The 116,472-nt window shown below is 38.4% G+C and overlaps 1 protein-coding gene and 1 long non-coding RNA gene across 8 annotated transcripts; both read right to left on the bottom strand.

Annotated features, from left to right (window-relative positions):
• Nucleotides 1–10,363: 10,363 nt before the first annotated feature.
• On the bottom strand, nt 10,364–19,846 carry LOC136009979 (uncharacterized). The gene is made up of 3 exons (XR_010610717.1): nt 18,951–19,846; nt 14,586–14,788; nt 10,364–10,588 (listed from the first exon to the last, which is right to left on the bottom strand). It is a non-coding gene; the product is annotated as an uncharacterized LOC136009979 (long non-coding RNA).
• A 563-nt stretch (nt 19,847–20,409) lies between these two features.
• Nucleotides 20,410–106,606, bottom strand: COBLL1 (cordon-bleu WH2 repeat protein like 1). Of its 7 annotated transcripts, none has more exons than XM_065670533.1 (13): nt 106,449–106,606; nt 57,885–58,064; nt 51,076–51,277; nt 49,916–50,144; nt 48,192–48,230; nt 47,221–47,315; nt 46,842–47,081; nt 38,573–38,717; nt 31,877–32,135; nt 29,255–29,340; nt 26,298–27,913; nt 25,602–25,784; nt 20,410–22,958 (listed from the first exon to the last, which is right to left on the bottom strand). In XM_065670533.1, exons 1-13 carry the CDS (start codon nt 106,589–106,591, stop codon nt 22,872–22,874), a joined length of 3,504 nt encoding a protein of 1,167 aa, XP_065526605.1. In that variant the 5' UTR covers nt 106,592–106,606; the 3' UTR covers nt 20,410–22,871. The 7 variants fall into 7 exon arrangements, with proteins under 7 accessions (XP_065526605.1, XP_065526607.1, XP_065526608.1 ...); XM_065670535.1 differs by lacking the exon at nt 106,449–106,606 and adding an exon at nt 106,000–106,424; XM_065670536.1 differs by lacking the exon at nt 106,449–106,606 and adding an exon at nt 106,000–106,424 and having other exon boundaries at nt 57,885–58,061.
• Between the last annotated feature and the right edge of the window lie 9,866 nt (nt 106,607–116,472).

The following is a 116,472-nucleotide window of genomic DNA, read 5'->3' as shown; positions in this document are numbered from 1 at the left end:
CCCTTATCGGCATTCTTGCCATTCAAAAATAAAACTACCCCCTCACTGCATGAAGAACAGTTTGATAGCACCGAACAGAGAGGGTAAAAGTGTGTAAATCAGCCAATTTGTTAGAAAGTCAAAGTCCAGCCTCTGGCAAAAACAGCTGAAGGTAGAAGCCTTCTGATTGTACTTGGACAACAGCTGCGAAGTCAGACTGGTGAAAATACGTGGGACGTGTGCTTTGATGTTTTCCTGAAGCCACCAAAGAAATAGTGACACACAAGCCAAAATTTCAAAAGAATATTTTTCTGATTCAGAAACAATACAGTTTTCATTTTGGCTGAGTCACGGATGATTTTGCAGGACACTTACTATCAATGAAATGAAAGATTCCTCTGAACAGCTCATTCTCTGTTACACTGGCAGCAGCAGTGCAAGCTCAAGTTGATTAACAATTCTTACATACAGAGACTGGCAAACATCTGGGATATTACATTGTCAGATGATTGACTGGATTTGCTCACTGTTTGTGAACAGCTATGTTTTTACGCAACTGCACAGATGAGACCACTATTTTTTGACCAATTGATTCACTGTCATAAATGTGGCATGTTAAACCTCACTGTCTTCAAAAGAATGGAAGGAAGGAGAGCTGGTCTGGGTGCTCCAGGTAGAAAACTGAGGTCAGGAAGAGATAAAAACCTTCAAGTGGCAATTGTATGCTGATATTAATCAGCAATATAAAAGTTCAGCCATGAAAAGAAAATGTGCTTTGACTTTTCACCCAGTCTGTCCAACTTGTTACATAGCTGCAACCTGACACACACGGTACTTTTTTCTGTCTCTGGCTTAGTCATTTAATTGTTCTAAAATGGCAGGCAAATAAAAAACACAATTAGAAAGCATATTAGCAAATAAATTAAATACTTGTATGTTTCAAAATAACTTTGCTAGGATTCTAATGAGTCATGACAGGAAAAATGCCACTTGTAAGAAAGATCAATAAGAAATGTAATACTATTATAATTTCACTCGAATGTAGTAATTTAAGAAACAGATTGTCTTTAAAACACTTTTTTCTTATCATCATCTGTCCTGATGGTTGTTGCTTTCAGCACTTTCTGTGGGAATAGCATTGTATGAGAAAAATAGTCATTGGGAAACTGAGGCAGGGAAAGACCTATACCGGCTGTTCCAGTGTAGCGTTGGAAACGTTGCATAGATGAGAATGCAAAGCTAAAGTTTCTCCTGACTTAACTGTCTCTCTTTGCAAACAACTGCAAGGATAAAGAAAATGCCGGAGCTTGGCTAAAGATACCTGAGAGAGCTTGACCTAGACTCAATTCAGGTGTAACCCTTTTTAACTCTTCCTTTGAACAAGTACAAACCCTATAATCTCTGGACGATTAATAGTGTTGATACTAAAAGGCTAGCAGCTTTCTTCTAAGCCCTGACACCACAGTATTTGTTGAGCTGTGTCATTTGGCTTCACTTTTGTCTTAAGTACATCTAAGCTGCCTAGTCTGGTTTTTGATACTTGCTATGCTTCTGCAGCATGATGTTCCTTGTTCTAAGGCTTAACGTTTCCCTTGCTATGCTTCTACAGCATGATGTTCCTTGTTCTAAGGCTTAACGTTTCCCTGAAACTGATTTTCTGAGCATTCTTCAGTCGTTGACTGAGTAGTTTTGTTTTCTATTTAATAATGTTTGTTAGCCCTAATCATGTCCAGGTGTTTATCAGGTAAAATTAAAAATATATATTGTGGAAAACCCCAATGGATTCAAGGTATTCAGTATGCACCCCACTTCCAGGAAATCAAGCTCTCCAGGTCTCAAAAGCCTGTGCGCTATTTAGAACTGTGGCACTTGATTAATGTGGCAAAATTATGCTTTTAATTAGAGTAAACTTTCACAGTTATTACTGACAAAATGAAGGTTTAAAAAATTCAAACTCTCTGTGATTATCTATGAAAACTGTAGGGGGGTCGTTTGGTTTTTTTTGGTTTTTTTTTTTTTATTTCACCCTTCCACACATCTCCCCTTGCTTTCATCAAGATGTCTTCAGTATGGTTTTATATATATAATGGCTGCATAAAAAGCTTCACTGTAATTGCTCAATGATGGTTTCACTAAGAGAACTAACATCATACCTTTACACCATCTTCTGTCACAGCTGCAGTAGCCATGAAAAGTTGTCTCTACTGAAGTACTAGACTGAAGCTACAGAAGTAGCTATTTTTTCCCATGCAAGGCTATAACTAAGCCAAAGTCTTGTCTCCCAATACATTCTCTATCAGCAGCCCAAAATAAATTGCATCAAATGTAATGATAAAAAGAATAATCTTAAGGGAAAATAATAAACCCCCAAACTCATTTGTCCAGTAAAAAGACATGCCCAAGACATAAGCCTGAATTTATAATTCATGTCTTATTTATTATCTGAATGTACATAGAACATGTTGAACAGATATATATGGTCCTGTTACAATGAACTGTGCATCCTTGCTCCTTCTTGAGCATTTCAAATGCTCATTTTTAACTTCAAAACCTGACCCATCTCTTGGACAGTACCTCATGGGGGGGAAGGCAAATTTCTCTAATAAACATAAGTAGAGGCATCACTAGCTAGCTTCCTTGCAATAGTGCGTAACTCTTTGAAAATTACCTATGGTTGAATGTTTTGTGAGAATTCTTGCCTATTTTTATAGCTCACAGTTTAAATTACTGTTAAAATGTGTATCTTTTGTTGCAGATAAGAAAAGGTTCCAAAGGATTAAATCAGTAACACCAGTCTCAGTCATTTCCAGAATTTGCTTTTCAGCCTCATCTGAAACTCCCTCTGTGTGCACTTACCCAAACCACAGCACAGTAATACTCTGGTGTATCCCCCAACTTAATTTTCCTTTTATGCACTTAGTCTCAAGAAGCGTATTTGCACTGTTTTCTCCTGTTGTTTGGTTTGGGCTTGGGAATTTTTACCTGACAAAAAGCATGAAAACTTTAGCATACTTTGGTAAGAAAATTGACTAGAGGGATGGATTTTATTGCTAGCTTTGACAAAAGTGTTTGCTATTTCAATAGCAAGTTCTGCGATTCCCTGTGTCAGCTTTGTCCTCTGCCCAGAATATCTCCCTGCTGGAATTTTGCCTTGAACTGTAACACAAGAACAGAAATTCTGTGCAGGGTTTTAGAATAAGAATGATACCTTAAAATCAATCAAATCAAATCAAGAGCTTAAGATTTCTGAAAGGTCACTGTAGCTAAAACCAAATAATTAGGTTCAGCATAGGGTTGACTGAATGGCATGAAGGGCTTGTGAGATGCAGGTCAGACAATGTGACATGCTGGCTTCTGCTCCCTTGCACTAAGGCTGCATGAAATCAGTCATTCAGCAGCATCTGTAATAAACTGTGCATCAGGTGATGCGATCTGCACTGGCCAACCTTGAACTTCTATAAGGCACAAAGCTCCTTCCTAGAGAGAACTGTAATAGTCCAGGGTGAATACTACATATGTATGGATTGCAGTGGCTAGTCTTCATCTAATGGGTCTAAATCTACTGGACTAGATGTAATCTGCCTTGTAGATACGGATGAATGAACTGCATAATATACAGCTGCAGTTATTTATGGAAATGAATTGACAGGTCTCAGGGAACTGATTTAGCAGTGCCAAACATTTATAATGATCATATTGTAATGGAAGAAACATTTTCCTTTTAATACATTTCTCTGTTCTTATTAATCCCTTGTAAATATTTGTGATAATTAATGTTTTATTAGTTCCTCTGAAGTAACTACTGTGAAGAGTGGCCAACTTGAAACATCCCAGAAGTGATAAAATATTTAGGTAAATTAAACAGGTGGTGTTTCACAACAGCAGAGTACTGCTGATACTTTTTGCAGCACTTTTTCTGGAGCTCCACCTTACACAAAGAACATAATTTCTGACCTTATACACCTTCAGAATACAGCACACAAACACGTAGTTATTAGGGAGGGAAGGGTGCAGGTGATTATGCTATCTGGTACTCCTTGTGTTTATCCAGCATGTAAAAGTTCAGTTTCCGTAATGTGAGTTGCTGGGAAATCAGAAGAGCCTTTAACACTAGTCATTTTGTACAGTGGGAAACAAAATACAAGCATAAAAACAAAACAAAACTCAACAAGAAATGTAGAGCTAAAATGACTTCTCACAAACAGCCACATCACTCACAAGTCTCAGCCATTTCTGAGCTGTTGCAAAAGATAGTAATACCAGACAAAGGACAGTAAGAGTCTCCAGATATATGCAAAGAGGAAGGGAGATATAGTTATTTTGGGCAAAAAGAAACAGCATACCTGGTCAGAATCAAGACAGGCAGCATTCCATTTTTCTTATCAGAGTACAAAGCTGATACATGAAATTTGAAGATGAAATGAATCCTGTATTTTGAAAAATTTAGATTTATTTTATTTGAAGAGATTTATTTGCCTAAATGTGGGCATCTAATACTACTTTGGACACCTATTCTACTATGACCTAAGAAGGCATGGGTTTCCTGTTCATTCTGTGTCACACAGGACAGCCCAGTGTGGATGTTTCAGATATTCTTGAACATAGCACCAGAAGAATAGCACCAGACACTTGTATTCAGGTGCCTGAATTTCATTCATATTGTCTCTTTTCTGCTGCTGCAATGTAAAGTTCACAATCAATTATCCATGACTTTAGGAAACAAAATGAAAAGTCTAGTAACTTCAGACATACTGCATTGTGAAATTGGGTTTTGGAAGCTTTCATCTAAGGAGGTTTTTCTCTAATTCTGAGAAAAATAAGAAATTTAAAATTCAATTGTATGCATATCTGCATACATGTGATGGGAGGAGGAGCTTTCCCAAAATCACTAGAATGACATAGCCCTGATTGAGCAAACAGTTTCCAGATCAACCTACCTGTGTATGTACAATTTAGAATGCCTTGAAAATGGGCTTTGAAATGGAAAGCTCTGCTGAACCTTAGTGATGGAGTCATTACATTCCCCACAAATGACAGAAACTGAAACAAACAAGTGCTTATCTGGACAGCTGGAATTCCTAAAGTAGTGCCATTGTATGATTACCTACCTGCCACCATCGAAATACATCACCTGTTAGGACATTTAGTATTCTTTGGAATGATTTCATCCCACAGGCTTTACACAAAGAAGGGGCATTTGCCCTGTCTCTAGAGTTTTTCTAAGAAATGTATACTCAGGGAATGAGATATTTGATAAACCTTTGAAAAGTCAATGTACCGTTCATATTTTAAAAGCATTGTGCTGACTACTTGGAAGTTATTATATTAAAAGGTTATTAATGCAAATGTCTGTACTATCTAACAATGACAATCTCAGTACTTATTATGAACCTAATTATCACAACGTCAGTGCACTTAACATTTTAATGTATTTATTCCCTTCATATGCATGAGTAAATGTTTGCATCTTTATGTGCCTGAATTTGTTTAAAAATTAACCCTATGTGAGTAATCAGAGTACCTGACTTTAGACACTATACCAAGTTAGGTTGGCCATTTAACATATAGGCATAGAGGTCTGCTGAAAACACATAGGGGAGTTTAGTGCTGACAACCATTCCAGAATAACATTTTTTTTCCTCTGACTAAATGGGAAACCTAGGGAGAACTGTCTTCTGAATTAAGCATCTCAACTGTTGAAAATTAGGCAATGCAATTAATTTGCTAAGTGATTTTCTCAAGATCTAATGAAATATGTGGCTGAGTAAGGAATGCAAACTTTGAGTCCAAAATTAGTACTCAATCAGGCCATCCTGCATTGTAACTATAATGAAGGGGTTTTGTTTCTAAAAATAAAAAAGGTAAAATGCGTTAATGCTTCAATACTCCTGACAATAAGTCAACTTTAAATGTGGTCCAAAAGATTTTCCTTTGAGCTGCAGAAAAAAAATGTACCTTTTCCTCTGGTTTCACATTTACTGGAGCTGTGCTCTGGAGTTGTTTAGTAGCTACTTTACTAAATTTTAAAAGGATTTTTTTTTTTTTTTCTGATAGTCCTAATTTTAGCACGACAAATAGAACAATTTCATAACACGGAACGTAAGCAACCTCCTAGTTCACTTTTGTGTATTTATGCAGGAACCATTACACAATATGTTAATAATAACATACAAGATAATTCCAGACAACTGTGTTACACCTAGTGGCCCTGTAAATTCTTCTTAAAAGTCAAAAAGTCTTACAACATTCCCTTGGGGTGGGAGGGGAAATGAGAAAAATGCTGGCTACTGAGCAAGTTCGTAAATAATTTACACCAGACTTCAAAGACATTTAACATCTGATGTATCTGAAGCATTTGGGAAGCAGGAGTACAAACTGAGATCACATCTAAAATCAGGAAAATTGTTACAGCCACTCAACCCTTTTAAATTCAACCTTTCATGTTCTCTGTCAGTTCCATAAATTTAGCTCAATTCACTGTACTTGCCTACAAATTCAAATATGAGAAAACAATACAGTTTTTACATTTTTGGGGCTTATTTTATGAAACAACAGCAATGTACTTTTCAGATTTCTAACCCACTTGCACTTTCATCCTATCACCCAAGAACTTCCAGACTAGTACGTGCCCCTTTCTTAACATCTAAGATTTTATAAAACCGCATTAGTCACAAAAGTTGGTATTCTTTCTAATGACTGGACTTCTGTGCTACTGAATCACTCAAGGTGACATACCCATTTCACAGAAGGAATAAGCATACTGTCACATTTCCGTCAAGTTAGCCACAGCACAAGATAAAGAATTTGTATCAGCTTTATGTTTCTGTGTTGACTTAATGCAGGCCATGGGAGGACAGACAATATCTGATCTGGCAAAAAGCCTACTGGTAAAAATTCAACCCATTGAAAACCTTAACAAATTTAATTAACAAATTGAGTTTTAGGATTCTTCTTCCTGTGGCAACACCTCAAGGCCTCAAGCCCATTTTCGTATGTTGTCAAGACACAGCCTCAGAGCCAATACCAAGCCTCTGACCAAGAAATCATATTAAAGCCAGAATGTATGGTAGAAGGTGATATTTCCAGCTTCCTAACTGATAAATTGTACTTCATGCAAGTGTTAGATGCTGCCTTAACTAAATTCCAATTTACATTCTGCCAGTCTGCATGGTTTTAGTTGGAGAAGTTACTTTGCACTGTAGCTAGAGGTAGCCTGTTGAATATACATTCAATCCAAATGTAACTGCAGTTCAGCAGTGGGTGAAAAGTGTTAATTGTTGCATGGGCTAGGTTTTGCTTCATTGCTGCTTGGATCTAGGTAAAAGTGGATGTACAGTTTTAACAATGTTTTGAGTTTCCAAGGGGAGTAAACAGACACCATCTAAATATGAGGCTTCCAAACATTCTACTTTCAAAGCAGCTTTAAAAGAAAGGTGTATTCCAATCTCTTTTATTAGCATAGTCCCTTCAGAATATTTCTCCTTTTGTTTATTAGAAGGGAAAATCTACCATTAAGTGATTTGTTAAGATGTTAAAACCCCATTACATTTTCTACAGTTTGGCTGATTCTCAAGCAAGAACGTAGGCTTCTATTGTAACATATTGGGAGCTTTTAGAACCAAAGCAATTCATAATAAATTTATTCAAACTGACACATTTCTAGTTACAATGTCTTCATTATTTCTTCAGAGTTATGAAACATGAATTGTATCACTGTAACCACAACACTAGTCAAGCAAATCTAATTTGTCATGACGTCTGTTTGTACAGTCATCATGTAGCTAAAGGCATACATTCGATTATTTTCTTGTACTGTTTCTTATATTGGTGCTATTCCAAAGGCTATAGTACTATTATAAGCTCATTACATCTAATTTTAAGAAATATTCTTACATGGCAAGCTCTAAAAATATATAGCTACATAACAATTTAGAAATAATTACATCACCAAAATCTATTAGGCATACATTGAACAGAAGTGGAGTTCAGATTCTTTTTTTATATATTTCAAACGCTTTCAGTTTAAGCAGTACATGCATTTAATCATCATAGCCAGCAAGCTAGTCAATATTTTATTCAATTCACATTAAAGCTGAGTTAACACAGCATAGACTTCCTGAATCATGAAAACAGAATCATTAAAATGATCAACATAAACCAAAAAAGGACTTTTTAAAGCAAAATGAAAAGGTTCTCCATAAGAATCTTTCCTCTCTTACTCTCTTATAGTTGTTTATTAAATTCTTCTAATAAGAATGGAGTTATAATTAAAACAAAAAAAAAAAAGCTGATAGCCTCTTTTACAGCTTCTTAGGATAGAAAGGTTTTTTCTGTCTCACTTTGCTGTCAGAAATGAAAGCCTGAGCTGCAATTATTAAAGGTCTGAATTTGCATTTTTCAGCAATGAGAGCAGCTATTGTTATGATCATTATCCTTATAAAGTTCTTTGTCTATAGGTCTTCTAACAAAGTTGTTGGTCAGCTGTTTGTTAGATGCCTTGCCAGTTATCAGATCATCTCATAGTAGATCAAAAAGAACATCAAATTAAAATGATAGCTTTGTATGCTCACAGATGGTAAATCCTCTATAAGCTAAAGTAACTGGATACAGTGCCTGGTGCTGAAAGCTAATGCAGGATATTTGCTGAAGTTAAAAATATATTGACAAATTTGTTTGTAAATAGCTGATAGGGTTTTGTCTCCAAACCCAGTTCTCTTCCCTGCCAGTTCTTTTTGAGACAGCTGGACTACACAGCCTCTCAGAAGTAAAACTTCCCCTAAGCCAAGACCTCTCAAGTTTACTGTATTTTGAGCAGCTATTTGCAGAGGAATATTAAAGTCAGAAAAGCTCTTGATAAGACCTTGCTGGCCCAAACTACCAGTGAGAAGGGCCAACTTGAGAGAATAGCACACAAGATCCCTTCTAGAGTAGCAGAAGAGGATATCCTCTCTGCCAAAAGTCAGACAAGTTTAGATGGCTCATCAGGTAACTGAGCTCATTGAGGAAAACAGCCAACCCCAGCCTTAATCCGTGAATGAATCTCTACAGACCTGCCTTAGAACATCTCCAAAAACAGCTGAAGCTGCCACCCACTGAAACAGTGTGTCAGGAGCTTATCTGCTAGAGGTACCTGACATGAAAAAAATAAAAACCAAGCAGAAATATAGTATTTCTAGGGTGGTTTGAAGTATGTGTATTTTATTTCCAGTTTTCCCTTGCAAAACGTATGTACTTGTATGATTTTTCACTGTGATCAGATATGTGCATATTTCTAGTCTTCCTGTGGAGCCAGTATGCAAAGATGGAGTCTAGCACAGCATCCTCTGATAAGTCTCTGTCCTGTTTCACTCCAAATTCTGTTGCTGCAGCAGTTAGGGCTACAGCTACAGACAGTAATCCTCCTTTTACAGAGCCTTTACCCCAGGGTCTATGCAACCAGCGGCCCCTGTTCAGTGCGTCACAAGGTAGAACAGGGGAGATGAAGTGAGATAGTGGGTCCTCGCACCTTTGTAATGCTTTGGAAGTAAGGTAATATTATGTTCCTTTGCACAGGCTGTTAGGCAATCAACACTATAGGAATAAAATGTTTGCTTCCTGGTCCTGCATGGGATGGGAGAACACTGGCATTTGGTGTAGGTCCCCTCACCACCTCTTTGGCTACCCCTGACAGACTGGTGGCATGGTCACTCCTCAAAAGCTCTTGGGCCACCTTGCTGAGCTATACGTGCACTGCAAGAGAAGGATGGATGTACTAGAAGGCCCTCACAAATACAGGAGAGGGAGGTTGACACCACAGTGAGGCGAGCATCATGAGAACTCTCCTGAGTCTGCTGCGTAGATGTGGACAGGGTACTGTGACCTGAAAAGGTCTTCTGAACTGCTTGGCAGCAGTCATGTAGAGCAGAGGAGTTATTGCCATTGTTTCCAGAGTTCAGAGAATGAATGCATTTCAGTGTCCGGCTGCTGTGTAACTAAAGTTAGCTGCACTGGGCTAAATGGGCTGGGATGAGTTGGAATGGGCTGGACAGGGCTAAACTGGGCTGGGCTGCGCTGGGCTGGGCTGAACTGGTCCAAACTGTGCTGTGCTGGGCTACATTGGTCTGAACTGAGCTAAACCGGACTTAGCTGGGCTAAACTTGGCTAAACAGTGCTGGGTTTCTCTGGGCTTAACTGGGGTTTCTTTTTCTTGCTTTCCAAGCAGATCATTGTTAAAATCAGATGTTTCTGAGTGATCATTCCAAAGGTGGGAATCCTGTTGGGCTGAATGGCTGGTTTGGCTCGGCGGGGGGGGGGGTGTGGGGTGTGTGTGTGTGTGGAATGGGATGGGATGGGGGAGGGGTGGTGTAGGCAGAAGGCTCCCAGATGTCAGAAGAATATTCTTTGAAACTCAGATTTGCCAGAACAGAATACTCTTATTCAGCAATTCCAAAATTAAAGAGCCCCCCATCATCCAAAGCCTGAATTCCATTAAATACAAAATCCTCTCCCAGCAATGCCGCTGCGATGGTTCTGGGACTTGCTATGAGAAGCGCCAGGCTCTGCTGGCTGCTGGTACACGGTAGCCAGGGCGTGAGCTCCTCTTGCCATTGGAGACTGCGACACTGGGCGGCTGCGGGGAACACGAGTGCCTCTGGCGGGAGGGATGGGGGGGGACACGGTCCCCGCTGCATCCCGGCCCGCCGCGACTCCCTGCCTCCTGCTGCCGGGCTGTCCCAGACCCCCTGGTGCCCCGGTTCCTCGGTTCTACCCCATGCCGGGCCGAGCCGGGCCGGGCCGGGCCGTGCCCGGCTGTGCCGTAAAACTTCTGTCCCTGCCCATGGCAGGGGTTGGAACTGGGTGATCTTAAGGTCCTTTTCAACACAAACCATTCTATGATTCTAAAGGAACAGAAATAATTTAATAGGTACTACAACTTCTTTTCACACTAAGATTTCATTTTTCAGGGAGTAGTAGTGAGAATATATCAAATTGTTGACCCTTTGCAAGCAGGCTTCAACATAAATTAATTGTTGTGTAAAAAAAAAATGAATTTAATGTTTACAGTGCAATTTGTCACTGAAATGGAGGCTCAATTAGAGTCTCAATGATTTACTAAAGACATTTTAAACATAATGTCCAAACAATGCTACATAAATTAAACATGATGTAATTGAGTGTAACACTAAGTGGCTCATCACTGTTGATTCATGTGGAAATCAAGGAAATTTTACTGATCATTATGCATTCATTCAGTATTAATGTAGATGCCATATGTGCTTTCATAGGGGTTCTACTGTTACTCAGCATTCATTAAGTTTTAATGTACCATTAAAAAGGCATCAAAAGACCCATCTAAAACTACTGCCACAAAGGTAGCTCATTTAAAGAGAGTTAAAGAAACATTTCACTTTAACATTGCAATACAAAATAAGTTGATAATGAATCAGCAGAAATAGTTCAGGAGAAAACACTGTGTTTGATTGCAAGCCAGACTAGAAATATTTGATTGCAAGCCAGACTAGAAATATTTGAACTAAAGGCAATACGTTCTCACTGTTCTAGATTTCTGGACAGCTACTTTTTTTGTAGACAGAACTGCTCATCGAACAAGTACATGGTCTCTATTCAACTGATGCTTTACAGTAGTGTTCAGCACAGTTATTGACTATAGTGCAAATATGACTTTAAAAAGGGGGAGAGGGAGTATGAATTATGGCCAGACTGCCTACTGCATTCAGTTTTGCGGGTGGGAATCAATGGGGGATCGGAAAACCACAGCAGTGTAGTAACTTGCCCACAGCTTCTCTTTTCCTGCTAGGTCTGGTGTACTAGTAAAATGTTTTTCCAGGGATGAACTCTATCATATCTTGAGTATTAAATTGCTGTAGCTCCTTCAACTCAGGGCATACTTTTATTTAGAGACGGGTATCAAGGCCCTAAGCACATCTTCCCTCCTCTTGTGGGTTTTGCTCCCTCAGGTCAAGGCCAGGCATTGCAGCTGGTGACCTTGGGAGGGGATGTTCAGACAGCTCAATGACACTGTAGACAGGGCTGTCCCCTTCCTGGGGAGCTGCTTTTGATTGGAGGCTCTAATGCTTTGTCCCTACTTGGGCTGCAGTTCCTGTTGAATCCGTGCTTGTGTCTGGCCATGGAAATGCTGGTCTGCACCTAGAGCCATAGACATTTCCTCCTCACTATGAACTTGTCTGGTAATCTGGAGTCATGGCTGAGCTTGGCAGCTGCCGCCAGGCTTGACCTGCTCCCTCATTCTGGGGTGGTGGGACAGGGTCCTCCTGAGCAGGGTTCCCTGTGTTACCATGCTGGGTTCTGACTTGCCATCTGTTTGGCTTAGCCAGGGTTTTTGTTGTTGTTGTTGTTGTTGTTAAGCTTCTTCATTCTCATCTCACTGTTGGAAATGTGTTATATTTATGCCTTCATAACTTCCTGGGAAAACTGCTAGTGGATGAATTAAGAGAGGTTAGATGACCTACTCTAGTCAAACATAGTGTGTTGGCAATGGATTTCAATTGAAAATCCTATCAGAAAAATGGATTGAAATTTCACATGTAAAGGTGGCACATTTTTGCTGCCAAAGGAATCTTATTATTTTAATTTGAAGCTAATGACTAACTATCACAGTAAACTGAGCAACCTCTGTATCATATCCTCAGGTTTTTAAACTCTGTTGTTCACTGGCCAGAGAACTGAAAAGATCATCTGTGAATCAGGTGATCACATCCGTAAATAAACAGGACTTAGCAAGCTTCTAGTCAGCTGGACATTTAGTACTTCAGAAGTACACACTTCTCTCAGACTCCTGATCTTGCACAAAAGATGGGTGCATCCTGCAGGTGACTCACTATGGCAAATAGCTGCAAAAGGAGACACATTTGAAGAATAAATGTGGCTAAGAGAAAAATCCTCTTCCTAAGATATTGAGAGAAGTAAGCCATGCTCAGACCTACATCTTTGTTTTGACAAACCTTGATGACATCTAACAGATAAAAACAGCAAAAGCATACAAGCCTCAAATGCCCATGGTACAACCCCTTATGTTATGTAAAGACATGAGTGGCATAGAGAGCATGAATGGGGATTGATGAGTTAATTCTTCCACCAAAAGAATTGAAGAGGATAAAATTAAGCTAGCAAGCAGAAGTTCACAACAAACAAAAAAAAAAAAAAGATGGCTCTTCAGACAGTGTGTCATTAAGGCAAGGAACTCCTTGTCACACAGTACTGTCTCACTGCTCAAAGTTTACAGGAGTTGAAAGAATGAGAAACCGAGTTCTTGAACAAGACTATTTAAGACTTAAATATATAGAAATCATCTTCACTTAGGCATTTTCAGAGCTAAAAACTGTTGAAGGTTGAGCATACCTAGGGGCTCTGTTACTTTGTGTGTCTTATAATCTCATGTTTTTCACTAGGCATGAATTTTTGATCATTGTCAAAAGCCAGGTAACAGGCTAAATGAACCTTCAGCTTGACCTAGTACAGCCATTCTTCTATTATGTTCTATTGCTGGAACAGACTAATGCTTGAAGATACAATGATTAATCACTTGCCTTGGTGTAACAACTGTTTTTGTGTTCAAACGTGGTTATGTCATCCTGATCAGTCTTCCATTTTTTACACTAAAGCAACCCCATTCCTTTAATCTTTCTTGACATGTTTTCTAAAGGTCTTATAACTCTTGTTTTATTCTCTTTTTCACCCAAATTGCCTTTCACCTTTAGATTATCAATCTAAAGAGTCAAAATTCAATCTAAAATATCTGCTGCTTTTAGCTGTGGGTTTGTGCCTTTGTTTTGCTTTTTCTTTTTGCTTTCTGAAACAAAACTGTTCCAGTTTGATGTCTGCTATGCTGTTTACTCCACTGATAATCAGGCAACTTACATTTCACATCACCACCAAATTATGTTTTTAAATTAATATAATAGTTGCACAAAAAGAGACTCACCTACTTTCTTTTCCTGACAACATGGTCTAGCAGACCCTTCCTACCTCTCTTTTCAGCCTTTTATCTTTAGTGGGCACCAAAGAATATGCCTTTTACATTTACTGAACTTCCAAGCATGCCCGATAGCCTAGAAGTAATTTTTTTTCTTCAAATCTTGAAAATTCTCAGTTTTAAAAAAAGTATTAATAGCAGAAACAGTTTCTCATGATCACTTCTGGTAGGACGCTCTTACACAGCTCACACTAGAGTTCTGTAGAGCTCTTTTACGCAGAGTTACCATACAAACAGCTACACAAACTGTAATGTTCTCTTCGCACCCCGTGGTCATCTTGGTGAAGGGAAACTTGGGTAAACAGTGTTCTCATCGCTCTGGAGGTTAAAACATGCCAGATCTAAGAGCTGCTTGACTGCCTGCCTGTTGGCTGTCTCCCAGCAGACCTTCTGACCATTCAAGAATTAACCCAAGCAGTATTGCAGCTTTTAGGAAGCGTTAGCAGTATACCAGACCTTGAAAGTGAGGAACTTAACTGCAGCTGCCTGCGTGCCCAGTCCTCTACAATTTAAAAAGGAAGTCTTCTGTAATCCACTTCTTCATCCTCTTTGTTTCATTTAGGTGCTGGAGTTTAGAATTCCAGCAGCTTGGCATACATACATAAGAACTTACTTGCTTGGTACATGCACTTTGTAGCTGCAGGTGTCCCCCAATATGATCTCCATTTGCGTGGCCAAATGCACTTCAGTCTGCAGAACACAAGTGCTTCATTAGCTTTTAGCATTTGACGAAATAGAATAGCATCTGTTGATGGGATCCACCTCGCTGGTCACCAAGGTGATCAATCGCAGCTCTCCATTCCTTCGTCCATCTCCCTGTTTAGTTTGAGTGGTTCATTTAGAAAACTGCAATCAGCTTAACTATTTTAAAGATAATTTGCACTGTCGTTTCGACAATTCAGAGCTATATAAAGCCTTAAGAAACTGTGAAATAAATTCACTTGTCCTTGCTTTACCACTTCAGAGTAAGTGTGACTGTAGCCATCATGTCTTAGTTCTCACCACAGATAGGGGAAGAAAAAAAGTAAAACCCCCAAACCAAAACAATCCCAAAACCAAAACCCAAGAGAGTAAACAAATGGGCAGACACATGCATGTAGGTAAATTATGAAGTTCTGTCCAACTATAGTTTATTATTATCTTTTTTTCAACTCTTTTTTTCAGCTAGAAATATATTAACCATTAGTAAGTACACTAGTGGTTAATGTACTCCAGCAGTAGTACACCAAGTACACTAGTACTCGCAGATAGCTACTGTTGGTCAGATTTATTCAACAGCTGTTGTAACTGCAGGTTCTGTGGACTCAATTCTCCCCCTTGCCCTGAGCTGATCACATGCTTCAATGGCTTTACTCCTCTGGATATTCACTATCACATAGGCAAGCCATTTGTTAACATTCTCATTCTTTTAAGTACTGTGTCACTTTTGAAGACTTCCCCATAGATACTGTATTTTAGTGTGGTGCTCCTGTGCCGGCTATGATGGTGTCAAATATTACAGGCTAAGCAAGGTCAGACCTGCTTCATACTGAGAAGAAAGACTTTAAACATGTGTCATTACCCTCTGTGTGGTACAGGAGAGGGTGCTGCATTATTTGTAGCCAGCATTTTGCTTTCTGACTTACTGTATTACAGATTGGTAAACAGTACTAGAAAACACTACTTCATTTAAATTTGCTTGTATATGAAAAACAGGACACAAAAGGAAGACTAAGAGCTCTATTCAGTCACTAGACATGACAAAGTCAGTTCTGTAGAGACAGCAACATATGTGCTCCAGCCATACTGTATTTTAAGTAACTACATTCTTTGTTCCCAACTTTGCTTTGACACTTGCAAAAGACTGTTCTACGACACTTTAATGCTGCAGTCTACATCTGACTGATCAGAGCAGAACAATTATTCACAGACTTCAGTTTCAGTATTTCAGATAATTTTAATCCTCATTTGAACACAACCTGTCAGCTGGTAGACTTCTTTAAAGTACTCACATAACCTGATGGTTTGTCTTTTTAGTTAAACCTCACTATTAATAATACATCACTATTTTCTAGTGTTTTACCCTCCCTGTTTCTATATCAGCTTACTTCAATATTAACAATTTTTTTCTGATGTGCATATTGAAGGAGTACTCTTTTTTCCTGTTATTGCCTGTAGGAATTCAGGTATCTGATTCCCACATGAAAATAAGGTTTGTGACCATGTAACCCTATTCAGGGTTAGATATACTACATAACCTTAAGCAGTAATCTCTGCATCAAGCCTGTAATCTGTGATCAAGTTAAATCTCAATCCACATTCAGAATGTAAATAATGACTAAACCTAAGTTTCTGTGAGAAGTTGCTTTAATGATTAATTAATTTCTTTTGTATTAGTAATGTTGACTTCCTTATACAAGTTACAGAGCAGCACTTATTCTCGCATTAGTGTCAGCAGCACATGATGTTCTCATTCATAAATTAGAGCAGGCTTGAATTTACATCTTGAAAATTACTGAAGACAGTTGTAAAGGAGACATGACTACTAAAACAGGAACAGCTTAATATTTCAAGAATCACTGACATGGAATAGGCATCCTCAGGTGCGGTTGTAGTCCATTTAATAAGGGAATGCCTATAATCAAATAACTGTATACCTTGACAGTATTTCATTAATACAGTGAATAGGTCCACCTATTTCTATATGGTTAAACTTCTGGGGATCCTTCACACTTAAAGATGTGCAACTGTTAAAAAACTTCAACATTTATTCAACATTTAAGTTCAATATGAAATTCGGATAAAAAAAAAAAAAAATCCAAGGTGAGACAAAACTATAAGAAGGTGATGCCCCATAGCTTTGACATTCTCTGAGCAACAGCAGAAGCAAAGCCCCCTATACTGAAAATTGCTCTGTTTTTAAAGTTTAACTTGAAACTTTGAAGACTGATGTAATATTTAATGAGCATTTCTTGGCACACTGCAAATTCTTCTCTTCACAATAAACTGAGATGTAGGAGACTTTTACAGATTTACAGTTCATATAACCTGATGCAACTAGATACCACAGCTGCATAAAAATACAGACAAATCATAAAATTAAATCTGAAAGTGTTTGATAGCTACATAAAGACTTCTGAATATTCCACAGGGTGATCAATCTCATATTTTTTGCTACAATACTTAATTCATACATGGCACATAGCTAGATATACTATGAAGAATCACGCCAATCAAATGAAACCAAAGATTAAGGATCTGAATCTCAGGTGTTTCAGTTTATTCTCTCCAATGGAAGGAGCAAAGGAATGGTCCATCAGCAAGTTGTGGTTTTTTCCTGTAGGAGTTCAACTACATGAATCATGAAGGTTCCCCTCCCTCATCCCAACCTCCCCCGCCTCTTGACACTCACTTTTTACTAAGAGTAGGGTTACTATTAATGCAAATAACAAAACAATGCTGCCTTACATTTCATACACATTCATCTATTTCAACAGTTTCTCTAAGGTGTATTCAAGTGACTAAGGAGGAACCTAAATTAACTTTTCACCCTATCCCTAAACTCCTTATTTTAAGCATCGTTTGGGAACACTCATGCACTGATGGAAACTAATACTTTCGAAATCACCAAGCAGATAATTTGTTGACACAGAAGACAGTAGTTCTTCACATGCAGCAGCTGATACCAACAAAACAGCTACTAAAAATACACTCACCATACAGTCACAAACTGGTAAATATCAGTGGCATTTGTGTATAATCACCTTGGCTGTAGTGTGTTATTGGTACAAGACTGTTCTCAAAGTTTAAGTTCACAGATGAGTTAGTGACTTACATCCAAATCCAACTCTCTTGGATTCTTTTTGTCCATGGAGTTGTAGCTATTTCTGCTGGAGATGATACAGCCCTTGTTATTTCCAGGCCCTATATATATATATATATATGCACAATCATTCTGAAATAACAATTACCAGTAGATGTAGTTGAAATTTCCTAGTAGTTTTAGTGTCCTTTTCAGATGCAGTTGTTTCTCCTTTCCCAATGCCAAAAGATTTTCTTTCACTACTATTTAGAAATGTGGAACAATACCTGTCCTGCACAGGATTGCATTTTCATCATTGTACTAATTACATGGATGGGGATCACAAGCTATGAGGCTTTCAAAGTTAAGCTTTTAATTTCTGGCTTGTATGCACATATTCCAAAATGGTACAACATCTTGTAGAACCCTGAAGCCAAAAGAGAAAACATAACATGAAAGGTCGGGGGAGAAGCAGCACTCCCAAGACACTAATGAAGAATACGAAATTCACTCAACATCTTCCATGGGCAGCAAGTGAAGTAAATTTCTCAACAATTTGCCTGTAGAAGATTACTCCTTTGTGCGTTAAACCAGGGAGGAGCAGAAGTATGCTTCCGTTGGTCCTCACATATGGTCATTCTCCACATCAAGAACTTCTTTTTCTATACCTCATTCCCTCTTCTTCCCCCTCCCTAGAATTTTATTCTCTTAAGTGTCTTGAACGATTTAGGAATAACTAAGTCCATTAACAGTTTTAGTGGTCTTTCCAGGGTGATGGAGGAAGTGGGGAAAGCAAGGGTTCACCTACTCTTTCACTTAAACAGTAGCTGCTGTACTGTTACGTGAATGTGAGGTTTGATACAACTAAAGGGAGAAAACTATGTGTCACTTCCAAATCTTCACCTTGAAGACATATAAACACTGAAAAGGTGTTAAGTGCTTGCGTTAACAAGCAGGAACTGTTGACAAAAAATAATGCAACTTTATGTACAATACACTGTGATAGATTCTTGACACACAGTTTCCGTGTTAGTTACCATGTCACATAGCTCTTACAAGAAGGTAAACCAAAATGAAGTCTTTTTAACAAATGTAGTTAACTGTTACTTGCAAATTTCATGTCATTTAACAAGGACACCTTCCCTCTCACAAAGCTACCGAATCGCAAATTTTAAAGGAAAAAAAATTCCAGCTTACCTGTGATTTTCAACTGGTTTGTATCAAATGATCCACAATAAAAGGCTGTGAAGCATTTCCATTGATATTGCTACAGCTTTGCTTTACCATCACAATAGACTTTGTAAGAAATCTGTCTATAACAAGTGATGTTACAGATTCAGCTATGCAGTCAGCAGTCAAGCACTAACAGAATGTCAGATTCAGAACCTCAGACCATTCACAGCACCCAGAAACAGTTGTCATGCCTGTGAAGACGGCAGCTCCAGTCCAAACACACTATTTTGACTTCAGCCTCACATTCTGCTAACATGGACATAGACAAATTAAAACACATTTTCCCTTCTGCAAAGAGCTCTGTTTGCTTTGCTACCAATTTAGTCATTTACGGTTACTCTTCAATCTAGTTATAGTTGTCCAATACCAGATAGAGGCACTCTGGCCAGGCATTCAAGGATGTACACCCTACTGCTCAACAGCATATTTGCTTTGTTTCTAGTTAACAGAATTTTTTCAACCTTCTAAGCAACTGTGGTTTAAAATAGGATTCTAAGCAACTCCAACTGAAAATGTTTGCTTTGGCTGGTAACAGACGCCTGCACAATCTTAAAATTAAAAGCATTAGCTGCTCTCATGTTACATTCTGATCCTTAGTACGTGTGACCTTGTGTCTCTTGGTCCACATCTATTCATTTTCATGTGTTCCTTAATGATGTTCATGTTGTATGTTACAATATGCTACAATCACAAGTAGCTGGGAAAAAAAATAGGGCAGTGATTACTAAACATATGTCCCAAAAATGGAGACATCCAGTGGCTTAACATCTTTCAGCTGCAAGTATAAGAGCTCCTGCCTTGGCCTTAAAACTTCTAGTCACAAGAATATTTCCAAATATTACAGGGTGATGCTCTCCCAGCAAAACTGCTCCTTTCTCCATGTACATCTGTAGTTTTGATTTTATTCTCCTGGGTAGAATAAATAAAAATCGTAACTAACAAGATCATTTTTACTCTTTTTTACTAGCCCTCCTTTACTTATAAAGTCCTGGAATCTGAACTAGATCACGATTCCACTGTGCTACATGGATTTCTAACGTTTCTTCAAAGAACTCGTGACAGTTAAATCATAGCACACTTTTATTTGGGTCTGATGTTTTGTCTGCACAATTACACTGACATTTCATTTGCTGCAATATCCTGATTTCCTAAACATTATGGCTGCCATTCAAAAGCAGCAAGGGGATTGTAAGTGCTGTGGCATAACTAGTTGTGTTCTGTTGGAAGGCATCCATGATACAGGTTGCCTAAATTATAAGTATTCTCATGCCCCTAAAAGAGTCTGTTTTCTCTGCATGTACATCTACAACAAAAAAAGTACTGCTAGCTTAGGTTTTCAGTTGCTAAAAACACTTACTTCTTACTCAAGCAGAAGTGTTTTCTTGTTTGAACAACAAATAAACATGTCAAGTTCATCAACAAGTTTTTCTGGTAGAATTTAATAAAAGAGTATAAGAAAAAATTAGTCTCTAGATATACAATAGCAAGATTTAAAAATGTCTTACAATATACGTTTGAAGAAGAGGGAAAGTTTTGCTAAACAATATTGCCAGCTAGTAACAGTAAATCTCGTTGAAGAGTTTCACAGTACTATGGTGTGTGTAGACATTTCAGTTAATTATCAAGCAAGTTCAGTTACACAGACAAGAAACCCTAGAATTCAAGCAAGGTATTTTAGTTTTAATCGCTGTTACATAAGTCTATATTTGCCTTCAGGAATTCACATAAAAGGGCAATGTACTTTTAACATATGGGACTAAGGAACACACAGTATTACAGTTTCGTAGTCAAACCCGAAGAAAACAACAATGAAGGATGAGTATTTGAACTTTCTCCCAAGCCAGAATAACTGGACTTTACCAATTTGGTTGAAATAGTGAAATGCTATATAGACTTTTATTACCACAGATGGAGATTATGTTAGTTTTATGAAATAACTTTAGTCGCCTTGGCAGGCAATACCAAGGTTTGAGAAAAAACATGTAACCCCTTCCCACCCAAAGTACAAACAAGGAGATTCCTTTCACAGTGCAACCTCTTCATGGCAGTTACAAATCATCATGTTGTACAGGAATGCTTGAAACACAGGCTTCAAATATCACAATGAACCCAGACGCTAGAATCCAGCGAGTTACAATTTTCAAGTCTGTCACTCAAGACACAGTGAACTCTAGAATGTAAACCCCAGTTAGGAACTAGAAAAAACCCTACCTCTTCTATGTCACCATTTTCAAGTGAAAGATGAAACATCCGTTTGCAATCAAGACCCTGAAACAGACCTTTGGAACTACCATGTGGGTCCCGCCGCCCTTGGAATTAGCCCTTGATCAGAGGCAAGAACAAGGAGGAGAAAGAAGTGATAATAATATATACTGTCAAGGGACTAAAATATTGGAGAGAAAACAGGAGAGAGAACATCAGTGAACAAAAGTTCATCAGTTCTCTTTGTGAATTTTTATTTACTAAAACGTTCCTTGAAGGGTTTCAGCATTAAATTAACACTGTTATTTGTAATCAGTATCAGAAAAGTAATGAGACCTCTTAGAGATTATTGCACAAAAAACCTGGCAGCAAACCATTAATAACCCTTTGAAATGCACATATAGATCAGTTTCTGAAACTGAGTTACAGAATGTCTTTAAAGTACAAAATAAATATATTGTTAAAGAATAGAAACTAAATACAATTACTTTTATTTAAATCAAGTCCAGCAGAAAATATTTCAATATGGCAAATACCCCAGCACTTGCTGCATGCATCCATAATCTAGCCATTTCATCATGAGTGTGATCATATTTTCATCCCCTCCCCAAAATGTATAACCTTGACAAGTAATGCAAAATAGATAAAATATACCATGAAGCCTTTTCTTTTAATGTATATTCCCATTTTGGTATTTAATGCTTAATCTATAAATAGATGCTCTCAGACACAAGAATGCTTTGTAAATGTGTTATTGTGCTGTTTTAAGATTAAAATATTTTACATTAATAAGTCCAAAGCAGTTCATACTTTAGTCATACTTCCAGCAAAAAAAAAAAAATTCTTCTATTTTATTAAGTATCAAAACTGGAATTTGCATTTTATCAGTGACTATATGCTGATGACTACTTCAATACAGATCTAGTTCATAGTAAGTATTGCTTATTTGAGTACTAGGTAAATACTATATACAGGTACTCAAAGAGTAGATGAGAAACATCATGTAGTGCTATTGTTAAGAAAAGTTCTTAAGTAGTACAAAAATGTCCAATAATTTATATCCTGATTTTTATTTTTTTTTGTGCTACCAGGAAAAAATTAAAGGAGATTAAACCCCCCCCCCCAAAACAACAGACTACTTATACCAACTACTCTCAGCTGAAGAAACAAACCCATCTCCTCTTTAAACAGAAAAAGTATTGCATATATTTAAGATTTTCTACTAATTGCAAATTTAATTTAACAAAGTAATATAGAGGCAGCATGTGGTAGATTTAAATTCATACAATCTGTTAAAGTAATACACAATTGAAAATTAATGATCTAAAATCCTTAGGATCCTTTAAATCTGTAATTTCAGCATAGTGCTACATATTGTTTGTCTTAAAGGCTAAAATTAGGAATTTTTGATTCTCATGTTAACATAAGCAAAGCTCATCTGCACCTTCTCTTAAATGTTTTTAGCAGCATAGTCAGCTTTATAAAGAGAAAAAGGCAAAATATTACCATAATTTACATATTCTAATAATCTTTCCAAGGCATTAAAGAACCCAGTTTGAAATTTCTATTACAATTGACAAAAATATATTAATATATACTTGCATTTACACTTTCAAAATTTTGTAGTTAATATTAAGTTGGCCTATGAAGCAATAGTAAAGTGCAAAATATTTGGTATAGTATCTAGTGATTAACTTTCGCTTCTGTGGAATACAAATGAGTAAGCCTGGCTCTTCCATTGACAGATATGGTGTTTGATGGAGGACCAACCTGGAGGCAGGGGGGAAAAAAAGAGGGGGGAAAAAAGTAAATAAATATTAACCTAACTTTTCAGGTTCTTCTCTCTGTTGTATTTTACACAGTATTACTTCAAGGAAACAAACACTGTTACTTCAGTTAGCATTTTTCTCATTGCAATGAAAGACCTTTTATAGGATTTCTGAACAAAGCACATATGCTATTGAAGTAGAAATAAATTACTTAAAACGTATTTTATCCTCTCTAAAAAAATCTGTGTAAAGCTATTAAAAATACACATTTTTCTAGTCCTTCTCCAGACCTGATTGCAAAGAAATGTTTGAAAAAACATCACTAAACACTTTTATTAAATATTCAATAGAATGCGACACTTACAACTAACACTCCTTTATACCATGGTAATGTTTCTTTTATCAGGATCTCATGGTTTAAGGAACAAACTATACAGATTTGAGAATACATAGCAAAGATCTGATTTTTAGGGGAGCTGCATAAATCAGCAACTCCAACTGGAGCTACTGTGAGCTGTGAGTACTCCACAGCCATAGGAACCACATACCGCAGCAGACACATTACTAAATACAATGAGAACACTCTGAAGAGAAAAAATGGTTAAAAAGAAACCTCACTTGACCCATTTTAGGTTAGTAATTACTGAGGACCCTATTGAAAAGGCCAGCAACACAAAAGGCTACAGATCTCAGCATTGCATATTCACAACATATTAAGTAAAACGGGGGGGGGGGGGGGGGGGGGGGGAAGAAAGAATTTGGTTCATCATGCCAGCATTTTATTTTTTAATGATTCTCTCACAGAGCTAAAGAAAGGGTGAGTATGGTAAGAGGCAAAAAAAGAAGTATGCACCTGACAGACCTCTTTCACAATTCAAATGGATCAGTTATACTCCCTTAGTGCAGCATGATAGTGGCAGCTATAAAGTAAATGCATTTAAAAGATCCTTTCAATATTGGAAATCACTTTCGGGTGCTAATAAGTTATTGTTACAAAATGCTTCATCTCTCTGTCCTACTACTGCCAGTTCTCCATGTTAAACATCAAATGAGACCACGTTTTCATAGGATTTGCCATAGGCAAAAAAACCCTCTCTTTTTGACGTCAGACATACCTGTACTAGGTATGTCTGCAGAAAAGAATTAATAACCACTTAATGAAGTTTTTCGTTGCTTTCTTTCTAGTAGAAATAGACTTCTTGAATTGGAAAAGCACGTTATGAATTTAATATTGTAGTTATAAGCTACATTGCAGCAGCCATGCAGAAGCATAGCTGCCATGGAATCATAAAAGAAAGTTCACACACAATGCAAAATAAATAAAGTTCAGTATTATTCAAAATGTAATTACGCACCTGAGGTGGGGGTGGGGGACCCCACCTTAATAAAAACATTCAAACTAAATCCAAATGGTATTTCTGGTAGAACTATAGATACAGTTGAAGTCTAAGAAACTCTGAGCAATACAGTACTTTCTTAACCTTACCCTGTTTTTAAAATGGCTGTGGTTAGTGAAATGTAGTTAGAAGTATTACTACGGTGTGTTATGTATCACTTGTACTGACTTTCAGGTCAAAAACTACTAGAGCATGCTTGTAAACCTTTCTGAGAAACTGAATCTTCCCATTCAGGGTAGAAATGATGGGAGGTCTACAAGCCTCAGAGAGGCTGTTGTAGTGCCACAATGAAACAAAACCATACGTATGAAATAGATTGCTCCATTATTTGACCATCCATTGAGAGATTTTGACCCTAGAGAGTCAAAGACTTCCGTAAGACCAAAAAAAACCCACCAACCCTCACATCCACCCACCATGTATCATTTGTTTCTTTCAAGTGGGAAAGGGAAGAGAAACAAAAACTACTGACTTCGTTTAACCTTCTGCAATGAGAAATTCTCAATACAGAAGGCAAAACACAAATGCCAGTCAAGAAAGGTGTGTGTGACTATCATTAAACTGTCTGGTTACAAATTTAAAAGAACACAGATTTCTAAAGAGTGTAATGTTTTAACCAATGTGAGAAGCATAGGTGAATTTTAGGTGACAGAAAAGAGAAAAATTAAGCCACAATTTTAACCTGAGGGGTTGGGGGAAGATGGTCCTACCAGGACTGTCGATAAAACATTGAGAAGTATCTTACTAATGATACCAAACAGCAGTAGGAGACCTGAAGTACATTTAAGAAGAATTAAGGACCTGATAGAGTCTAATAAAAAATACAGTTTTCAGAACTTTTCTGTGTTATCTGCCTACATAAGATTACAGCTACTTCAGGTCTAAGGCGAAGCATGTGCCTAAAACTGTACCACTTCAAACCATACAAACACCAGTAATTGAATATGCTCCTGATTTTATGAAAGAGATACTTGATCGATAACTTAAGAGATTTCTAATTAATTTCAGGAAGATTTCTAATTGGATTTGTACTGTTTGAAAATACGGACATAAAATGCTTTGTGTGTGCATTCACCAGTTAATTCTGCAAAACTAAACTCTCTTCCCCCACCTCCCTTTGTATTTTTAAGAGACCTCCTGACAGCACTCTGTGCTAAAGCTAACTGCTTCTCGTGTCAGGCATTAATATGGCAATTTGAAGGAAGGTCCATGAATTCATTGTTATGGATGCAATGATGAAAACTCACCCTTTTCAATTTGGCAGCAGCTTCTCCAGAGCGGATTGCAGCCAGCAAGCTCTGGTGGACCTGTTCTGGGTCAGAGCGCTGGAATGTCATCACGGTTTGTCTCCTAGTGACAGGGGGTGGATGGTCAGTGGAAGCACCTGACTGTGCCTGACTCTTCTGCTCACTATTCACATTGCTGTTTTTCTATAAAGGGAGGAAGTGGGAGGAAAAACAAAAAAACCTTTAATCTCAATTATTCATAAATGGCAAACTAACTCATCCTGGCACAAGGTTGTGCATCAAACTGCCACCATTCTAGCGTTTCATTCACAATTTCAGGGATAAGCCTCATTTCCACTATAGCATAGAATTTCCCCATCAGATAATTATGCCAGCAAAATTGTACACCCCATTCAAGTGTGTGCATGTGCCATGATCACCTGAAGCCAAACTGATCACATTACTCAGAATTATATTTAAGAAGAAGGGAATGCTAATTATGGCCAGAAACTGTTATTTCCAGTAATCCGAATGAGGTTGTTTTCACTTTAAGATTCCCGTATTCCCGTATTTGAATATGATGCTGTGCTACTGCTAGACTACTACAAGTGATTACACTGTATTAATACAATACTTTCTGATCATGGAGCAGTTCAGACTATCTTCTAGACTAGTCACACTAGATGACAGTCGAACAACAGTAGAAATAAAGCTTACCTTATCCATTACACTATTTTGTGACTCCCCTGTTATGGTCTGCAAGGAAGGGGTTTGCACTTGAGGCACAGAGGTAGCTGATAACTCAGCTGCCGAAGCAGCAGAGGAGAGTTCAACAGGAAATTCCTCTCTTGGTGCCTGGCTAGTGATCGTACGCGTCTTATTGAATGATTGCGACCTTCTGACTGCGGAGGAGACAGCAAGAGCAAAAGGGGATGGTCTCGAACTGGAGTATGGCTTTGGAACTGCAAAAGTTCTTAGAGTTCTTAGGTTCAACGGTGCTGGTGGACAAGAGGGGAAAGTTGAAGGTTTATTGCTTTTAACAGAAGAAACAGAGGATTCAATTTTTTTCCCATCATCATTTTCTTCATCTGCTGGAGGAGAGGGAGTACTTGTCTTGTGTAAAGGTGAAGCTGGATCAGTTGATGAGATTTTTTTCCCCATCTCTGTATTCTTAGCTTCATTTTGAATGGAATTAGGAGCACAAATGGTACTTCTGGCAATTGCAGATGTCACATACTGACTTGAAGCTCTTCGCTGCATCTGTAGATAAAAAGAACTAGGCTTTGTTGTAGGACTTAATGCATTTGACTTATTCTGTGTCTCAGAAGAAGCATTTGTATTATCCAAGCTTAGCATCAGTGGGACATGGTGTTTGGAAGACTCTATTTCTGTCCGACTGCTCACGGTAGTGACCTCAGCTCCAGACACCACAGCATGTTCAGAAATGCTGTTTGCTTTGTGCAGCAGATCATTTGCTGCTGCAGGTGCATTTTGTGAACCAACCTGTAAATGACCCACACTTTTTGGAAGACGAGGAATTTCAGCCTGCACTATGAATTCTTTGGGGTCTTCATGTTTTAGAGAGTTTTCCGAAGTAGCTGCCTCTTGATCCTTATGATCTGGTGGAATTTCTGATTCCCAGCTCTTCATTATTTCTAAGGATTTTGGAGGAACTATTTTATAAGTAGTCATCCCAATTTTTGGTATGTAATCCCTTGTAATTTCATTAGCAGGCTTGGGTTTAGGTTTGGCATCCTGTCTATAAAGAGGGTGACCTTTTATAGGAGAGTCATCTGAAGTTTTTGCTGTTGTTTCTGGTGAAGCAAAATTACTGCCATTTATACAAATGTGACTCTGATCTTTAATGGGAATTACTTTTTCATGGGTAGCTTCTTGTCTCTCAAGATTTTGTTCTGTTGAATTATCTTCATCCCCTTGCATTCCATGAACCACTTGAAGAAGGGGGCTATTTGCATCTCTACTGTGTTGAGGGACCAGTCCTCTGAATGTGGATGATTCACAACCCTGAGGAACAATAATTTCTTTCTGTGTAGTCCTTCCCAAATTGCTATCCAACAGACCTGTCTGGATTGCAACATCCTGAGTTTTTACTGTGTCCAAGCTGGTTTGATGTGTTTTCTCATCTTGCCTTTCTGGAATCATTTGAGGATAATTCCTATGACTCACAGAGATGTCATTTTTACATGTCTGGCAGTTTGATAGTCTGTCAACTTCGAGCTTGTTATTTTCTCTGAAATCTACCATTTTCATTTCAGCTGACTGAAGTTCTTTAGCTTCTTCTGTTGTTGGAAAGAGTTCTGTATCACTGTGGTCTTTAAGAGAGATTCCAAAATCAATACAATTGCCCAAAAAATTCAAACTTCCCCCTTACATCATGAAGCCCCGCATCCAGTGTATTTAGGGTACAAGGACTGGCACCTCACTGATATTAAAGTTTTCCTTAACACTTACTTTTAAAGGCTATTTAAAGATATCTTTGACTAATAGTGCCAAATAATAGTATTCCAACTAGAGTATTCTTCTTTAATTATCAGGCAACTGGTGCCATGCATCAACTTGATAGAAAAATCTATCCTAGAATAATTTAAAAAGTGCTAAATGAATTTCAGTTGTTTATATGGGCATCAGTGACTCAAGAGCTCAAGGACTATTCAATATTAAGTTAGATGCGATTTTTATTTAGTTCCACACTTCCGTGGCTTCTGTCCTTTAGTTTGAACATTAAAAATGTTATTTGTCAACTACTGTACAAGGGACCAATTTGAAAACACATGGACAAAAGCAATTCTCTAGCTCTATTTTTCCAACTGTTTATAGCAGGTATGAAAATTCAATTCTTTACTCCCGGGTTAAACACATAGCCCTCTCCAAAATACTGGAATGTTTGGATCAAATTGGTTTGAATACAATATTCAAAGGAAAAATACATTCTTGAGGAATAATCATATTTTGAGGGAAAAAAAATCTTGTTTTAAGTACGCTATAAAATGGCAGTTAAAACTTGTATCATATAAACAGGACTCGTGCAGTATGCTATGATTTATAAACAGAGATGTGCTGAACATAAAAGACTACAGAAGGCCTAATATATATAAATCTGAAAATCAGTGTCACAAAAGGGAAAAATAAATTAGTAAGCTCACTAAATCCACAGAAAAATTTATGATCCATTAGATGCACAGGACGTCGTCATTTCTTTTCAAATCAGCATGTCACTTTGTTCTATTTCTGTTTGAAAATACTTGCATTTCCATGCAGAAAAATCACACTAACTTTGTAAACGCAGAACAACTGATTGCTTCTCCTTCCCCGCTGCAGTGCCCATGTCACACCATGTGGCAGGACAATCTTTGTGTCCAGCCTTCCCTCCCCTCAGCACTGCTCCACTCACAGTGCCCTACAACAGTACAATGAAACTCTGAGTACTGCTATAATAAAAAATTATTAAAAACAAAACCCCTGCAAAATCAAAACTGCCGTCAATTCTTGTCACCTCATCGCAGAGAGGATACACTGCAGCTAGAGAGAGTACGAAGAAAATAATCTGATGATAGCATTTCAGGAGTTGATTGATTTGTCATTTTTCTCAAAGGAATAGAAAAGCTCTCTTCAACCTTACTCTGAAGTACTAAAAATGAGTGGGAGCTACTCACCATCAGTTTTATTTTGATCCAAAATTCTAAGCTTCCTGTCTTTTTCAAACGCAGCTTGCTCACTGCTTATCGTAGTCTGTAGTCCTCTGCAAAGCACAACAGTACACTAAATATGCTGGTATCATTCATTCCAGTAAACACAAGTAACGGTGCAAGAGAACTGGCAATATTCTCCAAACACAGATGGACAAAATAGAATCATTCTGCCAAACACTGGAGTACTCAAGAGAATAGATCTTTTTTTTAAACAAGAGGAAATGCTGCTATGATATTTTACCAAAATTCAGCTTCACTCTCTTCTGTGTAAGCAGATGATTGATTTCCTTTTCTCTCCTCCCCCTCCATTTGTTTATTTGTGCAGCTTGAACAAGCCCCTTTCCAGAAACAACTAAGTTTCAGTGAAGCCACAACAGTTTATCATTCACATAACAGTAGCGTTCTATGAAGTGTTTTATAACATTTCCTTGACTTTGTCCCCAACACAATCTACAGGAAGCCGTATGAGATGCTGACTGCATATGAACACATGAACTCTGCAGCACAGACTTTTCAAAATAGTAACGAAAAATTGTCTGTCCCTTTCAAGAAATTCCTTGAGAGCAACAAAGAAACATGCATCTAACATACTACTTGCTTACTAAACGTTTTGCAAATGCATACAATTTATGTCCTTAGATCATGGTGGGCAAGAGAACTGCACAAATGCTGAATAAACTCTTCATCTCTTTTGGAGGAAATTAAGTCCTTTCCTTAAAAGGATAAATGAAAAAGGCAAAAATATTTAAAATTTCTCTTTAAAAATATTATTATTAGAACTTCAAGCTTACATCTTTGTTATTTTTATTTTCCGTAGTTACAAATACTGGCATTATGAAGATTCCAGTTCATTTGCCACATCAAATGTGTTAGCTGTCAGGAGCTAGTGACTTGAACTAAAACATGTGTTTTGAATCATTTGAGTGTAAAAATCCCTCAATAACCACCCATCCTCGTGTTGCTTGTACAGTCCAAAATATACTGCAAGTGTCCAATAAACCACTAAACAGGAGCACAGACTCTCAAAATTATTGTTATAAGAAAGTTAAATCTCAGTCCTGCACTCTGTACTCTTGCTTATCTCACAGCTGAGGGACTGAACTACAAGTTCTTACAACAGTTGAGCTGTAGGTTTTTTGTTTGTTTTGTTTGTTTGTTTTTTAAAAAAGGGGGGGAGGGGAGGAAACCACAGAATACCCCAGAGTACCATTATAGAATATATAGTGGTTTTGACTGGGCTATTACACATATCTGTGGTTTGATTAAAAAACACTTCTTCAAAGTAACTAGATCTTTTACATAAGATCTGACTTATCAAAAGGGTTCCAGAAACAGAATGTCAGAGAAATACTAGCCCTCATTCTGGAATCCCCATGATATTTCAGGAAAGAAAGGATTGCCAAACTCTAAAGTTAGAGGGCAGTGCATGCTGGATGATACCAGGATGATAGGCCATGAAAAGCTATCGCAAGTCAGTAGGGGGAAAAAAAGAAACATTCCTTGGCCAATTGGCCACACCAACCCATTAACACAGTAACACTGGACTTATAATTTGCAAGTTCAAGAAAACTTAAAACCAACTCTTGGCTGATCCTCCTCCTTGTAGATCCCCACAGAGCAGACACACCCAAGCAACTGGCACAGTATTTGTCAGGACAGAGCACCAAAGATTTTTGCAAAGCCCCATTTGGCCTTGGACTGACAAAAAAGACCCTTTAAATACAAGTCAAAGTTCTCCCCACTACTTTGAAAGTTCTTGGCTACCAGGGCAGTCATTTTGGCTTCAGTGCAATAATTCAAATAGTTCTTTCAATTTAATTTGGGAACAGTAGCCAGTTTAGTTGCCCCAGGGAACAGAGAAATAGTGAATTACAGTAACACAATGGGACTTCTCTGGACAATCAACATTTATTTCAAGCAGGCTCTAACTCATGTTGGAAACCTGCTGAGTCAGGTAGTTTAACAAACATGCTGAAGGGCAAAGGTACAGCATCATCAGAAGGGGAAAAAAAGCTGTTAAGGAAACTAATGTGTTTATTCTTTAAAAGGGCAGAATTAGCTTGTTTTCCTGAGAGCAGATGGATTGAGACAGGTCAAGACAACTGGCTAACACAGAAGCAAAAGACAGAAGAAAAATTCAAACCAAACCAAACATGAAAGCAATAGACAACTGTGCCCATAAGAACAGAAGTGGCCGATCTACCTGTTTTTCCCCAACTGCAAAAATGAATTTGTAAATTTTCATGTAACTAATCAATCCAGGTTTTTTTGGTAGCACTCTGCTCTAGTAAATAAGTTGGGTATTTCAGAGCCAGGTTCAGCCTTACTGGGGTCCAGTTGTTTGAGTAGTTATGAAAGGAAGGCTTCAACTGAATAGCCTGCAGAACACTTCTTTGTCATTTTTGTTGAAAAACTACATGAATTACTGTGTACAGAAGAGTGCTACAAATGAAAGTTAAGCATATTTAGCTCATTCTTCTCTCACAATCCTCTGTTCTGTGCTCCACAATGAAACAGCACTCTACTTTTTTTTGCCTCCCCCATTCCCTCCCTAATGCTCCTTTCTTTGTCACAAAACGTACTTACTTGCCATCTGTGCTCATATTTTCTTGTTTTTCTTCCTTGGAGCTTTGTGAGTTGTCTACAGAAACACTGCCAGGAGCTGGAGCTGATGAAGCAGGACCATTTTTTTCAGTTTCCAGTGGTACCTCAGCAGAGCTGAAGGCTGCAGTAACCTCTCCTATCCTGGGAGAGGCATTTGTACTTTCACTGTCCTCTCTCTGTTGCACACTCCTCTCTTCCCTTTCATCAATTTCTTCTAAGCTGTATTCTGGGCTCCTTACACCTACACTCAGAAAGGAAAAAGAAAAAAAAGAGAAAAAAGCCAACAAAATATGAAACCACCCACAGCTCGCAATGCACGGTAGAGATACAAAGGGGCTGGGGAAGTTCACCTAAACAGTTTGAAGAAGAATAACTGAGACTTCTTTTTATAATTCGAGTAAAATAAATAAGTAAACCAAACTAATTCAGAGGTTTAACACCACAGTATTTTCTGGTTCCTTCCAATTCTCTCTTTTTACATGTGAGAATACACTCACCGCCATGCTAGTGTCCATCTGTTTCTGAATCTGAAACTACAACATTTTCCTGTTTAACTCAAGCACGGGATTAGAAGAGATCAAAATATATTTAATCCCAAATTTCATGGAGGCAGACAGTTTATTTTACCCAGACTTCTAAATACTTCCATTAGGTCTCTAGTGAGGTTTAACATGCACGGTTCCTTCATACCAGAGCAGGTATGTCAGAGAACTAAAAAGCAAACTGAATCTCAGCTTTGCCTACAGTTTGAATAAGTTTGATGATCGCTATCAAAAATTTCCCATAATTATCCAATTTAAAACATAGTTGGAAGTGTCTTGTGCAGTTCCCTGTGCTACAGTAGAAATGAACAAAAAAAGAACATAGAAAAGTGTGAAACCACAAAAAAAACCCAGATTTTTTTCATCTACAGCATAGTTAAACTAAAAGATTCAGCTACTGGATTAGCACACACGGAATTCAGCATACCTGAAGTTAAATTGATAAATCCACCTATTTTAATTTCCAGAGGAATTAACCATCTCTAGCTTTTCTTCCCCGACAGTAATCTTCCTACGAGATGATGATTCACATTTTTCAAATATTAATAAAGTAGACCATACAATTGACCTCTTGGCTTTGCAACCTGCATTCTATAACACACAGAAGATAGTAATTCCATCTATAAAGTGCAATATGGTGCCATGGAAGGCACCAACTGAGCCATACAAACAGTGCACCTTGCCTGACCTGACCAGGGTATTCCTGTCAGCTTTGCATAAACCAGTACGTGTCAGGGACAAGCCCTGCACTTCAGCAATTAGGTTTCAGTCTTTTCTTCTTTGTACCACTAAATTTCCAAGTGTAAACCAAGACTACCAATGAAAACAAAACAGCGGCTTAATAGCAAGCAATACTGGAAAGCAGCAGATCCTAGAGGATAGAAAATCTTAGACTGACTTTTTTTTTTGCACAGACTGGTGTGCTACAGTGCTTCCAGTACTTCTAGAAAAGTACACTTATAGAAATATAATAAAGGACTGTATATATTGGAGAAAGTGTCCATATAGAACCTGATTTTTCCAATAGGGACATTAGTTAAGAGCTCGATAATACCAAAGTTACTCATCCACAGGTACAGGGCAACTACAAAAGCCAAATTTTTTACTACTTAATTGTAGTTTTTTGTTTTGCACTCCTCTAAGACTCCTTAAGAATTTGCTATTAGAAAGGACATTCTCCTCCTTTCCACCTGCCCTCTTCCACTGCCAAATCTTGAGGTAGAGAAAAGTCATGCCAACAGCTTTATACTCTGGGAGATGATTTTAGTAATAGAAGTATGATTTTATGTGTGCAAAGATAAATATATGTCACAAGGCACAAAGAAAGCATAACAGAACGTGGGCAAACAACGCACTTGCTTTGACTGTCCCACAGCCCATAACCAGGTCTCAAGAACACTATCTTGTTCACCAGTGAGAGCTATTATGCCATAGGCCTTCACTATCACCAGCAACAGAAACAACAACTAAGTACCTTCGGTCTAAATACTCTGTGGAAGCCTGAATTATGCAACAAAGCACAGCCAGGACTCTGACAAAACAAATGGAAGCATTCTGGAGTTGCTGTGGCTTTGTGCCCAGGCACTGCTGTCATCTCTTTCCTCTGGGGAGAAGTGTAACAAAGACTGAGTTGTATCTGTATTGGTGGGATGGAAACTTAGCTTGGGCTGGCAGTAGACATTCCTGCTATGTGAAAGTCTGTCCTTTGCTGAGCTAGGAACACTTCCAAGCTTTGGAGGACTAACCTGACTGCAAGCGTGTAACACCAAACAAAACCAACCCTCACAGTTTCCCTAGAATATTGTACCTCATTTATCAGCAGAAAATCAGCCTGGACTTGAGTTAATTTCAGTTACTGGACACCATTCCAGACCTGGGCCACTACTGTTACAGCAGAATAAAGTCTGAATGCATTTGATACATATACAATGTTTAGCAATTTACATCATGCAGTTAACTCCCCAGAGGAACAGTTCAGATTTCATGACTTGCTTCCAAACACTCAGAGTTTTATATGCAACATATCACTTCAAAGTACTTATGCCAATACTGACTACATGCTGTTGCCTTATTGCTTATATGCTTTATATGTAAATCCATATACAATATAAATTCCAGTTTTGCCTGTGTATAATTTATTCTTTATGAACATTAGTCATTGATTTTTAATTAGCCCTAAAAGAACACTGTTAAAGCCTACAGGATAACATTGCAGAGACATACCTGATGAGTGACATACCAACTGCAAGTCTCCTTTGAGTTAGTAAGAATCATCTTTTCACAACAGAGAAAAGGCTGGCACTGCTCTGTGAGCCATTATGCTTGCAAGCACCAAAGCCAGAAAGCTTCACTACATCATGCAAATCTGCCAGTGTTTCTGCTCTTGATTCTACAGTCCTTAACAAGGTTCTTAAGAGATACTGTAACCAAGAAGATTGTATCACAGGGTTTGTTTGATGGAAATGATTTAAAAATCTGTAATTTTATAATTATTAAAAAAAAAAAAAAAAAGCCAACACTATTTCACCCTCTTCCCTAGAAAAAAGACTGAGCATTAATTAAACTTTGGGAAGGGGAACAAAAATCATAATTGAGAAAAAAAAAATTGTTTATAATCCCAAATGTTCAAATTAATTCTCTGTCAATGTTTATTCTAGTAAATGTACGCCTTCAAACTACTTTTGTCAAGGTACAGGCTGTTTTTACACCATGGGAAAACTGTCATTTTGCAACAGAGTTGCTGTCTATTCCAAATTATACAGCATAGTTCCACTTAATACATATGTGTCTATTAGCTAGGTACTACTTAGTCACCAAATTGAACATTTGTAATGGTTCATCATAGGGCGGAAGGTAATGCTGTATTTGCAGCTTAACTTTTTTTGCCTATTTGCTACAGTAGCAATGCATGTCAGAACTACTTTCGGGAATGCCAGTCGCAGCTGAGCAAAAACTCACAATGCTTCCAGAAGCGTGACAATCAAAGCGCTATTAAACCAAACGGAAGGAAGTACTGAGTTTATGTAAAGTTAAAATTATGTCCAATTTGGCAATTAAAGAAACATCAAACTATTTTATTAATTTAAAACAATACCCAAACGTGCATAGTTTTCAGACTAGGAATAGGACAAGTGTGCTGTAACTGATTTTACTGCAGGTGAATGTTCTGACAGCATGACAGGCTTTGCTAAAAGGACCCTCTATATATAGGCCTCTGGACAGTTTCAGAGGTGCCACCAGAGAGCAGCAGTATCCCATGAGTCAGATTAAAAAACCCAAAGGCAATGGAGCTGTGCTATGTGACTTGTCTTTGCATTTAAAACAAAAACACACACTGCATTAAGTCTTCAGCAAAGGCGTCGCATGAAGCGGCAGAATGAAGACTGTCACTAACTGCAGAAGTAAAACCCAAGGCTCAGCACATTCTGTTCTAAGCCCAGTGAATATCCTTGCATTTTTCTATTTCTTTCCATTACAGCTCAAAGTAAAATGTTCGATTACAAACCTTAAAAGCCTCAAGCAGAAATTCCTAAATCTATGGAAAAGCAAAAAAGCTGTTTCACTGAAATTCAGGGCTATCTGTGCAGCACTCGGGCCTTAAAGCAACAGGAAATGCAGACATTCTAGCACAGATCTATAATCTTAAGATAGAAACAAGCTCAAGAAAACAAAAAAAAAAAAAAAAGATTTTAAATCATAGCATGATAACTTTGCTCATCATTTTACACCCATCACATGTAGGTAAACAGTTTTCAATGCAGAAAATTAAGTACTAATAAATATCACTAAGAGCCACTCACTTAGAAGTGATTGCCCTCTTTCTGCTACAACAACTCGGAAAAGCAGAGCTTACAACTTCATTACACCTTCAACCTCAGACTTCACAGTATAGGTTCATGCTTCGCATTTATTAAGATATGTATTGTTTCTATTAAAGGTCTTTTCTGACAAATTATATAAATTGCCCTGAATACAAACCAAACCCGAATTTACAGATTACCGATTTTTTTTTTTTTTTCTCATTTGCCAGAGATCTAGGATGACAGGTGACTTATTCAACTCCTGTGCTACATTTGTGTTTTACCACTCCAACCAACTTGATTGGTGTCCTGAAAAAGAACAGCTGGAAAACTACTAAGAGCTCCTGTCAACTAGCCCAGGAACTATGAGTGTTTAGCCTCATATAATGCCAGGGGCACTCCACATGCTTAATATTTATGTATTTCATTTTTAGTGAAATACATTGAAGAGTGATTTTTCCAGACCCTGGCACTGATTATTCTGAAAGATTTTATAAACTTTAGAGGAGTCTTAGATGCTGTATCCTGTATCTAACCTTACAGCCTGATGCTTACAAACAACAGTGTTTAATAGTACAAACTGCATAAATCGAGAAAGTATTCAGCAGCTGAAGAATTGTATTTTAAACAGCTGTTGGTTTATGTATTACATTTTCTCCACAGCACCCAATAAATGACTTAATTTAATGTATAAGCCACTATTTATGCATATAGTTTATATTTACAACTTATGTTTTCAAAGGCTGTTCAGATGCAAATCAAAAGGCAGGCATGGATTTGCTCCTACCCCTAGGTTATACATGTCAATGGCAGCACAGGGCAGGGTCCTGAAAACAAGATTGAGTTTTTGCTTTTGAAAGGTTTGTTATGAGGTATACAAAAATCACAGAAGTTTTGGCTTGTTCTTGTCTACAGCTTGTGGAGGAGGAGGGAAAACAGGGGTAACATTTTGTTTATTAAGTGTTAAAGCACAGAGACCAAGACAAAGTATATTGTACACGTTTCTGTAGACGGTAAAGGTAAAACACTTATTTTAGAAAGCCATATTTGTACTTCAAAGGAAAAGTTAAGCTGAAGCGTTAAAATTAGTACTATACTTATGACACATCTGTAGTATAGTAATTTACTGTTATGAATTATCATAACTTGCTATGAAGTAGATTTTATCCACGCATTTGGAACAGAACCAATCTGTTTCAGACTGCATTTCAGTGGCTCTTTTTTCCACTTTACTAGGGGCTGATTCCATTGATTCGGTTACTACAAAAAGTCAAGTAAGAAGCTTTTTTGTTGCCTCAATTTCTGCACCAACAAAAATTCTAGATGGAATGTTAAATTGTGATCTTACAGACTTGTGAGCTCCTTAAAAATGCACCTTCTCTTAAGCAACTGATGCTCGTTGTCACATTTTCCAGGTATTTTAATCTCAACTCAGGTATTTTTGAACCAGATAATTGAATTTTGATCAAACAAACTACAAAAGAACAATACAAAACTTTCTCTAAATTATTCTTCTCAGTCCATTTCCTATGAAACCCTCTCTGATCCAGAGAAACTAATCTTTTCTCCCCACTCAAGTTGTCCATCTGATTAACACAAACACAAGTTACACTTAACCTAACTATAACTACTTCGGCATTTTCTGATTTGTTTGCTTTTTCTTTTCCTGAGCTGTGTGCCCTAAAACCTTCCTACTTTCTCACACTTACAGGAAAATAATGGAGGGTTGGTGAGGAGGATTGTAAACATGCTCGAAGTGACTTGCAGCTGGGTGCAGAAAAACACATACATGATACTAACCGTTATTTAGTCTTGTGCGTCTGACAAGTAGAACATCTCTGTTTAGATAACATAGGCCTGTGATAGACTGAAAGGCACCCTATTAAACATGCTTGAGATTCCTGTCCTGCTACTGGAAAGATCCAAGCACAATGGTAAACTACACATGCATGAATCCCTGAAATAGAGGCTAAAATAGGAAGTCTGGTGATCCTCTAACATGAACATGGACCGAGCTATATGGTGCCTGCATCCCTGCATGTGTGCCTCTGCCCAGGTGCTGCTTCCAGGGATCCCCTCATTGGTGAGGTAATGAAAATAAAACTTTGCATTTCATATGTGGTTTTGTGGCTGTTTCTGCATCCTGCCTGTGCTGGCTAACATGCACTACGTGAGCTAATCTCATAAAGTGGTATCACCGCTCCTTACAATCTGAAGATGCCTGGCAATCACATTTTTACTTGAAGGTCTTATCTCATAAGGTGGTATTTCTTTAATGTTTAGCCAGCTTGCCATACCTTCTGTTGCCTCCCAATTAAACAGCATAAAAAGATTACCAGTCTCATTACTGCTTTGGCTTTGATCTTCTGCTACTCGAGAGGGTGGTGAGGGTGCTTTGCGCTTCATCCTCCGTAGAGAGGAGCTCATAGAAACGGTGTCACTGAGTGGCAGAGAACCTTTCCGTACTAATCCTGGAGCGGCCTAAGAAAGGAGACAAGGGAGAAAGACGATTATTAGCCATCAAAGAAAAACCATAAAATACCTCCAATAATTATTCCCCAAAACTATTTATAATAAACATTTGGGAAAGAATCTATTGCCAAATGTATTATGTTTCTCATCTTAATTCATCCAAGGAGCTAAAAATTAAAAAATTTCTAGAGTAACTGAATATATTCACAGAGTTACAAGCTACAGCAGCAAAAGAAAATCGGTTGTTACATATACTATAAAAGAGAAGTTTAATTCTTCTATGACCAAAGGCTATTCTACAAACCCCAAATAATTCTTTTCTATAAGTAGCTAAAAATTATTGTGGAAAGAAGATTCAACTATACACCACTGCAATGATACACCGCAGGGCTTCCTTCTCCATTCCTTCAACAACAGTCCTAACTGGGCTGTATATGTAATTATAGGACTTTTTTCCCTGCTTCGAATATTTGAACGTTTATAAAAGCTTTCTGAATGCCAGTTTTCATAATACTTACCAAAGTTAAATTGTAATAAGCTGTAAAATCTATAAGATGTTAAAAACTATTGCTGTTAAAGTGTAACAATGACCTCATTATTTTAGCAAAAAAACACCCATTTTTAATTCACAAATAATCAAAACCATTAAAAAATGGACAAAAGCTATCTGCTGAATACTTAACAGTTTTATGACAGAGCAGTCCAATTGCATTCTAAATTGTTTTAAAGACCGAAAACTAGAGTATTTTGTTTTACAAAATAAAAACTAAAAAGAAAATTGCTCACAAGGGAAAAGGAAACTGACACAAGATGCCTGTGAAGCAGTGTCTGGTAGCTCCTGTTAGATCCTAGTAACATATCTGAGTGAATGAACTGGGATGGTGATAACCATCCTCTGAGCTACCCTGGACATATTCAGTCATCTGTTTTGTCCCATCTCAGTGTCAGGTATGACAGGTCCCTTCAATACTTTACTGCACTATAAGGAGCAACACTGTCCAAAATGTTCACCTAACTCTTCTAGCAATCATATTAATGTCAAAACAAGAAACCTGAACCTTTTACAGCAAAGCAGGACTCAGATTCCAAGGAGAAAAACAACAAAGCACAAGGTGAAATGTTCTTTTAAGAACATCAGAGGATGCAGGGGCACAGCACTCCACTTCTAATTAAAAATACTTGCATGCTTGAATAGTTTCTAAACAAGTCATTTTCTAGATTAAAACATCACACAACAAAAAAAAAAATCACTTAACGCTTTTATAGCTTCTTATTCACAGTTCCCAAATAATTCTAAGAAAAAAAAAAAATTAGTATTCAGCATCTGAATTGATACAGGAGGGGATGTAAAATCTAATATTTTCCCAAATGAGGCTTTTTTATTGTTAAATCATTTTCCTCCTTGCTGTTGGGCAGTTCTGGCTTTCTCCTCTTTGATAGCTGCTCTCCAGGCTGCAGCCCCTCCATTCTGCACAGACACTGTTCTCTGTTCAAAGGTCTGCACCCTCATCTGCTTCGTACAGGCTCCCTCAGCTGACTTGGCTAGCACTGAGTTCTGCGCATACTTGCTCAGCTAAACAGATGTCACCAGAGTTCCCTCCTGCACAGAAAGAGTATGTGTGTAGGGGGGAAATAATGTTCTCAGCGTAAGAGCACAAATGCTACTAGAAGATTTTTATAAGCCTTTCCACTGCCCTTTGCATCCAAAGAAACAAACGATTTGCAAAGAGAGATTTTGAGAAAGTACTAAATGTTCCAGTTAAGGTTCAAGTGTTGAACAGATTTTCTCAGGAATTATTCAGCATATGAATATTAAGAGCTTTCAAATCCTAACAAAGGGTGCAATGTGAAAATAGTGCTTTAAACAGATGGAAAAAAATTAAAATAATGTTATTAAAACATATCTGACAAAGTTCTGGAATATACATCTGGGTGTTCGTGTGTCATACCAACTGCCAGTGATAACCAGTGCGTTATCAGTTACACTTGAATTAAAATTCATGTTAGAATCACCAAAGTAATTAACTGTGCTTATGCAGAAACACCAGTGAACTCTGTCATAATTTCCACAACATATGCAGAAGTTCCCCTTTTAACACTGTACACCCTCCTTATCCCGGAACAAGCAGGGATGGGTATGAAGCTTTTTAGCCTCAAATGTGTCCAGGCAAATTTGGAACCAAATCCTGTACTACCCCAAGCAGACACTCATAGAGGCCAGTGCTTCCCAAATTCCGGCCTCTGTAAGCAGTGGCAGGCATGGTGCCTGGCGCTTCTTACTGTTTCAAAAAGAAAAGGCAAGTAAAGTGAGCTACAGCAGCTGGAATGGAAGAAAAAGGGTAGGAAGAGGAAGTATTTGGGAAAGAATGTAGTGTAGTGGAGTATTTCATAAAACGTACCTCAAACCAGTGGTCACTACACACATTTTCATACCACCACTATCTGCCTCTTTTCCTCCATAGTTAACTAGGTCTATCAAGATATGCAGGCTGGAATATCAAAGCACATTGCTAGCCATTTTGCTAGTATTTCTTTCTTCTCTTTGTACAAGTATGCAGGCAAATGCATGTCCAATGATTAATGCACTCAATTTCTATTACATGACTTAAGCTTCCCAAAATACTTTAACTTGGCCAAAGAACTGCACAGGAAGTAATACACCTCTGACCTACTGGAAAGAAAGGACGTACAGAATATGTCTGCGGAAACTCAGCTGGTGTTATTCTGTCCAAACACCCAGTATGACTATTCTCTCCTATGATTTATCTATACACTTGCCAGTACAATAAGGGGACAAGGTTATGCGTTTGGTACACTGAGAAGTGGATGCACACAATGTTCACCAGCAATTCTGAATCATATCAGACTCCTATCTAGTGATCTTCATACCAACTTCAGTAAGAGCAAACAGGTCTGAGCACTATCTTCTCCCAAGTAACCCTGTCTCTGTACAAGAGCCTCCCTGATGCTCACAGTGCTCACTGCATCATTGCCTAACTTTGCTGGTAAAGGACTAACCACCAAGCTCCAGGCAACTAAGCCTCTGGTGTAACTTCTTAAGCACAGAACTCATTCTCACAAATATCTTAACTAAGCTGGTCTGTGACAGTGGCTAATATATCTTTTGAGAAAGTTTATGATTTAGTTGCTTCCCGCCCTTGCCCCACTCTCCCATCTTCTTCCCTTTCTTTTCAAAGGAGTAGACTGGAGAGTCAATTTTCTTCAGGAGTTAGGGTTGTGTAAACAAAAGCAAGCTGTATTTCTACATTAAGAAGTTTTATCCATAATTTCAAATTGTAAATGTTTTGACTAAAAATCTCCACTTAATTGTTCTACCCAAGCACAGTTTACATACGCTCCTTTAGCATAACTGAAAAAAGTGTAAGGAGACAAACAGTCATGGGATAAAATGAAGAGATCACAGTCTAGTCTTTATAAATAAAGCATTAGGAAGAAAATCAGCAATGGCATTTTGGACATAATCAAGTTATTTTCTTTTAAAAGAAATTTTCTTTTAAAGAAGTGTTAGTACTTGAAAGTTTTATCCACTTCTATGACAACTGTGGGAATGCTGCATTTTACAACAGAACTTTGCAAAAACCCTGGAGAGCCCTCTCGACTTGCAAGTTCTAAAACTTGCTAGTTCTAAACATACTTCTGGCAAGAGCCATCTTGCCCAAAATCAGAACTGACAAATAACTGAGGGATTTCAATATTAGAGACTAACATGCTTATTTCCAATCTGATTTAACATAGAAATTTGCTGGACAAACATTATCTATTAAGCTTACTAGTCATTTTATGAGTCTTACATAGAATAGGCAAGTCATGCTATGTAGAAACTTGTAACAGCAACCCTTACATCCACTGTACTAATTTATCTCCTAAAAATAGGAACGTATCTCCAAAAACTAGCAGTTTAATCGCTCTGAAACTGAGGCAGAAAAATTCCAAACCTCATACCAGAATGTAACTGCTCATATAAAGAGAAAGCAATTCCTTTTTTAAGGGAAAAGATGTGGAGAAGCTGTAGGAGGTAAACATTAAAACCCTTTTTCATGCTGTGAGAAGCTGGACTACAATACACTGTGAATTTGAAGAAAGATAACAGTGAATACTCTGTTCCCTTAAAGTTGGCTCATTTCGCTGTTGTCTGATGTTACTACTTTGGCATGTTTCTATCAAAACCAGGCAAACAGTTTATCCAGGCAAAGCTGACATTTCACTTTGTCTTCCTTGTTGATGTTACAAAAGAGATTTGTCCATAATAAGGCACATGCAGAAGGTCATCCTGGTCCATAGAAGAAATAAAGTATGTATCCAGTCTGCCAAATAAACTGAAGGGCAGGCTTCACAACTTAGGCACTCTGAAAAGCAATATGATTTGCAAGGAAACACCACTTGTACGGCAAAAGCAAATAAAAAAAAACCCTTGGGCGAGGAGGGGGGAATAGAGTATATTCTGAGTTTTGTAAATTAACTTCATGGGACACTACAATAACTCCCACACACGCTAAATAGTTCAGCAAACACACCAATCAGCCTGTTAAGCAACCCAAAAGAGACTTAAATCTCACCAGCAGGACGTACATTTTCAACAGTGGGGAATACGAGAGACCAAATTCTTATATTGTTTCCACTGAAATAATTGTGCTCTAATGTGACCATTGTACTTGCCTCATTACCAAGAGCTGACTTGGATTAAACGAGTATAAATTGGTCACTTTAAGTTGAGAAAACATTAATTCATGATACAGATGAAAAAATGCTGTGCAACCATCAAAACTGATTTTATTCTACACTGCTTATATGCTTCATTCCCAATTCTGTATTTAGGATGTCAATTCTTGAAATAAAGACCGATTCTTACTTGATGCATTTAAATAGTGCTCACTTTAAATTATAAAGTTGCAAATCCTGTAAATGACATTTTTATTTAAATAACATCATTTTACATTGTCCCTTGCCTAACATCTTACTTTTTTTTTTAGCGAAACTGTCTTTTAGTTTACAGTTAAGTGATACCAGAAGTCTCGATAGCTAGAGACACCTTGTTTATTTTAGAGACTTCAGTGGAAGTTCTGAAAAACAAGCTTCCAAATCTTCCCCTTGCCAGCATTACTCAAGCAGGGCTTAATCTCACAGCAAAAACAAGTCTTTGTTGGTTTGTGTTAGCAGTGGAGTCCTAATGTATTTTTTTCTGTTCTCCTAATTATGTGGATACAGTTTTCAGAAATCAGAATTCTGATTCACCCATGTGAAACAGGAAAGTCTAAGTTGGAAGGAACCTTTGGAGATCATTTGCTACACTTTTCTGTTGAACACAAGGTCTTGCATTAGGTTATTACAGAAGCCTGTCAAGGCATGTTTTGAATATTTCTGATGTGGGAGCTTCTACCTCTTCTCTTCAGCAACATATTCCAAAGTCCAGTTTTTCCCATAGTGACGAGTATTCTTCTGTGTCTGAATGGAATTCCCTCTGAGGTAACTACTTCTTTGTGTCCATTGGTCCTTATCCTGTCACCATGCATCTTTGTACAGAATATACACCTTTTCTTTCCTTATAACACCTTCTGGGTATCAGATGAATGCAATTAGCTCCCAATCCAAGCTTTCCTTTTGTTAGAACATGTATGTTCTTCAACCTTTAAACATCCTGGTGATAGTCCACTGGACTATTGCCTGGTTTTAATCTTTATTTTGAACTGCAGGAACCAAATCTGGACATAGTACAGGTGTGGCCTAAAAAGTATTGAGTACTGAGATTCAAGGTGGATCACATAGCCAGACCCCAGGCTGTACAGGTGCTTTGGATTACTCCATTCCAGACAGAGAATTTAGATGCACCTATTTTAAACCTCATGCAATTCCATCCTGTCACTGTCTCCCTGAATAGTGGCCCTTCTGGCGTACCTGCCTGTATGCCCAGTTTGGTGTCAACTTCAAGTCTGTTGAGGTTGCATTCAATTCCATCATCTAGGTTGTTTATAAAGATAAATTTAACAGTAACGGCCACACTACCAACTCTTCAGGAAGTCCACCTGACAACCAGTCTCATTTTGAGCCACAGCCTACCACCATCTGAGCTATTTATCCAGTTTTTATCCTACCTTGTGGTTCATTTGTCTAGACCATAGCTTACACTTTAAACAAAAAATGTTGTGGTAGACTCTGACAAGCACCTTTCTAAAATAAAGGTAGATGACCTTATCCTCTATCCTCAGATTTCTGCTTGCCCCTAACTTACAAAAGCCTTTTTTTGTTATTCTTGATGGCATCTGCTGCTTTGAGCTCCAGGCTTGCTTTTGCATTCCTAATTGCATCTCTGCACATCCAATAAGCATCTCTGTATTTCTCCTGGGGAATGCTCTGTCCCCTTTCCATCCCTCACATGCTTATTTTTGCACTTGACCTCCCTCACTAGTACATTTAGATGAGACAACTCTTCTGGTTATTCCTTTTCTAAGTAGGGGAATGGACCACTCCTGTACTGCAGGAAGGCTGTCTCTGAAAATGTCTCAGCACTCTTGCAAGGACCATATTTCCAAGGAAGTCTCTCATAAGATTCCTCCTAAGAGTTCCCTGATCAAGTTGAGCAATATGTACTATACAGTCCAAATTCTTTCATTAGATGACATTTATTGGAAAATAGATACTAAAAAGACAAAATAGTTTACATGAATTAATAAAATTAAAAGCTCAGAACAAATATTTGCTCACATTTAAGTCCCAAACTCTGTATTATCTGGTAAATCACTGTGCAATCAAATCGGAATGAAACAGAAGTCATCTTAAAAAACACATGCCAAAGGTTTCCAAGTTCTAAGGGAGCTGCACGTACAAATACAAAACAGAAAATGCACACAAAAATATAACTTAATCTGGGTTTCTGTCCTTTCTTTGTGGGCTGTTCGACTTTAGTCAAATCACTTTAGATGAATAAGAAATGTCAGCACAAAATAATAAATCTAAGCAATTTTGTTGAGTGACAGATCCTAGCCCAACAGTCATACATTACTATTAGACATAATAGGACATGAATCATTTAAAGCATATTGACATTAATAGATTATTTTCAAAAAAATTTGAATTCAATTAAAAGACAAACACGATGAAGTAAAAAAAGATCATGATTTCCCCCCCCAAGAAGGTTATTTTTATTAAAATATAGAAATAAACCTTTGTCTTCTTCAAATGATAAAGCTTTTCAGCAGGACACAGTACACAGATTCAGAACTTCTGTTAAACAGTGCTCTCTTGTGGTTCTGTGCACCAATGAAAGAGCAAATGATTGTATAAAGATAAAGGAAGTCACAGTTAGAAATTTCTGGTCTTTGAGTTTAACTCAAAATTCATCCCTTAGATTTCTATCTGCATTTTACTTTCCTAGCATACCGGTATCCTCATTCATTAGATACCACATTTAGAAACTGCATTGAGATGCTGTATAAAATAATTTTTAAAAATTATGATGACAATTTTAGCCTTGGTCTTTAATTGGAATTACACAACTGGCAATATGTGCAATACTGGGAGAATACCTTTTGCAACAGTTCTCCTACATTCTTTGGCAGAATTCCTGCATAGCATGGGATATATAGGTTACTTAAATATGTAGCCCACATCTTTATAGCTTCAATTAAATATGTAACTATTGGATTAAAATAAAAACCTTACTTTACCTTGCTGGGAGCATAAGATTGCAAAGACTAGTCCCCAAGATTTCCATCTTTTTTTAGTAAGGAACAAACTTCTTATTATCACGTGTAACTAAAACATCAAACATTATTGGAAATATCAAAACATCAATTATTAAATATGATAAAGTGAGACAACGTTCTCACATTAAAATATAAAACCTATTCATCCACAAGAACAAAAAGGTGCTCACAATACCAACTTATATAAGAAATGGGTTTTACCTTTTCAAAATACTACTTGGAATAGCTCTTTTGGATGCACAATAAAAAGTTTAAAAGGAATGCATCTTTCCATTTCTGTCGTTATTTTCCAACTAAGATTTTTAGAAGTACTAAACTTTCCTGTTTATTTCAAGCCTCAGCAGGTATTAACCGGGTTATCAGGATTATGATGTCTAAACTTCCTAAGAGAAGTGAAACAGACATAACTAACCTGTTCACTGCTATCAAGGCTGTTAGATTTCACAATATCAGATGTTGGTCTGACTTGCGCTTGTGCAAGTCCCTGGGGAGCACTCTGAGAATTTGGCATAGGCGGTAATGGAGCTCTCCGTTTCTTCGGCATTTCAGATGGCAGGGTGTTTGAATCATACTGCTTGCTAACAGTGTTAGATCTTGTGATAAACATTGGTCTGGGCTTGCTCATCAATGGAGTTGCTGGGGCACTGGCAGCCTTGGAGTGCAGGGTGCGGGGTGGGGGAAAGAAAACAAAATCCAAGTTACTTACACTCTCTGGAGAATGATCAACAGTGATTGATTGCTCAACATATATAAGCAAAACTTCTAGAAACATATTCAAAGTTACACCTTACTTGTTCTCTTTTCTTCTTGCTTCGTTGAAAAAAGCTGAAAAATCCTTTGTTTTCTTTCTCCTTCAGAACATCTAAGTTTTCAGATTGGTAGGAGTCTAAAATAGAACACGTTAATTCTAGATGTTATTTATTGCACAATTTATTTCTCCTGCATTCTTACTATTTCACTGTCATTTTCACATCCTTCACTCTTGAAAGGATATACAAAACACATTGTAAATCACAAACATTAATAGCTTTTTCTAAATGCTGCAAAATTAACAGGTTTCATAACATCTGTGTTCTTTCTTTCTCAGAGCTCGGAATAGCTGAGTTTCAGGTGCTGTTAATACCCCTACCACATAGTCCAGCCTATCCCACCTGTCACATGTCTATGGTTCATGTAGAAGGGAAAAAGAGCATCAGTCTGTCCAGCTTTCAATTCAGTTTAAATTCATGGCAAAGTGTGAAGTGGGACAAGTCAGGCACAGGCCTACACATGGTATGGCTCTGGAGAAAGATCACTGAAACACCTGATAGGTGCTGCACAGGTAGCTGCATTGCAGTCATAGTAAAGATACTCAAGTCCATTGTGGTACCTTGCAGAATTTACTCTCATTACATTATCTTCTTCATGCAGATGATTTGTAAACCTAAAGGCTGTCTCTAATTTTTTACTAGATTTAGCTTTGTTAAAGCCATCCCACTGAATGCAAATACAATGAGGAGAAGAAATCAGCAAGGCCCCTTTGGGGTCTCAGTACAAGTATTAATATAAACATGACTGTAAAGCTAATCAATCAATCCAGAGTAGAACTATACAGAAATACTTCATATATAGCTGGGTATATCCATTTCTGTATTATCTTTTTAAATATGCATTTATGATAGGACAATTACTCATGTCACAGTTAAGCAGATGTTCTAATAGCAGCAGACTGTAAATGTCACATAAGTGCTACAGTTTCACTGCCTATTTTAGTAAATCGTACCTTGCAAAGATGGTAAATTTAAATCAGCTGGTGATGTGGCTATAGAAGGACAAAAAGAAAGACAGAAAATGTGAATCTGAATCAAGGATGCAGTTATAAGTTACAAACACAGAAAGTCAAGCTCAATCTTCATCACTAGGAAAATGTAACTAGGTACTTTCCTGAAGTAAAAGGATGCGTACCTTTACTATCTAAATATTAAAAGCCATTTAATAACTTAAGTCTGAAGACATAAAGCACAGACAGAAATCTTGTAAATAAGGAGAGAGTCTTCACTTATATTTCTGATGGAAAAAGAAAAATCAGTATATAGAATAGTTTGCTCTGTAAGTTTTGGATTATAAAGCAGCCCAAACTTGGAAAACAAAGAGGAATGTAAAATTCAAATATGATCTGACTAAAATAAAATATTAATCTAAATTCTGTTATGAGGCACACCTCACCACTTGCTTTCATAAAGCAAGCTCAAAATGTAAAGCTCTGAATCTGCCTGCAAAACTGAAATGCTGAACTACTTTGTATCAAGAGAACAGTTCCTAGCCAGGCACTGCTGTGTAGAAAGTAGATATGCCTTCGGTATTCCCTCCTAAGGATTTTTGGCTGTTGATTCAAATGAAGCACACTGTTCAAAAGGCAGCTCTGCCACTCTGTAGATGAAAGCAGTAGCCAGACAACAAACAAGACAATGCACTATGGGCACATGTAGCCCAAGGAACATGTTTAGGCAAGTTAAAATACGTTGTTTCCCAGTGGGAAAGAGAAAAATATTTCATGTTTGTTTTCTCCAAGGAAAAAAAGACATTTTTCAAATCTCTCATTCTCCTGTTATTCAAGATAACTGGCACTTGCAAATTCAGAGAACTCTTGAAACTGTAAGCACCAAATGATAAGGTTACCATATTAGGTAGAAATGAGGAAAAAGACAAAAAAAAAGCATTCAACACCCACCCCCCACCCCCCAGGTTTTAGACTGGAAAGGAGAACAAGCAAATAGAACAATAGTCAAGAACAGGAGTAAGCCAGTATTACTGCATTCTATATGAGGTAAGATTTCCTGTGAGAAATGTCTGAAACAGAACAAACCACACTGTACAAAGTTTTTACTCGTAGTGCCATAAACCCTCATGAAAAAGACAGGTCTACAAATACAGTTAAAACCAGGCAATAGGAATGTCCGTACAAATACAAGGAAGTTAGTTAGTTCATTGTGCCCCTGTTGGGCCACAATTAAAAAAGATTATTATTCCTTCACAATCTATAAAATTAGCAAATAGCAATCAAATAGACATAAATACCATCAGAATATTCTAACACTTTAAAAATTTTAAATGATTTAAAAAAACCCCGACTATATTTCTCTAATGTTTTTGTACTTTTCAGCTCGTCATGATCCTATATCTTATAGGCTCAGAGAAATACAGTGTTGTTGGTCTTTTGGGGGAAGGAAAGGAAGAGGTTGCTTACAAGTGATGATTTGTACTTAGCTATCTTTACTGGTGCCTAACACATTGTTAGAAAATAAGACCTTTTTATAGCTCTTCCCAAACATATATACAGATAAACTTGTCCCATTTTCAATTTTAAGGAAGACTAATTAAATATATACTATATGCTAGAAATAAATTTCTTCAAAAGTAAAATTATTCCCCAAAAAGTATACATTATTGAAATATTAAGTAATTATCTTTTCTATAATTTTCTGCAATTCACAAAAGTTATCTTACCTCGACTGATATCCATGGCATATAATTCTCTTAGTCCAAGGTCATTAAGAGATTTTGTCACATCAAGGGGTTCTTGAGACTGGTAATCCTTCAGCAGTAGAGTATGTGAAGGATCAAACTCACATTTGCTACAGATAACTGGAATGAGTTCTTGAAGGGGTGAATGTGGACTAACTCTTATGACTGTCTTCTGTGTCTTCTTGTAGTTTATCACTACCCTTACTGTTTGCTGGAGAGAAGAAAATTCCAATAAGTACCACCACAAATTCTGAAACAACTGGCATTTTCATAACAGCATTATAGCAGTCACAGGAATTCCACTTGTGGCCAACTTCACCAATGTTATCACTTCAACACTACAAGAGAAACTATTTTGTGATTTCCTGCTACAGAAGAAAAGGGCACATGAAACAGTCTGCTCCTTCTAAAGAAGGAGCATCTTGTCATTTGCCTGTCCAGCAGGGCACATTCCAGGAATGAGATGCTCTACTAAGTTACATTATGGAGCTGTAAAAGTCAGCCTATGAGCCATGGGTGCATGTGCGTGTACACAAGTAGGATGAAAGTAAGAGGGCAGCAGAAGAGTTCCCCTGTGCCTGTTAAAGTGCTTTGGATAAATTAAACCCCAGGATTTTTCTCTACAGCAGAACAATAAAGGTGGAAGGAAAGATTGAAGCAACACCCAGAAGTTGCTTTAGTACTTCTAAAACCTCCTGCCTTCTCAAGGGTATATAAAAAAATCACTGGTTAACAACAAAAAAGTACAGTATGTATTAAAGGAAAATGAACATACAATCAGAAGGGCATATATATATCACAGCATGACAGATGGTTCAAGTTGTTGATTTTCAGTTTATAGAAGGCTGTATTCAGCCACACTTCATCTGCAGAATTTGTCAAAAGGACAGTAAGGTGTGGGAATTCAAATAATATTCTAATGGTTCCTTCTTTCACAGCAAAGATGCTTTCCGCAACAAGTTGAAATGTATTTTACCTAGGAGGAGGTTATCAAGAACATGAAGCAAAGCATTCCACAAGGGTGCATGGTGAGAGATGAGAGACAACAGGAAATGCTGAAACAAGAGGCTGACCTATGAGCTCAACTTTTTGAATCCAGTAGTGATTCTGATTTCTCAACATGCTTTAAGTTCAGTTCTCACCTCTGGTATAACTGGAGCAGGTTTTTTCTTATCCATTTGTTTTGGCTTTAAAATCACCTTTTCCACTTCAAGCAGTCCCACTGGTGTGTTAGGTTTGAACTTAATCTGGCTATTTTCTGCTGATAACAACTCTATAGTATAACTTGATGGATTTAAATGATACTGTGCACAGAGAAAGATCAGCAAGTCCATCATGGGCTTCCTGTAAAAGACAAATGGAACTGTCACAACAGACAACAATTAAACAGGCAATAACAAAATGTGATGCTAAACATTTAACCCAAGTCATCCTTTCCCTTCCGTGACTAAATAATTATCGCCAGCCATCAACTTTAAATATCTTCAACGTAAAAAAGAGACAAAAAACCCCCAGCAATAAAAAAGGCAAAGCCAAAAAAAAAGAAATACACTAAACAGAAAATGAACCCAACTTGCACAGAAGTATGCCATGTGCATGAGCAAAGGAAGAAATTTTTTCTTGTTTGAAGTGATGCTTTTCCTGAGCTCAGCAGGGACATGTGCATTAGCTACCTCATTTGATTTTTAATGGGAACTTAGCAGTGGTGATAAATACCCCGTTATTCGTTAAGAACAGTTTCTTTCCAAAGATTGACATTTTTATATCCATTCTGAGGTTACAAGGTACTTTCTTTTCAGAAATACCAAGCAGAAGCTATTTGGAGGAAGCAGGAGAAAGCAAGTTTGAGGAAGCCAGCTTTTAAGGACATCTTGCATTAGGGATCCCAAAATAAGAGTCGGGTGTTTAATACAGACAGAGGGAAAGAACCTAAATAACAATGTAGAAGCTGAATGCAATTTTATTTTAGAAGCTCTGTGTGATGCAGCAAATGTCCCTTTCACAATGAAGTATGCAAAGTAAATTTTTCATATGTAGTAATGAATTGTGCATCACTGTTCGCTCAGTGCTCAATAAAGAACACACAGAACAGCACATTAAGATAAGCTGAACATTCCCATTTGCTACTGGAATAAATTTATTAAAGCTGTACTTTAAACAGAAGCATCACAGCTGTTTAAGTAGACCAAAGGTAAGAAAAGTATCCTAACTTTGCCTGTTACAGCAACTGAATAAAGTTATAGTACTATCAGGTCACTGCAACTGGGTCATTCCTCAGTTTGCAGAGTTGGGCAATCATCTGTAAGGAGCATTTCATTTTGACGTTCTCTGCCCCTCCCAGTTACAGCTACAAAGAAGGAAATCTATCACCTGCTCTGTCTCACAAGGATATTATGAAAATAATAAGATAAAATAAAATAAGTCTATGAAGCAATCAAATGCTATGTTGAAAAGGACACTGAAGTGTCCAAAGTAGAACTAATACAGGGTTTGGCTGGTATGGCTTTATCAGAAATCTTAAATTCTAGATGTAATCTCATAACAGATGCAAGTATTGATAGCATAACCAAATGTGAAAATAGATAGCTTCTACAAAGATCCATCAAGCTAAGCAGAATTATAGACAGTATAAAGACAGTTAATAAATTTATTAGGTTGGAAGTTAAACCAGACTTTTTATATGATATGGCTCCGTAAAAGAATTAAGAATGACTCAACATTAGAGATTATTGTGAACACTGTTCTTCTACCCCCTTTAACCCTGCAATATCATTCCTGTTTTCATTTAAAGAACAAATGTTCCTTAAGCAAGCTGTCTTCTGATTTCTAGAAGCAAGGTTGGACTATTTGGTGCACACACTGCAATTCCAGAAGATGGAAATGGTTTGAAAGCTGACAGATATAGTTATTGCAGGCCTGTTACTTCCCATCCACCCCCTCCCCACACAAGAAAATTTCTCCCTGCTTAAATGGCAGAAGAATACTTGCCTCAGGAGACAAAGGCAGGAAGAACAATAAAGAAAAAACATACAGAAATGAAGCACCAAGTAGTTACAAAAGCAGTTATCTGATGGTCTGAAAAGGCATAGAAGAATGTAATATATTCCCCGTGCCTTCATCTAGATGATATATATCAGCCTGAGGAATACCATGAGTAGTGCATTGAGCACTGCAGAAAACTAACTATACCTCCCTTTTCACAAAGCTAAACCAGAGTTTATTTCAATTTTTCTCTCCCATATATCAAAACCTGCTCCAGTTAGAAGAAAAAAGAAAAAAATGCTTTATTTCTTGCATTTCTGGCAGAGAACAAGTACATCCATCTTACCCTAATAAGAGCTGCAAATGCAAATCATGTCATTCCCCCATGCCACTGGCAGGAGAGGCAAGCAGGGACCCAGAAGAAACCACAGACACTACTTCTGTAGCGACCTTTCTAGTTGTCAGCCTATCCAATAAGTTACCCATCACTTTTTTCCCGGTGCATTTATATACACTATTTTCAACAGCTGCTCTTCCCTCTGGCCTTCAGTTATCAGAGAGGGGTAAGAACACTGAACATGACCAGGGCAAGAATTCACAAGCAACAATCGCAAAAAGCCATCCTATGGAAATGCACCGTGGTGACAGGGGAAAGCCCTTGCGTTAACCAGAGTCACAGCAAGTGACAGAATGGTAAGTGAGAAACAGCTGCTCACAAACAATAGACAGGTACATGCAAATTAGTACATGAAAACAGTGATTCGTTGCAAATTTGCTTTCCATTGATACTTCCAGAAATTACCTGCTTGACTGAAGAATGCTAGACAAAGTCCCGCACCCCCTCCACCACTGGAAGCCAAGACACCTTCAACAACTGCTTTAGACAGACATTCCTACTGTGATATAAAAAGCAATCTTTTTTGTAATCACACCCTCCAAAACGTGCAACACTGTGTTTTGCTAAAGCCTTCAAGGATTGCAGGTACATAAATCACAGCACATTTAACAGCTTTCATGATTAATACTTAGTAAAACTCCAAGAAGTGGCCATCAGCTGCCATCATCAGAGTACCTCATCTGCTTGTCTTCCTCTATCTAATTTCAGTAAAATCTTTATTTGCGACTTCTTTACCTTCATTACCTCACTTAACTCTCCTGGAAATCTCTGATCATACATTTGTTTACATATTGCTGCACCCCTTCTTCTCTCATTTATTTGAGAGAATGGTTCTCTGGTTCTTCCTACCTGACTAAACACCAACAAAAGTGGCTAGTAGTGTTTTGTTACATCACCTAACTGAAAGCTGAACCTTCACCTACAATGTTATGCTTGTAACCAACACTGAAAGGTGTATTTGAAATGACTGGATCAAGTATTTAAATGAAAAAAGAAATCATCCCATTTCTACACTCCTCTCTAAAATCAAGGGCTTGGAACCTGCTACTTAAAAAAACAGGAAGTGGAGATTCTTACATAAACTTTAGGAACAAGGTCTTCCCATCATGAGACTCACAGTAAGCGCCACTGAACAAAGAAACCCCTCCATCAGGAGCCACCAAGAGTATTCCTATCAGGAAGGGAGAAAGAAAAGCGAAGAAACCTACACACAATGTGGCTTCCTATAGATCTCCAATTACTTAAGCCCATGGCTTCATGGCCTTGCAAAACTATTTACTAATCCTAGTCACTAAAAAGACATTTTTTACTAACAAATGTAAGTACAATAAGTTTTAAAAAGTAGGGCAACACCACAAAGCTTATTATTCACTAGCCAGCTATATGGAGTAAACCAACCGTTTATTAAGAATATCTTAATGACTGAAAATACTCAAGAGTGGATAAATGGAAACTCACAAAGGACTATAACGAAAACCAATTCAGCAAAGCCAAGTCATCAGAAACTGAAGCTCTAAACATGCTGCCCAGCAAAACTGAAACACCATTTCCAAGTAAAACGCACGTCACTACCATATTGGTCCTTGACATTTCTAAGTTACTTTACTGATGTATACAACTTAAACTAATTGTTCCGTTTTGATAACATTTTCTCACACTTCGCAGTTCTTCCTTGTGGGAAAATAAAAAAAAAAACTAACTCAAAATGATCAGGCTGCTAAAGAAAATAGTTCAAGTTTTTTGTTGTTTGTGGGTTTTTTTCTTCTTGGGCTTCAAATCTTGACCCATTCCTTTGCCTGAACAGTGGACCTTCACTTCTTAGCACTCACTGCTCCTACCATGCAGGGGTTTTTTTGGAGGGGGGAGCTTGTTTGTCTGCTTGCTTTTAAATAATAGTTTGCCTGTACCCCCTGCAGGAATCCTGGTGACAGGAAAGTGTGAATGCCACCGTCAGATTCTGAAATGAATCACTATCATCAACTACCACAAACGGGTGTCTAGGCTTAAATAAGAGAATCCACCTATTTCAGAATGAGGAATGAGCTATTTCAGTCCTCCTTCCTTTCTCACTTTTTTGCTTTAGTTGCTAATAGATCAACTCAGGCATCAAAAATTATTCTCTCCTGTAATCTTTTTCTATAAAATCTCTTTTGGATTTCATTCTGATCCTCTTCTGCCTACTTCTACTCACTCAGGATATTTAGTTGTGTAACACCTTGCTTTGTTCAACATAGCTCTCACTAGCCACTATGAAAAAGCAGGAAGCAAACCAACCTAACTTCATCTGAGAACCTTAGAGAAGTTTACTCTAGTGGACTATGACATTTGAGCTCATGGCTGTACAAACTCACAGTTTTGCTGTTTCTAGTACGAGATTTTGAAAGGTAATCTCTCCTTGGGAGCTTTGAAGCTGCTTATCCCTGGTCATGAACAGGAAAGGGATAAATCAGCAATTTATGTCATTTCTACAGGGATCTTCCAACTTGTCCATAAAATACTACTATCAAGACAGTGCAAAACTGGAAGAAAAGATAGTTTGAAGTATGTTTCATGGTGGACTGCAGGTCCCCCCTCATTCTGAGTGAGCCCAGCAGTGCTAATATAGATTCTTATTTGCAAGAGAGCCATTTATGAAATCAGTTACATACAGGGTCTTGAATGAAAAAGAAACAGTAACTGTGGGATAATAAAACTGATCAGGGAATAAGCGTGCTTCCTCATAAGCCTGTGAGGCCTGTCTTGAACAGGGAGTAATTCTACACAATATAATGACCAAGCGAAGATACGTACAATGTTCCTTTCTGGCACTTTGTTTTCAGCAAAGTGAGACAGTGGCACTTGGTACTCATAAGTGTGGACAAAGGGAGTGAAAAAGAAGGAAGAGAAGTGCCTGCTAGCATACATGTGGAATCTCACCTTTAAGAAATTTAAAAAACGGAGGAAGGCACCATACTAGCAGACAGCAGTATTCCTTCCTGCAAACACATTGGCAAGCACACCATAAAACATCACAGTTGCCACCGATTATTTCAGAATATTTATTCTGAGAAATATAACCTCAGATTTAAGTCACCCTGAAAATCACACGGAGTTGGGAAGGGGGGCAAGAAGTAGCCACAAAAGTTCACCCACTGCAGCTCTGGAGAACCTGCTGGTATTTGGTTTCTAAGAAATGACCTCATGAACAATGACAAAGCATATAAACAGACTCAAGCCAAACTATCTCTCACTGAGAAGTAGCTGTAACTATACATTGACATTGCCTAATCTGAATAAATAAATAAATTCACCTCCTTGTTTTCAGCAGCAAAGACACTGGCAATACACTAACGCAAGGACAATATACAGACTGTTGCTTTCCTAAGCTGAAATAAACTATCTGCCATCTTAATTGCTCTCATCCATATAAGGCTTTGCATAGGAGCCTTCTTGGTAGGCCTGCTAGGATAATTAATATAACATTTCAAATCCCAGGATTTCTGATTTCAACACCAGCCAATATCCAGGTCTTTCTGAACTAAAGGTCACTGGAGAGTTATACATACAACCTACACTACCAATTATCAGACTAAAATATGTATTTTAAATTAAAACCAGCTTAAACAAACTATATTAGTAAATAAAAAAATAAAGAAAAAAAAAGGAAAAAAAAAATCTAAGCTGTAGCTAGAAACTATTTCTTTAAAGCATTATAGATTTTGTCAGAAGTGATGACGCCATTTTTTAGGCCTGCTAGTAGTCTACAGGTAGTACTGCTGTGTAAGTGCTGAACACATGACTTTGTACCCAAACAGGATTCAGGAATTCATTTTTAAGTCCAAAAAGGAAAACTGAAGTGGGAAGATTCAGTGACTCATACAAGCCTACATTTTTCTGGAGACTTGCAGTGACTAGAAAGAACAAGCATGGCTACACATCCTGATAGGTGCCATACACTATCTGGAGAGAATAAAAAAGTCTCTCCAAAAGGCAGGTAAATGTATAAAGTATATGTTTCCACACCTCCCCCAAAATCATAGCAGAATCATAGAATTATTTAGGTTAGAAGAGACCTTTATGAGCACTGAGTACAACCATTATCCTAGTACTGCCCAAGTCCACCACTAAGCCCTGTCCCTAGGTGCCCCATTTTACACATCTCTTAAATACCTCCAGGGATGGAAACTCCACCCCTTCCTTGGGCAGACTTTTCCAATGCTTGACAACCCTTTCTGTGAAGAAATTTTTCCTAATACCCAAGCTGAACTTCCCCTGGCGCAATTGGAGGCCATTTCTTCTCATCCTATGGCTTGCTACTTGAGACAAACACCCACACCTCACTGCAACCTCCTTTCAGGTAGATGTAGGGAGTGATAAGGACTCTCCTGAACCTCCTTTTCTGCAGGCTAAATAACCCCAGTTCCCTCAGCTGCTCCTTGTAAGACCTGTGCTCTAGGCCCTTCACCTTCTTTTAATCCACTTAATGTTCACTTACAGAACTCATGTATTTTACTGAGTGATTAAAACCTGGATGAAGATTGAAGTAAACCAGAGCAAGAAAATTCAACAAAAATGTCATTCTGTGTAACTCACCTCCCATTAACTGTAGTATACTTGATCACATCTCCTGGCAGGACCACTGATAGTTCAATATCTTTATCAATTACATTCTCTTTCTGTTCCATGACGAGGTTGGCTGATTCTGTGTTATCAAACGGAAAAATGGCAATGGGTTTTGTTTCAGATGGAGGAGGCGGTGCTTTAGATTTTCTTCTGAAATAAACGGATAAAAATTTAAAGTCAAGTATGTATTTATACACATGATTCCATACTGGCAAACTAACAAGTCTCAGAACAGGAATGATACACACTTAATTTTCACTTGGACTGCGCAAGTGAGATGTGCAAAGAAGGGATGAGCCAATATGAAACATACGATCAGTACTGACGGAAGTTACAACAGGATAAGGTATCCATCATACAAAAAATAAAACAAAACCCAACCCAATAAACATCAAGCCCAAACCAAAAAAAGGGTATTTAATACACATTTTAAAAGTGCAAACTAAAAAATTAGTTACTTGTTTTCCTCCCTTGGGTTATGCAAAGGACCCTATTTGTGCATTCTCCAAACAGATTTCCTGGATTAGTACAAACAGAAATAACTGTACCATTCAGGATGAAGCCAAATAGCAATGACAGGATGTTTAATAGGGAGGACAGATAGGCAAAAGGAAAAATTACACTTCTTCCCCAGATTTTTCTTTTTATTATTAAACTCATTCAAACAAATCCTACCAGCTTTAATCTATTTACTTCATTATGGTAATAACATAGCAGTATAACCAGTCCTACTGTGTTGTAATATTTCTTGGCACTTCAGTCACAATATGCTTTTATATTTTCCTTTCACCCAAGCCAGTTTCCTATTTTAATTTTCTCGCTATCCTTTGCCATCTTGGTGAGAAGCCAGGGTACGCTTGAATGCAAAGAGTCATCAATAAGTAAGTTTCACTTATTTCAATTTAAAAAAAGAAACCAACCAAAGTGGTATAAATGGAAAACTCTCTACATCTCTTAATATATTTATGTTAAAGTAAATTCTGAAGGCAGAACTCTCATGTCCTACAACACATAGCACAACATCCCCTTTTATTCAAATAACTTTCCACAATTCACCAATATTGTCACAAGGAAGAAACAGTATTTCAGAATTTCACCATTAGAAACAAAACACCCTGTGGAGATGTATTACCTCATGAGTGCTTCTTAATCCTTTATAAATATTCTTCTAAAAAGCTCGGATAGAGCCGCATTCACAGAAAGCTAAAACATATTTCAAACATAATACGCAGAGGTTCAAAAAATACGCTTGCAATTTAAATTCTGGATCTGTAACAAAGTTTATTTTAAATTTAACAAAAGAAATTAACTTCTATAATTGTCCTGCAAAACCAAAACGAAAGATCTAGTGTACACCGATTAGAAACACACATCTTTCCTGGGAAAACAAAGTTTAAAGTCACTCACAATGAAGGGGAAACAAGGTCCAGAGCAGCACTGCAAAAGACGGCTGTGTAATGAGACTTCACATGACCGACCTGTTGCTGAAAGTGCTTAGAGTTTTGAACTTAGGAACTCCGTGCTGAATAATTAACTATTCACAGCCTCTCAGAGCTAATCAGGACTGTTCGCAGATCTCCAAACACACCGAATGAGGACCCACCATCAAAAGTTATACCTCCTCTCTCCTAATGTTTTAAATTAGTTTTGGTGCACTCTGCATACAGCTCAAGACGTGTGGCACCAGCTGCAAATTTAACTGTAGTCTCTACAGCAGCTTGCCTAGGTTGTTTCTGGGTTATGTGAACACTGCAAAATTTATTAATCAAACTCCTTTTTACTCCTCCATGACTTGTTTGGAGGCTTTTTGCATGATCTTCAGCTTTCATGCATCTGCCAGAAAGAAATTATTGACCAATATAGAGCATCAATACAGCTATTAAAAGAAAACAAAAACAAAAACAACCCGAAAAACCCTAAAAACTCCCCCTGACATTAATACCAAAAAAGAATCCAAACCCAAAATGAAACAGTACTGCTTATCCCCTTCTTTACTCGCTGTTACATCTTTAAGTGACTTCTAATGACTGTTAAAAGATGTTTATTGCAACTGATTTCAGAATTTAATCTTTGCAGAGTACATGCCACAGAAAGATTAGTTTGCAAATACTAGTGGGACTCTAGTTTCCATTAAGCACATGAATGTAATTGCATTGCTGGAACTCTACTGTCACTAGAGTGCTTAATCACACACAGCACTAAATGCACGGTCCACATAAGTAAAATGTGGCTGTATTTAACATCTACAGTGTCTAACTTACACTGTAGAGAGCTAGAACTGATAAAATACTCTTGACAAAACTTATGTGTAACAGCTAGATAGATGAAGTTCTTGCATTTATAAAGAGCACATACACACACCCATGTGACATCAGGCAGTCTAATGAGATTGGCTGAATCCACACACATACCACTGCAGAGCCATGTACCCTACCCATCTCTAGCACATCTGCACGTTTGCGGTTAGTCATGCTTATGTCTCCTGCCCCATACAAAGGAGGCATTTAAATTCCTGAAGTCCCACCTGCAATTCCCACCAGTCTTTGTGACAGAAGACAGTTCCTGTAAAGACTATTAAAAGAATTCCTTCAGATGGAAATCTTCATCATTTTCTTAGGGAAAACAATACATCTTTTAAAATTCAATGCAAGGTCGTTTTATGTGCTTCAGATCCCACTGCTACAGAAGAAAGTATCATTGCTGTATCTCAACACATTTCATGCTTGCAAAACCAAAGTAATAGTGTCAATAATCTGAATGCATGGAAGCCCTTTTTAAATTAAAGGGTCTGGCACAGTAAATAAATAAAGCCTCTACTTATTTGATTTTCATAAAATTCCCATTAGAAAGTTACAAGCAGTATATTTTTAACTAGTAGTAACCGGAGAAAAGCATTTTTAAATAATGAGAAATACTTGAACTGACGGTGACCTGGATATTCCAGCTATCACTAGCACTTCCTTTTGACTAGGACCACTTTCCCAAAAAAGAAAAAAAAAAATAATAAAAAAAGAGGATATCTATCTGCTAAACTTGTGCACAACTAAAGGCTACAGCATAAAAAATTCCACCTCTTTGAATCCTGATCTCAAGGAGTATTAATGTTTCAAGCACTTAGCTTCCCATTTTGAACACAATTACATGAGACACTATACAAAGACAGCCCAATAGCCCTCTCACTGAAATTACTTTGGATCTAACCTCCAGCATCTGAATCATCTCTCAGTTTACTACAGCAATCACCTAGGACAAGAAACGTCATATTCAGTCATCTCGCAGGTAATAAAAAAGTTCATTAAACATAGCGCAATGAAAACCTTCTACTGCATAACAGATAAGACTTAAGTTTGCAATTGTACAATATAATATAATAATTATATAATATAATAAACAATATAATATAAATTGTACCAATTTATACGAAGAGCAACTACACATTTTTTTTTTTACATCAAACTTTACAAAATTATATATGCCAAAAGTACAAGCAGCACTTTCACTCAAACTCAGAAAAGGATCTAGCTCTACGAAGATCACAAGAGGGTAAAGGCCATTGCAATAAAGCTTCTAGAGCTTTTCTTGCCTTTGATCTCCCATCCCAAGTATTCTAAGACTTTCCTGATTATGACAATAATGCTTCTCCACTACTGCACCATAGTAGTAGAAACCTTGGACATCATCTGTTCAACCAAGAAACAGTTGAACAAAAGTTCAGGCCTACATAAAATACCTTAATTTGTTTTGTTTATAGTGACGCATCAGTTTTTGCCAACAGGTATATAAAACACTTAAGTCCCCTATTCTACCTATAAGCATTTCTAGCCCAATACTCATCCTTTATACTCACAGAAAAAATTTGTCTTCTACACTAAACAAAGACGACTTTTCCTCCTGTTTATTCAGTTCCCTCTTTACGGATTATGGTTTCACAGCATTACTACTGCACATCTTCAAGATCAAGCATTACTTATTAATGATCAGATGAAGCACCTCTCCTATGATGAAAGGCTGAGAGAGTTGGGGTTGTTCAGCCTGAAGAAGACTCTGCAGACACCTTATTGTGGCCTTTCAGTTCATAAAAGGAGGCTATAAGAAAGAGGGGGAGAGACTTTTTAGTAGGGCCTGTTGCAATATGGCGAAGGGTAATGGTTTGAAACTAAAAGAGTTTAAACTAAAAGATTCAGACTAGATGCGAGGAAGAAATTTACAATGAGGGTGGTAAAATACTGGCAAAGGTTGCCCAGACAGGTGATGGATGCAACATCCCTGCAGACAGTCAAGCCCAAGCTGGATGTGTTTCTGGGCAACCTAATCTAGTTGAAGATGTCCCTGCTCATTGTAGGAGGGTTCACCTTTGAAGTCCCTTCCAACACAAACGATTCCATGATTCTGTAATTTTACTTGCTAGGAAAAAGCTTGGATACAACTGTAGCATTACTGTTTGATCTGCTCTGAAAGTCCAGCAAATGGCTTAAGTTTATCAAGGCAAGACACTCAAAAACAATCACTTCTATATATAATTTCAGGGCATACAGAGAGAGAGAACCTCTTAAAAAAAATAAAAATAAAAAAGGAAAAAAGAAAAATCGAAAAGGAGAAGGGAAAATATTTCATAAGACATATTCATTAAATCACATTTTAAATTAATTTGCAAGTTGAAGCCCCCAAATTGGGGCTTGATAATTACATAATCAAATACATGAAAAAAATGGAGTATTTTACAATAGTACCTATTGTCTATGGGCCAGTCTGAAAGGCTGGCTTCACCCATAATTATGGATACTTTTGTTTTCTTTCTTTGAGTGAAACTTTTATTGTTCTTAATCTGAATACTAAGAATAGCATTGGCATTTGTATTCCACATGGAGTATTTTGTCTTTTAGCCTGAGAAATGGAATGCGTGGCCTTTCTTGTTACAGTAACTACAGAGATGTTGTAAAGACACTCTGCATAACTCTGCGATAGAGCGAAATTAAAATACTCAAGAAATATGACCATTACTCTTCCTACCCTTATCCCCACCACAGAGCAATTAAATAGCCTATATATGAGCACAGGACTTATCTTCTATGCATGTGAAGGTTTTTTATTCCTGTCTATATGATATGATACTTGGCATCTAGTCTCTTACAGGAAAAACAAAAGCTTCTTCCAGAGATTAGTGAAAATACAGAATTTAACAATGAGTTACATGTAATAAGATACATATTTTCATTAGAATTCATTAAAAAACTGTATTTTAAAACAAAACCTTACTTAATAGCTCACATCCTACAATGTATGAGTTCCTATTTTCCTGTGTGCTATTAGCAAAGAATGGAAAATTCCTGAGTCCCTAAAGTATCTGTTCATCATTGCATGGAAACATTGCATAAAATCAGTTAAAGTCAACAGTGTGATATTACATATAGCTACAGCAACATATACGCATGGTTATTGCTAGCGCTTTTTCTTAACATTTTACAATTCCTGATGATGAGCCCACTTGCTAGCGCACCTTTAAAATGGTATTTATTTCACACCACAATACAAGATTATCTGTCTTTCTCATTTTCAGAAAGACTTCTCTTTCACATCTTGACATCTTGAATTCATCCATTCCCATTCTGGCTTCTTCCAGCCTAAGTCTGAAGCTGACAGAAAAAGAACTGACTGGAACTCCTTTGCTTTACACTGCCCAATTAATTGGAACTGTTCTCATCAAACAAACAAACAAACCAAACCACACCCCCCCCCACACACACACCCCCCCACACACACTTTTAGCTTCAGAAAAGGCTATTTTCTTTATAAGCTTTGAAAGATTCTCCCCCTTAATGACTGTTACACTCAGAACGGAGAGCATCACCGGTGACTATCTGCACTGCATCTTAACCAACTTTTACTGCTGTTTGCTGCACCTGACCTCCTCCATACAGACACATTTCTAACAATACAAATTCTAGATTTTTTTTAATAAAGTTTCAGATCAAAAGGTCAAAAATTACTCTACAGTTGAAACAAAACTCTCTGCACAGCTATATTTTTCTTGTGATTCAGCAACTGTATTCAATACAAAGCAGTATCAGCAAAAGTATGTATTCATAACAACAAGTAAGACTAAGGAATTGCAAAATACTCCTGCCAGAGAAAATACAATTGCTCCTATACAACATATTTTACGTTATGGCACACTCATTGGCAAATTACTGTTCACTGCTCAGATCCTCTGATCAGGGCTTAGAATTCTCACCTTGAGGTAGGCATGAAGACACAAAAGTCAGGCAACCCCTGAAAACTACCCTTAATGGAGTCCAGGGTTTACAGCTTAAGCCCATGCAATCGATCACGTTAAGTGGCTGCTATCTGAGAATGTGCATCCTTCCTTCAGATCAAGTTACCTATACTGTCTATAAGTACAGCCTATATTCTTTCAGTTTAAGATCCAAACACAATAAGACAAATGAACATCTAAACAGAGAAAAAGGCTCAGATAAACTAGCCACAACAACCTGCAAGGAAATCAAAAATCAAGCTTGAAATAAACGACAGACTAGAGAAACTAAGGAAACCAAACAAAGAAACCAAAATGCTGAAAATGTGAAGGAGAAAACAGAAACCACTTTTTCCTGGTCATTGTATATCTGCTGTAAAGACAAGGGATCGGAAGAGTCCAGACATCTCACCTCACACAAGAATCACAGAACGGCAGACACCAACAGCATCACAACCACTCCCAGCTTTGACTCACCTTTTTATAATATGTGATACACAATCTTTAGACTCAGCATGAATCCTTACCTTTGCTTAAGATCTATGGCTGTATTTACACACCGTCAACTTCTTTGTTCCTTTCTCACAAAGAACAGTGTCTAAATTTTTCTTATGTACTGAAATTAAACAGTGAAGGTAGTAGCCCTGAATGGCATGTTCAACTTTTGCTTTCAATTCCAGTACTGCTTGCCAAGAATCCCAAAAAAACCCAACCCCAAAAGTCACAAAACTGATAATATTGTGTCTTCCTCTGGACAATGATTATTTTGACATGCGTGCGTTTGGATCACAAAAGAAACTCCTCAGCAGTACAATGCTTTCCTCTCTAATGCTACGAGATATTGTCTATATTCGGCTTTTAAGGAAGGTCTTAAAATAATAGTTTTCTCAATCACAATCCTTAAGACCAGACAACTTCTGCTATACAACAGAAAAGCTGTTTCAAAACATTAAGATTTGTTCTGCATATTAGAAGACTTACAATTTTGTTTCTAAAGTATCAGCAATGGAATTTTTCCCTACAGCGCCTGCAAATTACTAATTTTTTATTTTTAGAGCTAATTTAATATCTGACAAAGCAATGGTTAAAAATCACGCTCAAAGAACAGTTTTCTGTTGCTCATTAAAAGCACCTCTCTTTTAAGTGGAATTGAAAATAATATTTTTTAACTGGAGCTTGGCTAGTTGAAATGTCCCATTCTATTCACCTTCACTAAGTTATGGCCAGACACAGAGGTTTCTACACAAAATTTGGGTTGCTAAAAGTGCTGCAAAAAGATTACTTTTAACTTAGTTTTAACATACTGCAATATTCTAACATTTTTTCCTTAACATTAAGCAATCCAAGTATTTGCTGTACAGCCTCACAGTATCTATATAATGTGCCTATCAGCCTTGGTCCTGGCTTTCATCTGTAGATCAATATCACTGTTTGATACAGTCTATCTCTTTATTTCTACTATAAAAGCACCACCTGGATGTTAAGATCAAGGTCTGGATCAATGCAAGTCAAGCATTGTCCATTCTTAGGTTATCCCTTCAAGCCAGGCTTATGATGCATGCAGGACAAAAAAAAAAGGAAAGACATTTGCTGTACCTTCTCCATGAAGAAAGATGAGCTTTCAGGTTCTGAACTCATCCGCTTAGTTATTTGGGGAAGATTCTGAGCTTACATTGTATGGATATTGTGTCTAGCAGGTGGCTCAGTAGGTACCCAAAACCCATGAAGTTCAGAAACACATCTGAAGTTCAATTTCCAGGTAGAGGAACAAATGAACAATTTGGAAGTCTTTTATGATAAAAGGGTATTTCACAGTGCATTTATCTATAGATTCCCAGGGCTGAAAGGAGACTAAAATTGCAAATAAAACTGGTATTTTAAAAATATTAGATAAGATGGAGCTAGAAATGAGGCACTAAGTAAATAGCTCTCCCAACATAAAAAAAATGTTGTGCAACTGTTACGCCAGCTGACATGCCAGTAGCAATGTTACAGGTGATAAGATTCCTTGAGCTCATCTTTGAAAATTATCACTACAGGTTTACTTAGCGAGGTTCCAGCAAATAACAAATCATCTGCAGATATTCTCTTACTTATGGCTATACGCAGATGACTGCTACGACAAAAGCAAGAAAGGTAGAATACCTTCGTTTCCACTCTCTTTCCATAAATAATTAGATCAAGAAAACACATTCCTTTAATGGTTTCAAAGCTCTTGCTAGAGAAAAGTTTTCCTAGTCAACGGGATGTGTGCAATCCTCCCTATCCTCCACCCACCCGCACTTCCCCCAACTAGCCCATAGCTCTGAAGAAAAGATTTTTTTAAAGAAGACTTATCCTAGAGAGAAATAAATCACAGAAGTGGCACGGTAACCATGACAGTAAGGTGAAAGCTTAATGGAATCTTTGGACGTCTGGTTCACACTAAAAGCAAGAAAGCAGCAAATGAACCCTTCAGTTCCCTCCAGACCACTTGGAACAGACACTTGCCAGTCTGATTGTCTGTCCCCATGGCAGTGGCAGTCTTGAAAACAGAAGAGACTGTACCCAAGCCATAATTCATGCAATGTTTTCCCTTATTACACAGAAAAAAAGGGTGATTCAGAGGCAATGTAAACACAAACATGTATGGTAGGGGCATGCTTTTAATTGTGCGCCTCTTAGCGCAAGTCCAGTACAAACATTGAACAAGATTAAATCAAGTACAAATTTAAAACTTTTCTCGAAAAACGATTCATTCATTAAAGCCAAATTATAACTACTGTTATAATGACCTTTTCAAGGTCACTTAAAACATAGGAAAAAACACGGGAAAGACTATCCAACTCCTGAGCATGGACAGCCTGACTTAGTGTTGTTTTATGCCATGCAACAAAACATCGTTAGCTCCTCTCTAGAGGTAAAAATTGTCTTGCTGTTAGGAAGACAGCCAAGAGGTCAGAATCCGAGCAGGCAACAGAGGCTAAAAAACAACTTATACTATGAATTAGTTTATTACCATTAATGAGGAATTATAGAAATGTGTTCTAATACAAAAGTTCCTTTACAGCACATTCTATTGTGCCAAAAGAAGTATTTCTTTTTCTTCTAAGAAGCAAATGAGTGAATAAAAAAAGAGGTGTAATTGAAAATTTGTTCCAACGACATTGCTTCTAACGAGGTTAGGAACTTAGATTTCTGAAGTAAATATGGCTAGCACAAAATACAAACTTGGCACGTCCATGTGCAACATATCTCTGAGTAAGCAGATACTTCTATCTATTTGCAACCTTTTCATAAGGCATAAGACATAAAAAAAACAAACCAATCCAGATTTACTACCAAAATAAAGTACAAAAAAACTTGAAAGGCATTGAAAACTATCAAAACTTCATACAACTCATTTAGCCTCTATTATATTTACAGTTATGAAAACAGCCTGACAGAAAGAAAGGACAGCAGGGAAGAGAAAGCAGTAAATCTGTAACAGTAATTGAGTAATATATAACAGGCTGAATAAACAGGAAAAGAAAACAAAGAGCAGCTTGAACTGAAAGGGGGAGCTTAACCTTTGATACACTCGTAAATCTAACAAACGCTTAAAACTCAAGCAAACCTATGTTACCTCCACTAGGAACAAACTCTCAAATCTTTTTCAAGGACTGCTATAAAAGGATGCTCATACAGATGTTTTTCTCCCATGAGCAGTAAGAAAAGTTCAATTAAGGGCTCTCAAATAGAGTAAAACCTGAATCTGCCCTTCTGGCCATTATCTCCTTGTCATGAAAGCAGGTATAACACCACTGTCTTTTCAAAGCCTGTAGATGAAATACCTAGATCTGCTCATGGCATTTTCAGCTGCTATTCTGAACATCAATAGAGGCAAGAATTGTCAATTTATCTGAGCTTTTCTGCTGCTGCTTTTCTCTCCTGTTCAAAACTACGTTTTAGAAATAACACTGGAGGCAGGCACTGCATGGATTTAGAGGTTGGGAAGGGTAAGGAAAAGAAAAGCAGAGCCACTCCATAACCACAGCAGCCAGAGGCTAATATGGACCCTTCCCTTTTTCCTCACATACACACATGCCTCAAATATAGGTACGTGGGTGCAGGTATGGCTGGGTAATAGAGAAAATAATGCAGGGCAGCAGCTAGGAAGCTCTGCAGTAGCAATAGAAAAGAAACTTTACTCCCTCTTCTTATTTGCTGGTATAGAAGGCTGGGCTCAGCTGTGACTGTCCCATTTCCCAACAGGGATTCAGATACAGGAAGAATAATTAAGCCAAGCACGGCAATGAAACTTTGGAATTCACTGCAGCTAATTATGGGTTTGTGGGTTGTTTTTTTTTTTTTATGTTCGGAATAGAACAAACTTTCTCCCTTGCAGAAAGCTCTTTCGCCAAGAGGAGCCTTCTCTTAGCAGTTACATCCTTCAGCTACCTGGAGTTTGGTAACACTTCAAAATGTTTTGTTCATTTGCACAACCAAGAAATAGGAGGGTTTAGTAAACTGGAGAACATGTATGGCATTAAGCACTGGAAGGGAATGGGAAGTAAGGAAAGTTTCCCATCCTGAGCAAGAAGCTTTATATATATATATAATATATATATATATATAACCTATAGGTGCTATGTGACATGTGAAGAATGGATAGACAGTTTCTACAGAGACCACCATTATCAGCAAACAAGGCACCGTCGCTCATTACAGTAAAGTAAATGAAAGAGAAAAAAGTGTACTAAACAAGTGTTTTTCTTTATTAGATTGCAAGAGAAGCATCTTGACAGTTAATACCCTCCCTGAAAGGTAGGATGTAATAAAGAGGTTCCTCCCAAAACATGAACAACGCAGTTTTAGTTTCCCAAACAGAAGCACTGATCATCTCCGGCTAACACTCCTTGCAAAACTAGGAAAACATGCTTTGAGTACCTACCTGCCACTGTGTTCTTCTGCTCATCTTCCACATCTTCCTCAGTGCATACTCTCCTCCATCCTCCTCAGAAAGCAAAGCTCCTTACCTTCAGGAACAGGGTTGCATTTACTACCTCCCAAGATGTCAGTGCTGCTGCTAGTGCCCAAGCCTGACTGCTTATTCACTGTGTGAGGGGAGATGGGTGGTACAAAGCACAGCCAGAAGTCCCGTCCCAGCTTTCTCTGGAGCATAAACCCAACCAGCAGTTTCATAGCCACCTCTGCTCCCACTGACAGTGGAAGCTCCCTCCCCTTTGTCCTACTTTAACTTGAACTCCCTCATTGGTTGGCAATTTGGGGCCCAAAATGAATGCTATTATTTCCTCCACAAACTCATCTACACAAAAAAGCTTCTCCACTTTCTTCTGCACACTCAAAATCTCCTAAATCCATGTCTTACTGGACTCTTTCAACAGGCAAAGAAGGAAAGATGATATTTCTTCAAAGAAAGCTGGCTTGCCGAGTGATGGTGGTAGTACCAAAGCTGTTTTGGGTGACCCATTACTCCCATTAGAAAGCCCCTGCTCTTTCGGAAAATGGCACAGGATGTCAGCATTAACTATAAAGTAGGAAATAGAGAACAATACTTCTTACTAATCTTTAAAACAATTATAATCATAACCAGCAGTCTGCTCTGGGGAATGTAGAGAAACTTTCCTATACAGCTATGCTGATGAATAATTTGCTGTAATTACTACACTCCTATATTCACCCCCTCATCCTTTTCAACATTCATTATCACGTGTTTACACCCAGTATTTTTCACTGCTGAGTTTTTAACATATTAACATATGATTCAGTGCCAGAAGCATATCGACTTTTACAACAAGATCAACTTGACAAGATTTCTTAAATTATTTCTTTATTGCTGTAAGCCAGGTGCATCTTGGCACTTTGTAGTTATTTAGGTATTTAGTCTATTTAGGTATGACAAAATTGTTTTAATGCTTTCCATGACAAAAGAAAGTTATATAATATCCAAGGAATACACATCAAGGACTAGTATAGTAAATGCTACAGGCATTGACTTTTAAAAATTATTAAAAACAACACATGGTTTTTTTTTTTACAAACAAAATTTTAGATCAAAATCAGATGAAAGACAATCTAAGTTAGAAAAGCCTTGCAGTCTGCATGAAACAACAACATTCCTCATTTAAAATAAACTCGGTAACCTCATCTGAGCTCCTAGGCCCCAATCATCAACTTAAAATATGGAACATCTTCTATACACAGAAATGCACCACTGAAATTTCAGCAGTGCATCCACATGGATAAATTCACAGGCCTTTACAAGGCCTAAACTTTGAGCCAGAAACACGATAAAGAAAGCATTTGTACCTTGGACTAGAAGAATTACACAATTTCTCTGAAAACACGACAACAGATATTAATTCTTCTTTCTTTCTTCAAGCCTATGTTTGAGCTCCAGCAATTTATGTACTGACTTGCACCTGAATTCCACCTTCCCTCAAAGAGCAATGACTTAAATGCTGCTGCAGATATGTAATTACTGGTAAATATTTTTCTTCACAGCAGGTGTTAGGACAAGTCGAACCCAACAAGCAAGCAAATGTTGTGCAAATACCAACATTTGCATCCTTGAAAATAGTCTTGCAAAATGTGTGTCACTTTACACCAAACACCTCCAAAATTCCCATTTACAGCCACCAGAACAGTGTTGTGGGTCAATTTTTTATCTGTGTATAGCAAACAAATTACTGTCAGTATTTATCTTTACCCAGTAAGATAATACAAGTATTAGTGTGAAGCCATTCTGCTAATTATAAACAAGGACAGGGAAGAACTACCAAAAGTGATTTCACTGTTTTTCAGCTTACCTCCAAGATAATACAGGTTTTTCTTCTCCATTAAAATCAAGTGAATCTCTTTCAACAGCATATGTATGTAGAAGGGATGAAGTGTGCGTGTGCACAGCAAGCTCGTTGTTGTTCCCTTGTGCTACTGGTGACATCAGTAAGCCTACCTATTTATAATCCCACCACCTGACCAAACAGCCTACAGAGTACATCTAGAGATTTGTATAGCCATTAATCCCGACATATGTACTCCAGCCAATTCAAAACAGAGTATTAACTAGCTTTCTTATGCCTTCTGTGGCTTTAAATCATAAAAAGAATCCAATCCTATTTTCCATGCCCCTTTTATTCTTGCAAGACAAGTTTAATGGGAAGTTTTGGAATTAGGACTCTTCCTTCCCTCCATGCTTCTTAGCTTTCCCTACTTCTCTGTCTGTAAGATAAACAGATCAAGTGAGCAAATTTTAGTGATCAGCAGAATGGTTAGGCAGCAGAGGCAAATACCCATTCACATCCAGTTAATTTGATAAATCAGCAGTACCTACAAAATTATTGAAACTTAAGATCTTGACAAATCAATTTCATAAAGTACAATATTTACGCTATCAGGAAAACAAAAAACCACTTATCAGTGTTTGGAGTAGGATACTTCACAGAAGCTTGATCTCTGTCAGTTAAAAACAGAAGCTGCTTAAAACTCAGTTCACTTACCTCTTCCCAAAAATCAAACCTAACACACACAAACATGTCAGGACTGTTTACAACTAAGTCTGCTCAGGGAATGGGAAGCAATGCAGTCAACAAAGTGCTTAATGCTTGCTCTTGGGAAAACACTATCATCAACAGCAACATCCTGCAGGTTCCTGTCATTGGTAAGTGTTGCTCCTAGATCTGTATCAGGCCACAATGTTTTGAAGTGGCTGGTGTCCCGCTTCAGTGAGAGGGTAACACCTCTGCGGGAGCATGTGAGTGTGCTGAGTGAACATTACTGAGGATTCCTTATCTAGCCTCTCTTACCTGAGAAGTCTTGCCACCAGCATCCACTCCCCATTACAACAGACAAAGCAGAAATGTCAGTTTTGTGTAAGGCCGAATGAAACAATCAGATCAATCTGCCGTGTTCCAAGTCAACTGCACTCTGCAACCAAACTTCAAGAGTTAGCAATACAAAGAATAGAAATCCCTGAAACAATTTCAATTGCTTCAAAAGGTGTGGACAGAGATAATGCAGATGCAGCTGAATCACCAGTAGTAAAGGTTTCAGTGCAGACAGGGTATCAGTGTTGCCTAAAATACCAACCAACACATTCCATATGGCTAGTATGGCCTACACAGAACAAAACACTTGGGAATTCCACTTGGAGGCACTAATTATCCTCCAGGTCTAAGGGCTGTACCTAGAAATAGTCAATTAATATTCACAATAATATCCGTTTTGTTTGGCGTTTTTTCGGGGGGGAGGGTTGGGGTTTTCTGTTGTTGTTTGGTTGGTTTGGTTTTTTTTGTCTGTGGTTTTTTTTTAGTCTACCGGTATCTTATGGTACTAAATTTTACATACTGTTTCTCTACTTAGCAATTCCCTTCTTATGGATTTCACATATGAAGCAGTAAATTTATCACTTGAAAAATCATGTGGTTTTCATTCAGGGAGTCACCAATGCAACTTAACACTATTGACTGCAATAAGCAAGTGTCCAAGATGGCAGATAACCTGAAAGGAAAGAAAATAAAGTTTTTCCATTTCTGCAAGTACGTGCCTGGCTGTTTCCCCTGCATCTCAGAGATGGGTACTTTACTTTTTCCCCCACCGATATCACTCAGCCCAGGCTACTAGCATTTTATTTTTTTTTCTAAGTTCCTAGAACACTTGTGAAATGTAAAACGTTGAGAACTAAAAAAAAGAGGGTGCAGGAAGTGAGCTTAGGCAGGGTATTAAAGGTATTTCGGGAAATAAAATAAAAATTTAGGGGAAAGGTATTAGAATGTTTTTCTAGAATTATTTTAGGATTAGAATTTTAAAATGCTTCTCATTTTTCCATAAAGCATGTACTTAAATTACGCATCTTGGCAAGGCTGTATTAGCAAACATTCCCTAAAAAGAAAATAAACTATATTAGCAGCAAAAGGGAACACGTGAATGGATCAGAAACATGGAATTTATTTTATTTCTTGCATGTATGCTCTTTGATCCACAGAATTGTTTCCAAGACCAAAAAGCTATGAAAACTTACAGATACTACTGAGGGGAGTAAAACAAGAGCTTCCCAATATTAATTATTAGATCTTTAATACCCTCAGATTCACTTGTCCCTGATTACCCAAAGCATTGAGTAAATACTCAACTGCACCAGCAGAAGAAAATAAAACAACTAAACAAAAAAGCCCTCCAAAAGACCAATAGACTGTTAAAACTCAACAGATGTGCATCAGTTACTTCATACGGAAAAGCTGGTCAGAATTACTATCTGTTTTTTAAAAATCCCCAATAGGAACCTATCTGTGAAGCTGGGAGCTCTTTGAACCCATTGTCTCTATTGTTAGACTTTTTCAAAAACTATCTGATATTCCATCTAACCCAAAAATAGCAATGATTATTTTTTTTTAAGTAATATCCATGGGAAGCTTGAGTCTGAAAGGAGCAAGAATAGCAGGAAACCTGGATTACTAGGGTAAGAATAGGCATTCTTCCATATTAAATACCTTCTTCATTAAATACTCTATTCCTCCAGTTGCTTTCCACCTACTGAGATGACATCTCATCTGTGATGGATCAACACAGTCAAGTCTCCAGGGAAAGGCAAATAGTTTTGTTCTACCAAAAAGAACTGGAGAAGAGAGCATAGACAGAGGCTTCCAAATAGCTTGGAAGCAGACCAAGAACTTGTTTTTTCTTATGCAAGTCACACATCAACAAGGAAAGCTGATTATATATTGTACAACCACTTGACATCAGGGGGGTGGGGGTGGGGTGGGTGAGGGGAGCTAATTATTTTTCCATTATTTAACATTTGGTTTAAGAATTTTATGCAGCATCATTACAATTATGTCACATGTTCTCTTTTCACTTACTTGGAACAGTCAGAGGACAATAAACTAGTACATGTATAAATGGTAAACATAAGAACATGAGAGCCAAGAGACCACGTCAATATATCCTTATATGAAATCCATATCACACCTTTAGCCACCCTTGTCTATCCTCTCTGAACCTTCTACAATTCTACTACCTTCTTTTGGAGATGACAGAGACCAGAACTGCGTACTGCATTGTCATTATGGATTTATACAGTGGCATAATCACGTTTTCTCTTTTCTTCTCTACTTCTTTATTAATACACATGCCAAACTGATTATTACATTTATATAAAGTGAATTTAATCTCATTTTATCATCCATTTATTTTTGTAAAAACCTTCTGCAAGTCTTTAGAGTCATGTCTCCTCTCATTACGACAAATAACAACTTTTTACTGTCACCAAACTGCCACCTCATTATTCGGCTGCTTTTCTAGATTAACCACATGTTGAACTAAGAGTTCCAGCTCAGATCCATGTGGAACTCCAACATGGCCTCCCCTCACCTTCACAGCACACCGTTTCCCGTATCTCTGTTCTTATTTTGGAGCCATGCAAGGTCTACTGTCTTACTGCATGTTTGTTTCTTTTTTCTAAAAGGCTTAAAGTTAGAGACTACTAGAATCCTTCTGAATGACTAGAAAGACTGTGTCAGCTGGCTTTTCCTCATCCACTTGGTCAGCACAGAGCTTAAGATTCTTTTTATATTTTTACAGTATAAAGACATCTACTCTGTAGACACACTGCTGTATCAGAGTTCCTTATTTTAGTCTAACTGTGCTTGTTGCATCACAGCCCGCAGAGAAACAGATCTTAAGTTCAGCCACCAAATTTATAGTTTATCTTGAATGCTACAGTAGCACTTAAGAGCCCTCCCGAAAGCTGTCCTAGTCACTGTGCAAATTCAGAATATAAAGAGTACTTACTCAGAAAACTTTTGGGAACAAAAGGACAAGCCCATATTTTAAGCTGCCTGTCCACAGAGTGACTTCCCTTAAACTGCTGCATAACCCTTTCACCGTTCTATCTCAGTTATACCCCTTTATCCTCATTTTCATGTCATAGATCACTCATCTCCCTACTCAGCACAAAAGGTAATATGCAAGCATTAGCACATTTTATGACCTTACTGAGTCACATTTCATCTCAGCTGCTAAGATCTGCCTCACTATCCCAAAGCTGTTTTAGAATTTTCTTCTGTGCCAATTCTTTTCCTCAGAGCAATTTTTGTAACTTTTTCCATGGGACCACTACCTTTTTCTCACCTGAGGCACTACCTGCATTACACCTACGATCATCTGACAATTAAGAATCCATAATATTCATTGGTAAGTGCACAGTAATACATCACAACATCCTTCCTTTTCAAGGTTAAAGAGAATTACAAATCAAGGAACTTTGGAAACTCTGTAGGAATTAAGCTCTACAGAGCAATACAAGGGTTAAGGTAAATGCAGCAGCAAAAGCCCCAGGGTCTTACGACAGCAAAATGCTTCAATTCATACCCACTATTCTGAAAGAATATTAATAGATGTTATCCAGAAGTTTTTATTTACTTAAAACCAAAAAGAACTGTAAATTCTAAAACAGTCCTCTCAGCTTCTGAATTTTGGCAATCCAGACGTATTTGAAAGAATATGACACTGAAATTGAGGGGTCATTAACTGCCCAGAAATTACCATTTTGGAAAGTCAGCACCTCTTCCTCCCTGAACACTGCAGTTACAGTATAGAAATTGTAAACAAAAAAAAAAGAAATAAATACATCATTTAAGGGGAAAATGACCAATTACTACACCGGTATTAACACCATGGCACTAGTGGTTGCCACAAACGAAAGATAAGAAATAAGAGGCAATTGGGGTTGTTAACTGGGGGATTTTCTTTTTACTATTTTTTGTGTCAACTTGCTATGGCCAGAGAACAGATGGTGTATTATGTTTTTCCTGCTTTGACACAATTTAAAAACAAGCTACAGATGGCTATAATGAAATCCTCATTAACACACTTATATTTTCACAGTTTAGTATAGCAATAATGAAACTTTCAGGTCTGGAATTTCCTGTTGGTTAATTAGTGGTTAGGTTAATAGCCTGAGGAAGTGCACAAGCCAGAAAGTTTCCTTATTGTTTAATCATATAACTACGATATTCATGTTTCTGGGAAAGCTCTCAAGACAGATTTAATGTCACAGTAAAGGTACCTTTATAACCGTCCCTCTGTTTGTGAAACAACTGTATTATTTTATTTAGCAGCGTGTGTAGGCAGGAAGGCCACAAACAGGCCTAATTCAGCTGCCTCTAGGAAGTTTCAGCTTGGTTTTATTTTAGAGATACTAAATTACACTTACAGAATTCTTCAAACACACACTACACCAAACACTCTACAGAAAAGTTATGATTAACAACTCCTGGTCTACTGCTACAATGTTACCATAAAATCACTGATTAAGTAATTCCTTTCATTTTTATAATCCCAGTTTATAATCATCCACAAAAACCTGAACATGACACATGCTTAGCACCACACCAACATAGCACTAAATCTAGGATATAGAAAAAAAGAAAAATCACCACAAATCTTGTATTCAGGTCACTTCCATAAATGAAGCTGCTGCTGTAACACAGACAGGCATAATACTAGCTGTAAATTAAACAATATGATTAAAATAATAGTGAAGGATGTGGCATTCACAGCTAAAAGCCCTCTGGGGGTTAATAATCCACACACTAGTTACTAACTGATGACATTGCACCTTCCTTACTACAAGATTACAGCTGCAGTGCACAGCCATACCCACGCCCCGCTCAGGCTTTCAGTGGGTGGTACAGGCATATCCCCAGATAACCAATACCTGCACTTAGTGATGTGGCACAAGAAAACCAGTAGCTCTGCAGAACTACGTCCCAAAATACTATTCAATCTTGGTGCTGGATTTTTCTGGGGCTTTTTGTTTCTTTCTTTGTTTTAACTACCATCACCCAAAATCTACATTGAGAAAATGCAGCACTCTTGTGCAAGTAGTATCATTCTGAGGTACCAGGCAAAGTCCAACGGAAACAAAAATACTGCTTTTTGAAGTGCTAGTGGTTCAAAAGAGGATAGCTACTGCCAAGCCATCATGAAAGGAAAAATGTGGAAAACTTGACTTGTGACTTAAGTTACATAGTGAAAAAGAGACGATATCCAACTCTTAAAAAGTTGTAATGCTAAAAATAATCTATTAAGCCCCCAAACTCATGACAAAGAACTGTAGGGAAGGAGAATTCGGATTTTCTAACAACCACCTTATTATTTAACAAACACATTATTATTATGACTATTCTGTAAGATTCTGGAGCCCTCCCATTTCTTCACCATTTATTTAGACAACATTAAGGAGAACTGAAACAGTATTATCTTCTTAACCAGCGGAAGCCATGCACAACAAAGACTTTCTGGAACACTAAATGTCACTATGGGATTCAACAATCAAATGAACAGACAACTGGAAAAAACCCGCAGTGTTTTTGGAGATCTGAGAATTACTCAGAGTTACTGTGCTTCCTTAAATCTGTCTCAGAGGCCTAGAAAGTTAAACAAAAAATGACAGACAAAATAAAGCTCCCACGGTGATTTTCCTGCTGGAAAATCCCATGCTTGAATTCAGAAACTTTCAGATCCAGTTTCACATATGAGTTCTTATATCCATTCCTTGACAGAATAGTCTGTACTTTGACAGATCTTTTTATGGCACTGCTCTGTAAGGAATTTTGACATAGATTTAAGCAGGAGTTGAACAAGTCTCTTGTTCTAGATGTTTATACATAGTATAGCACTGTTTTTAAACACCTGCACCTGTGGTCGAGTTTAGCAGCACTCGCTCTGCTCTTCCCAAAATGTTAAAAAATGATTGGAGTGTTTCAATGCTAAACAGTTCGTGAAGCAAGGACACCTTGTGTTTGCTTCATCTAGCACTCCCTCACTCTGTTCTGCAGAACTGTATCTGGTGATGCTCTCTTGATCTTTGGAGTTCCTGTGCTTATCAGATGATAAATTAGAAAGAAAAGGAAAAAAAATAAATAAATAACAAAAGCAAACACTATACTACAGCTATAAACTCTATTATGCAAGTTTCATGTACTTCCTTAAAGTGAAGTAAATGCATGACAACGGAAAAATATAGAGTTAATTGCACTGGGATCGAAATTTGTAATGAAAAGCCTTTCCCTTTTTAAAGATGACATCAAACAATTCAGATCAGAGTTTCTTTTACAGGAGCTGAAACTGATTTACAGGAGGGCCTTTGTTCCAAAGGGGTAAGCAGCTACCTACAGAGCAAAACCCCACAGCTGTAAAGACGGCACGTGGGAAACAACATGCCTCTAGGTTCCCTGCTACCCATGAAAGGAATGAGGAAGAAAAATACAATGTACAATGTTCTTACTTTATATGTACACACAAGCTCTTTAATTCAGATAAGCACTTATCTTTGGAATCAACGCCATGGACAACTAAATTTGACTATACCAAACCAATTTCTGGAAGAGGCGGCTAGTCATGTTCGGGGATTCTCTCTAGCATTCAAAAGAAGAAAGCTCGAATCAACAAAGTTTAAAAAAAGGAAAGAAAATACACCTCCCAAAATACAGACTTCATTCTAGATATAGCAGAGACAGTATGGTACTATTAACAAAGTCGTTCAAAATATCTCCAAGACCAGGTAACAGGTTAGCAACCTGAAAGTAATATTTACACCATTATGATTTAAATTTTAAAAAGGAAAAAAAAGGGCTCACAACTGCTACAAAAACAAGTGCTTCAGTTCCTGCCATAAGCAATCATGTGGGCATGTGGGGGGAGGGAGGAGAATATATTTTACATTGGCAAAAAATTGACAGAGCTTCCATCATGCTAATATTTTGCTGGAACACCCACTTGAAAGCAGAAACCTTCCATGCATCTCAACAGTAGCTCATAGGCTCCTTGAAACTGCTACTAGATAAACCAGATATTCAAGAAACTAAGTACAACACCCTATGCTATGGAATGACATAATCAAAGAATCGTTTAGGTTGGAAAAGACTTTCAAGGTCAGAGTCCAGAGTCCAACGTTAAGCTAACACTGCCAAGTCCCCTATTAAACAATGTCCCTAGTTCTGCTGCCCACACTGTTTCCGATTCAAGCCAGGATGCTGTTGGCCACCTTGGGCACCTGGGCACAAACTGGCTCATGTTCAGCTGGCTGTCAACCAGCACCCCCAGATCCTTTTCTGACCAGAAGCTTTCCAGCCGCTCTTCCCCAAGCCTTGAGCATTACATGGAGTTGTTATGATACAAGTGCAAGACCCAGCAGTTGGCCTTGTTGAATGCCACACAGCCTCAGCTCATTGATCCAGCCTGTCCAGATCCCTCAGTAGAGCTTTCCTATACTCAAGCAGATCAACACTCCTGTCCTGATTGATGTCATCTGCAGGCTTACTAAGAGTGCTCTCAATCCTATCATCCTGATAGCTAATAAAGTTATTAAACAGAACTGGCCCCAATACTGAGCCCTGGGGAACACCACTTGTAACCAGCCACCAACTGGATTTAATTCCATTCACCACAACTCTTTGGTCTCTTCCATCCAGGCAGTTTTTTCACTTAGTAAAGAGTACACAAGTCCAAGCCACGAGTAGCCAGTTTCTCCAGAAGAATGTAGGAAACAGTGTCAAAGGCTATACTAAAGTTTAGAGCCTTTCTCTCATCCACTACGCGGGTCACCTTGTCACAGAGACCAGGTCAAGCAGGACCTGCCTTTCATAAACCCATGCTGACTAGATATGATCACCTGGTTGTCCTGTATGTGTTGCATGATGGCACTTAAGATGATCTGCTCCATAATGTTCCCTAATTGCAAGGGTATACAGCTCATCAAACAGTGCTATGCCACTTGTGCAGCCTGCCTCTCCTGTGCAATAGTACAAAAGGGGTGCTTAAAATTTTATGTTAAAACATCTTAAATCCTTGTAAGCTCTTCACAGAGCAAGACTGCCAGCTTGATTTTCTACCTAATCAGAAAAGGTTAAAAAAGAGGTGATACAAATATTCAAACACTTTTATTTGTGTGAAGTACAAATACTGAAGTCCTACCAAATGAAAAAAAGCTTACAAAGAACAAAATGAATGAAAGCAGGAGGAAAGGAGAAATGCCAACAGCACCGTTTAATGAAGCTGATTTCTGGTAGATGAGAGTGGGACGGAGAAATGGAAGAAAATATTTACTCATGCAGTAAAAGGCCTCTTACGCCACAGTAAGTTCACAAATGTTTCTTGGCATCTTGTCTTGATGTGCTGCTAAAAAGGCATTATATTATTGTAGAGTGATACATCAGCCACAGAACATTCGGTTTGCTTACCTGACATTATCTATTTTCAATCTCAGGCATATAATATCACCAAGATTTTATGCTTCCGTGTTTTACTTTAGCCCTGTAAACTTCACAAGCCTTCAACAGAAAGGCAAATAGGTAGGTGGCTGTTGCTGACAATTTTCTGTCAGTCCATGGTAGACATAGCATATAACAGAACCAAAGGAACACCATGTATCACGCTGGTGGGGGTTGTTTGGGTTTTTTGTTTTGTTTTCCCCTCCCCTTGTGGACTGTTTGGAAAAACCAAAAAGCAACTCTTCATAAAGGTTCCTAAAGGTAGTTTTGTAAGGGACAATTTTTCTTTCTTTCATTTTATTGGAAAGATATAAACAAAAGTATTCATTAAAAAGATACATAAATAAGGGTGTAAAGCACGGTCCTGAATTTCACTTTTATAACAGCAAGCACAGATTTTCTTTCCCGATGAAATAAAGTGCCATCACAGGCACCAACAGGCTTTTATTCACAATGCTGATGTCTTACCAGAACATGGTGTAAGTTTTTCAATGTATTTTCTTTATATAAAATTGCAGTCTTTTTGTAATCTAGGGTATGAAGCGAGACATTTTGTTAGCCAAAATTCTAATACAGGAATGACTCAAGATAGGACCTGTGATACACAAGAATGTACATGCACATGTACCTTTTAGTATTATGTTTTCCATCTGAAGAAAGAGCAACCAGAATTGTCCATGACTTAAACTTGAATCATTTGAAAAAACATCCACTGAACAAAAAAATCTAAGCCACAATGAACTTGTTCCTTCTATTACAGTTTATAGCAGCCTGAAGAGATTCTGCAATAACTACCTTAAATCACGCTTTAGTTTACGCATCCCAATTGCTGCAGAAGCCTGATGTGTGGCAGAAAGAGCAAACAAGCTTCCCAAATATAGACAAGTAATCAAAAATTTCTCCAGGACTTGCCTTTACATCCATTTCTACCTTTGGTTGTTACTACCAGGAAATCCAGGCTCCTGAAAACATGTATTTAACAGCAAGTATTAAACCAATCAAAACTGCTTTACAAAAACCAAATTCTGAAAGAACTCAGATCCCACATTCACATGCCTGTACTTCCACTTTATAAGCAAGATACATGAATTCGGAAAAAAAGAAACAATCACTTTCTAGAAAAGGCCAAGTATAACTTCTGCAGTTAGCACACAAACATGAATGTAAGCACCTGCTTATCAGAGAAAGCCCATATGTATTAAATATACAGCTTGATACTTACCATGCCTTTATATTTATGTTTCTATTACAGAAAAATACAAAGCTCTCAGTGAATATGCCGAAGCCTAGACGTGTGTGAATAACACACATGGAGGCTTTGCTAGCCCAGACAGGATTTGTCCCCTTAGTCACTCGTCCTACCTTCGCACAGCATGAGTAACTCTGGGGCAGGCAGCAAGCACTCTGTGAAAGCAAGGAAACTGAGGCAGTGTGATCAGGCCAACAGCAGAACGATGCAAACATGGCAAGTTCATTTTGTTAAAGTAACTAAGTACTTTTGTAGCAAGAAAATACTGAAAGCACATTCAAAGCATTACAATAAAAACTCTTACAACATTAAAGGCACCGATTTTAAACACTCAAAAACGTAGCCAAATACTCTTCTTGGACTAGGAGATCTTGACAGGTCAGGTTTTGGTATACTGGAGACATGTGGTGGGCTGTGGTGGCAAGCCCAAGGAACTGCTGCTGGCACCTGCCCTGAGCAATGATGTTAGTGCTCCAACCTAGGCAGAAGGGGCAAGGGAGTCTGTTCTGTTCCCTGCCAGAACAACAGGAAGAAAATACAGAAAGGTAAAACCCTGACTTTCATCCAGAGATGTTATTAAACTAAGCTGGCTGTGAGGAATAAAACTGGTTCTGCTCTACAAGGCAGGCCAGGCAGGTGAAGGGCTGGAAAGTTCCTTCCTATGTGCTTGCTTGGCATGAAATATGTTCAACACTCTATTAATTCCTGTACATGAAAATCACAGTCTTAAACCCGCAGGTACTCATCCCACCAAGATCTGAGTGACTCTTTAGAACGATGCAAAGCAAAGCACAACATATCCCTCATAGCATAGCATTGCTTTTAAGAACAAAGTCTCTCTGATATTCTTCAGTTAAAGTGAACAAAAATACATACAACTTGAATACAAACTATCTCCATAAGAGATTCGGTGCCTACCTAGACAATATATTTTTAGAATTAAATCATCTTCCTATAAAAATGACTACCTGGAAATAAACTATATGCATATGTAGCATTACCGGAAAAGATAAGACCATTTAACATGCTCCCTCTAGTTACTGCTGTGAATTGTTTTGCTTTCTGGTTCCAATGTTATCATTCCTTTTCAAGGACCAAACTAGCCATTGCTTAATGATTTGATGTGGTAAGTGAATGAACCAGTACTGCTCAGGAACGCTCCTTCTGGTTCTCCATCTAAGCAGGTTTCATCGGGGACAAATAACGCTGCCTCACACAACTTAGGCAAAGAACTGTGCTGTACTGTACCTGTTAGAGTCTGCAGCCAGGAATACAGACATTTTAGAAGTTCACAGGCAGTCTTCCCGCTGGGGATGAGGGAACAGAAACTGGTTGAAGAGGAGCCATGAAAAAAAAAAGCCACAGGGTGGCACTGCAGGTACCTGTATTCTGAAACTACTCAGCTGCTTATTCTTTTCCAGGCAAATCAGAGCATATCCAATCCCGTCTGTATAAAACAGGATGCTGGTTCCTGAGGTTCTCTCTTGTTTTCTTTTCTTTCTGGACTGTAATGTCCAGAACCAATTATCCCTAGCATACAAATCACATCTTAAAAAAGGTACTCTACTGCAGAGATATCAGGGTATTTTATAAATTCATTAAATGGCACCTCAGAGCATTACCACAAGAATGCTATTGTAAAGATACTTTAAGAACTGGTATGTATTTTGGGTTAGTTCAGTTTGAAATAACTTCAGGAAAAAGTCTTCATGAAGCATGCGCATTTTCATACAAAAGCTAAAGAATTTTCTTCATACCATGACCTTATCAATGTTATGACGGCAAAATCTCTAAACAGTTCTCTCTTCCTCTGAAAGGAAGAATAGTATTAACTTATGAGAAAGTGGATGAAAATGTGAAAAAATCTTACTGATGCATTCAACATATCACTTCCTTTTGAAACATTTTCCTTCTCCTGTATAAAAGATTCATACATAATTTCATCCAAAATAGATATTTCAAAGCTAGACTTAGGAGTCTAACCTACTTTGCTGGCTTCTTCTCCCCTAAATTTCCAATCCCTGGCATTTGACTTAAAAGCCAAAATATTTAGGAAAAGCTATTCCTGTTCACTTAACGAAGAAACTGATTTTCAAAAGGAGATCTGGAGGTCATCCAGGATTGCAACAGTTATTTTCCACTTTACAAAACAAATGGCTCCTTCAAGGTATAAACCTGATATTTCAGTAGATTCTAAATTAACAGATAATATATGACTATGTATGACCATTTTAGTCATCTGAAGTCCTAGATCATTTTCAGTTTCAAAGTATGATCAGCAACAGTCTTTCTTGACAATGCTTCTAGTAATAAATGAAAATGAGCAAGAAGTTGTATTTTAGTTCAGTTGCATCATGTTATAAATTAGAACATCAATTCATCTGCTGCCATTTCGTACCCCAGAGGGCAAGAATTCTTAAAAAACAAAGTTTTATTCCCTTAGAATAGAGAACAGCTCAAGAGTGGATTGGTAATTGTTTCAACTGCCAAGCAACTATAAACAATTCTTTATGCTGCCAAGATTTTTTCCTGTAGTGACAGGACAAGGGGTAATGGGTTAAAACTTAAACAGGGGAAGTTTAGATTGGATATAAGGAGGAAATTCTTTCCTGTTAGGGTGGTGAGGCCCTGGAATCGGTTGCCCAGGGAGGTTGTGAGTGCTCCATCCCTGGCAGTGTTCAAGGCCAGGTTGGATGAAGCCTTGTGTGGGATGGTTTAGTGAGAGGTGTCCCTGTCCATGGCAGGGGGGTTGGAACTAGATGATCTTGAGGTCCTTTCCAACCCTAACCATTCTATGATTCTATGATTTGCTCTCTGTGTATGGAAATTATTTTGCTATTAGACAGCAAAGCATTAATATATTGGCAATACATACACTTATAGCTGCAACTTTAACATTGGGTAAGGCAGATGTTATGTAACTACTGCTTTCCAAAGCTATACAAATTTGATTTAAGCTTATTATTTACCTATTTTGCTGACTTTCATACTAAAGCACTCTAAATTCTAATGAACAGTTTCAGAACATGTGCCCGACTAATATTAAACTAACAAGGTAGCAACCTGGTAAAATAAATCCATTTTGGCACCAGAAACTCAGTGCCTGTAGTCAGTATTTCTTACAAATTGTATATTTAATAGAAAAGTATTTACGACTCCCCAAAACCCCTCACCAACCAACAATAAAACACAAAGGAAAGTACTTATTATTGAAAAGGTGTTATTATTGTTTCCTCTGCTTGGGTGTGAAGAGCAAGGGCTTCTGCTGAAGCGTTTGTAGACACTGAATAGCTATACTTACAACGCTTCATATATCAACATCCCAGTTCATCAATTACATAAACTGTAATACTGTTTACATATAACACAGCAAGGTCATGTGCTGGTGCAACTAGTGGAAGTGAGCCCCATTAATTCCAAACAAAATTAGCTAAAATTAGACACACTGGATGCAATCTAATAGTGCTTCAAGGAAGTTTTCTGTCCACCTCTATTGCCATCTAGACCATTATTAATAGAAAGATAAATAGAACTGGACCTGTAAAAGTATGGCTTCTGAGAGAGCTGTGTATAAGATGATATATGGTAGAAGTAACCAGAATGCCTTTTGTTTGAGTTGTGTTTCCTTATGCTTTTTAATTTCCTTACAGAGAAGTGTTCAGTTAATTTGTACATATTTTGCACAGGTTTGGAATAACACCTCAGGGTGACACTAAATTCATGCAACTATATTGCTGATTTTGCTAACCATGTTGCTTATCATAGTATTAGAAATAGCCAATGCATTAAGCTTCCGTAATTGGTCATTAGTAACTTAAAGAGAATTTGGTCTATGATATGCCATTACAGAACTTTTCAGTTCTAGATGAGAGGTTACACACACACAAGGGGAAAAAAAAAAAGTAATAAAATCATACACTAAAATTTTAACTCAAAAAAAAAAAAAAAAGAAGCAAATACTAAAGAAAGGATTCTGCCCATCCTAGCCTTGTCTTACCCACTGTAGAACAAACAAAAACCAAACCAAACCAAAAACCTGTTTTTACGTCCTTGGTATCCGAGAACTTCGTATCTATGTATTTATGCAGATGACTAAATTAAGTCATCTCTCCCTTCTGTTTCCAAATATCCTTGAACAGAAGTACTTGTTCAAGAACATAAAGAACAGAAACTCAATGGCTGCAAAGCTTTTGCCACTGCAACACAAAACGCTTATGTCCAGATCTTAGCAACTGCAGTACCACAAAATTTTATACGCTTCCTCAACATGTAGCCCAAATTTCTATACAACCCACAGAAATTTAGATATAAGAAAGCAAATTTTAAAAGGCAAAGCAAAACCCTCCACAGAACTGCTCCTAGCCAGCAATGAGACACATTCTTACATTCCCATGGGAAGTTAACAGTGCAAGGAGCACAGCCACACGTTCCCCTAAGGCCATGTACAACTGAGCTATTGGACAAAGAACAAGCTCTGGTCCCCATCACTTGCACATACACATAGATCATGGGAACTCATTTTGCTTGGGTCACTTGGCTACACAGCTGTGTATAATTTTTTTTAGAACACAAATGTCTTCCTTTAGATGAACAACCAATTGCTGCATGATTTCTAAAAATCCAGAAAAGACAAAAATATCTGCACTGCTGGTATGGTGTGCTTTACAGCAGAGGCTAGAAACTTACACAAAAATCCTGTCTCACTGAACAGCACATGCATACAAATTCTGCCAAACTAAAATCTTTAGATGGGTGACTTACAATCAGCTCACTCTCAGAAGGAATCCCAAAACTCTGTTGCAGAAGACCGATGACACTATGACAATCTTGTCCCTGTCTCTTGCTGACATATGACTAAAACTTATGCTTTCTGCATTTCTTTAGAGGAAATAAATTTATTTTATCACCTACTTAGAAGACAAAGAACAGCTATCAAGATGACCTGATGGATCAAAAAGGAATTTCTACCCCTCGTTTTAAAATGTAGCCTGCATACATGAAGACTTCTTTAGCAAACTCAGTAGAACTGGGAATTAAATGTGCATGGAAAATTGATGTAATCATGTAACTGCAGTTACCACAATACATAAGTGGGTTTGTGTTGAAAGTGTGGGGACAGCCACAAATTAAGCTTGTTAGACAAAGTTGGTCTGGTATTGACTCAGATATACAGACAGGGATCAGAAAGATAAGCTATGGCTTTATTTGTCACTTCATATATCTACAGAGGACCAAACAAGCTGTGACTTGTTGCTACTGGAATTCACCTGTCAAATTAGGGATTACAGTAGGTAAAGACAGAGGAAACATACTGTGTGATTCTGGATGCCTTCACCCTCTTCCTTCTAAGGTCCAGCAACCTCTCACCATCTTCTGTCTAAGGACCAGCCATGGCTGGTCCATGAACTGCACACAATACTCCAGGTGAGGTCTCACGAGAGCAGAGTAGAGGGGCAGGATCACCTCCTTCGACATGCTGGTCACACTCCTTTTGATGCAGCCCAGGATACGGTTGGCTTTCTGGGCTGCGAGCGCACACTGAAGCCGGCTCATGTTCATTTTCTCATCGACCAGCACCCTCAAGTCCTTCTCTGCAGGGCTGCTCTGAATCTCTTCTCTGCCCAACCTGTAGCTGCGCCTGGGATTGCTCCGACCCAGGTGTAGGACCCTGCACTTGTCGTGGTTGAACTTCATAAGGTTGGCATCAGCCCACCTCACAAACGTGTCAAGGTCCCTCTGGATGGCATCCCTTCCCTCCAGCATATCAACCGGACAAAACAGCTTGGTGTCAAACTTGCTGAGGGCGCACTCAATCCCACTGTCCATGTCAGCGACGAAGATGTTGAACAAGACCAGTCCCGACACCGATCCCTGAGGGACACCACTTGTTACCGGTCTCCAGCTGGACATCGAGCCATTGACCACAACTCTTTGTGTGCGGCCATCCGGCCTGTTCTTTATCCACCGAGTGGTCCATCCATCAAATTGATATCTCTCCAATTTAGAGAGAAAGATGTCGCGTGGGACAGTGTCAAATGCTTTGCACAAGTCCAGGTAGATGACATCAACTGCTTTACCCTTGTCCATCAATTCTGTAGCCCCATCATAGAAGGCCACCAAATTGGTCAGGCAGGATTTCCCCTTAGTGAAGCCATGCTGGCTGTCACCAACCACCTTGTTGTTTTTCATGTGCCTTAGCATGCCTTCCAGGAGAATGTGCTCCAAGATTTTGCCAGGCACAGAGGTGAGACTGACTGGTCTGTAATTCCTCAGGTCTTCCATTTTCCCCCTTCTTGAAAATGGGGGTTATATTTCCCTTTTTCCAGTCATCGGGAACTTCACCTGACTGCCATGATTTTTCAAATACGATGGCCAGTGGCTTAGCAACTTCATTCGCCAGCTCCTTCAGGACCCGCGGATGGATTCCATCAGGTCCCACGGACTTGTGCGTGTTCAGATTTTGAAGATGGTCTCGAACCAGATCCTCTCCTACAGTGGGCCCAAGGTCTTCATTCTCACAGTCCCTGCGTCTACCTTCTAGGAACTGGGTGGTGCAGTCAGAGCCTTTGCCAGTGAAGACCGAGGCAAAGAACTCATTCAGAACCTCAGCCTTCTCCAAATCCTGTGTAGCCAGTTCTCCCGAAAGCTTCCTCAGGGGGCCTATTTTGTCCCTAGTCTGTTTTTTGTTTGCTACGTACCTGTAGAATCCCTTCCTGTTATCCTTAACATCCCTGGCTATGTTTAATTCTAACTGGGCCTTAGCCTTCCTAACCTGGTCCCTAGCTTCCCGGACAACATCCCTGTACTCTACCCAGGCCACCTGTCCTTGCTTCCACCTTTTATAAGCCTCTTTTTTCCTTCAGAGTTTCCTCAGCAGCTCCTTATCCATCCAAGGAGGTCTCCTGGCCCTTCTGCTGCACTTCCTTCTAGTTGGGATGCAGCACTCCTGAGCTTGTAGCAGGTGATCCTTGAATATCAGCCAAGAGTCTTGGGCCCCCCTGCCCTCCAGGGCTATATCCCATGGAACCTTACTAAGCAGGCTCCTGAAGAGGTCAAAGTCTGCTCTTTTGAAGTCCAGGGCAGTGAGCTTGCTGCACACTCTTCTCACTGTCCTGGGGATCTCAAATTCGACCATCTTGTGATTGCATGAAACACTTTGTATCAATGCACTATTTCTGTGTACGCATTCACATGGTTTCTCAAGCTCACCATAATTTTTAGTCTCATATCTGCTGATGTGAAACAGTGTTGAACAGGGGATACATCTGTCACAATAACACTGCAGACTATGGAAAACTTTGTTGAGGTTTCTTTTTTTTAGAGCTTAAGTATAATCCAAAAGCCTCTAAAAATACTGTATACTGTTAGCTTCCTGGGGTCAAAGGTCACTTACAAGGATACCAGGTGATACCTAATAAGGATGCTTTTTTTTTTTCCTTCCCTTCTAAAACTCAAGAAGCAGAAACTAAAACAAGATGGTTGTTTGTCAATGCAGAGCAGAACCTTTCCTACATTTTGGAAAAGGTACATACCAGCTCAGTTGCCAAAGCATCCAGTTACAGGTTTTGGTACCACATCCTGTTTTATCATGTAGCTCTTTCTGAAAAATTCTGAATACTTTATAGCTAAATTCCAATCTGAAACCCCCACTTATGGAAGCTCATTCAATGCAAATCATCCCCTTCCTTTCGCAGCATCCTCTGCCTTTGAACATGACACTTAAGTCCAAATCAGACCAAATTACCAAGCCAAGACATCTAAAGTAATGTTAAGATAACATTGCAATTAACCTTTTCAATTCTTCCATATGCCAGTTTTCTCTCTCACCAGTCTTATTTCCAACAAAATTATAATGCAAAACAATATAAAGAAACAAAGCAGAATCAGAACTACCATTGTTATTTCACTCCATTTTTTTGTATGTGATTAAGCTTAAAAGCAAGCTGACACCTGCTATTATTTCAGCGTTGCACTAATTATAGCAAAAATCATTACGCCAACAGACCAATTTGAAATAGAAGATGCAGCATATCAGCTGGGACTATGAAATGCAAATACGTTACATAAAAGGCAATTAGTCAAAACAGATCAGATAAATAAAAATTGGCTCAGGCCAGGTACCTGGAGTACCTCCCAGCAAACGCATTTGAAGTTTTTCTGACAACAAAGCCAACATGAAACAATAGAAAACAGTGGTATCCCTGACTCCCGTAATTTAAAGCCTTCCATGAAACACCAAAGATACTATGAAAAACATGATCCTTATGGGTTCTTTTTGATATTTTTATTTACTTTTATTATGATGAACTTTGCATGTCAAAATGGAAGCTCAATTAGTGACAGAATTCATCAGAATTTATCAGCTCCCTGTACTTAATTTCTTCTTGATTTAATTCCCAGGATATCAGTTATTTTCCTGTTAATTGTTAAGGTCAAAGAGAGCCCCATGGAAGCAATAAGCAGCAGGAACTATATAAACAGAAGACCGGATCTTGAATGCAAATGTGTTTCCTGGAGGAAAGGAGTAAATCAGTGCAGATAGTGTAGTACAGAAGTAAGCAAAAGTTAAAAAAAAATAAAAAATAAAAAATAAAAAAATCACATGTTCTAAAACAATCTGTTCAAAAGATTTCTCACTGGAACATAAGTAGCTCTTCAAAACCAGTGTCCTGCTGAGGAATTTACATACTTGCCAGGGTTTAAGTTACCAATAAAAAGCAACAGCTATTTGCTTTGTGGAAAGAAAGTTGTGATACTTGCTCAGAAATTTAAAAACAAACAAAGCACAATCACTTTCAGGTATAATACAACCTGCACAGTGAGAACTATCTCACAGTGTGACTGTGTAACTGAGACAAGGCTCCAGAATACCTCTAACTTCATTAGAAGGTTTAAGAAAACTGGAAGTATAATTAAGAGGATTTCAGAGGACTGGACCAGTTCAAACAATGCTTCATGCTTTTCAAATTCATCAGTTAAAAGGTCACATCAGGGTAATTCCACAGCATGTCTCCTGATAACCATGCTTCTGGCCTCTTAAAGAACACCATGCATTTATATGAACAGCTAGAAATCAAAATTTATCCTTAATGACCAAAGGGCAAGACTACTTAAAAGTCATATGCGTTTTCCAAAAGCACTGATCTACCCTAAACCATTACTGACCCTTATTTCATGAGCCACTGCTACAGACATTAAGACATCTGACACCTGACAAATATGTTTTCAAATGAATGAATTTTGGGCCCCAGAAAAGGTTCTCCCTCGATAGAAATTACTTATCCCTACATGTGATATGGTATCCTCCCAAGTACATCCAATGTAACCCAATCTGTACCACAGAACTCATGTTTCAATGAAAAGACTTCACTCCCAGTTAATTCCTACCATTGTCTAGTACAGACAGACATGAAACAAATTCAAGATTCTGAGACTTCTTCCTCCTATTCCACCCATGCGGAAAAGCTGAAAGAAGTAGATTAGCGAGGCCTTACTTCTTAGAAAATACATTTGTTAATTGATACCGACATACATCCCCATTTTAAATCTAAAATAATTTTCTTAGCATTTATGTTAAAAATATTTTAAAGTGCTCCAATAGTTATCCCCTGAGAGCATCTCACCTCCAGTACCTTTAAATTAACAACTTTCTAGTGTACACAAATAATGTGGCAAACATAAGTGCAATTTAGAAAATAGCTCAAACACCAGAAGCAAAGCTTGTTTAACCTATCACAACCAGTTCTCTCAACTGCAAAAAAATTGTAAGAGCAATATTCAAAACCAATAGCACTCTTAAGCCTTTTAAAGAAGTTGCTATTTAAAATGTGCTACCATCTGAACAAGAAGGCTGAAATGTCTTTCGGAACATTATATTAGCGAGATATTTTTCCTTAGGTGTTACAGTGACCTGTTGCATAGCTCCTGCAACATCCTTCTCTCACAGAATTTCAGGGAAATGAAAACTATAAATTTGAAAGATGAATTTATAATTCAGTGTTAAGTAAAATTAATATTAAAACAGTATTATATTTACACTGTACAAGCTTTCAAGACTGATGATTCTTTCAAGAATGAATATATCTGCTTTCCCTTACAGTTCAGCAATAACTGACTCACCACTGCTGCCTTCTCACTTTCTTATCAGACTCTGTTCCTCCACCATGCAGGCATCAGCAACATGGACTGTTTTCAAATCTGATCCAGAAGTCCTATGGTAAGGAGGCTAACCCTGCACTTGAATACAAACACTAAGAGGCTGACAGGTCTCTACTAACCAGTGTAAACCGCTATGCTAAAATCACTCTACCAACATAGGCCTGGTTTTGAGGAGTCAACTCCAAAAATTTTCTATAAAATTATATGTAATATTACAGGAACATCAATTTAACATTGACCCATCCATTTACTGTTGTTCCAGATGCGGCCACTTCTCCCTAAGAGGAACTTACATATATTTCTTAAAGAACAATCTAGACTATCTTACAGCGTACTACAGATCTGCCACGAGAGTTGGACTAGATGATCTTCAAAGGTCCCTTCCAACCCAAACAACTCTACAGTTCCACGATTTCCCTGAAAATAAAAATAAACTGGTAGAAACCAAAAGCAGAAAAGTAATTTGACATACTTCCTTCCTAAAGCGAGAAAGTGTACTTGGATATAGTGCTCAGAAGGATAAAAACTTTTAACTTTAAAAAACAAAATTAAAGGCAACACCATTCTAGTCAGCATTGAAGAACAGTAGAACAGTACACTGAGTGGAATAGGGGCAGAGAAGTGCTTTGAAACATCTTATGAGAGCAAACAAAAATGACTTAGGCTGTCAAACAAAAAACTAAAGAAGTAATAAGTGAGCTCTTAAAAAAACCAAAAAAACAACCAAAAACCCAAACAAAAAAACCCCACAAAGAATCTAAAAAAAAAAAACACCCCCCAAAAAAAAACCACCAACCAAACAAAAAAAACCAAACTTAACCCAGAACAAAAAAAAACAGAGTTAGGAGAAGGAAAGGTCAGACATCAGCAAGGTGAGAAAGCCACCTGGCCATTTCCAAATGACATGAGTACATGACTAAGTGGACACGACTTGAACTGACAGGGGCGTAACGGGCACTGGGGAAACAACCCACATCCCTCTCAGTAAACCACCTTTGGCTAGAATATAGGAAGGCGGTTTTCTATTTGTATAATCTAAGGAACCATAAAGAGATAAAAATAACCACATTCAGTTTGTCCTATTGAATGGGGGATTAAAATAACTGGCAACATTTTGTTTTCAGTCATGAACTTGAGGTGGATTCACCAGGTCACAATTGGAAAAGGAGAACTGCCAGTCCTTGATAAGCATGGTGATTACCATTCTTTTATATACAGAACTACTCTAAGGGAGTACAGCTTCCTTACACAGCAATAATAGCATATCCTTTGATTTATACAGTAGTTCTCCAGCAATGCAACCAACATCCTGTTTTCATCTTAAAGTACAGCTGGGCAGTCTGTCCACAGGCTTTATTTATCAGAGTTCCTATAACTGAGTGCCTCCTCATTATGAGAAACAGCACCCTCCAGCTTAGCAGCATTTTATGTTCCTGGTTCTTTCCTTCTGAAAATGCTAATATAGTACCTACCCGTCTACAGGGTATAGGGATGTAATCTGAAGTGGTTTGAAACAATGTAACTTAATTTTATAAACATTAACTAAAAAAAGTAATGCACTTTTCCCACCCAGGAAGTCATGTAAAAACATCCAAGAAAATTCAGAGAAAAAGAATTTTCTTACTTGATGGCTTTCAGAAGAAATGGCAGAAATACTACTTGAATGATCTAAGCTGTAAAAACTCATAAAGCCCTTGAAACACACATCCACAAATTCCTGAGATCTGAAACCATCTTTAAGTTCTCCCTGAATTTAGATGTTTCCCTGAATATAATAATCTCTGTAAACTGCCTAAAAGAATATACTTTTATTTTATTAAACACCTCTCAGATTAAGTATTTAATAATTCTGTATCCTGCATTATCACAAGTCAAAGTCCTGTCAGAAATCCAGTATACTCCACATTCCTACCCATGAAAGTAACCAGCCAAAAAAGCATTTTGAATGATTTACATGCTCGCACTCTGTAACCGTGCAGTAACTCATGAACATGCCATTCACATGTTGTCATGCTTTAGAAATAGAAAGACTTAACTGTTAAGCACTGTACTTGTTCAAAACAGTTTTAAAAGAAATTGATGCTTGTTGAATACATATCATTGAAAACTTATAAAATGAGGAAAGTTTTGCTAGTTATGCCTACCAGACAAACATATTTTTAACTGATTTATCTTCAAGCAAGTGGTAAGCACCATGCCAGTGGAATATCAGTGTAAACAAAAAGGCAATTACTAATACCAATATAGGGCAACCTTCTTAATTAGAAACTAATGATATGCCAATTCACAAGCATTAGAGAACCTTAAGTTTGACCACATTGGCCAAAAAGGCCAATGGGGTAGGGTGGGCACTGGTGGTAAAGGATAGGCAAAATTACCACCAACACAGCTACAGCAATAGAAGCTTCAGTGGCAACGTGTGTAAATCAGAACATGAACATCACCTCAACCAGAGCTTCTGCTCTTGTCCTTAGTGGTAGGAGCTAGGCCAGGCACAAGCTGCAGAGTGCTCAGTTGCTAAAATATCTTGAAAATTTGTCCCAGTTTCTCCAAACTTAACTGCAGTAGGTCAGTGCTTCACAGAATGTTATTACAAAACTAAAGCTAACATGCTGAAAAACAGGTAACTCAAATAACCTGGGAAAAAGTTCATGGGCAGCTATCTACACAGATGACAGGAGCAGAATGACACACAAACAAGACAACTGCAGCTTCTAACTCTGTGATCACTTGAAAAGTTCAGCCTTACTCTACCAAGTAAAACTCTTAAGTGCCAGTAACCTAAACCCCACTGACGTCTCCTAAGTGCCATATTTACTCTCGATCAGTGAGTTTGGGTTTCAAGTGCCACCCAAAGATGGAAATCCACTGAAAGAAATCTTGCTTCATATCAGAGAAGATACCAAAGTTGCGGCTAATGGCCATCTGGCTGTTCTTTTGACGACAACAAAAACTTTTGGAATTCTTATTACATGGACATAAAGTCACTACTACAGCGCTGCTATAAAGCAGAGTGCTTAATGCAGAAAGATTCTCTTCAGATCCAGAACTTCAAAACTGACACTTCAAAAACATCCCCAGACTAACAGTATATCCTAAGATGAATACAGGCAAGGGAAGAGGGCCTAAAGCAACAGAAGTCTTGCCTAACCTTAAAAAGAGAAAGAGGAGCTGTCTCAGACTTTTGTGATTACAAACAGCTTATCATTGACTTCTGGCTGAAAAGAACATAAAGAAGCTGCAACAAACTTATTTCACTGACTCAGAACAAGATATTGAAACTTCTACCTAGGTTATCTGCAAGGGAGGAAGACAGGTATGCAACCTCTGTTATTTATTTGACTACTATACTAATAAAAAAACCCCAAACAAAACAACCACCCTCACCCACAAAAAAGCCCACAAAACCAACCAACCAACCAACCAACAAACCAACCCACACCAAACAAAAGCCATAATGACAAGGGGTGGGGATAAGAATAGATCTCCATATTCAGCACCAGATCTCTGACTGTATCAGTCTTTCTCTTAAGAGTCAACAAACCACTTCTCTCTCACTGCAACTTATCATTTCCCTGAAAAATGTTTGTTAATCAAAGCAACAGCTTAACACAGTGATACATAATACTGGTAGAGTTACGTCAGTTTGAGGAAGTGATTCATATTTTCTGATGGATCTCATTTTACTGTTGGAAGACAAGTTTTTTAATGGGTTGATCTTATTGACTGAATTTTTACAACTTCAACAAATGCTATGCCATGTATAGCTATCCCTACTTATCTTTGGTAAAGCATCACATGTTCTTTTGCAAACAGACTGGATATCTTTTACCATGTTGAGCAGTTATTCACATGATACCACAACCTGACTCAAGGACACACACACTCTCAGTGTATGACTGAGATGTGAAACATGATGTGACAGGATGTGAGAAAGGCCGATAACTGTAGATAGAGTTTTCCAGATCTCACTGTTATTTTTAAATGACGCCTAAAACCTCATAAAGTGATTACGTCTAATGTTGGAGCTTTTGTTTACATGAAACAGAAGAACTCTTTACACATACAAACATTTCTTCTTTCTGAGACTATGCTGGCAAATGAACTGCACACTTCTCAATGAGAGTAGGGTTTTGCAAAGATATTTCTACCTTAAGTTGACTATGCTCTTCCAAGTGGCTCTGGCAAACATTTGTTTACAAAATAAACAATTCACTGGGCACATCATTTCCTACTGCAGATCTCTGCAACATGAGCAGGAAAAGGCAGCATCAGTTGGTTGGAGTATAGACAGATGTCACTGAAGAAATGTGAAGGAAAATTCAGTTCTTCTCAAGTGGACACAGCATGAAGGATATGTCTTCTGCAGAGGGGCAGAGCTTTGACTGATAATGCATTGATCCTTCCAAAAGACCAGTACCAAGTAATTTTAAAACCTCCATCTACAGTCAACACGAAAAATACTGCCGGGCATTGCACAGGATGAAATTTCAGCATTTATGTTATGTGTCAGTATTTCCAAACATTCTCAATTCTACCATAAAAACTTATTCTGGATTAAGTGCTGGCAAGTAGACTTAAAAACAATAAAATCCTGTAAACCCGCTGGCTGGCAGGATTTACATACTGGAGCTGCAGTATCCAGGAAAATTTTTCTGCAAGTAAAAGGAAGAGGAAAAAAAAAAATACAGAGCCCTAAAAGCTGTATCTTAAAGAACACCGCCAGATAGAAAAAACAGAAAATGACTGATTTGTTTGAATATTCCTAAGACTATCTTGACACCAGCTCCCCCACCCCCTTTTTTCTCTAAAATAAATCACTGTCTTTTTAAGGTTTCATTTAAATTTACAATTCATTGCTTTTCTCCTTTGTTCATTTGAGATTTATGGATAAAGAGGCATTACAGCAATGTATTTTGGGAGGAAGGCTGGAAAGTTTGTAAGAATGTTTGGGCAGTGGAAATATGAGAACAAAGAAAGATGCTTAGAAATAAAAGAGATCCCAGCAGTTCAGACAATGATGTCAGATCCTTATTACTTTTCCAAAATAAGCTGCTTCAAATTCTCTCCTATCCCACTCACCATTGACAATCAGCTCTGAAGGAATGTTTATAAAATGTTTTGGTTTTCCATACCTTCTGGATTTTCACCTTGCTTTTCTATAAAAGTGAAAAAGCATTGTCCACTGTGTTTGTATTTTCTCAACAATACTTGCAGGGTGGGGGAGTGGGGGGAATATGTGCCCTACACCGCAGAAGAACAGTGAAAACAAAACCCCAAAGTTGCCTAGATTTCAAAATCCTCTCATTCCTGCACATATCACTTGGAAGAAAAACAGACCACTCTCCCCACCCCCCAAAAAAACCCAGCCAACCAAAAAGAAACAAGAGGGAAACATTAAAGTGCTGAAGGAATGAAGACATATCTGACCCAGTTCCATCAGTTCATTTCTACAGCAAACATCCTGATAACCTGTCATGCAGACATCAAATCGAATATACTTGATTCTGAGGAAGGACACTATATAACACACTATTACTGCTACTGGCCCAACAGTCATAAATAAATTCTTGGTGGAAGAGAGAAAAAAAAAAAAGTAAAATAAATCCTATTTCATGTTTCTAGCTAACACTGCTGCCTTCAGATCTCAGCTTTAAGTCCTGTGATGGCTAAGGCATTCCTCAACAAGCAGATAAAAACAGTACTGCAGAGACAGCCAATGACCCCTCTTTAGGGTGTCATACAAAAGGGCCTGGGAAGCCTTTCCCCACTTAAACACGGTAGCAAAAATAGTCTCCATGCCCATATAAGTACAAGGGAATAAAATGCATTAATCTAGGTAAAATGATACATGATATTTAAACACAAAGCCACATTTATAAAAAGGGTGGGTGAAGTCAGGGGAAGAGAAATCAGATACAGGCAGAATTGGACACAGGGGAAAAAACAACAAACCCAAAGCAGACGGAAGGACCAAACTGAAGGGACAGGTTCTTTTTAAGTCTCAAAATTTAAACGAACACACAAAAACAGAATCCAAAAAGCTAAAAGCAGAAGGAGCCTATGAAAGAGTTTAAGGACAGGGTCATACATTGCTAAACAATTTAATGTAACAGGAGGAAGGCATCTCCTCCTTCCCCCTCCCCCCAAAAAAGAAGAAGGGGAGGGGAGAGAAAAAACCCAAACCAAAACAACCCCAAGTGTTGTTCAAGAGCATTTGCCACCAGTAAAAGCAGGTGAGAAAAGTCCACTTTAGCTTCCAAGTGCTAAAACCTGTAACAGTTAAGGTGCCTCAGTAATTGTTACAATGCTTCAAGGTTCCTAAGTGTGATCTATTGACAGAAGCTTTTAGAAGTAGTAGCACACTGAAGTTCAAGATGCAGCAAAACAGGACTTTCTCCAAGTAGTGCATACTTTATAAAATGAATGAGGTAAAAATAGCCCAAGGAGGGTGCCAAGGATGGAATTAGTGAGGCTGCCTTCTAATGTGGGTGGAAGGAGAGGATCAAAATTGCAGGCAAGGGGAAGTGAGAGACCATGAATCAGAGACCAACAGTGAATACAGAAAAGTTTATGTCTGGAGACTTCATAGAGTAGATTGAGAAAACAATAACTCTTAAGATGGAAGTTTGGGAACCTAGGGACAACTTTCAACACAGCAGTACCTGAGTTTTGAGGAATTAAAGCTTCTGAATGTAAATAAACAAATAAATAGATACATACGTACATAATTTGTCAAAGCCCAAATTTCTGTGATGGCTTGAATTTTTTATTTTACACAGACTCCTGAAAATCATCAGAAATTCCACTTCTGGAAATTCCACCTACTACACAATCATCATCAACTAACACACGCCCTGTTTGTCTTGCAAACTAAAGAACTAAAAAAACCTTCCACCCATGCAAATAATTCTATGCTCTCAAAGCCAGAACGGTTTCATATCTAATTCTGCATAACATGCATTTCTAATTAAAAGAACAAAAGGTTTAAGTCCACAGCCACTAGTGAAGAAAGATGTACTTCATATTTGCCTGAAGGGGTTACAACCCAGCATGAGGAGTTGTAAACATTTGTTTTCTCAACTTTGTTACTGACAGACATTTACATTTTGGCTCCTCTTTTTCTCTCTTTTTTTTTTTTTTTTTCTTTTACTAGATCCAGACACAAAACACTGTTTTTTACTCCTCCCAAGTTAAAAAATGCTTTCAACACTGCTGTCCCAAGAACAGTTAAACAATACCTACGTCAGTAGATTATCTTCTACCTGCAGTATTATGTCTAGTTGCTTTGTCCATCTGGTTTGACAGTACGGAAGGACTGCACTAGATTTTACAAAAGTCAAGAGCAATACAAGACTTAAACACATAGTAAAAGAGTAAATGACAAAAATATGCCCTTCTAATTACCTGGATACCTACACATCAAAAGTATCTCGGCACTAGTAACACAGTTTCCACTGCTACCCTACTCACAGTCCCATGTGCTTGAACATAACTCAGGTTATACAGCAAAGCATCCAGCACATGAAACTGTTGGAGGGATGTGAAAGGGAGAAGCTTACATAACATTTAAAAGTTACCTGCTAAAACCCCATGTACAGAGACTTTGTTACTTTGTCTCTGGAGGAAAATCCACCTGAAGGCCTGACATTAAAGCCAGATAAAATACTAGAAGGGCAAATTAATTCCCAACAGGAAACCAAGGCCCATGAAAAGAACAAGATTTTAAAAACAATAAAGCAATATTCAGGCATATTAAATTGAAAGACAATTTGATTTTAAAGAAAAATAGCCACATTTCTAATGTTATTTTGAGACAGAGTGCTGGTGCGTTTTGGTTGGGTTTTGTTGTTGTGTTTTGTTGTTTAGCTGGTTTTTTTTTAGTTAAGACAGTATCATTTTGTACGGCAGATGTAGAACCAAAAACCCCAAACTACCATTGCTGGTATCTTAGAAAAATTCAAGTTCACAACATTTCGTCTTTAGCATAGAGCAATTGTCTGCACTGCTTTGGGGAGAAGTTTGTTTGTTTGTCTGTTTTAAAATGAGATTAATCTATGTCTTCCAAACCAAGCAGCTTTATTTCCAGAACAGAAATAAAATTGACGGAAATGTGCAGAAAAGATTTTTAAAATACATCTCAGAAAGCTCAGCTTGGAAGCTATTTCTTCAATGAAAACCACTGCAGAACTAAAGCTTCCAGCAAAACCAGAGCTTTCTCACACAAGAAAGCTTATGCCTAGCTAAAAATATTTATGTGCACTATTTTCTTTAACTGAAAATAGCAATCCTGACAACCCTAGTCTTGTAGCACAGTTGACATACATGCAAGCTTTCCAGGGAAACATTACACAGACAGATTAGGGATCCATCCTTTAACCACCTACAGCACTTTGATCGTTTACAACCACAAAAGATACACATCAATGTACATGCCCTTCTGAACTGGATAACCTCCTAGCAAATAAAACACAAACCCAGGAACTCTCAATTCTGTAAAGACTCACATGGTATTCCACTTCTAATGCATAACCACCACCCCACCCCCCACCCCCACCCCCCCCCAGCTTCTTAAACTATAAAAAAAACCAAACAAATGCATTTTTACCCACTAGCCCAACACCATGAAAATTTTAAGTCAGAACACATCTACCGGAGCTCCAGTTAGTAAATGTTTAAGTTTACTTTCACACAAAGAGTTGCATTTTTAATTGTGGGACCTTATGAGAGAATTCAGGTGCAACCTCAAGTTTTTAATTGCTTATTATGGCTCAAAACAGCAGGGGTGGTTTTCCCCCTTGAACTCTCCATTGTCGCACGCTGCACAGTCAGAGTTTCCTCTTCATTGTGCTAATGCTGGGCATGGCCACAGAACTCCACAGGAGTCTAGAAGCCAACATTTTGGCTTCTTGTCATCTTCTAATGCCTTGACATCAACTCTCTGAGTTTTAGAGCTGCACACAGTGACAGCAAACACTCACAGTAAAAAGCAACTCTTCCTCAAACAGCAGACAGCTACATGACCTTAAGTCAGAGCAACAGGTCAGCAGCTGGGGAAGCAAGTGAGAGCCAGGTGAAAAGAAAAGAAAGCCCAGGATTATATCTGTCTCAACTTGCAAGCAGCCATAAAAGAGAACACCCAGCATAGTGTATCATAGTGCATTAACAGAGCAACTCATCAAATTGACTTGGTAATTTCTAAGGAAGAAAAAATAGTTGAGCACGCTAACATTGTTACAACTCCAATTGCTGGGTGAACAATTTGGCATCTGCTGCTCCTCAGCACACATAAAACTGTAACAGCGGCAGCTAGAAACAACAGCAGCCAAGCTAGAAAAACTGGCACAGTTAGAAACTTTCTTCCAAGCTACAGCCAAGGAAATCAGAAACAGTACTGGACTTCATGAAGGGTGACCTATTTAGATGTTACCAGATTACAGGAGGAACCACGTATTTGTGACGTTAAAATATTACTAGCGAGTTAATTTATCTGTCAGATTACAGGAATCTGTAAAGATCTTCAGTTTCCTCTGGAATCTAAGCTTTTGGTCCCCTGCAACAGGTTCTTTTCGTCTTCCACCCAACACACACGCACCTACTCAACACAGTGATCTTCAGGCTTACATACACACTCTAATCTCCTCCTTTAAAGTTCAACCAAAAAAATGAATAAAAAATCCATGACAATAGAAAGGAATCTACCCTAAGATAACACTGAGGCACACCTCCCAGACGCAAGCACTTTCTCCCCTCACATGGGTTTGGTACCTCACTTAACTAGCTCTCACTTTTCAAGGAATACCACCACACTTGGACAAAGCTTTGAATTTCTGCTGATTTCTCTATTTGTGTATTACCCTCCCACACATTTTTTCACCCTAGTATCCACATTCCTCAACCCTCTAATGTTTCCTTGATCTCATTCCCACAGCAACACACTCCAACAGTGAACGTTACCACTGACTACTCCATAGGCACTCAGCTATGACTTCAGGTTTTATGAAGTTTCAGTCATCAAACCAGATTTTAAATACAACATTCAGTTCATAGCACCATTGTCTCATGCAACTATCTGACATTGCCTTGGTTAAAACAAATACATCAAAAAGAACAACATAATCACCTCAAGAAATATTACATGTATGTTCAGAACTCAGTTGGCAAATTAGCCCCTGGAATGATTAGCATTCAAGTGGCTCCTGATGGGCATCCACCCATAAAGTAGTTAACTCCCTGTTTCGAACATCCAGCAAGCTCTATGATCATGAATTCCCAAAGCTTTTTCCATTTTGTTATTGCTCAATCAGCTGATCTTCATCAGGGTCACAGGGGTGAGAAAAAATGAACTACTTATCTTGAAGTCCTTAGTCTAAGGGATAAAGCACACCTAAAACTGGACTGTTTGTAAAATGCATGCCAAACTTCTGATCCTAGATAGTGCTACCATTTAGTAGCACAAGCGGTCTTGCATTTATTGATAAATAGGTGTATACAATAATGTAGTAGAGCAATAGCAACAGCCAATTCACTGAAAATACTGCGGTTTCGGTCCTGACCTAAATTTCACCAATGCAGCAAATTCACACACCTCACAGTCTGCTGCTGCGACTTGGCAATACAATGCCTGTTTTGAAGCCGTTGCCACACTTTCTGTCCCGTCCCACACTTCACAACAGGCAGGACTTTCATTTATATTTGAACAAACCTATGGCTATGTTGTGAACTAGCTCAACTGACAATGTGAAAGAGAGGAAGAGAGCTCTAATCAGTATTCTAAGCTTGATGCCAGACACTTCTCAACACTGAGCCACAGCTGATGTCTCCAGAGATTCGTAATCTGATTGAAATGATTTGATAAAAACTCAGTGGTTACACACACAAGGGAAAAGCTACAGTTCTCGTTCTTTCTGAAAACATCTCTCACTTCCTGAGACAGCTCTAACCATGGGAAAAAGACTTCTCGCCTGTCCCTCTTATTAAACTTGTCAAATACATTCACTAGGCCAAGCAACCAGGGAATGAGAGCATGAAGATGTGAAGGGTGTTTCTCCAGTAAATTAACTACAAGTCTGTTTGGCTTTGCCCACCTATCTCCGATACAACCTTCTCTATCTGCAGCCCCTGAAGAGCAGCTGTATCTCCTCAGCATGTTTTCAGTAGACACACAAAAAGAAAATGACAAAACAAAGGGATTTTGTTTAGGTAAAGCAGGTCAAAAAGTTATTTTGAATGTAAGTATATAGCTTTAAATATTATTTAAGGGAATAAATGAAATAATGTAAAATTATCAGAAACTGATTAGAAATTGAAAGTGGACTTCAACGTGCATTCCAGTATTTCAAAGGAAAATCTTCTGTTTACTGAAATCCACATTTGCTCCAAAATTTTAAGAGCATATTAACTTACGGTACAGTTCTTCATGGTAGAGAGCTGTGTCAACTAGTGACATCTACTTGGCAATGTAAAAATTAATTTACTCCAGGGTAGAGGATTACTACCCAGCAACAGCAGGAAACCTGTGTTCAAGAGGTGGATACCAACCACAGACACTTTTTTCTTTTTTAAAGCATTAAAACACACATTTTCCTATCATCCTGAAACATAGCGAATACTCAAAACCTATTCAGCTCTGTGATGAACAGGAGCAGGCTGTGTCAACTGGCCTGGCAGGAGCACACTGTCATGAGTGCTGCTCAGACTCAGGGCAAAATAGATGAGCTATAAAATGCCTCTAAAGTACGTCTAGCCAAGTTTCTTCTGCCAGAAGAAACTACTTGTCATGTCCAGCCAGTTACTGGGCACACCTCCTATTCACCATATTCCAAAAATCCCAGCCAGTTACTGGGCACACCTTCTATTCACCATATTAAAAAAAGGAAATCCAGCAGAGGCTGTTTTTAAATATCTTTACCTTGACTGTACAGTGACAATAAGCATTGGCATATTTTTCTCCAAATTCAAGCACATATTTTGATCCAGAACCAGTTTTAATAAACAATTTTTTCAGTTGTTTCAAGAAAAGCATAATCCTGCATGCAAAAAAAGTTGTCTTCTAGGATGTACCCACAGTATACTTTCCCAAAGCCTGTCCCCATAGAACTGATAACAAAATTCTACATGGAACAGCCACTGATTATTAAGTCACATACAAGTTCCAAGGCTAAATAAACATCAATACTTGAAAACCCACAAAACACCTTTAAGGCCTCTAGCCTTCTTGGCAGTTCGTGTAAGAACTTTCTAAACTATGAAGAGTTACCAGTTACTACACCATGTAACTTCGAACAGTGATTTAAGAACACATTTACTGGTCAATAGTTTTCAGCTGCAGATTAACAAACAACATTCTCCACCTGGCTGAGCAAGCAGAGATATAATGCTGTTATCACATCATTTGGTAATACGTGTAAAGAAAATTGCTATTTCAACTGAAATTCTCTGCAGATTGCACAATTTTTCCCATCGCCTCTGAGAGGAAACTGCAGTACTGCTTGCTACTCAAACACGTATCTGAGGATCATTTTCAGTAAACTGAGAGCTGCCGTTTTTGCTTGTATATCCAGTTTTTTCCCCCTCAAATCCGGCATTTGGATGAGCAAATTAGACCATCTTCAGGAAATAATTAAGTCTGCCAGTAAAGAATTCTTGTTGTAACAAGAAAGGAATGGTAAATTGATTTCCTAAGTACCAAATTATGCGGGATAACAGCTGATAAAAGGCCTGAAAATATATCTGCAGGGCTAACGAAAATGAGCACTGCTGTTAGCTATGTGTTTTTCAAAACTGAGATGTGAATGCTGACAGATGCTTGAAGTCACATTAAAGGAACAGACTACTTTTTGTGACGTAGATAAGCAGCAGTCAAAATCCCGTATAACCAATAGCTTTATGGCAGGTGACAGGCCTAGAGAAACTGTCAGAGCAACCGAACTGTTAACTGTGCCTTTTTGCACACTCCTGCCCACAAGTAAAACCAAAGACCTTCCAGAGACACCGTTTTAGGTAGTTCCTAAAGTGGTATCATGCTGTATTGCCCTACATTCAGTACTTTCAACTGTGCTTACATACTCAAAGTCTAAAAGAGTGCAGCAATTACCAACACTGTCCTTATACCATCTACATTGATTAACAATATGATTTCTCAGTGGCCATAAACAAACATGGAATTACCACAAGGCCCTAAGTGAATAAAGACCCGTCCTCTACGAGTCTTCCATATTCACCACAGCTATGACTTAAAACTCGTGTGACTGCTACTGCAAATGCTACAGCAAATTACCACCAGCTGCACCTGTTTATCCTGTATCCACTTGGTCAGAAATACAAATAATCCATTTTTGCATATAATATGGAAGCTTCAAGAAACTCTTTTCCCTTCTATTTACAGATAACTCAAGCAGACTTGGCAGTATTTTCAGTCCCTCAAATTCCTCCTACTGAAGTTATTGAGTGAATTAATTCAAACACACCTTACTGCTTAACTCAACGGGAAGCCATGCTCCTGCCGATCTCCGATTTAAAACCACGTTATTTAACGTTATGCTTTCTGACAGATTACAAGCAGTTCACCAGAGGAGCCTAGCATTCAAAAACAAACAGACCAACCCTTTTACTTCTCCCAACAGATGCTGATTGTTTATTTGCTGTTTCTCTTCCAGTGCGGGCAGCTCCCAAAGCCCCGAGGAGCGCCCAGCTCTCCCACGCCGCCACTTTCACGGACAACTGAAGGCCAGCATAAGCACACCTCTCAGACGGCCCGGCGTTCGAACTGCGTTAAGAGATTTCCCCCAGCAGCCAACCCCGAAGAGCGCCGGAGACCCGACGGCCTTGTCCCGCAGCCCCTTCCCAGCTGCCCGAGTGCCGTCGAGGCGCGGGGAACGCTGCTCCTACCGCGCCGACAGCCGTTTAACGGTCGCGCTGCTCCATCTGCCTCCGCCTCCCAGCTCCCGGCTGGGCTCGGCAGAGCGCTGCGGTCCCATGCGGCGCTTCCGCCCCGCTCCCTCCGCCGCCGAAGCCGTCTCTCGCCCCGGTTGCGTCCCAAACGCCGCACCGCGCCCCTCGCTGCCCCCTCGCACCTTACCTCACCCGGCCCCACGCCCGGCCCGGCAGGACCGCGGATCGCCGCCGGCCGCCCCCCTGGGCCTCCCAGCCCGTGCGGCGAGCGGTGCTTACCCTGCTGGCGGTGGGGCGGCCGCCTGCGGAGCGCGGCCGTCCATGCCGGAGGGACTGGGTGCGCGGCGGTCGGCTCTCGGGGGCAGGGCGGGTGCAAACGCTGGGTCCGCCCGCACAGCGCCGCGGCTGCCCGCCTCACCTGCTCGGGGCGGGCCGAGGAGGACAGCCCCACTCTGCCGCCCCCAGCGCCGCCTTGCCCCAGAGCCCAGGCATCCCCCGCTGTTTACAGCACGGCCATGGGGCGCCGGCCGCGGACACGGCTCGGGGCGGCTGCTCGCTGAACCACACCTTGGGCGGGGGGGGGCAAAGACAAAAACGCTAAAAGAAACTTCGCGGCGAGAAACTCGAACCGCGGAACCGTCCCCGCGCCGGCACCCGCGCAGGAACAGAGGCTCCCTGTTCCCGTCCCAGCTCCTCCCTCTCTCTCCCGCCCACCCGCCTCCACATACCCGGCGCCCGGCTCTCCCGGCCGGTGCGGGGACTCGGCCCGGCCGCGGCTGCCAGGAGGGGCAGGGCCGCTCCTCGCAGCTGGAATTTTCCTCTCCCCAAGCAAAGCGTCCCGGCGGCCGCCACGGGCTCGGCCCTTCCCCATTCCAGCCACCAGGGCGCGGGGCGAAACCTCTACAGGTGGGGACAGCCGGGCCAGCTGCGGTCAGACCTCGCTCTGGGCTCCAGCGCCCTCAGGCAAAGCCGTTCTGCTCAGGGATCAAAGCTAGCGCACCGTGTGCCCGTCGTCGTGCGCGCCGGGGCTTGTCCCGGGTGTGTGCGGTGAAGTTGCCCCGGAGCTCCATCCCGATCCGTATTCCCTAGCCGCCGGCTGTGCCTGGGGCTGCCGAGCCGGCTGCAGCGCAGCGTGACCCATCCGTGTCACTGGGGGCTAACTGCCGGTGTTAGAGCGGTTTCAGCTCTGTCTTCGGCTCGCTTTTTGAGCATGATAGCAGCTCACCCCTTCGTGTGTGACGAGCTGCTCCTTTGCCATACCTAGCGAGCAGATCTGGCAGTGCATGCTACCCACCCATGTGGGCACAGAGCACCTTTCCGGCTGTGCCGTGGGATCAGGAGGTGATACAGAGGCACAGTCACATACATACAACTCTTTATGCAGGTAGTATTTTGGCCAGTGCTTAACAGAAGGTGAAAACCAGCCAACGACAGAGCATTTGTACCTCTTTTTCTTTTTTTTTTTTTTTTTTTTTTCCATCGGGAAAAAGTAGAACACTGCGTTCTAGTAAATGTCCTTTTCCTGACTAATTCTAAGGTTACATATCTGGAAAAATTATTGTAATTGACCATTCTATGCTAATATTTTTCATAATATGGACAGTGTCTAGTATAATATTGTATATAGTATAATGCAGATATGGCAGTTTAATAATATGATGGTTCTCCCTGTATGCCCTTCTTATTTGTATTGTGCTTCTTTAACAAAGATTTTCTTCTACTTTTATTTTCTGCTTCTTCAATAGTTGAAATAACCCTGACGTTGCCTGTTTTGACAGACTGCAGAGGTTGTTCACACCCTGAATAACCACATACCATTACTGGGCACGCCCCATGAACCTGTGTACCTTTCTTAAACCAAAAATTTAACCACTGATGAGTCAGACGTATTTTCCATGGTGCAGTTTTCAAAGTCAGTGTTCAACGAGTTGATCAGTAAGAAGAAACTTGAGAACAAGCCCACTGAAGACCTTATGTAAGTCTCTGACCCATTCTCTCTTTTGACAGTCCACTTTATTTTCTCATGCTCCTCAAATTGTTTGGCCACTTCCTAGGTTAGGATGAAGGCTGACAAATTCCTTCGTATGTTGACTGTTCCTGCAGTCAGGGCAGGGTAAACTTTCTGCATTCAATGTGTAGCCTCAGTTCAAGTACAAAAGAACTTCATGTTTCCAAACAGCTACTTCTTGGGCAAAACCATAAAGTGACTCAATTTTCTAAATGGTAGTGAAACTCCCTTATTGCAAAGGTGTCAGATGACTCAGCATTACAGTGCTGGTTCGACTGAACTGAAGAAGACCATTGTAGCTGATTGTATATTTGAATAATTACATGTTGGTGTGATGTTGTCATCTCTTCTAATAAACTTTGCTGGACCACCAGCAGAAAAGAAACTGTTGTACCATTGTCTTTAAAATCTCATTTGAAAACCAGTATATGCTATAGTCTAATACTTTTGGCAAGTACTAATGCTATGAAGATTGAAGTCTATTGAATAGCTCGCATGAGCTAACAGTAGAAATTCAGTAAAGCCAGGGAAGAAAGTGACAGCAGAGAAATCACCTAAAACTTGTTAGTGGTGGCAATTTGCAAGAGACTGGGGAATTATCTAAAAAAACAATTCACTGAATAATGCCAACCTCACTTAAGAGGGGGAAGGCTATGCTTACTTAATGACACTACCACTTCTCTTATTCAAATCTCAGTTGTTAACTAAGCATGTCTGAAATCACCAGAAACACTGTAGGCTCTAAACTTGAGTGCCTGCAGGCCATGTTCTGCAATGACGGTTTTATGATGACTAGACTGAAAATCGTTTGGTTTTAAGAGATACTGGAGATAACATTTGTCCTAGGGATCTGTTTTTAAAAACAAGTTCTGGGTGACTATGGCACTTTGTTTTTTTAATAATAGAAAATCAGTTCTGTGTTCCCGTTTCAAAAGATGTTGACAGCCACATACTGGTTTGTTTTTTTTTCTATTTTTATAAAGTTACCAACTTTGTCCTGAGCTCAGAATGTTGCTCATATAAAGCAAATGTAACTCTCGTACACAACAAACAGAGGGCTGCAACAGAGAATACCAAGCGGGTTATTAACACAGTATTCCTGTGCCTCCTCTTGAATTTTCCACAGAAAAACATTTAAGGCAAAGTTCCCTAGGTTTTTCATGCTGATCTGTGAAGATAGCATTGCAGCAGTTGATGAAGTGGCAGGTTATTAATTGCACAGCTCCAATAATGTAAGCCTTTGTCTATGGTTTGAGGTAAAACAATCATTTATCTGGAGGCATTAATCCCCATGACAAGTAGCCCTGCACTGTATTTAGTGAACATATTTGGTGCCATTGTATATTCAGTATAAATGTTTGCAGATTGATACCTAGTTCTGATAACTGTTAGTATAACCTTCAAGTTCTGCTTGTAGTGAGAACTGTTATTTGCAATTGCTATTTGAAAGAGAACCTCTGTCTTAGGTAGAGATGCAGAGTTCCAGGCAGCTTGTTAACTATGTGGTTTTCATACAAGTTGAATTACTAAAAACAAAGTCCTGCCTATTCTGAAAAAGTAATATCCCATGGCATTTTTTGTAACAGTCAGGAGTTGTCCTAGATGGCTTTGGGAAAATCTCCATGCCTTTACCCACACAGTAGGATAGTGCTGGTGGTTGCTCTCCTCTGTTCAAGAGGTTGCCAGAAATGTGGAATACAAATATTTTGGGATGAAAGTTGCTGTAGAAATGCAACAGATTTTCAAACAGGTATGCCTATTATTGCCTGTGGGGAAAGCCATTAGAAATGTTAAAAAGGCAATAGGAGCCTTACAATATTTTTCACTGTTGCAAAGGTCTGTTTGCAAGGTATTTCTTTTAAAATATATGCATATATAACTGCATATTAGGGGCCTATCAAGATTTAAGGATGTAATCTGAATGCTTTCTTAATGCAGTTTTGTACATAGAAAAACCTTACTGTAGCACAGAGTAGTTGTTTTGAATAATATTGTGCAAAATAGGTGTGAAATAAAATATGGAACTGAAGGGTGTTTTCCTTGTTAATTTTATGATGCATAATTAAAATATATTAGAAAAGTGAACTGTTGTATTCTGTATAGCACATACGACAAAAATTGGGGGGGTTACCCTTATGGCATAAAGATAAAACAAGGAATTTATTATATGATTCTTGCTTTTGTTTAAATGAAAACCTGTATGTAATTTTTTTCTACAGAGCAGGCAATCAACTTGCACTGTGTCCTGTTGAACAGTTGCCTTTTCTGTGTTTGCATTCCAGCCTGTGGGTGAGGTTTTGGGAAGCATGCACACACATGCATACAGCCACTGAAAGTATTGCTGCAGGCACAGGGACAGGTTTTTGTGCCCCTCTAAACTGTGTGCTTAATTGAAGAACACTATTTCCCTGTACTCAGCACTGATGAGGCCACACCTCTAACACTGTGCTCAGTTTTGGGCCCCTCTCTACAAGAAAGGCATCTCTGAGATGCTGGAGTGTGTCCAAGGGGCAACAAAGCTGGGGAAGGGTCTAGAGAATAAGCTTGATGAGGAACCGGCATTGTTTAGCCTGGAGAAAAGGAGGCTCAGGGGGCACTTTATCGTTCTCTACAACTATTCAAAAGGAGGTTGTAGTTAGGAGGGTATCTGTCTCTTCTCCCAAGTAGCAAGTGATAGGACAAAAGGAAATGGCCTCAAATTGTGCCAGGGGAGGTTCAGATTGGATATTAGGAAAAAAGTCTTCATGGAAAGGGTTTTCAGGCATTGTTGAAAAGCCTGTTCAGGCTGCCCAAGGAAGCATTTGAGTCATCATCCCTGGAGGTGGCACCTAGGGACATGTTTTAGTGGTGGACTTGGCAGTGCTAGGTTAACATTGGACTCAATGATCTTAAAGGTCTTTTCCAACCTAAATGATTCTATGATCTCACCTATAAATACACAAGAGGAATAGTAAGCATTTTGTTAACACATTTTTGTAAGGAGCTCAGGGAGCATTTCTAAATAGTAAAAAGTTATAACCATGAAGAAGTTAAAATTAGTGTTTCTATTTCTCATGTTAAATAACCTTAGTGCCTGGAGATGATGCAATTTGCTAAAATGTCAGCTAGCTAACAGTACAACTGGGATAGCACTACTCTATATCACAACTGCTTGTATTCTGTACTTTCACCAGCGGATGATCTAAAAGAAAATTTGATTACAATAATAAAAGGCATCTGCCTAGGTGCATGCTATATTTTTAAGTACATGGAAAATTATAAAACTTGTTTTAAAATGAGTAGGCTCAATATTTGCATCAGTGATTTACTAAGTAGGGCACTGATACATGGATTTGATAAACATCTGAGCATAAAGACATCCTATGCAATATGTTGATGGATTTATATTCAGTTTACAGGAGAGCTACTGCGTTATTTTTTTACTAGAAAAAATAGAATAGAACGGAGTATTTTAATAATTTCTACCTAGGTCATATCTACACAAAGACAGGTTTCACTCTAAGAAGGAGATGGATCATGTTATTCTAAGCTGTAAGCAGTACAGTTGGCAGTTTAGTGCTTTGGCCAGACAGGTGAGCTGCAAATAAGACTATGAAAAGGTACCCCATATACTGTCAGATATAGGACTAAGGCATTTTTGTCTTTTATAGAGGACTTTTGCAATAGCTGCCACTACATATAATAGTAAACACAGGGTTAGATCCAGAAGTATTTTTTTTCTTTCATTAATACCGTACCAAATATACTTTGCTCCTAATGTGTTTCAAGCATTTGCTTTCTTTGAGTTACACTGTCCTTTTAGGTCATATTTAAGATTAGCATGATGCACTCCCATTGCTACCATTATGTTTTTACTCTGCTAGTGTGTTTTATTTTTGCCTTTGGATCATCGAGGTGATTGTTTTACCACATTACATGTCATGGTTTGTAAGTTACTTTATTTGCTGAAAAGTATTTTGGGAAATGCATAAAATAACCATTAGTGAGGTATTTGTGTGGACTAACTTTGCACTTGAATAATATTAGAAAGCTTCAATGATGTGGAGTAGTGAGTGATTTAAGATAGAGAATCACATACGTCCTGAAGTATATCCTTTTGCAACGTCAATTATTTTTTAAAACAGCTTTATCTAATGCTTTCAAATCATACTAACCACAGTAGTTGCAATGAAGGATAGACAAGAATGAATTTAAATGTTAATCCTACCTGGGGTTTAGAAGAACCTACAAGTTTACTGAATTGCTATCATGCACTAAGTTTACAAATGATGAATGTATATAACCAGGAAAATATGCAGTGCAAAAATCAACACTGCAGTCTGTAAAGTCTAACCACCAAAAATATGTATGAAAAAAAAATATCCTTTGGAAAAAAAAATATGTTTATAATATTTGTTCAAGTGATTAGTAATGCATTAGCTTATGTTTTACTGTACAATAACACAAGAAACATCATCTCCTTTTTCTATTAGAAAAATACGCTTAAATCCAAAAGATGTGGGAATTTCTTTGTCAGAGATACAGAAAATGTAGCAGTAGTAAGGTGTCATAGAGGAGTTAACTTAGGTCCTGAAATCTATATTGCTATGGTTATACTGTATCTTGAAAGCAAGGTGTATTAGCCCAGGAGAAGCTTTATGCTGCACAAATTTGTATCTCTTGGTACTTCAGCTAGCCTGCTCAGGACTAGCCTGTGTGACTACAGGGCTCATGCTTTCTGGGACATCCTCTGAGGCACTGCATACATTTAAGGTGGAATCTGGTGCCATATGTTAAGACGCTTTTCAAGCATGGAAAGGGAGTTAAATACTTAACTTGGATGTTATGAACTGCACTCTGATTAAGCAACTGAGTAAGTGGGGAGGAAAGAGGGAAGAGGTGCTCCTCCTCTGGAATGCTAACAAGAAAGAGACACTGCTCTATGTGCAGCACTCTTATTCAGGTATGCTTTAGGGACCTGCCACTGGAATGGGCCCCACAACATTGCTCCAGAGGAAAGTATTCATCCTGTCTATTTTAAACAAAGGATGGTACCGCAATGTTCAGCACAGACAAATCCAGGATAATTCTGATTACATCTGTGCATACAGTAAATTCGAGGGACCTGGAAAAAAAACTGTTTGTCAAAGAAAAAAGGCTCATCCCACCTTCAAATTGTGGCATTTTCAAGAATACAACACTGCAATATTTACATTACATTATAGGCATATATGCTGCTTCACAAATCCAGAAATTATGAGTGGTCTAAGCTTTCAGTAAGCTGAATTAATTTTTTTTCCCCAATAAACATCTGAATTTAAGTCACAAACAGGTACTTACATAAAGGCTTCAGCCAGAGTACCTGGCAGAGTTTACCAACTGTGACAATTCCCACAACATTTTCAAATACATTTTCCGACTATATCACTTATCACTATGATTTTAAGAAGCAAGAATGAACACAGTGTTTTTACACAGCTCAAGGCCGTGTACTACGATAATATGGCTTTATGCCTAGTGTTTGCCTCATCAGAGGGAGGTGAAATACCGGTTGCAGAAATTCTTTGAGGTCTTCAGTTGAAAATTATTACTGATCTGAGTTTGAGTTTGCATAAATCATTTCAAGTCCTTTCAAGGCCCAGCTCTGACTCATGTTTCTTTTCTGCAGTTTGCCAGTGTCTCCTTACAGATTTACCTCTGTTGTGAGCACCTATGTGTAGTCAACGCAGCTTGTGCAGACGTGTCAAAGACAGTTTGAAACTAGCAGCTGCCTGAAGCTCAGCACAGGCTAACAACTCCTTTTCAGAGCCAGGTTTCCTGGAGAAGCAAAATTCTTTCTCTCTTTAGCCATTCGTAGTAGCAGTACGCAGTACAGGATAGCTCAAGGAGAGCACAAGTATATTCTCTGGTACGTATGCACCAGTATATATATCACTGTATTTGCCCTGTAAACAAAAAATGGTAATTAAGCAGCAGAGTAATCTCACAAATAACTATGGTGTAAAATCAAATATAATGATGCTTAGAATTCTGACATGTTAATTACATGCAGCAGTTTACATTGGTTATTATTGTACATTAATTCACTCTAGCTAAGTACTGTATACTAATCATTGGCAAAATTGCATTAAGTTGCCCAGATAGTTCTATTAAAGTAAAAAAATAAACAAGCTGGGCTAAAGCTTTAAATGCTCCACATGAAACCAGCAAACAGAAATGTCCGTAATTCAACCAATATGACTTGGGCATTAGACCAGATTTAGAAGACTGTGCAATGCATAGCAGTACCACTGCACAATTAAAAGATCTGAAGATTCAACTCTTAAGTCGCTCATTAGAGGTACTGTTAACCTTCTCCTTTGAAAAGAAAAAAAACCCCAACTAAATACAGCAAAAAGATTTTGAATTCATCAGCCAGTCCCACTCCACTCCAATGTGCAGCTCCACTGTCACACATTTACACCAGATGTGACATTGCCATTGTCATTCTATACTGAGCTCTAGGCCACTCGGCTGCTATAAGAGCACTACAGCTATTTCTGACTTTGTGGAATGGGGCCAATATTTTCCCCAGAAATAAAGGTTAGAAAATGAAAAGTGCATCAGTTGTATCTCTGCTATCTCTTCCTGGAGAAGACTAGGCAAGTTAATGGGAAAGAAATCCATCAAGAGTTATTAAATACAAAGCACTGTCTCTGACTCAGGAAGTTCCTGAACCACAGATTGCTTGATGATAGGAATACTTGTGGAAGTGTATAATGTTCCATCAATATCCATTTTTGGACATTGTCTAAGACAGGATACTGGGCAAGATAAGACATTCAATCTGACACGGAGAGGCCATTCTTATGCTCTGAGGTTCTCGAGATATATTTGGAGGTCTGAAATAGAAAGGCCTGATTTTTAATAAAGGTAAAGGAGTGCTATAGATGTCTGTGGTTTCTTTGAACGTACTGTAATTATTATTTCAGGATTTTGCTTTCAGTCTTATTTTTTACATTGTAATGCACCACACCTTTCAAGTATTAGGCATTCAAGGAGCTGGTAAAGGCAGTTTGGTGGTGCTAGAAGGTAAATTACAGCTCTGCTGAATGCTTTGCTTGGGTATTGGCTTTAGAAGCTCTATGTAAAGCAGTGGTGCTGAATGGCCTTTTTAACAACTCTGAGGCCAGTGTGTGTGAAAGTGACAGCACTGGGACAAGGAGATGTTTTATCTCTCCCTAGCAGTGAATGAAATGCTTTTTGACCCGGTTTAACTTTAAAAGTCAGCTTATTATAGTCAAATACAAGTTCTTGGGCTTCATTCCAGATTACAGATGCACAAAGATAAGCATGTATAAGATAATTAAATGCATCAGAGTCTATTTAGGCCAAACAGTTAAAGAGAAAAGTTTGAAACAGGGTTGAACTGCCCAGATGCAAAAGCAGAAGAAAACAGGGGAAACAGTCACCCTAAATGCTTTGTATTCTTTTTTATTTTGCTACTTATAAAACTGCATTTGAGAAATAAGCAGCTGTAGACTCTGGTCAACATGGCATCAATCTGAATTGAGTCACACACACATTTTTCAAGTAAACTAACTCTTGTCTCTTGATTTTACAGACAGAACCCTCTGCATCACCCGTTTTAAGCAATTCAAGAGGCACCTTAGAAAATCCTTGGCCCAAGGGCAGAAGATTTTTTAAAAACATTTAAAGTGAATGAAAAAACAAGGAGATAAAGCTGCACAGTGGTTTAGGAGATAAATTCCTGGAAGAGCAAAAGGAAATTGTTTTAAAACATTGACTGTGATTATCAACGTTAAAAGGAAACATGAAATTTTTCAGTTTAAGATATGAAGACTGAGATGACAGGAAGAGAACCAAGAGGTGAAAATGTCCAGCAAGGTCAGACTACACTTTAAGGAACGTGAAGATATAGGGACAGATTCATGGCACAAGTTAAAATAATGTTCTTGGGCTGGACAAATGGTTAACCATGCATACTAAGGCTTTAATCTGTAAGTCACTCTGTCCTTTCCACTAATAGTGACTATTAGGCTAGGCTCTATAATTATTCGTCATAATTTCTAGCAAATAAAATATCCCTATAAATTATTCCTTTTTCTTTTTTTCTTTTCAAGCCACCTTTTTTTCCACATCACATGCCACTGAGGAAAAAAAAAAAGTGCAGAGTCCATAAAGAATAGTGCAGTACAAATTTTGCCACAACTTCATTCTTAGTCAGGACTGAGAGAGTTTAATGCTGGTACTCTTCAAGGTCTGTGCTCCAATGGCTCTGAACAACTGTCTAAGCCTGAATCAGGAAATCAGATTTGTTACTGTCTTAATGTATGAAAAGAACTAAAGCAGGATGGAGCTTCATCAAGCAGCTATCATTCACATGTAAACCTGAAAGGTAGTGAATGTGAATCTGAATTTAGGTCTTTCAAACTGAAATGGCAGAGACAACTACATCTAATTATCTAGACTACTGCAATTTTTGGTTGGAATTACTGAATGCAAAATGTCGTTATTTTTGCCCATAATTTTCAATGAAATATCAGATTTTTAATCCTTCTTATGATACAGAACAAACATAGCTGACAAGTAAACTCTAGTTCACAAAGATTTAAATCACTAATACTTAACCTGAATACATCTTTATTCTGTTAATCTGATGCTTATGAATTGCAAAACAGAATAAATATATGTTCTGTTGAAAGCAGAACAAACAATAAAAGTGAATCTTGTCTTCTAAGAGTCAAGGAGGCATAGAAACATGT

Source organism: Lathamus discolor, chromosome 3, assembly GCF_037157495.1.
Source record: "Lathamus discolor isolate bLatDis1 chromosome 3, bLatDis1.hap1, whole genome shotgun sequence".
In the NCBI taxonomy this organism is placed as follows: Eukaryota; Metazoa; Chordata; class Aves; order Psittaciformes; family Psittacidae; genus Lathamus; species Lathamus discolor.
The sequence above is the reverse complement of the archived record's forward strand: the minus strand, read 5'-3'. Positions and strand labels throughout refer to the sequence as shown.

Coding starts and splice junctions, on each gene's coding strand:
- COBLL1 (XM_065670533.1), bottom strand. CDS start 106,591: ATGGGGAAGGGCCGAGCCCGTGGCGGCCGCCGGGACGCTTTGCTTGGG. Junction 47,316..48,191: donor AAATTTACCATCTTTGCAAG/GTACGATTTACT, acceptor GTTCTATTTTAG/ACTCCTACCAATCTGAAAAC. Junction 22,959..25,601: donor CTGCTGCCAAATTGAAAAGG/GTGAGTTTTCAT, acceptor CCCTGCCTCCAG/GTTGGTCCTCCATCAAACAC.